This window comes from Lepisosteus oculatus, chromosome 1, assembly GCF_040954835.1.
Source record: "Lepisosteus oculatus isolate fLepOcu1 chromosome 1, fLepOcu1.hap2, whole genome shotgun sequence".
NCBI lineage: Eukaryota > Metazoa > Chordata > Actinopteri > Semionotiformes > Lepisosteidae > Lepisosteus > Lepisosteus oculatus.
The window spans coordinates 65,007,649-65,128,571 of record NC_090696.1 but is presented as its reverse complement, the minus strand read 5'-3'; the positions used below and the strand labels follow the sequence as shown (position 1 = coordinate 65,128,571).

At 36.1% G+C, this 120,923-nt stretch overlaps 1 protein-coding gene across 3 annotated transcripts; it reads left to right on the top strand.

The window, feature by feature from the left end:
* The first annotated feature begins 5,759 nt into the window (after nt 1-5,759).
* Nucleotides 5,760-45,229, top strand: cxxc4 (CXXC finger 4). 3 transcript variants are annotated; one of them, XM_015345949.2, is made up of 4 exons: nt 5,760-5,987; nt 6,149-6,210; nt 8,034-8,972; nt 43,875-45,229. In XM_015345949.2, exons 3-4 carry the CDS (start codon nt 8,148-8,150, stop codon nt 43,917-43,919), a joined length of 870 nt encoding a protein of 289 aa, XP_015201435.1. In that variant the 5' UTR covers nt 5,760-5,987; nt 6,149-6,210; nt 8,034-8,147; the 3' UTR covers nt 43,920-45,229. The 3 variants fall into 3 exon arrangements, with proteins under 3 accessions (XP_015201435.1, XP_015201436.1, XP_069047357.1); XM_015345950.2 differs by having other exon boundaries at nt 5,760-6,040; XM_069191256.1 differs by having other exon boundaries at nt 5,760-6,210.
* Nucleotides 45,230-120,923: the final 75,694 nt, after the last annotated feature.

Here is a 120,923-nt window from a genome sequence, read left to right as displayed (position 1 = left end):
TTTTCTTTGCACATCTATTTCTAAAAATGTTTGCTTGATATAAAAATATAAAAAAGTTGCCTTTCAACAGGTATAGAGAAATGGTGTTTGAAGCACTCAAAAGTATTTTTTAATTCCTGGCATTTTCTTGTTTTAGCCTCTTTCGTTTGGTGATCAATTTCCTCTGCTGATATGAACACATCTTCTGCAAGACCTATAACTGAACACAGGTATGAGTCTGAACACATTAGTGCTGTGGTTTGTGAAAGCAATCAAGTTCCATTGTATAGTTTACACCATGAAACATTTAATAAATACTACAGGCTCTTTGGGGGTTCATCAGCTGATAAGCTGCACCATATTAGAGTCCTGATCATTCCTTACTGAAGATCCAAAGTATGTACTGTTCCTTATACTCAAGAGAACTAGTGTATTGGGCAGTATGACAGAGGCACATGGAGGTTGTATTGCAGAAGCTTGAAGCTGGGCTACCTAGATCACCGAACTCAGGCTGCACTTAGGCAAACACCTTTTCTAGTGAAGCCACTCAGGACCCCTATTGCAATTAATCTTAATATTCTTGCTCATAATGTCCTAAAAACCCAAACATTGCCCTATTCCTTCCATTCCTTCCTTCCATTAGGTCTCGTCCTTTGGATGAGACGTAAAACCGAGGTCCTGACTCTCTGTGGTCACTACAAATCCCAGGGCATTTCTCAAAAACAGTAGGGGTGTACCCCTGACTTCCTGGCCAAATTTCCCATTGGCCCTTACCAGTCATGGCCTCCTAATAATCCCCATCTCTGAACTGACTTCATTACTCTGCTCTCCTCCCCACTGATAGCTGATGTGTGGTGAGCGTTCTGGTGCACTATGGCTGCCGTCACATCATCCAGGTGGATACTGCACATTGGTGGTGGTGGTGGTGGAGGGGAGTCCCCATTACCTGTAAAGTGCTTTGAGTGGAGTGTCTAGAAAAGCACTATATAAGTGTAAGCAATTATTATTATTATTAATAATAATAATTATATTATTATTAATAATAATAATAATTAAACACTGTATATAAATACAGACGACAACTAGAATTGTAAAGTTTTTTTTACTGAGCAGAATGGGATACCTACTGATTTGAAGTCAACCAGTAACATTATATTGACTGATTTATTGAGATACAGTAGCCCGTCTAGTCAAATAAAAAATTGCAGTAACATTGCCACAATGCCACACTTTAATTGTAACAACAGAACACTGGAACATTGTGGCAACACAAATTTGACTCCAGGGAATGTTGTCGAAACAAAGTATTATTTACGAATTCCCGCCTTTGCCCATTTTATTTCTGTATCTCAGGAGCTTCACTTCTTTAACCGTGAGTGATGCAGCAATTCCTGTCAGGAAAGACTGATATGACAAGACAACGTACCACTAGAGGCCATTCAAAGCCTCTTATCAATGTAAATAGATACACAGGGTGAATATTGGTTACCTAATTAGGTAATTGGTAGAGGATTTAGAGGGCACATTCTCACATGTGTGTGATTAAAGGACTGTGTGGTTTATAAAGGGTCTCATGGGGGTTGTTAGTGATTGGGTGTTTGTATAGTAGGCTATGTGTATTGTGGTAGAGATTTTAAAGTCCATTGTGAGCTTTACTGTGCTCAGACCATTTGAGCCTCTAAATATAGTTTGGGGCCTGTCACAATTGCCTTGCAAAACCATTCTATCCCTATTTTGCTGTTTTAAAGCTTGCAGTCATCAGACTTACAGTATATATATATATTATATACACAACCCACTTGGCACATTCAAAGCCAAACATGGAAAGTAAATAATATGAAAGAGGAATAGAAAATTAATCATTGCAAAGATATTCAGTTTGCTGTGGCAGATTCAAATTCATAAAATGAAGGTGTTGCTGTTTTATAAATCCTAAAAGTTTTGTGGAGGGAACTGAACTTGAAACAGTCCTGTATGTGGATCTTTATTTGGGCTGAATTAAATTCAATCTACTGTATGCACTAGGTGCACATCACAAAACTGTTACTAAAGACAGTATTTTTTTGGCTCCACAATTTGTGATTAGAGAGATGGGTTTTGATTCACTTAGCCTTTGTCTGTTTCCTGGGATTTACAGTACACGTAAAACGTGACGATTGTTTAATTTTACTCTCCCTGTAACTTTCAACTTTGTACTGTATTTTTTTACAATGCTATATTACAAAATGATTCATGCAAAGCAATTTGAAATGGCTCTCAGTTTGAAAACGTATCACAGTCTTCTGTAAAATACACTATAATTTCATTGATTAATTTCTGGGTTTAAACTACTGTATATAAGTGAAATAAAATCAAGAACATAGTGGCTAGAAACAAACTGGTCTTAAATCAGCTATTTTTAAAACATATATCTGCATGACAGAGGCTTGAACACCCTTTCAATTCTTAACCTTATTCCTCAAATGATTTCCTCTTCCATAGACTAAATATTAGCTATTCTTACATATGGAATGGTGGGCATTAATTACTTCTCATATTAAATTACAAAAGAAAAAAAAACCTAAGAAAGACAGAACTTAAAGCATTACAGCCAGAAACAAAAGCAACTGAGCAGAGCCAATTCCAGGTAGTTTTTGTGATGCATACTCATGTACTCAGCTGAGGAGGTTAAAACCACCGAAGCAGATTTCCCAAGAGAGATGGACGGTCATAGGATAAAATGATTTTCAGTCATGAGGCTTAGACAGATTCCAACACGCACAGGTATATGGTCTGATATTGCTGGCAGGACATTAATCTGTAGCCAAGCACAGCACTCACTCTTCACTTTTATGGCTCTTCTGATATCAGAAATGATCACACTTCATGCAAAATCAAAAACAGGCATTCATAAAAGCTCTGGAAATCAAATAAAACTGTACACATGTATTCAGTAAATGGTGTTCATGTCCTGATCAGTTCTGATTCATAATTATTGGGAACTGGTTGTAGATTAAAATACTATATAGCCAGGTATATATACAGTATACTGTATAGGCAGTATGTAGTCAAAGAAATCATTTGAGGAATACATTTATGAACGAAAGAATGTGCAAACCTCTATCATACACACATATCGTTCTGCAAACAGCTGATTTGAGACCAGCTTGTCTCCAGTGGCTCAGACTCTCTCTGGTAGAGCTACCAGACTCTTTAGAAATAAAATGTTTCCTGTACTTGGTTTTCTTTAAGTCACAGTGTTTCTTATGCATAACATTTATGTAAGCCTCTTGGCCAAGTCGACAGTGTAAATGAGAAGCTGCTCTCTACTGACTTAGCATATTAGATAGCATATTAGAAGGATTATTTTTATTATTGTAGAAAGCTGAAGGATCCTTGCATCCTTATTCCCTGTTTTTCACTTATCAGTCTCAGATTTTGAATATTAACAGATAATTAATGTGCTTTCAGAATGTCAAATGATAAATGAATGTTTCCTGCAATATCTTTTCCTTAACACGACAGGAAAATATACCTATCTGCTGTGCTATATGACAGATGAGGCACTGATCTGGTGCAAGTAACATGAAAAAGTAACACTAAAGTCTTCAAAGCCAAAATACAAGCTACAAATATAAAATGTAAAACTATTAGTTTGAAGGAGCAACATAGTGATTATGTTCATATATGATTTATTGTATGTCTTCTTGACAATGTAAAAATGCCAAAAATTAGGTAGAAAACTTTTGGATATATAGTACAACAGAATGTTATTTAGATACCAAGATACCACCATGCACACTTAATACTTCATTTATAACATTATATAACATTTTGATTACCATCCATCCATTTTCTATCCATTTTATCCAATACAGGATCTTGAGGGAGCTGAAGCTTATCCCTGCAAGCAACAGGCACATGCAGGATACAGCCTGGATGGGACACCAGTCCATCGCAGACACTGTGATTACCACACTGCAAAAAATATCGACACTCAGTCCAAATCAGTCCAAAGAAGAGAAACTCTCTGGGCTCGGTAATGTAATGCTCTGACATGATAAAAATTAAATGAATCACTGTTGTCTTGAACTGAGAAAATTACAAGGACACCTGATTCATCTCTTCAGGAGTTCTCAAGGCACAGGGAATGTTAACCCTATAGACTTAATCATTACAACAGAAAAAAATAAGCTAGGGGACACAAATGGAAACTAATGGGTAAGGCTTTGAAAAACTGAAAGCAGTGGGTATGTCTTTACACAGAATGTTGTTACCCAGACATTTTGTTGAAGCTGGTACAATTGTTTCTTTCTAGAAATTGTTGTATGAGATCCTTGGGTCAAATACAGTAGCTGCTAGCAACCAAATGAAGAACCTGTATATGGGCTTAATGGCTTTTACTCAACGGCAAATATGATGTTCAGTGTTCATATCTTTTGCATATGCTAATTTCCCAGTGTCCATTCTGGCTTAGATATAGAATTTCACAGATGGCATTAACACTTCACATCTAAAAACTTTACAAGGATACAGGAATGTCGACATGTTGATAGCTTCAGTTTTGTAAAGAAATAATCTAAGGAAAGAAAGAATAAGTGGTAAGACAGAAGGAAATTTCTGGCCATTGGTGAATCATGCTGGGCCTGGTCTATGTCTTATTAATAACAAATGTCATATTGAGTTACAGTGTGACTTCCTCAGTCCATGTACCTGGAATAGATGCATCAAAGTAACACAGAGGTAAAATATCAAGTTAAATTAAATTCTAACACAGCCCCCTGCAGTGTTAGACAATAGAGCTTATAAGATAAATGTAAGGCAGACTTCAAAACTGATGGGAAACAAAAATGTCATCTTGTGTCACTAAGGACTGGAAATATATAAAAACTATCAGTACATTAGAATGTAAAAGTAAGAGAAAACAATTGAAAAAGATCAACAGACTTTTTCAACAACAGTGCCTAAAGGAGGTTCCTGTAAAACTCTTTTACAGTATTCATTGGAAGAATGCAATGGAGCAATAACCAAATCCCTAATCACGATCCATCCTGCATAGGCAAATATGAAATCTGTAAAGATATATCACACCAGTTATGGTCAATATCAACATTTGCAATTATTATGTGCTATCTTAATTTTCTCTAGCTCAGGTGGAAATAAGGCTGAAACAATTTAAAACATAAACTACTGGCAATAATAATATTTATCCAAAGCAGGTGAGTTTGTTTCAAACTTTCATCAGCACATATGCTGTACTTCGCTGTTTAATACATTTTTATAATGAATAACAAAATGCTGGAGATAAGCAAGTCTCAAGGATCGATAATTATAATACCAACTGATGTTATTTTTCAGATTTGTTAAGAGTTTCTTGTGTGGAAAATACTCATGTATTGTAGGCTTATGGTTAAGTCAGACAACTTCACAATTATAAGAAATAGTGAATACTTATGAAGATCTGTGCATTTAGTTTTTAACAAAAGAGTGTTTATAAAACGCGATTTTAAACACAACGATGAAACCATTGCGCTCCTTAATTATGGCTGTCTTTCTACCGGAACAAAAAATAAATAAAACACCACCCTGGTAGGAGCATTTTATCTTAATCAACGCACGCCTCAATTATAATTAATCTGACAAGTTTTTTAACGAAGCACAAAATCCTTATTAGGGGACGTATCCTTAAAAATTACATGCTTCTCTAAATGCCTCGTCATGTGTCCGAATAAAAAGAAAATGAGGGAAAGGGGGGAAAAAAGAAAAAAAGAGGTTAAGACGCAGCTTCCCAGAGCTATTTCCCAACAGAGAGCCCTAAGCCATTCCCCCTCCCAAGTGCTCCTCATGTTTCTATAGTAATTTCCAGCCAATGATCAGTAGGTGTCCACATCCCAGCTTCCTCACCTCAGCACCAATCAGCCACACACAGCGACAGGAGACACGGACCGAGCTAACACTCGGCTGCTACACAATACACCCCGGACCCAGAGGAAACACCTCACCTTCCGTAATTCACCTTCGGCACAGAGGTACACTGCTGGCGGTTTTTCTGTCTCCCTTCCACCTCACTTCTTTTCTTTTGGTACTTTTCTTTTCTATATAAGTGAATGAAAAAAGAGCCTTTTGTTTTGAACGCTTACTGTGCATCTTCACATATCTTGCGTTCTTTCTCCCCCCTCTCGCCGTGCAGTGATGTGCTGCTCTATATTGGCAGACTGGTAGCGTCTGGAATCTCTTTTCATCGGGAACCTGGTAGGTGATGCTCTTCCATTTTCGCCACCCCCCCAAAAAAAAATTCACATTTGCATGTATTCTGACGAGACGATTTTTTCGTGGGTTATGCTGGTGCCAAACTGATTCAAGCGCAGGCGAATTAATTTGTTGGTTTAATTGCACCGTTCAGTCCCTCCTCGGTCTTTCTGTGCATGACCTTTGATCTAAGTGTCTCCGACACACCAGACAGAAAGTAATTAATGGCATCGTGGTGCAGCGACACTGGGATTCGTCAATGGAGGCACCCCTCCCCTCTCTAAGTGTTGAGTATTTCTGTTTCACTAAACTTTGTTTACAGGTTGAAAATCAATAGCTGCGACTTGATTGCCTTTGGCTTCTTCTTTGCCCAAGGGATGGATTGATTAAGTAATAATGAGACAGAAGACGGGTGGTTATTTGTATGCCGTTAGTTTTCTGTATGGTATTTATTCTCATTACTTTACTATCAGAATGTCATTTTTTATGAATTTGATACATGTTTTTTTTTTCTTTTTCATTGATAGAATAATAATTGCTGTACAATGTATGTACAAAATGAGCTGCTTAAATATAGGTGAATTAAAGGTTAGTCTTCACAAATCCCACTAATACCATGTGACAATGCAAAAACATGTGGTTTGGCTGTTACTTTTGTATAATAATGTTGCATTTTAAAGTCTAAAAAACAACCCAGAACATTATCCAAACAAGTCCTAAGTAATATGGTACCTAACTCCCTCATAAAAACAAAACAGAACCAGTAACAAAACTTAAGAAGCCCCAACTTTTGTATATAGCAGAGTATTTGTGACACTGTATAACAAGGCACCAGCAAATTCTCTTCATTACTAATTATGACAATATTTGTAATACATTTCCAGCTTGATGCAATATTGCACCCTAGAATAATCCGAATTGCTTTCGAGTTCCTGAAATGTATCGGGTTTGGCAATTAAAAAGAAAGAACCAGGAAAGGTAATGGAAGCAGGGGATGTGTCTAATGGGCTTTTATCTATGGAAACAAAACCCAGACTGACTTGAGAGGAAATGGAGTCCCCCAAGGCAGCTGACACTACAGTTGTCGGGTCTATGGCTTGGCTGGGTTAAAATTCACCAGTGGCTATCTTACTGTCATTGAATAAATGTAATAGAGATGAGAATGAATGGATGCCAGGTGCTTTTAAAAGGTTGGGCTGAGGTGCATTTACATTGAACAGAATTGCTTGTGGCTTGGAGAGCACATTATCTGTTGAAAATATCGTCCTGCATCTTAGAAGAGCCACTTGAAGTATTACAGCTTAACCTCTTAAAATATAGCCTTCAAGATGTTTCCTTACAAGATCCCTATGTTTGCGAATACATCATATATTTATTTATTGTAAACCAAAATCCATTTCCAGTTTCAGAAGAATTGCTAACTGACCCAGAATGGAAATGAAACACCTTAATTTTTGACAAGAATTTGTTCCCATATTTTGTCTCTGTAACTCCAGACTGCTTTGAAATAAAAAAAAAACAGTCTCTCTGTACTCCCTTAAATTCTGACATGGTATAAGTTGTGTTTTTCTAAACTGGCTGTTTGTTTCCTATTATACTAATATGTTAGCGTGTCATAGCTATCACATAATTGTCAAAAGACAAGGATCAGCTTTGGGAATTTGAAATGCACTTCATTAAAAATGTAGTCAGGAAAAATAAATGAAATGTCAACAGATGCGCTGAATGTCTTGCCTTTATCATCTCAAATAACTTTGTGGGGAAATTGATTTCAATAAAAAGAAATGTTTTCTAGTTGTATCAGTAATTGTTGTTTCTTGTTTTAGTACCAGAGAAGACATGCGAAGATGGTAAAATATTGTTTGTAACCAGCTCCAGCTCGAGAAAGGTGAATACAGCTCTAGACTTTTTTTTTACCACATCACTAAATAATTGCGGCCATGTCTAATATAAACAATGCTCTTTGTGTTGAGAATGGACAGAGCGCTGAGCCTTCTATATTACAAAAGGATAATCTTCAAGAGAGTGGATTAAACCCCGTTTTGGATTATAATGCCGAAATGGAAAGGTACAGATCTTTTGCAAACTTTTATAAAACGAATGGGGCATTTCCACAGACAGCGAAGATTGCTCGTATAACGACGCCAATTTTTCCCAGTGCCAGAATTGGTGTGTCCCCTTGGAACTGCGATAACGCTATGCTCTGGGGAAGGAAATCAGCAGCAATAAACTCTAATAGGACCAGCATGCATAGAAATGACTCCCAGAGGCCGGGGAAGCCTGGCGTGCCGCCAGAGACGTTGCAAATGGCAAATAATAATTTCCTCACTACCTTATCCCCCGAACACTGCAGACCTTTAGCAGGAGAATGCATGAACAAGCTGAAATGCGGCGCTGCTGAAGCAGAGATAATGAATCTCCCAGAACGCGTTGGAACTTTTTCCGCTATTCCGGCTTTAGGGGGCATCTCATTACCTCCCGGGGTCATCGTCATGACAGCCCTTCACTCCCCCGCAGCCTCAGCAGCCGTTACAGACAGTGCGTTTCAAATTGCCAATCTGGCAGACTGCCCACAGAATAATTCCTCGGCATCCAGTGGAAACCCTGCGAAGAAGAAAAGGAAAAGGTGTGGGGTCTGTGCACCCTGTAGGAGGCTAATCAACTGCGGGGTTTGTAGCAGTTGTCGGAATCGCAAAACCGGCCACCAGATCTGCAAATTTAGGAAATGTGAAGAGTTGAAGAAAAAGCCAGGCACGTCGCTTGAGGTGAGACGAGCTCTCTCTTATTATTATCTCTGTACTCCAAAGCATTAACCTTTTCACATAGTCACGTTAAAACCCTTGAAAATTGTTTCCATGCCCACCCATGCCTGAACATCCTTGGCTTCTCAAATCTGCCTACCCGCCTAGCCTAATTGGCAGTAATTAGGGGTGTTTGCGTGGAGCACAAGCTGAGCTTGGCTCAGACACCCCTAATTGCTGCCAGTCAGGCTGGGGCTGGAACACATCCGAACAACCCCAGGCTTGGCTCAAATCCAAGCTGAGCTGGGAAATGGTTTTCAGCAGCGAGCAATCCCTCTCTGCACTTGGTCATTTTAACCAATTATGTAAACTGGCTCAGGGAGGCGAATCAATACCCCACAACAAGTCCCAACCACCACAGGAAAAAAAAAATGCAGTGGAGGATTCACATTGTCTTCTCAAGCTGCCTCAGTTTAAATGGAAATTTAAAAACGTCTTCTTGGCTCAAGTTCTGGATTTAACAAATAGAAACAAAGTAGGAGAAGGACTCCCCCCCACTACTTTGAAGCCTGCTGATCAGGCATGTATGGTATAATATACCTCTTTAATAAGAATAAGCTCTGTTGTTTCTGGCCTTCTTCATTTCCTTCCTCTGAAATCGGCTTTTTAAAGGACAAAATCCTACAGTTTATTCACTTCTTATATTTTTCACCTTCTCATGTTTGCAGATGTTTCGTAGTGCACTGAAGGCAAAACAATAATTTTCATTGTTGTATTGCAATTGAATTACAATTAAGTCTGTAATTCAATTTAAGAAGTGGGGTATCACCACAAATGTTTTTTTTGATATATGTTTAAGCCTTTAATTTATGTATCATATGTTTTAAGCAGTGTTGGCTCTGACCACTGTACCTTTTATCCTATTTTTTTTCTGCTAAGGAAACAAATAATGGGACATTTCTGTATCCCTACACTTTCTTTGAGTTCTTTGCTGAAATTGTTTAGGGATTCTGCATTGTACCTCAAAATATTTAGTATAATTAGTATACTATCCTTGTAAATGCCAGAGTTATACGTTTTTTTTCTGAAACGTAAGTTTGGAAAGGGCAGACTCAGTTTAGTACAGTACTTTGAAGAATAGGGCAGGTGCTCATACACCTCTGGAGCAAAGGAATAATACCAGTAATGGAAAAGTGGCATCAGATAATGTAGAATTGACCTTTATTGGCCAAAAAGTTTTATTGGACTGGTTTTAACTAATTCACTTGTGTTAAATTGCCTTGAACTGGTTTAGATTCTGGGATACGTGTATATTTATAAATCTAATGGTTGTATTTATTTTGTGTCTCTAATTTCTGTGGTATTTGCTTTATTAAATCTGGTTGATCACTAATGAAGCTTAGTGGACGGAGTGGTTATATAGGTCTTTATTTCATTTTGTTCAAAATTCCCTAGGGATTTCCTGGGGCTATTTTGTGGGTTAAACCAAATTTTAAAAACTTAAAAAGAAACCACATGTATTATCTGCACATAGTTTATTTTGTGAAGCGTCTTGTCTTCTTTTTCCAGCACAAACTACAGCTAGGTACAACTAGCTGTACAAGTAAACTGTTTGTTAATCAGATTAGTTAGAAAATGGAAAATAAAAGGGCTTTAAAGTGAGAACAGGATGTTGCATTTAGGTCTCTAAACCACTCAATAAGTTATCATATTTAATATATAGTACTTTATACAGTATATCAGAGAAAAATGAGACAAACTAAAAGCAAGTTATACATGACATTTGGAATGTAAATCACACAAAGAGATTAGTTTCCTCTCTAGAGCTCAGTAAGGAGAAAAAGAAGTCCAGAACAATATAATTATAATATTAGCCTTTAAAATATTTTTTATCATTTCATCACTTTAAACTTTGTGTTTTTAACACTAACTGTTCTCAATTTATTAGTTGTTTTAAAATGATAATCGATCATATTTAGGCATTGATTTTGTGTATCTACCCATAGTGTAAAAATACAATTTTTGCCAGAATTCATACTAGAAGGAGCAAATTTTCCCTTTAAACCTTTTGTAAAAATGTCTTGAAAATGAATGTTCTTGTTATTGAACTCAGTTATGTTGCTTTTAGTAGTGAATGATGCCAAACAGATGATTTCAACTTTAGGCAGCTCCAAAAGTTTAGTAATACATAATTTTATATAACAGTGCGACAGTATTGCAATAGAACATAAAAATTCAGAAATCTTTTCATCAATGACTTCCTTTTTCAGTTGCTCCTTACAAAGAATGCATTTTGATGCATTTCAACTTCACATTAACCCGGTGTATTCACACCACATTTTCTGTAAGGCAAATAATAATTTAAGACAAATTGTATGTCAGAGTTGTCAGTTGTCAGATTATGTCAGACAATTGATGTGATTTCATTTTTTGTTGCTTAATGTGAAAGCTATTGCAAAGCATGCGTAACTTTGCTTAAGTAGGGTGTCAGATTTATATAATGTTATCTGATCTACTAATGGATAAACTTTAAAATCAGCCAGTCTGGTTAAAAGATTGCCTGAGAAGTGACTTGCACACACCTGCTGCACCCCAGTACTGTTCCTTGAATTACATTCGTTTCTGGCTAGCAGACATTGGATGCTTCCTCTCAGACACACACACACATACACCTCATGACTTGGAAGAAGTGATAAGCTACTGGCAGGCAGTCAGATTTGGCTGTCAGTGTTTCCACATGGGAATCACCCTCAACTAATTATATCGTAAGCAGTAGTGGAAAATGCAAATCGGAATTTTACTCACACCACTGAAATCGGAGAGCCAATTTAATCTAATACCCCCTTTAATTTAGCGCACTAATGCAGAGCCCTAGAGGATTGTCCAGTGTCACTGCTGCCCCGAGCTGAGATGGTCTTGGCTTTTACTGTTGGGAACCTGCTGGAGTGTAGTGAAGGCTTTTTAAAAAAATCTGTTTGACATATTCGCTGATGGCTTTCAGCATTTTTGTGATGTATCTCACTGTTCTGTTGATTTTTCATTTTGGATCTGTATAGTCAGAATTTTTTAAGGAATGTATTCTTTATCGCTCCTAAGTAAAATGAGTACTGTAATAAGTTCATACAGTACATGTGCCTAGAGGCTCATCAGACCAGAGACTATCCTGCTTTTTGTTGTGTGAACTAGACTAAGAGTACATGTCTCTTTTCTGGATGGGACACTAGATTATTGCAGGCGGACTGTTCAGGTGTTCAGGTAAAAGTTAAGGTCACAATAGCAGTATCTGCAGAAGGTATCTGAACCCATGATTTATGGGTTCAGGGTCCCAGTCATTACTCTAAGATCCTACTATCATCAGGTTTCATTAAAAAATGCTGCATATTGACACTCTCCATGTCCAAAAGCATGAAGTATTGTTTATTAAAATACACAGTATTGATTTGACAGTGGCATTTGTTCTAACTTTAACAACCATCCTTGCAAGTGTAAAGAAAGTTTTGAAGTGAATAAAATAGTTAAAAATACATACATGTATAATTTAATAGCTCCATAGGTGACTGCAGAGTTGGTAAATAAGTATTCATTATAAAATTAGCACTAACATTTTTGGGCATGCAGTGTACTGCAATTAAAATCTGTGACTTCAATCCAAGCAGATCACAAACAGTGGTAATCTCATTTGTTTTTAAACCTTAATAAAATGTAAATAGCCTTTAAGCACAATACATTCAAGTTCATTTTTAAACTGTAGTGTTATTTTCTTTGTTAGTTCCTGAAAACAAGGATGATTTGCCTTTGACATCATGAAATATTGTCTGAAGTAAATTTGATCCAATAAAGTTGGTAAAGGTGTAATTAAAATGTGGTTTTGAGGTTAGCCTTTAATTCCTATATCCATCGATATACTGTGATATAATAGTTCAGCTTATTCCCCCTCAAATATTTTTTTTTCATTTTTAATGATTAAACATTTTAATATTTTAAGTAACAGAATGCATTTTTCCCCAAAACTTTTTTTCATAGCACACTAAGTTATGGATGGCAGTGCAATTAATTTACAAGTAATGACAGCAGCTTAAGTGTAAGTGGAAACGTACCACCTCAAAATCTACAATCTTCCAAGGTACATGAAGCATAACTGTTGCATTAGCAGCAACTGAAGGATATAAAATATATTCTGTATCTTACTTTTGAATTGGAAAAAGGGGGTTTGATCCAAAAAAACTTATTTAGCCTAACAAACTAGTAAAACCTAAATAAGTGCTATCTTCCAGAAATAGAAATGTAAGTAGAAATATGCTGAGCCCTTTTCAAACCTTATTTACTACATGAACACGTTCCTTCATCAAATGTTTATTCATTTGCCATAAACGAATGATTAGGGTTCAGATTTTAATAACTTGCTAATTACAGTGGACAACATTATTGTATGATTAAACAGAATTTATAGACATGCCTAAGGAGAAGGCACCAGCTTTGATGAACCGGAATTACGTTCCTGTCAGTTATAGCTGATAGTGTTTAAGTTCAAAATTTAAAAAATGCAACTTATCATGATATACAGAAAGGTCTTGCAAACAACATTACCATTAACAGGTGTCATAATATGTCAGTGCAGTACAAACCAGCTGCATAGAAGCACTAGTACGACAGATAAGCTTTAGACTTTCTTTTGTGCTCTTTTGAAAAGTGCAAATGACTCAAAGGGAACAAGGCCTTTAAAAAGACCCATTTTAAAAAGCCTTACAAAAAAAACCCCGAAGACCCTGAAGAACAAGTAGGAACCGTTCCTTAACGAGAGCCAAATAAACGACACCCACAGGCTAGATCCAATTTGTTTTAGGTGTGCACAGAATAGATAAGAATGATTTGGTGGGCCTTTTCTCCCCTCCCCCAACCTATGCTTCCCTGGAGATAACAGAAAGTGCTCCTAGCCAATCTCTGCTGGGCAGGAAAAAAAACAAGGGACAGACAGCCTTTAGATCTGCAGATCTCTAAGTTGCTGGATTTATTCCAGCTTTTAAAACCGCAGATTGATTTGACTGGGTCTGGGGAAGAAAAGACCCTACCTCACAATGTGGATCAAGCTAAAGGGCAACCTTAAGCTCCTGTCAAGACAATGGGATTTTGCCATCGGAGCTGCATGCCGACCGCTTAATTATACTCATCTCGCAGCAAGCAACCGTAGGCTACTGAGAAGAGCAGGTCCTGTTTGTCGTGCACGGAGGATTTCCTGTCAGCTTCCATTTGCACATATGGTTTTATTTGCTGGTCTTGAGTGCTCAGCTGCATAATAGCGCTGCTAAAGAATTTATTGTTTTGGAGCTCCCACCAATTAAAACTGAGGTGTGATATGTAGCAGCCAGGTTGTGCCCTTTCACTGTGTGGGCTGTAGCCTCCTGCCCTCTCCTTTGATTTAACATCCGGCTATTCACAAGTGAAAGGCACTGGATGTGATCCACTGTATTATACTGTAGATAGAAATGAGACAGGAAGCATATAGAAGCTGGACTGTGTGAAAGCACAGGTGCTGAGGGTGTTAATGTGTTACCCTTTAAATTTTAAATAGATAATCATCAATTATTAATTGTGGCTCTGGCTGGTGAGTTAAAAGGCATCTCTTCATTACTGAGAACCTTCACAAAGGTTTGATAAATTACTATCATCCTCAGTGAAAGTATTGCTGTTTTGTTTTATGTAATAATAACTAAAGTTTGATTTCCAGGTTAATTCAAAGATCTGATTATGTGGGGAACAGCATTGTCGAATTTTATTTAACAGTGGATATTATGCACTTGTGTAGTTACAAAGCACCCAATTATCCCAGTTTTCAAATTGTATCTCTCTGTATTTGTTTTGGTTAAAATGTATGCATGGAATCTATAGTAGTGCTTCAGAATTAGCTGTAATTAGCTCCTTACTAAAGAAACTAACATTAAAATGTATGTTTTATTTTACCCCTGCAAATGATTTTATCATTTGAATTGCAATATTATTAAAGGTATCTTTTCTGTCAGTGATCTGAGAACGAAGAATTGAAGCACTATTTTATTACTTGATGTATATTATTTGAGCTTTTTCCTAGGCTCTCTTTTTGGGTGCCTTTGAAATATTCAACTTTTATACCCAACTTCTGATCCTGTGCGAGCAGAGATGTTTTTAAATTTTTGATGGAAACCCTGAGGTTACACAATCACACAAAAGAGTGAAGAAGAAAATCTCTGCCCGGAGGCACAGAGTGGAATTCAAAAAGCATGATGCTAAGTGCCATTAAATCTATTTCTCTTTCTTTTTTCTTTACAAACAGACAAAAATGCACTTTTGAGCAAAAAGCTGATTAATCGAAATACAATTTTTTTTTCTTTTAAAAAGAGAATATACCTACAATATAAAGCCAGTTCTACCTTACTGATTTATTGTTTTTAAAGCTCAGGTGCACAGTCATCTTTAGCTGTGACCTCTGTGGTTGTCCTGCTAGCAGTGATCTAAGAGGAATGTACAGGAAAAACACTTGAGCAAATGAAATGAGCACCTTTTATAAATGATTATTCTATTTAATGAAGTTATGTTAATAGCTCCTAATATATAGACATCTCAAAGGTAAAAAAAATAAATTGGGTATGGTAGAACGACATTGGGATGTTAGAAAACCTATATGGTACATTCATCATCAAGGGGTTTTTTTCTTAACCTTGAGTGTAAAAAGTTTGATTTGCAAGAAAACTCTAATTGTTTCTTTCTGGGTATAACAGTGGAAACCATTATACCACCATAAGGTAATTTTAAAGACAGTTTGCCTGCAGTTTGTCCACAGATTAAATTCAGGCTTTACACAGCTCGTGAGTTTTGAGATTGTCACTGACTTTGAGCAGACAACAGCTAGCAAGGACTTGGAGTGGCTCGTTCTGTACGTTTCATACATGCAGAGCCTCAAAAGAAGCAATTCACTTGTTTTTGCAACAAGTTCATAAAGTTATTGTAAGGAGTGTGACAAAATCTTGTTTGTAGCGGGTACATTGTATTGAGCAGACATGACTTATGATGATATTTGTCATCAAGACATCTGATCAACAGGGTATCTAAAGTGAATGTACTGTAACAGGCAACTGTAACAGTGAACTGTTGGAAGCAAACAAGGTATACTTGTGTGCCGTATGCTGTCCAAAACGTTGTGGGTGCTGTCTTGTTGGATTCTGTCTCTTTTCTCTTGAGGAACCTAGATGTGCCACATGTGTTCACTGATCTTTGAATCCTTCACTCCACATGTTTTTCCAGCGTGTCCTGCAAATGTTTAATGGGGCTCAAGTCTGGCAAGTAGGGCAACCACAACAGAATTGCCACATTCTCATCTCACTTGAAAAATATTGTTACACGAAGAAGTACGTTGTCACACTGGAATGTGGTATCTCAGAATAAACCCACAGGAAAAGCAGGAGGTATGGTCTCAAGTATGATCAATGAAGTGCCATGCAGTCAGATTGCATCAATTGCTATGAGTGGAGTTCTGTGGTAAATTGACACTCCTGGTCATATCATTATATTTGGAGGTCCCCAGTGTTCTTGATGAGGTGTTATGATGGTCTCCCAGATCATGGCCTAGCATTGATGGACTGTGTTTGACAGTCATGTCTTGCCAGGTTAGAAATAGCTGTCCATGAATACCCCAGACTTTAAGTGAGTGAATATGCTGACTTACAATAGCCTCCAATATTCTGAAGGTATAAAGGCATTGTTCTCTTTAGAAGCAAGCCTTACTGGTTCCAGTGTGTGTCTTTATTTCTTGATTGTTATGAGGTCTGGCATTCAAATATCTCTTGCTAATAAGGAGGTTTAGTGCATTTGCTGCAGTCAAAGCCATTTGAGTGTATCATGACCAGTCAATGAATGATCAATAAAGCAAAATGTTAACAAAAACATTTAGGCCCCCAATCAATATCCAAATTCAAAATATATATTTCTCTTAAAGCATACTTGCATAAATAAAGAATGATAAGTTTCTTTTGATTTTCACTAAAATATAGAATGATCTGAAATGCATTACTACTTTAAATCATTCAAATGCAACTTTTGATGACATTACAAACATACTATAATGTACTTCTATCTGCTGTATGCATTATCATACTTCATGATTGTTCTTTTCATGTTTTTGCGAACTAGAAACTAAATTTTAAGGTATGAATGTTTGGAAACTGAGATCCTATTTGACTCCATATAATTATTTTAGCTAACAGTAGCCTGAGGCTGGATTATATGAGCCACAGCAAAACCGCAATGTGGTGATTTTCCCCTTAGACCAATTTGTAGTGGAATCTCATTCCTCGTAAAGAGTGGCCCACTAAGCCTACCATACATTGCTTATTAATAAACTGTGTTACTAAAAAACAGCAAGTGGTAAAAGGGCAAAGATGTGAAAGCATTGTTGGATAACACAAACAAGATGATATTTGTGTTTTTGTATGGGTTTCCGCTCGGTACTACAATTTCCACCCACAAACCAAAGACGTATTGTACCGATTGGTTAGTTGGCTTCTGGGTAAATTGGTCCTGATGTGAGTGTACATATCTGTGCCTGCCCAGAGATGGACTGGCATCCCATTCAGGGTGTATCCAAACTTGTGCCCCTTTCTTGCCAGGATAGTCCCCAGCTCCCCTGTGAACTCAAACTGGATAAAGCAGTTGGAAAAGGGATGGACTGAAATAAATTGTTGCTAAAAAATGACGTAATAAACATTTGTTAGCGTAGAATTTCTCAGCCCGTAAGTGTTAATCATTTCAATATTGTTATTTCTTTTGATAGTAAATTCTATTATAGTGAAGTAGGTAAAGTAGGCAAGGTAAAGGATGTAAACCATTTAAAAAAGTGTGTAATTACCCAAGACTCTTGTTCATTGGGATTGTCGTAGAGGAAAGAACTGGCAGACACCCACTGAAGAAAACACTTAAAAAACTTTCTACTGCAGCTTTTGACCTATTTTTTAGTCAAAGAAAAGATGCTTAAGTTTAAAACCTTCAGATTAAATGTGTTTTCAACATAGCTTGGCTTTGTAAACACTGTTCCAAGGAAACATGTCTATCCTTCCCTTCTACCCATACAAAGAAACTTTTTTTTCTCGCTTTACTTTGACATTGTTTGGTAAAGCGAGGGAAACTCCAAAATTCTCATTCATTGCTGATAATGCTGAGTTGAGTATTGGGTTCAATTCCAGACTGGGGGGTGGCCCTTTTTTATGTGAATATTGTCCAGGTGCTCTGGTTTACTCCTGTCTTCTAAGTATGTGCTAGGTTGGTTAACTGGCTTCTCTAAATTGTCCTTGTGTGTGTGTGCACTGCAATAGATTGGTATCCATTTTATGGTGTAGCGTCTCCTTGCGTTCCTAGCTTCTGGGATAGGATCCAGGTTGCCGTTAACCTTACCAGGAATAAGCAGCTTTCTCATCATGGCTGAGTATACTGTATATAGGACACAAATAGACTTTTGTCCTTTCTTACCTCTATTATAATGCTGACTGCTTAAAATACTATCTCTCGTATCCACACGTCAAAGCAAATAGGTGAGAAAAAATGACAATCCTTAGTACTTCTCATAACACTATCCAGTCTGCCTGTCTTCCTGCACACTTATTGTATGTGTTTACGTAACATCTGTTATGCCACTGATTTAACAATTAATAACCATATCTAAATGGAGGGCTCTGTACCCCAGTACACAGTGACAGTTTATCTACAGCAAAATAAAATAGAAACAGAAAATTTTGTTCTCCGTGTTTTTAATTTTTTCATGAGATTTTGGAGCTAGGCTGTTTGTTCTTAAAGTGTATTACTATTGCAAACAAGTATCATTGAACCAACAGTTGATTATTATGGAGGACGCATGGCAAGTGTAAGTTATCATACTAGTTTACAAAAAGAGAGTGCCTTTATGGGAAGAGGAATCGCTGTCTTTTACCAAAAATTCTCTGAGGGTTATCTCTAGTAGTATCTTCAGTTTGTTGTACACATACAGTATATCAACATTTTTTTTTTAAATCAGGCAGCCAAGAAGCAGAACTTGCAAAAACTTCTCTGGTAAATAAATGGCATGTTGTGAATAAAATGCATAGTCTCTAAAAATATGGTAACTCAATCTATCAATCCTGCTTTAAGGCTGAATTACAGCTGTCATGACTGCAAGATGCAAAAAAATTCTAAAAGAAAGTATCACTAACTGTGATACCGAGAGAGGAAAATAATAAATACCAATGTGTTAAGATTGACAGATATCCTATTTTTAGGCCAAACTGCAAGAATATAGGCAGATGGTGGAGATGAAGGTGGAATTTTATTGTTATAACTACACAGAAATGGTTCAGTTGCCTGATTTAGATTCTTATAACAGAGCACATTGTGGAAGGGAGGCACTCACACAGGAAATAACAAAACAAATCCTTCATATACTTACACTTAATATAAATATACTTAAAAATGGGAAATTCACACCTGATTTCAAACTGAGTCAGTCATTGCTTTTAAGTAGTACAGGATGTGGATTAGCCTGGAATATGTAATTTGCAGAAGTCCCGGGGATCAAGGCAATACAGATTAAGATCATTTGCCATGGTTTCCCAAACCAGTCTTTAGTCAGGGATAACCAGGAACCTGTTTGAATCTCTTATGGTTATACGTTTTGGATAGAGCATTTCGCAGGATGTAGGGTGTTTGGTCTAGCAAAATCTTGCTGAAACCATGTTGCAATATTATGCCCTATAAGAAATGGAAAATCCATTTGCAGTGTATGATGCAATTGGTACATGCACCTATTGATTTGGATTCAGGTGCATATTTCCTGAATTTGGATTCAGTGGGACCAGTAGGGAGTGCTCACCCTGCGGTCCATGTGGGTCCTAATAACCCCAGTATAGCGACTGTACGGAAAACAAGTGCTGTCCTTCGGATGAGACGTAAAACTGAGGTCCTGACTCTCCCCACTGATAGCTGATGTGTGGTGAGTGTTCTGGCGCACTATGGCTGCCGTCGCATCATCCAGGTGGATGCTGCACATTGGTGGTGGTGGACCTGTAAAGCGCTTTGAGTGGAGTGTCCAGAAAAGCGCTATATAAGTGTAAGCAATTATTATTATTATTATTACTTTTATTATACAAAAGTTTGAAGATAATATCACATACCCTGTTTGCCATTGCTTTCAGCTCACAAGTCCAGTTTTAAGTGATAAAAACAACAAAAACATATAAGGTGCACCTGAGAATCAAGTCATAACACCTTATATAATATTTAAGCCATCTTATTATATTTGCTTTTGTATTAAGTACTATGCATTCACAAGGTTTTTCAAATATGGAAAAATGTGATTGAATAATAATAATAAGTAATAATGATTCCTCATGTTTAGAGGGAAGAAATAATAAACAGTTTCTTTGAAAAAAGAAAAAATGGGATTTTATTGGAAGATCTGCAATGTCTTTAAAAAAAAATGAAGAAAATATTTGTCCATATAAATCAGTTCCTGCTCTACAATCTGACACAACCTCTAACAGTCCTGTGTAGATTGTTGGAATAATGCATGTCATGCTCAGTGCCAAAAATAGAGTGAATTGTGATTTGCTTGGGCACATAGCCTTCTACCATTGGATAGTTCCCAAATAATGATGCTGCCTGCACTACTGCTGACAGAACCACTTCTTTGCACTGATGAGAGGTTGGCATACCAGAGGCCTGTAACAGATAACTAAGATTTGCTCCTGTCGCACTGTTCCAAAGCTCATCCAATCTTGAGCCTTGCCATAGATTTGACCAATGTGGTACAGTATGAATATCAAGTGTTACAACGCACGGAAAATGTGCAAATTTAATACTGTACTGTACATCACCATCTACGTGCACAGAAACACCCCAGTGCTGATCTGAATAGCACTTAGCATGTTTCTGTGTCATGCTGGAAGCTTCTTTCCACAATTCTGAGATGATAATAAAAACACATAGGGTTGCTAAATCAGAGCCCAATAGACTACAATAGAACTGCATATGATACATGAGACGTGTTTATTACAACAGCCATTTCAGTGACGCACAATCTATTGCCATGCTGCTCCTGAAGTCAGAGATGTTACTTTGTGTTACCTGATGTGATCACCTAAGAGCATAAGGGAGTTTGCAAAGCAGAGCAGGTCATTTGGTCCATCTTACTCAAATTGTTGTAATCAACGCTTCCCAGAGAGCTACAATCCTTTAGGTGCTTAATCATAAGCATATAAATATTTGTAATTAATTCAGCCTTTTTTTAAAAAATGAGATGACCTACTGGAGCTGTAAATTGTGTAGTAAATGGTTATCTTATCTCAGCTTACACATGAAAGGGTAAATTGAAACCTTTTTGACAATTCGAAGTTTTCTGTAACTCAATTTTACAAGGGAAGTCTTAAGATCCAGCTAAGTGCCAATAGGGATAGCACCTAATTACTGTAGATCCACCGCTTATTTAGATGCAAGAACAACAAGGCTGCCAAAGCCATTTCAGTCAGATAGTTTTTGGTATCTCTGAAGAAACATCTTGCAACTTTTTTGCTGAAGGTCAAATTTCATGTCGGGATATCGAGCCAGAATTGAGTCTGCGTTCACTGCTCTCCAAAAAAGTAATCTGTTTCAGGAAATTTCAGATGAGATAGATTCATTTTTTCCTCAGCGCCTCTCAGTCCAATCTTTCTCAACCTATCCACACAATGTCCACTTTGAATTCCACAGAACTGTAAAAGACATCTCCCTAATTTCACCAGCAGATACAATATATGGTCATAGTGATTTGTCAGGCATATACTATACGTAGATTAGAGTATAAACATTCATTCAATGTTTCACATCTGTTCTACTTGTAAAAGGTTATATTACAAAGGGATTGCACAATCAAGATATATTACAAGCTACTGCATGAACAGTGGGATCATGGTCTATTTCAGAAGAAATCAAATGTAAAATAAGTGGGGAAAAAAGCTGAAGCCTGCTGATGGTACTAGAGGTAAAAAGGTAAAAGGTAAAGTCCATACTAGAGTTCATCTTGGTTTCCCTAGTGTTAAGCATATTAACAGTACAGTATGTGACACCCCGTGGATGGGACACTGTTCCATTGCCGAGATCACCCCACCCAGCAATGCTGGTTGTACTAAAACTGGTTGGACTGGAGCAACTGGAGTAAAGTGCCTCACTTAAGGGTACAACTGCAACTCCCAGCAGCACCTGAGTATTAAGATCTACTTCATGTGCTTTCCCAGGAAAGGTGTCCTGTCCTGCCCCATAGAGAGAGTGGATTGTTGCTGGACAGAGGCCCTTAGAGGATGATGGGAGGTCTGGTCTTTGGGTCGCAGTGGGTTTAGGGGATCTGGGGTCAGAAACAGACTGCATCAGTTTTCTTTTGGGATACTGTATTGTGGGTATTTCAGATTTTATGAGATGCTTATGTTTATTAACTTGTTTAAGTGAAAGAGGATTGTATGTTGTTTTTTCAAAAAAATAAAACTGGGGAAAAAAAGGATACGACAGCAGTATATTCAGCAGGGACTCAAGGCTACAGTCTGCCAGTTATGTCCCCATGCTGTGCTCTCCATGATTGTACTTCTGAAGTTTCGTTATTTAGTTACTTTATTAAGAAAATGTTTCATTTAGGATTTCTGCCATTTGGCACATTTACCCTACAGTACCTTGTTCATTTAACTGCACTATTATCTTGAAGTGCTGACGCGTTTGTCTTCAAACCATCTCATAACTTCTGAGGTGGGTGGAGATTAAAGGAACAATGAGATACTATAATCTTTCTCTTCTTCCGAAGTGCCTGCCTCATTGTTTTCAATTCCAAAGGGCTGGCAAGTGAAATTTCACTCTTATGTTGATCGCTGCTTTGTTCAATATAATAAACAATTGACCTAATTAAAACACAAATTTAAGACACTTACCATCCACAATTGCATGTTTAGTACTTGAATTTGGGTTTCTCTTGAGTCAGGAAGCCCCTGATGAACAAAGCTCTCATAATGTGCCAGGTTTTTAATTAGTGATTGGCAGGTGGTTTCAAATGTGATTTAATGTACACTCATGTACCTTTTGTTACATATTTCTATGTTTTTTATTTACTTACAGATCTGTATTTATGTTGTTTGTTTAGGATTTCTGTAGTTTAAAGTTTGAAAATATTTTATTAAAACAGATTTATCAGCAATTGTTTGGGTGAAACAACTAAACCTACTTCTATATTAACAGTCACCATTGTTGCCTTTGTTGACAATTATAATTATGTCAAACTGTAGAATGATATGAATTTATATTGATTTCCAGTGAAGAGAAGCAATTTTTGTTTGAGGTTCTAAACTTTCTGAAACATTCTAAAATGTCTACAGCACAAAAGAAGACAAAATGCTAGGTGGGCTCTAAATTAAAATTTTAACAGTGACACCCTTTTCAAAATGTAGTTCTCCTTTGTAAATATACTGTATGTGCAATATCAGTTCATTCATACACAGCGAAGTTTTTAAAAGAAAGAAAAAGAAGCAATGAATTAGGACCAGCAGTAAAATTCAAAGGAGCATCAGCAGGCTTTTCAGACCCACTCATTAAAGTACTGGTCATGGCTTCAGTGCCAAGAAAACAGTTTTTCAAAGCCTAAGAAAGAAAGCCTTTCTCAGGAAATTTCTGCTGACACCTGGTTTTTAAAAGATTGTACTTGTCTTCGTGTTACAACAGCATAAAAGCCAATGCAAAAAGTAAATGCCACACGAAAGCTGTTTCAATACTAAAAAGTGAGATTGTGCACCTCTGTTCTGAACTCCCACAGGAAGTACAATATTAACAATGAATAGAATGGCTGATAGAAAGCCAGAAATGAAATTCAGAGCATGCCATGCTTTCACTCAAATTCATAGCCTTCCGTTAACTTCCACGGGCAGTATTGTAAGATGAAAAAGTGGAACATAATCTCAATAGTAATAATCAATAATAATCAATTTACCAACCAATTTTGAAAAATAATTGTCATGATTTAGATTTCTAAGAAAAATTGACAACAAAGCTTCAGTCAACATTGGTTTATTTTAGTGAAGAATGATGAATGATGAATTCACTTGTACTTGATATACTTTTATACACAACGTATGTCGAAAGCTTCTTTTGTGTCTTCGGACACATGAATGTTTTGCTGCTTTCACTAAGTGGGCAATGTGCAATACTAAACCACTGTTTAAAGTGCCTGTCACTGCAATCATACTGGGTCATATGTTATAATGTTGTTGTCTAGAAAGATACTGTAGTGATACTATACTGTTATTATATTTATATGTTGAGTTGATTCATCCATCTATCCATCCATTTTCTTAATTAATCCATTACAAGTTTGTGGGGAGCTGAAGCTTATCCCAATAAGCAACAGGTGCAAAGCAATCCACCGCAGGGCACACATGAACACACAGTGTTTGTCACATACTCACATCAGGGCCAATTTTCCCAAAACTCAATTAACCTACCAGTATGTGTTCAGACTGTGAGAGGAAACCAGAGCACCCAGAGGAAATTCATGCAGACACAGGGATGATGTACCACACAAACTCCATGCAAATAGCACCCCAAGAATTGAACCCAGGGACCCAATGCTGCAATACATCTTTGCTAACCATTGTACCATCATGCTGCCCATGTTAGTTTGATATATTCTGTTAATTTAATGTATGTGCTTTCTGAGTGTGCTCCAGCCAATCACAAGTGTACATCAAAAACCAGCGATAACCTTGTATTTGTAGGCTCATATGTAAGATCAGTGCTTAAAAACCCAGCACCGTTGTTACCTATATTGATAATACTGTGGGTCACTGTATTATACCTGATACCTGATGCTTTATAGATGAAATATTCATAATGCTACCTGGGCTGAAGACTACTTATTCATTTAAGATTGTGCATTTCCATTTTTGAATTTTATCCTAATACACATTAAATTATACTTTAAAGCCTTGATGCATTCTGGATAGGGTGTATAAGAGTTCTGACCAAGTTTTTTTTGGTTTTGTTGTCCCACTTTTGTTCTTTTGCCAGCAATTAATATTAATTACCAAAAGGCTCTTTTTCTTTAAGCAGAATTTGTGCTGAGTTAAGAAAAAAATAATCTTTTGAATCCAAACGTGAACATGTAATAAAATAAATAATGTAATTATTCAGGTTAGGGTCCTGGACTCTGAGCCTTGTGTTAAATGGGCTGCTTAATTTAATACCCCTGTTAGAAATTATTTTAGGTTTGACACAGCAAAGGATTTGAATACTTACAGTATATGATGCTGACTGTTCCATTTTTCTTTCACATTAATCATCTGTTTACTTCTTATAGTATTTTGCTTTGAATGTGGAGTATGATATGTATACTGCATAACAAATATTAATGGCTACTTCAAAGTATCGTGACTGCAAGCTACTGTATAAAGCAACACAATGTGAAAACTGAATACTTTTGAAAGACACTGTAGTTACAGTATCTGCCTACATTCTTGAAAATCCACACAGTAATGATCATTTTCAGATTACTCGGTTATTATTCTTCATATTGAGCAGTGGACAAGCTAAACACCTTTTGTATATGAACCTATTAAAGGTAACACAATTTGTTTTTATTAGTAAATGTTTGTTAATTGTAGATGCTGTTTAGGTACAGTATATCTGACTTCTTTATTTCAGCAGTGATCAAAAGCAAAGAAATAATATACAGAATTGTCAGATAAAGTGAAAACACAAATTTCACTTGTGTTGCAAGAGGAACAGCAAAATTTAGCAGAAATAAGCAAGAGTCACTGAAAAATGAAAGTGTTGCTGCAAATTTTATTTTGCAGTGAATTATAAGCAGTCTTTCAGTGATGAACTGCACATTTGCAATACGGATTACTCTTCATCTTCAGGAACTGAATGCAAACAAAATAGTGTAATAAAGTTTGGATATGCATTGGAGCAGATTCAACATTTGTGTTGTAAAAACTTAATTCATCTGTCTTCATCTATTTCTACACATGTACATTCAGCCTGAACAACAGAACACATTTCATTGTACTTCATTTTGACACATTACAGTCTTTCAGTACTGCCTTAATGAAATGAGTTTCACTTTCCTGCACCAAGAAACTTAGCTTTCTTTTGTTATCAGCTATTTCCACCACCTTTACCAGACCTTCATTCTTGCTTAAATACTTTTACACAACCTAAACACCGGCATGCTGACACTTACTTTAATGAGGGAGTGTTTTACTAGGGTTCTATAACTAACTATAGGGGAATGACCATGTCTGTAAGGTCTCAGTGCATGTTAGGTATCAACAAAAGTATCTGTTTTACATTGGGTAAAACTAAAGATTTACAGGAAGCACTCCTAAAACAACATTACACTTAAGCAGAATTTGCATTTAACACTCATCTACAGTCATTGGGGAAGACTGCATCTGATTTACATCTTTTTAAATTTACATGTTCAGCAATACTGTATTTAATATGTACAAAATGCAAATAGTTCAATGTGAATAATCATGAATAAGATTCGAGAAGAATTAACTTTCAGTTACTATCTGGGTTTTTGCAAAGGGAATATTCAGTGCTACAGTATGTGAAGTATTTGTTCTTGAACATGAAAACTAGTTTGCTAATTTAAGAAAAGGGCATTGTTTTTCTTAGGATTGAAAACATCATCTTTATTTGGCTAAGTTCTTTTATAGTTTTTCACCTAATAGTTGTTACCCTTACATTTTAATTTTTATAGCAAACGCTGAAGCCTACACATGTTTGCCCTTTGAGATTATTAACTAATATAATTTTAAAAAGTGTATGCTACTTTAAATACACAATTAACACATGAAGCGTTGACTGAATACTAACAATACATTTAATGTTTGGGTTGTTTACTATATGGAATTTAAAGTTTAAAACTTATGGGGTGTTTTTCTAATAATAACAAGAAAAATTTATAATTTTCTTGCATCTTGCTTTGTCACAAGGGCATCTAGTGACAGATAAAATTTGTCACAGATTTATTTGTGTTTTTAAAAAGTGCATTTGGGGATTTCATAAAGTAATTACTACCCTCCTAAAAAAACCTCTAAATTAAACAATTGATTCCTTACTTTTACATAGTGATATTCATCCCAAAGGTCCTTTCTAAATTCATGCATCTTTAGTGTACCATTTGCATACTGTATATTGCAAATTGTAAAAATAACTAATATGATTCTTTTCTTCTGCAAACAGCATGTCTTGGGTAAAGTTTTGTTTTTAAATTAATGTATTAGAGCAATTAGTACTCCTCATTTTAGTGGTAAAATGGATATATTGATGTTTAAAACCAGAATAATGGGTTAATAATTAATCGTTGGCTGTTCTAATTCACCTGTGAAACTATCTGGAACTTAAATTAGAAGGAAGTCATACCATATTACCATATTCTGTATGTATTATTTAGTATAAGACATAACCATTAAAATACATTATTCTCATTTCATTATCGTGTTTTCCCGTATTGTCATGTTGTCTTTTATCTGAGTTTAGGTCCTTTCTTGCTATCAAAAGAGCCTGTTACTTTGTGCACTGCCTCAAGTGCATGAACGGTCCAAAGACTGTCTTGAATTCATGCAGCAATTAAGACAGCTCTAAGCAAGCTCTTGTCCTGAAATTAAGGTATGCATGGGTCTGATTGCATTTCCACTAGCACATTAGAGCTGTAGACTAAAGAGCAAGGCTTTGGCTTTGTTGAAGCCTTCTAAGCCTGAAGCACTTTATTACAACTGACCACAATAGAATATTTTTGCTGATATACAGTAAGGCCTGGAAAGTTACTATATAAAATGAACATTTCTAAATGTAATTTTGTTTTCGGTAGTTTGGAATCACTAATTATCTTGTTTATCTAAAACAGCTTTCTTATGATGTGACTTAAAAGGGGAGGAAAAATATAAAGGGATGTTAACTCAGAGGCACCAAGCATCACACGTACAGCTGCAATGTATCTCCTTTGGAAATATATCCTTTGAAATCATACATGTGTAAGACAGGCAATGAAGGAAACCCAGAAATATGTGGGGTTGTGTTAGATTTACGGACAATTCAGATATGAACCAATATTTCCCAACTGTTAGCAGTCTCATTAGTTGATTTTCATCCACCCAAAAATACACCTGAAAGTGCAGTTAAAGCCAGGACCCTGGATTTGTGTTCATATTTTCAAACGTCTAGTGGTCTGGCTGACACTACCTTGTGTCTGATGTACATTTGCTGAGCAGCGGACAGCAGCTTGTGACAGGAAGGCCCCAATACTTTGCTTAGAAAATAATCACTGAATTAAGCACGTTTTCAACAACTAAAATCATTTTTAATAAACATTAAACATTGCTTATTTGCTATTTCTACCAGTCTTTGTTTAAAGACGTTAGTAAAAATGATAGTGATAGTGAAAATGCGCAGTGCACGAGTCTTTTCCTTGCTCATGATACTTGGATTAGCAGATATTAGCACTTCTTTACAGTATACAGCAGGTCTTCATGTTCACCATTCTAAAGAGAATTATTAGATCACCATACTGCTAATGGTGTTGGCGCCATATTTTTTTTTTGACATACATGTGTTTGCTGGAGAATACGGCCTGCAAAATAGAATATTGGATATGATGAGATCTCCCAGTCATGGTCCTCTTGATGGATTGCTATACCTTTCAGACTGAGCTCAATACCAACTCAATATTCTTAGAGGAAAAAATTACAGCTAGTGCATAACACAACACTTGAGGCTGACTGCTCCCATTAAACTTTTCTTGCTCTTGCTTTGTGTCCTGATTTCCTCTTTTTTGTCATGCAATAGTAAGATTCCATTCTTGTTTGAATTCAAAAGAATCCCAGTGTTTTTTTTTTCTTGGATCTTAATTAGTTAGATTCCCTTTTTCAAAATGCTCAGCTGTTTTTGAACGCTCAAGAGATCTATCTTTGTATACGTGCGAGGGAGTGTTTAGAGTTGAATTATGAAGTGTTGTAAAGAATCCTGAAGTTCGTTAATGGGCATTTTTATTTCTTTTTTTTGCTTTAGGCAGGCAAACTAAATTGACCAGTAATTTTGTACTGCGAGAAGTCAGCATGTAAGGAAATAGCAAGCTTGTTTCAGTGGATAAAAATCATTTAGAATAGTCTACTTGCTGTAGTGTGCTTTATTCTGAAGGCTGTCAGAATTGCCTCCAAAACTGCAGACTGTGGAAAGTGGCTGGATTCCCAGTCCATACGTTAATAAATAATAGGTATGTCACAGTAATGTATGGGCCATGCGTTATAATGAGCATTCTCGAACACATCACTACAGTCCCCAGACTGTTATTCATCCTTCTCTCATGAGGAATTGAAGGTCTTCTCTGTTAGGTTGTTCCACGTTCTGAGTATCCAGTATATTCTGAACCATTAGGTGCCCCTTCCTACAGTCAGCACATTGCGCCATTTTTTCAAAAGGTAATTTTTATTCCGATGCCTATTTAGAATGTGAATTTGAAGTCCTTGACAAGGAAAAAAAATGAAGGGTTGTGTTGTGTGTTTGGATGATTATTTTCCTTGATTATGGCAACATACAGATGGTATTAAAACAACAACATATGTGTACAAAAAACAGAAAACCACATATTCTAATATGTAGATAAGCATAATTGCAGTCACTTATGTTCAAAGGGGTAAGTAAATAACATGAGTTATTTACAAGTAATTACAGTATTTGTATCTTGCTATTAATATGGGAATAGTATCATTAGGATGGGGTAGTGGAAGTTTTTTTCAACTATAAATGGTGAGTTTAACATTTTGTGTGTAATCATAATTTTGGTCAGTAGCTTATAATGTTGACATTCCTGTGTTTATGGAAATGTCATCTTCATAATTTTTTTTCTGTTGAATAACCCCATAGTTTGCTCTGGGACATGCACAACTGGCTGTAAGGAACTGTTTGAAGGGGAGGTTGTGACTTGGCCTCTGACAGCCAATAGATTAATGCTGGACTTTGAGTCAGCAGAGCAATATACTACCTGCCTCATGGTCATAATTTCTTCAAGACATTGTTTATTGAATACTAGTGTAGGTCTCTAGTCAAAAATACAGTATATGCAAATGTCTATGCGTTTTCATTTTGCACTGTAGAAATGTCTCTCTCTACACATCCCAGCACAAATTCCAAACCCAGAATAAATTTAAAAAATATAATTTAGAATTCCTTCAGTTTTTCTAAACACAATTTTCAAAGGGAAAGATACCTGCAATGGAAGTAGGTATGGTAAACATTGAAACCATTTCTTTAAATTAATGCGAGCTTAGCTTTGATGTGCTGCAGAAGAAAATGTTACAAAACATCTTAGATAATTGAATATTGGCCTTGTTAATTCACATGTTAGCATACAAGTATTGTAGTGTATTTTTGTCTTTACTTGAGTTAGAACTCTTATTACCTGCTCCACATTTGTTTTTGTTGTCTCCTTGTCTTTTTTTATCATTTTTGCTTTGGTGTGCCATCCAAAATGTCAAGTATTTGACAAAAGACAGACTCTTTGCCCACCTCTTCTCCAATTAAAAAGAAACGAAATTAGTTCGACTTTCTCGAAATACCCATATTCACCTCCCTGCTCGTGCAGTCACTGGAGACATTGTTTATTAGACCTGAGATTGTGGCAGGATTGCAAATGGGTCGATGCAATAGGTGCAGACCTGAATGCCCAAATTTCAGCCGTTCGTGAATTTTAAAAATGTGCTTGGTTGTAAGAGCACCAAGGGAACAAAAAAAAATTAATTAATATTCATAAAATGAAGCTAACGGGTAAAGAATAGAAGGTGCTCAAAGTGGAGGATTGCTTCTGCTGCAAAAATGATAAAGATTACGGAGTGGGTTTTCAAAGGGGAAGGAATGAGACAATCCAGTCAGATTCTTCTTAAATAAATCTGTCCGTGTGTGCTATCCAACATTGTCACAGTGACTGGGAAGTGGAAAGCGCTCCCAGAATCTGCTAAACTGCAGTCTTCTTCCCTATGATAGACAAACTACCTAGTTTACTCAGCTGAAGAATCCATGCTGCGTTTTAACCCGGACTGTAGACCAAAACCATCCCAGAGAGACAGGCATTTTCAGCAGTGTGAAAATCAGTGAGAGACTGACATCAAGTCCTTTCCATTGTACCTTCAGTGCTCAGAGCCTTCTATCCCGGTGGACAATGTCTGTTGGCACAAAGAAGTAGAAGAATTCATGAGATCTTAGGAACTTGTTCTATTAAATGGAATACCAAAACATTTATTTTTCAAGGATATAATTATACACTGCAGCATTCCAGTGCTGTGACTGTGCTTCTGATTAAGACTCCCTTTATATTTTTTGTGCCCTATTCCCTTGTTAAGACTCAATTGTAGTTGCATAAGGTGGTTTTACAAGGAAAGTTCTTAATTCTGTTTTACACATATAGAATCTAGCTGTTTGGGATATGGGTGTTCTTGTTTTATATTTGTTATTTTTGGGCATGTTTTTTAAAAAGCAAGAATAAAGATTTAATTTGTTTTGATCATAATTTTGGTATTTTCTATCTACATTTTTACTACATGGGGTTTTTAAACAGAAATTTCAGAGGAGGTCATATTATCATGCTTTTGCACATAGCGATCTGATGTCCCAGGTGGTAAACAATCTTTGTGTGCATCTTTTCTTGAATTTGGCGTTTCCTTCTCATCAGATGGGAGACATCTCTCATTTGGCATTGCTAGACCATACCCTTTTATCCTTTGCAGTTTCTGCACCTGTCCCACACTCTTTGCTCGATTTCCCACTCCAACTCCGACTCTGACTCATGCTTGTCAGTCTTCCTGTCCACTCTTCACCTCCTCCAAGCCAAGATGAAAGTAGTTTTCTCCCCCCACCTCGACTTAGCAGCTCTTCACACTTAATGTTTCCACAGAAAACAACTAGTCTCTCATACCTGCCATGATGTCTGCTCTCGTCTCCTAGTTTTTCTGATGTTGTCATCCCTTCCTTGTGTCCAAGCATTCATCCTACAGTACCACACCTCTGGTCCCACCTACCTCCACTGCTCAATTTCTTCCTTTTCCCCTGTCCCCCTTTTCGCCCCTGGGTGTGAGAGCACAGTATCTGTGTGCTCTGGGCCTGGATACCTAGTTCACAGCCCGATGGCCCAGTGCCCTCGCTAATATCGGCCCTGACTGAGGTGACTATGGGGGGTACAGCTTTTGCAGTGTCAGCTCTTCCCCCCTTTCAACCTTTCAAGCTTCCACCCACAGCCTCCAAGAGCACTGGACTCCTGTTTCTCCTCAGAACCATCTCTTTAGCTGCCATTTTTCTTCTTTTTGGGGTTCTGCGTAGAATCTGTTCTCAACATTTTGTTAATTAGTCCTCATTTCACGTATCAGTCTGGCTCAACAAACAGTGAAATATACTTTTACATGACACTGTATGTTATCATAAGCCATATATTTTTTAAACATTTCACAAAGTGTAGCACATGCAAGTGATCTCCAGTAAACTCTAAATCCAACCATTAATTTGTTTTCACCAGTGAATTTTTTTTTAAATGAGCAAATGACCCAGAGCTGAGTTCAAAATTAACAACACAGGTGTTTTCATCAGCGTTTAGTGACAAAATCAAAACACAGCAGCACAAACTATATAACATAAGAAACAAGACAAAATCTCCTTCATAACAGTGCACTTTAAATCCCAATCTAGCAATGTAATCATTTTTAAAAGGCAACTTTCATGAAAAATAGAAAAAAGATGATCACAAGCTGCTAATTTGCCATTTTGACAGTATAAATATATTATCACAAAAGCTCAAACCTGCAGAAAGGCAAAATATGAAAAAAACAACTGAAAAGCTGTAAAGCAATTTTTGGTAAATCCAAATGATAAACAGAAAAAAAACACTTGAGTGAATTTTGCTGCTGTGGTTGGTGAATCTAGCTGTCAGTCTGACAACTAACCAATCAGAGATTTAGGGGAGGTCATTGGTATTCAAAGCAAACACCAGAGTCTTCTTTGTTTTCCTTTGTTTGTCTTCCTGTCAATCAAGTGACGATCACTTAATTACTTGTTATATAAGGAGCAAATCAAAGGTTGCTTTAATTTTATTCCAAATAACTTTTTGTATTGGGGTCAGAGGGTTGCAAAAGATGGAGGGAGACAAAGCAGAAAATGAATTTTGCAGGTAAAATTGCTTTTGTTTTGGATTATTCCCCTGTGACGTTTAAACCAGATTGCTTCACTTTCCTAGCTTGATCCCTACTAGAGTAGAGAAAGCAGGATTTTCTACAGCAATGCTAATCACTCACTTTTTCTGATGTGACTAAATTAGAAACAAACCTTGTTAGAAATTAATTTAATTTGCTGCTTAGACATCATGCCAAGTTTCTTGTACACAGATCTAGGCATACTTATTACTTCAATGATAATCAATTCAACCATATACTATCTTTGAAACTCTACAGCAAAGAGTACCTTGCAGATATTCCTGCCAGTAGAATGTTACAGGATTCCCAGGCAGATAAACTCTACATTTTTCCATAATTATCTGTTTGAATTGATCAGGATAACTGTATGAGGTTTCTATAATATCTGTATTTACCTAGTCTTGATAATAATAATGTTTCTTTATTAGCCCTATACAATTTCTTGCATTAGGAATTCATCTTTTCACATACCCCAGCTTTTTTTCCTCCATGGAGACACAGACACACAGACAGGGAGAGAAGCTTGGGGTCAGAGCGCAGGGTCTGCCATTTTACGGCACCCCTGGAGCAGTTAGGGTTAAGGGCCTTGCTCAGGGACCCAACAGAATAGGATTCCTCTGCCAGCTGCAGGATTTGAACCGGCAACCTTCCAGTTACAGGCGCAGATCCTTAGCCACAGAGCCACAGCTCCACCCTTTATCCTGTAGAAGCAGATGTTCTAACAAAACGTATATCCAGAAGTTAAAGCAAGCAATTCAGGACACTGGGCAAATCTCCTGGCACTGAAGGCATTCCTTCTGGATTCTGTCTGACTTCTTGGCTCCATTTATGTGCTTTTCTGCTTGAAACCACGTATACAGTACTGTTTGTACTGCTATACATAAATGTCATTTTTAGAGGGATGTTAATACAGTCATTGTATCGCTATTATTAAAAAAATAAAGATGCTGCACTTTGAGAGCTATTGCCCTATCTCTCTGATACCAAGCTGTGTATTAAAGTAATATTTGTAATATTGCGCCAACCGGAGGCTTATATGGCTGATCAGATAGGCTTTATTAAAGTATGCCTTGAGTTTTATAACCTTTGCATTTCCTTTAAATTCTTCCTTTGCACACCAAAAGGTTTTCGACTGGCTATGTGGTAATATCTATGGTCAGTTATATTAACTTAAAAATATTTTGGAACGTGTAAATAATGCATTATTAAACATATCAGACATCAAGTTTTATTAATATGGGTAAAATTGTATTTAATATCTGTTTTAACCATATTAATAAATAAGTTCCACAAAGGTTTTAACAGTCAGGTCTTCTTTTCAGTTATTCTTCAGGAATCTCTACAATCACCTCCGTTGTTTAACCTATCTTTGAAACCACTAGTTCAAGCTGTTTGTAATCTACTATTTCTAACCCTACTGTTCACAGTGCTCAACATTGGCTGTCACTATGTGCTAATGAAATATAGTTATATGTAAAGTCTCCAAATCATCTGCTTTTGCATCTGTTTTTGATACTTTTACTAATTTATCAGGGTATAAAATAAATGGACCAAGTCTTCATTACTACTGTTAAATTTTGTATTGGAGAAAACCCCTCACATGTGCCACAAGTACAACACTTCAGATGCCATTGTAGTACGATTTATTCTCACTTTACATGTGGTCACAATAAACAACTTTAATAAAATTTAAAGTATATACAATAGATGCCATTTGAACAGATGGAGACATTTTCACAATTCTTCACATTAGCTTAGGAAAAATAAATGTGCTCTGTTTTATTTTTGTAGTTCTGTGATCCACCTTTGTCATCGTTTCGGGTATTGGGGTAGATACAGAATTGCATACAGTACTACATTTTTAAATTCATATCGAAAGGGATGCAGCAGTAAATAAATTCTCTGTGCTGGAGTGTAAAGGTTATGCAGTTATTTGCTTTGCAATCACACTGTGTTTGCTTCTTAATTCTGACGACCTCTGTATCTTGGCATCCCCTTTATAAAGTCTCATCTCCAAATATAGTTCAAGATTTCATTAATGATATCGTTCTCCTTACACTTTAGATTGCATCTTATTCCTGCATTCATGTGTTTAATTATTGCTTGGCATTCAATAGAAACATTCACAAAAGCTCATAACACACGGTACTCCCATAGCCCTATTTTTTATCATCATGAACTCCCATGAAGACAATTTTGTTTCTCCAAAACAAGGGAGATTGATAGATTGAGAGAAATAGGGAGATTCACATTCTCACAGATATTTTTGAGGATCATCTTCACAACTTGCAATCCCAATACAAGCTGCCGGGTTCTTCTGCTGATTTTTACTTACTGTACAATACATCTCTGTTTTGATCTGCAAATAGGTATTTATGGTGTCCACTAGTGGATGAGGTTTTCTACATATCTGCATAATCTGCTGGACTTCAATAGCAAAACAAAGGAACTGTTTTTTTTTTTCTTATTTTGTGTTTCTGTTAGTGGTTTCAATAAAAAAAATATTTAGCAGCCATTCATTCCTGTTTAGAGGCACAACTTCAGTATTTGGGACAATTTAAATTCAGCTTCCTCAAAATATTTAATTATTCAGTTTTCTTAATGGAATGTACTTGATCCCTTGCAAAATGTTGCTGCAGTATATGAAACTGTCCCTAGTCCCTTGTGTACCTTCTATCTTGTAGTGCTACTGGCAATTATTTAAAAACTTACATGCTGCTGAAAGTGGTTTATGTCCAGAAACTGGTTTCCATTTCTTTATCCTCTGTTCTAACAAGGAAATTCCTTGTTCTTACCTAGTACCTTTTCTAAATCGTGGCTACAGTCTTAATCTCTTGGAGCAGCAAAAACAAATCTTTCTGGCTGAAGCTGAAAAAATGTTGGTGCTGTGATAAACGTCCCCACATACCCTTTTCTAGATCTTGGTTTATCTTACCATTATTTATATATTATTTTATATAGAGCTCTCTATTGCAAAGTGCTCAGATGCATAGGCTGGCTGCTACTGGTCCGGTGCTGGTTGGAAGTCACTCAGAGGTGTACTGCTGAAGATGGGATGGGAGAGTGTTTGGAAAAGTTTTATTTTTGAAATACTATTTTCTGTCCCATAACCTATGTCAGTGCTTTACACAACTAAGGGAAAAATATGTCTAAAAATAAGTCTGATTTCCTGTTTTTTTCCTATATTGTTTCTTAATTGGAAGTGAAATTGTAAGTTTTACTCTTAATGTTTCTTGGAATACAATTCTGTTTCATAGCCGATTAATTGTACACATGGGATGCTCAGTGGTATGTTCTTTGTTTCTTGAGAGATTTTGTTTGGTCACCATAGTGTGCTGTTGGTGTCTTAGTAAATCTACAAAAAAAATTGGTATCATGCTATAACAAAATAAATGAAGCATATATAAATCGGAGTATACTATGTTTCTATATATGTGCACTGTATATTGTACAATATACAATATCTATAGTTAATATTGTATGTAGCATATAGATATTAATGTCCCTTTCTCTCATATTTTCCTCTGTCTTATGTTGTTTATTTTGGAAAAATTACAAATTATATACAGTACAATAGTCATCATTTGTATTTTTAACCAATTTACAAACCTAGAAAAATGAAGGTGATATCTTATTTCGCAGAGCCACAGTTTGATGACAGTTCTGAATCAAAGGTGAACTGAAATGGTACAGTAACAAATCTTGATATCCCCTTAATAAACAAAATCATTGAAGATTAAAAAAAAAAATTGGTGTGTACATTCCTTAACCTCAAAATGAATTTTAATGGCTTTTCATCTAATTTGATACATTCCTGTTCTGGGCAAGTTTAGTGGAATTTGAATAAAGATTTCTATCCTAGAAGTGCACATAACTATTTTTCTATGGTAAAGAATATATTTCCTTTGTTTTAGAAACATGTGCTTGAAACAGTGGTGTTTAGCCCAAAGCATCTAAACGTTCTTTCCTTAGGTCTTACAAATGCTTTGATTTTCCTTTTCTGATATTACGCTTTAAGACAAGTCTAACAAAAAACACTAAATACTGTAAATTTGTTTTTAAATATGTTGAAGCTGCTTGCATATTTTCAGTATTTAACTTTAATTTAGTATTTTCATTTTAATATTTTGTTGTTGCTTGGTAATGTTGTATTACCAACGGAACCTTTTTATATTATCGTATTCAAATAATATAACCAGATCAGGACTAACCCAGGACATGTAAAAATCAAACTGACAGTGCATTCTTTCTCTTACTGATCCACAGAAATTACCTACACTAGTCATAATCATCAAAACAGAAGGATCAGTCAGTGTTTGACACCTGTAAGTTTTCACAGTTAATATGATAGCTTTCAATACAGTGAAAAAAGTTATTTGTCAGGTATGATAAAGTCTGCCAGCTGACAATTTCCAAAATTCTTTTGTTACCAAAGTTTCAAACTGGTCTTATTATTTTTGTGGTGATATTTTTTAGCTTTTGAGCATTACATAATTGTCACTTGAGTAACAATTTACTATATATATACATTATATATTTGATTTCGAGATTATGTATTATAATAAAAAACGTTCAATGTGAATAAACATAATATCTCATCTGCTTAATTTAGATCATTCACAAAAATGTCATTTGGCACTGAGCACTAATACCAAATTTAGCAGGTTTGGAACTGCCACAAAAGACCTGTACTTCACAACTGTGAAATTATTGTTGTTCAAGGGTGTTTTGTTTGTATTTCCTTGGTAAAACAGGTCTAACATAATTATGGTGAAATGTATGGTATCTGTTTCACTTTTTCTACTTGCATTGTGTTTCTTGATTTCTTGTGTTTTACATACATTGTCCTGTATTTTTAGATTATCCCTTATTTTGCATTTATATATCAAGTTTTTTTAAACGAACACTCAGAGTGTCATGGTATTTATGAACTAGTTATGTTATAAATCATTAAGTTTGGAGATAATTTGCAGCAAACAGGCAGGTGCCTCTGTTCATCGCATTAGGAATTCTTGACATTCCATGTCTTGAACTGGTCAGGTTTTTCCTGATTAGCTAAAGAAAACACCCACTTTGTCTTTTTGCAGATCATGAATGTAGTTCTATCAGTATTTCTATGGAATGATGATTCATGGCTGAACAGCAGAACTCAATAACCTCAACCCCAACAGTGAACATGCAGTTTACCTGACCTCTACTTAAGCAAGCACCTTTTTCTTAACAGCAGCAGCAGCTACAAAAATGTATTCAGAGCTAGGTTAGAGGTACACCACATACTGTACCTTACACCACAATTCTTACAACAGAAATACAGACATGCCATTAGGACTGTTATGTAAGAAGTCCTAGAAACTCTCGTAGGAATCTGCAATAAAATACAGTGTATAAGCCGAAAGGTTAATGTCATGTGATGGAATTATCACTCTGGGACAACACTGAGAAATGGGATATGTTTGAGTCCCAATTGTAGAGAATATCTGCCCTTTATATAGAAGTTTGAATATGGAACTGCATCAGTGTATGAGCTGCAAAAGTGACACTCACTTGAAGAAGGCTCAGAATTAATGCTAACATCTAAGTATGGTGAGGTGTAACTTTAATTATATTAAACTATACTGTTCTGAATTTGTATTTTGTGTCCATAGCAATCCATAGTAATAGATTCCAGAGCTAGTGGACATTGTATTAGAAGGTTTTTAGTATTATGTTTGAAACCTTCTGGCCGGGGAATTCAACCTACAGCAAATCCTGGGAGCAAGCAAAACATACTATGATTCTGCTAAAAGGAAGTTTCCCTTAATGAGTCTGTAGACACTGCCTTTTATTATAATTTTTCCTGGGAGAATTGTAGTTTTTCTTGGTTCATCAAGGATGTGAAGAACTACAACTCCTAGGAGACTATGGGACCACTCAGATGAGATGGTCATCTAAATTTACAAGGCACACTCATGTGCCTCAAAGAAATTTAAGTATGTGGTAGGCACATTTTCTGTATGTTTGTTGAGACAAAGGTACCTTAGAATAAGAAACCAAGATAGAGACCTTGCTGATAATAGAAGTAATGACTGCCACACCCATCTATAGGCCCTGAAGGTAAGAAAACTTAAGAAATTACTGTTGGAAAATGGATAAGCCATCCACCCCTTACTTTGATATTGATTAAACATTTTAGTTAGGATTTCCAAGACAGAGCAGGTAGTGTGTGTTGATGGACTGTGTAAAATGATCACACATTTGCAAAAACGATTTTATAGAAATAAAAGCACCTCATCAAAATAAACAGAACTCTTTTTCACAGCCTCTTCCTTACACTAGAGGACAAGCCGAAAAGATTCCAGCTATGTTGACCAATATCACTGACTGTCACACCCAGTATAACAACAGTTTCTACAATTCCTCTAAGGGAAGCTTCTGAAAGAGAATGAATGGGCTCTAATCTATCATCCAAGTTTTAACTGGCTGATGCAGGTTTGCTGCCTAAATAATGATTGACTGAACTGGAGTCTGTATTTTTTTCCATAGCATGAATGCAAACTCTATTCTCTATAGTCTAACTTTTTACCCATTTCACCATTTGTTAGCTTCACAGAGAGGTAGGAAGAGCTTTTAGGAACTGCTGAGGTGGTTAAAAGGGTACCTGATTAGATGTAAGAGACTTTTGAAGACAGAAGCGTAGTGACTCTGGATAACAAGCAGAATATTGAGATTTTCCTTGCAAAGAACTAAATTGGAAGTGTTTGAAATCTCACACTGAAGCCATACATGAGACTTCTTTCCTCTCTGAAGCATCCCCCCATACCAGGTGCATATAATGGAGAAATTATGTGCAGTCAGAGTCAAATGTGCAATTCTAAGCACATTCTTTTAATGGTGGAGGTAATACAGACCTATGGTCTAGAAAGGCTCACAACTAGTTTGCCTACAGTTCATATGAAAGCAATGTCTACAAACATGTAATGGGAAATCTCCTTTTAGCAGAGGTATAGCACATTTGGCTTCCTAGCAGGAGGTTGAAATAATCTAAAATCTGTAGCCAAAAGTACAGTATTTGAAGTATTACTAATCTAGTACTAAAAACCTTCTAGGACAAGTTGCAGTGTCCTAGAAACGACCAATATTGGTATGTACACAAAATACAAATTTAGTACTGTATGGTTCATTATAATCATTTTAACTGTTGTAACACCTCACCGTACTTTCCAGTGATATACTATACAGTAGTTAAATGAGATCTTCTTTATTCCTGAGGCTTTTTCACATTCGAAAATTTAAATAGAAAAGACACATATTGTATTACACTACTATATATCATAGGTATAATGTAACTTCTTTTTTTAATGAAAGGAAATAAGTGCTATACAGTATATCTATTCTAGTCTTTCAGGCTATTATTTGTATTTATATTTGTATCTGAATTACTGTGAACCTAAGCAAGTAAGAACAATAGAAATGTTATAAAGGAGAGGGGGTCAGAATTTAACATTTGAGTACGTTTTTAATAGCTGTATTTCTGTGCACACATTTATCCTTATTAAAAGCACAAAAATGTGAGTGGAGACTTTGTCTCTTAATAAGCTCATTTTTTTGTTTCAATCTTTATCAAGAAACCTCATAAAATATTTCTGTAAAACATGCAGGTTTTTCCTTCTGCTCTGTTTCAAGAGCACTTGGAGATGGTGTTAATGGCACGGTGAGTCACTGCTCTGTGCGTTCAGAGGACACACCTACCTATTTGTATACAGGACACATTTCAGGTTGAAATGGGTAGATATTGACAGAGTATGTTAACTCTTTTTTTTTCCATTTATAGCCATTGTGATTTTTTCTAGACATCTAGAGAATGTACAATCTTTTTTCAAAAGAAAATTGAGTCCGGAAAGATTTCTGTAATATTTTGACTGAAAATCCCATACCAATCTATGTGGTAACAAAGGAACAAGTAATAGGTTTATTCCATGCTGAAAAAAAGAAGAAAGAGAACACAACGTTTCGGCCGTGGAGCCTTCTTCAGGTGTCACCTGAAGAAGGCTCCACGGCCGAAACGTTGTGTTCTCTTTCTTCTTTTTTTCAGCATGGAATAAACCTATTACTTGTTCCTTTGCAGCCTACACATGCTGACGCAGCTACCCACCTGAACTATGTGGTAACAAGGTGCATGTTCTCCTACACAAAAAAGTTATAAAGCCTTTCTAAGGTCATGCAGTTAATTACTGTATGTCTATTGTTTTTCATTTGATTTTCATATCTAGATCTAGGTATAAGTTTGTTGATCTCCTTCAAGTCAATATTTGAAAGCCTTAGTTAAACATAAAATGAAGGATTTGATTTATCTTGGTAATGAAAGGTAACATAAGCTGTTGTATTTAACTCTTAAGTATCCATGAGCAAGGTTTTTACCATATGGTAACATCTTCAGGGGCAAAGTTATTCATAGTATTGAGTAGACTCAAGGCTACAAACATCTTTATAATGAGAACTGCTAGAAATACTGTATTTGGAGGAAGCTAATATGGATATTGCTTGTGTAGAACAATAATTCAATCTTCTTCTCATCAATATAGTATCTAATTTTCATACCGTTTTTTATTTGTTATGGTTTTGAGAATGATAGGGGTATGGCTATTGTTAATGCTTCTGCTGTTGCTGTTGCTACTTACAGTAAATATTGTAAATATTGAGTAAATTCGAAAAAACAAAGTCAGAGATTCTAGAAATGTTGTTCATTGATTACACTTTGCCTTTTGGAAGTAGACCATAAGAATGCCGAAAAAAGCATCTGTTTTCGTTCCTTAATGTATTTTTTATTGTTGTACGAATTCTACAGATGTAGCATAGGAAAGATTACAAAGAGAAGTGGCCATTAAGCCCAAGTCTTATCATTGAGTCTGTAATACAGTATTCTTAGTGATCCATGAATGTTTTTGAAGTTCCTTGAAAGATCCCAGGAAAATAGCTTTCATAGCCAGGTCCAGTAGTTTTCTTCTCCACTCTTTGTCTAATTCAATGTCTCATGTTTTCAGTCCTAAATATACTTCCTTTTAGTTTTCCATTTTGCCTTTGTATCCCTTTGTATCTTTGCCTCACTATTAATCCTGAAAAGGTTAACTGGTATGACTTTATCAATAGCTTTCTAGTATATAAATTATAATGTCTCCCAAGTAGTCGCCTCAATTCAACACTAAAGAGTTCCAGTTCATTTAATTTGTTAGTGAATTAGGAATGTCTTCTAAGCAGATTTGAAGAGTTACAAATGAGAAAAGGCCTTTTGGCCTTTCTTGTTAATTGGGCTGCTTGTTGCTAATGAAGGATCTCATATGGCCAGGATTGCAGGGCATCAGCTTCAGCAACAAAGGGAACCACTTCTTCTGGGCTCCCACAATCCTTTGTGTAAGGACGAGCCCTCTCCTCTCTGTCATAAACTGGTTTTTCCCATATGTGTTCTCTGAGCAATGTTTCACTGCTGGTTGAAGTTTAAGACATAAGTTGGGTTGAGTTCATCAATACCTTTCAAGATTTGGAAAATTTCATTTGCCATTTACCTTTGGATTCCAGAGGTAAATGCAGTCATTTTTCTAAATTGCCAATTTTAAAGCACCTTTGCAGGGTATAAACTGCACAGTTTAGCTCTATATCCTAACACCTTTAACCCATTGCCTGAACATTAATTTGTCTCATCAATAAAAAAGTAGTCCATCAAGGCCCCTTAATGCAGTTTGCATTCTGAGAGTTGTTTTGGATAATTGGTGATGGAATACATGTATTTATCTTATCTTTTGATTTTGATTATTTTCCTATCATCCAATAAAAGATTCTGATCTTGGGGGGGTTGGAGGGGCTTTGCTTTTTAATATTGTAACTCCTAAATCATTGTTCAGACATGAAAACTTCCTTTTCACCTTTAGACCTGGTTTGCCTTCATATCAAAAAGACATGCTATACTCTGTATTAGCCACTGTACTTAAATAGTAGATTTTTTAGCTCAAGGTGTTTTGAGGATTGTGTCTAAAATACTATAAGTACAAGGCCAATTAAAATAAAATAATCAGAAGATCATTAAATATGTGTTCCTGGATTCTATGGCCTATATGTGAGGAGTAAACTGTAAATGTTATGCATTTCCCTCTGGATTCACACACTTAAGTATCTTTGTAGCTATTTCTTAGAGACAATTTTTGCAACAAAAACAGTTTTTGTACTAAACTTAACAAAGTGAACTAGGTTAAGTATGAACACACTGATTGAAATGCTTTATTCAAAATGATTAAATAATAGGAGCCCTCCGAATATTTTCATTTAAACATAATACTTGTAAATAAAATAATAGGTGTCGACACGCATTTTCTTGTCTTTTTAGGAACGTTACTATCAGATACTACTAATATCCGCCAAGAAAAAGCAGGCTGGCTATGGTGCAATCAGTTTGGGAGACTCTATAGCCATCAAGGACTGAAAATGTTAAGAATACTGTACGTGGCTTTTGCCTTGTTAATCCAGTGAGTGCAGTTTGCAATTCAGGATGTAACGCCCAGTGTCTTGTCATTCTGGGATTTCTTTAACAAATACAATAATGTAGAACAACCGGCAAATACTTTAAAGTGTTGAGACCTGCTTCTGCTCTGTTATCACTAACCTTGTGTTGTCTTCTGTCTCTCTCTATCTTTGCTGTTGCTGCTGTTTCCTCATTCTGCAGCGGACTCCTGTCACTGGCGGCGAAGCCTTCAGGTGGTTCTTCTAGATTCCCAGCTATCACAAAACACCTGCAGTCTGATGTGAGGTAACATGCTGGCTTGGCGCTGAAAGCACTTGTCTGGGGTTGTAGACCCCAGTCCATCTTTTGGAGAAGAAATATAAGAAAAAAAAAACATTTTGGTGGTGGTTTAACTCTGTAATTTCCTTTTCCGTGTAATAATGTACCTTTGGACAGTATCATGTATACTTTGGTGTCAATGAATGTGTTTCAGTGTTCTGACTGTGCAGAGAAACAGTCACTCTTACGTAATGGACTCAAAAGACAATCATGACAAAATAAAAAAAAAAACAGGCCACAAGGATTAGCATCTTATTACAACACACTGCGCTTTTAGATTCGGAGCAATAATTTTTGAGTTGATTAATTTCCTCCCTATATATTTACTCTAATTTAATTCATTGAGTTTTCTGGTTTTTTTATACCATACATGTATGTGGCCCTTGCCTTTATAGAATCTTGAGAGCAGGTCTTCTTTATTTAATGAGCTGTTTCATAATTGATACACAGAAAGAAGGCAACTGAAGTGGTCCAGTTTATTTCTTGAGTTACTCCGCGTGTAGCAGAACAGGGCACATTGTCTTGTGTGATGAGTTGCACTTATGTAGAAAGATCATAATTATTCCCTTTCTCAGCACAAGACATACAGTGCGGCAGTGAGAGATCCTTTATTTTTTCTGTCTACATATTCCTGTGACACTGAACAAAAATACTGTATAAATTCAACAGGCATGTGTGGAACAAAGAATCACGTTCAGAAAAACAATGTTATAATTCACTTAGATGGTTAAAAGAATTTAATTATCAGATGACAGACATCTGGTGTAACTGGTGGGTTTATTCCACCTTTTTTCATACAACAGGTTAGAAACTGTCTGAAAGGTAGGTAGAAATACCGGTAAAGGAATTCGATTTACATGAAAGTATTACAATTTTAGCTTTCTCTAATGGTACAGTATGGTATAAATATCTGACAATTTATCCTGAAAATAAAGGATTCTGTGTTTCTTCCCACTGCAGAGATAAACGTGACCTGCATTAATGTGTTGAAGTGAAGCTAAAGTACACATTCCAAATAAATTATTTAATAAGTTACTCATTGTCTTAAACCCTGTTGTTGCATGTATAAATGTGTTTTGGTTTAAAGATTACTGAAAATTTGTATATTGTTGTTGTGATGCTTTTATGTGTTAAATAAAAAAGAAGGAAAAAATCTAGAAAAGTATTTGATGTTAATGAACAATGGACATTTTTATTCCCACGTGTAAAATTAAACACTCATGATGATCTCCAGCAAATTGCCTTTCTGTTGTCTTCATCCAATGCTCAATAACTTATATTACCAAAGAGGTACTACAGCAAACTCCCTGGCAGTGAATGTTTTTTAAATTCATTCACTATGGTATCATGACACTTACAGCTCAGGAGGTGGTAAGGTGAAATGTGTCAGGTTTTTCCTGCTCAGACTGCAATCATGCCATCATATGTGTATAGAGAGTGAATTTTGCTCCAGTTTTCAACTTGCTGATCAGAAAAGGGAGGAGATTTCTTGTGTCTGGTGTTCAAAGTGAGCGTTTTAGCAAAAGTAGATGTTGAGATGACAAGGCACCAAAAGATCATACGTGCTCCTTGCTCTGCTCTGGATATTGCCTTCTCAAAACTGTGTAAATCTGTGGAAAGATTGACTAGCTTACAGGATGATAAATACTCAGAGAGGGCAGTTTGCCTCATTGAGCTCCCAATTTAGGCTGTGCTCTGTGGGGGTTGTTATTAAGAAAGGTGAATTTTGCAGTCCTCAGAATAAACTTAAATTGCGATCAGGAATCAGTATCAATATCAGTATCAATATTCATCACTGGTGAGGAAGGTTCAGTGCGTCTCAGTAGACTGGCGTCAGTTTTCCACTGTGGCATGAAAATTTAAATGCAGGGCTGCCTTTTATGTCAGCCTTTGCATACAGGCCATAGATTCTTGAATGGACTGTGTTCTAGGACACTGATAATCACTCGCCATCCTGGAGGGCCACCTTGTCTTCTGGTTTTCCTTCCACTCTCAAATCTTAATGACTTGTTTTAAATCAGTTGTTCACGTAACTGGTCATTATGACCACTGTTTGCAGGTCTTCACTCATTGGGAACTATACTGAAAATTACATATAAAACCTGTTAGACTGCAGCTCTCCAGGACACTGAGTGAATAACCCTGTTCCAGAGTTTCACATTTGCTATTGCTGTTACTGTATATTCATATATAAGGATCATTTTTCACCGCAACAGCCTATCCTTTGTGCTAAACCCTGATTGAATTAAAATTATGACCCGCCCTTCAGGTTGGTAATCCCTAATAACTGGAATTTGGTATTTGTGTTTGCTGTGCGAGTCAAAGTTTTGAATGAGTCCAAAACTTAGTTTGATCACATCACAGCAATTGTAATACTGCTTATCCAATTCAGGATCACGGTTGCCTGCTGCCTGTTGCAGGAATCATTGTGCGCAAGGCAGGATACACCCTGGATGGGACACCAGTCCATCTCCAGGCATGCTTAGACGTAAATATGCACACACTCACAGCATTGTAATTTTTATAGAAGCCAATTAAACTACTGTACCAGCGTATCTTTGGACTGTGGGAGGAAATCAGAGCACCCAGAGGAAATCCACGCAAACACCGGAAGAACAAACAAACTCTACAGAGATAACGCCCCAGAATACAACCTGCTGGCAGTGCTAACCACCGCACAACTGTGTTGCCCTCTTAATTTCATAGTAATAATAACATTCTGTGAAAGAGCAAAGCTTAGCCCTATTCAGATTATGCATTGATGAAGCTTTTTATTCTTTGATTTTATTTCACTTTATAGCTACCTTTCTGCAAATCTACCCCCTTCTTTAAAATTCACCCTAATCTTATTACAGTACACTAAGTGGTCACAAGATTTTATTTTTGTAGGCTTGATTGGGATAATTTGAATTTCTATAGTGCCCAAACAGTGCCCATGCCATACCTTTCGGAAATTCAGTACAGTAAATGTGTACATTTAGATGTCTTATTTTTCCATGGTTTTACTATACTTCTGTCATCCGTTTGTTTTGCCATGGTTGTCCATAAAATGTGTCTTACCACAATTCCCCATGCTATGCTTTTATTCTATTGGTATTGTGCTTTATTAGGTTTAAGAGTGCTTTAACCATGGAATATCACTAAACAATTATAAGGGACATTTTATAATTCACAAACTATTATGAGAACATTTTAATATCACAGGAATCATCACTAATAGCCGTCCTTATTCATTTCCTGTGACCACAATAGAAAGATTTCAAGCACATGACCTTGCTGAGACACTAGTAGGCGACTAGTACAAGTTGTTTTGCTTTATCTCTGCACTTATAGCATGTGAAACAAGCTGTAGAAGGCACGTCTACGTGAAGTGAAAGGAATTCTGAGCACAATCTGGAGTCTTGGGTGCACAAGCTAGATTTTTAAACAAGGTACAACATTTCCACTAGTCACAGCTTAAAGATCCACCCCACTTTTATTTATTGCTTGCTTACACGATTTGATAAATGCGAATAAGTAATAAATGATCAATTCGAATAATAGAAAGCATAATCAAATTGCATTAGTCAAAGCTCGAACTTGAGCAATGGCATGTGATTTACAAGGAGTACTTAGATGGAATCATTACAAATATAGCAACTATGCTAGGCAATCTACACAATGCTCTAGTTAAAATAAAATGTTAAACATGTATACAAAATACATTACATCAGCTGATAGTGGAGTTATTGTGATTTTATGAAAGCAACAATGTGAAATACTCTACCATCCTCTGAACGAATTAAAAATGATATACGGTATACTGTAAGTGAGAGCCGTCTGTCTGTCTTGCAGCAGTTAAAGAAACACTAGGCCAAAGCAGCCAATGGTGCCAAAGTTCAGAGACACTCAGTGAGATAGAAACACTAAAGTGCTTACTTTCTTTCATTATTTATTTACTGCAAGTGTGCCAAAAAAGTGGGAAAACTTTCCGTTGCTTGAATATTGATGGAAGAGAAAGCTCACCGTCGAGTGACTGTCAGAATAATTTTGTGATGAAGCTGACAAGGCTGAAGCAAATGAGAAAGTGGTGCGATATAAAAAGTGATGCACTGTTTTCACACACTGGTCAGCTCTGAGTTTTTTTTTGACAATGCTTCACACAGTTTTTAATGAGCAGAATACCTTCTGTGTAATTCAAAACATAAACAAATTTCAAGCACGTCTGAGCCTGTTTCCCAAATTCCTGATTAAATGTATGTTTAGTGTCAAATGAAAGAAAAAGCAATTTGTCCAAAAGGTGAAGAAAAAATTGTTTGAAAACTAGCAATTACGCAATGCTGTTATAAAGCTTTTGAGAGGACAATACAATGAATGCACATACCATGGAATAATTGAGGGATTCTTAAAATGTTTTTTTAAGTGTTGAACCACTAAAATCTCTCCTTCTTTAATGAGAAAGCATAACTGTTTCACATGCTTTGACTTAGTTTTGATGAAAACTTTCAGAGCTTGTTGTATAAGATAGACATTATGCTTTGCAACATTGCAAGATACAGTAGCTAAAGAGCAGTGAATGTTTTAATAGTTTATGACCTGCCTTGAGCAGCTTAAAAAAGGAGTAATCTGCCCCAAAATGGATGATGACAAGTAGCCTGTGGAGCACATTTCTGATTGACATTTATCTTAACCTCTGCCTTTAGGGAGTGGTAAAATCCATCATGTTCCTTTATAAGGCCAGAGTGAAAAGAAACACTGATATTTCTCAAAACATACACCTTTTGCAACCTTATAAAATTTAATATGAATTACATACAGAATTTTGTTTCTCGTTCCTGTGTTCTGAAGCTTTGGATATGCAGAGTACAGTACTTCATGTCCCTAACTGTCCTATACTTTTCAGCATTTCAGCTGCCAATTGTTTTTGGCAAATGTCATAGTGGGTCTAGACTGAAATCCTCAAGTCAAAATAAAAATTGTCACTAAATTATGTTATTTTATTCACTTTTTTCCTAATAATTTTCTTTTTATAACCCCCCAAATTAGAATTTGACAAGGACCTTGGCTTACTGCAGCCAGCCTCAATCCAACACAGAAGGGGGAGTGTAGAGTATGTTTTCCTGGGACAGACAAACTGCGAGAGCCATTGCCCATTTTCCACACTGCAACCCTCCCAGTGACATCTAATACAGTATCTGTTGGAGAAGTAATGCCACTGAAAACACTGTTAGCACAGAGGTATCCAGCAGGTCCCAGGGATCACTGCTGTGCAGGTATCTGAGGACTCCCTAGCTGACTAAACTACATCACTAACTCAGTGGTGTCTGGTTGTTTGTGCTCTGTGCTCTGTTTGTGTTTGTGCCCTTGGAGAATCTCAGTCACAATAGGTTGCCTAGTCTGATGAATGGACTTCAGGGCTCATCTCATGCCCCAAATGACCACCTTATGTGGTGGAGCCACCACAGAGCCCCTATTAACATTTAATATTTGAATCAGTGTCTAGATTGACAATTCTATGTTGCATTAAAAAATAACGTGTTCTGTATTTTGTTAGTTCCTTGTGGTCTCAAGTCCATTTCTGTTTGAGTCAGGCCACAGAGTGCTTACATACAGCTCTGCTGCATGATACAGCACTCTTAAAACACCACATTGATGATACAATTCCAAGTATCATTTCTTCTCATTCAGTTTTGTTCAAAATCTATCGTCCTTGAAATAAAAAAAAACTTTAGCTTGACAACCATGTGAGACAAATCAACAACAGTGAACCAAATACTGCAGAGGATATATAATGGAGTCCGAACCAAACATGAAATTAAATAAGTGGAAAGTGAATGTAACACTACTGTATATGCATTATGTAACATAATATACAGTATGTACAATATGTGTAATTGCTTCCAATTTATATTTGTCTGCTTACACTGAAACACAGTTGTTGGAACAATTTGCTAGAACTTATAGAAGGCTAATTAGTATTGTCTTGGTTAATTAATTAGTAGACCGGTATAAGAGCTTTAAGCAATATAAGTTACAAAGCCAATCAAGATATCCTACAATACATTTCATGTTAAAATGTTGTGATGATAATTTAATCCTGAGCTTTATGCTAATTTTTTATGTAGTTAAACACAGTTCAACAACTCCATTAAAAAAACTCTGTGTTTTTTTTATTATTTAAATCAACTCCACAATTATACTGTATAAAACATAATGGCTTTGTAAAAAATAATGCATGATGAATAAAGCATGTGAAAGCATAGCCATATTTGTAACATTAGTGTTTTCAGACTTCAAAAAGAAGAAAATGTAGTTAATCACTATATCATTTATGTCTTCCAGAATGTGTGCTGTGGTGCGCACCAAGTTGACATTTGTGCTGATACAATGTTGAGAAACACAATCTAGAAAACAGGGTTCTTTAACAGAACAATAGGTCATCCCTGTATAAAACTTGGATCAGGGGACGTGTGGAAATGAAGAGAAAAAGCATTTGAGACCAAAAAAAGGACGCACATTTTTGTGTAAAGGTTTGTGAAACAAGCTCACCCAACAATACTGTTGTCAAGTCAGTTTGCTCCACTGTCATTGTATCCCATACCCTAGGTTTTTTCAAGAAATCGTAAACTTTATATAAAGCCATGTTTGGGGTTTTAATAGTGTACAATACAGTAGAAACAGAATTGATTTATATTTGAGGAATGAGGTTCACGTATGTCTAACGCATCAATAAAGCAGTCTATCATATCTGAATGTCAGCATTAGGCGTAAGACTTTTGTTTGATTTACTGTTATCCTCCATTATGTGATATCGCTGTACTTCATAACATGTTCCATAGCACTAATAAACCCACTGGGATTGTCCTAATATGAACGCTGAAACTAACTTGTTAAACTACAAGTACTGTACATTAAACAGTGCAGCTGAGAGTGTCACAGTAAAGGAGGAATCAACTATAAAATCAAACTTTTTTATGTTGTTCCGCTAGTGTGATTTACTCTATTATTACAAGACCTTAAAACTGTTTTTTATTTTATTGTTGTCACACCTTCTGCAGCCAGAGGGCGCTCCTTCTCTGTCCTGTCCCTAGTTTCCGGTCTGCTGTCCTTCCTGTCCCTCTCTTTCCCTTGGGCTATATATTTCCGGGTCTTGCACTCTGTCCTGGCTCAGCATTGATGTTCGGATGTCCTGAGACCGGCCTAGCACCAGGGCGCCCCACGTCCGCTCCCTGAGGGCATAGGTTTCTATACGGCATTCCTGAACTCTTTGCACTAATGAGCCCGGGCCTTTTTCCCGTCTCCCCGCTACGCATATGGGTCTTTTTCTGCTCTCCTGCTCCCCACGATTAGTCCCTTTGGACGTCCGTGACAATTGTAAGTATTTGAGCCAGCAGCCATATCACCCTGCAGTTCTGGTCAGTACCTAGATGGGGAAACGTCCTGGGAAGCTGTGGTTGCTGGTGGAAGAGTTGTTAGTGGGACCAGCGGGGGGGTGCCCACACTGCGGCCTGTATGGGTCCTAATGCCCCAGTATAGTGGCACGGACACTATACTGTAGTGGACGCCGTCTTTTGGATGAGACGTTAAACCAAGGTCCTGACTCTCAGTGGTCATTAAAGATCCCAGGGTATTTCTCAATAAGAGTAGGGAGTTATCCCAGAGTCCGGGCCAAATTTCCCCCTCACCCTTTACTGTGGCCTCTAAATTCACACCATGTATGATTGGCTTGTACTTGCCCAGAGATGGACTGTGTACCCTGCTTTGATGGGTAGGCTCCGGCTTCCTGTGATACTGTATGGTGTAAAGCGGTTTGGCAAATGACATGACATGTATGTAGTTCAGGTGGGTAGCTGCGTCAGCTTGCGTAGGCTGCAAAGGAACAAGTAATAGGTTTATTCCATGCTGAAAAAAAGAAGAAAGAAAACACAACGTTTTGGCCGTGGAGCCTTCTTCAGAAGGTCAAATACCTACATGTACAGTATGTATTTGACCTTGTATGGAAAAAGCAGCAGTTAATTCTATGTTCAAAAGTAAAAGAGAGAGCAGAGATATGCGTGAAAGAGCAGAGTGAAGAAGAGGAAGGAAAAGGTGAGAAGAGGTAGAGGAGTAGTTGAAACTGAGAAAATGGGACAAAATTGAAGAACCAAACTCCAGGGGGACATCTGAAACACACAATTTCATGAATTCATCGGGTTCTTAAAACGTTAATTGTTCCCTGAGACTGTCAGTCTTCTTCATGTTTCCCTGCACAAATGGCAAGGCAATTGTGCAAGAAAGTAAATAAATGTGATTACCAGACAAACATGATGCTCTCTGCAGTGGCCAGATGTATCATGTGTTTGTGGACAGCTGAATATTTATTTTCAGGTAATGCAGTGGCTTGTGTAAGAAAAAATGTCTGAGTAGAACATGTGGATTCTGAAGGTTACATATATTAGGTAGTCAGCAGTATGAGGTGATTCATGGGTACAACGCCATCAATCTGTGAAATCAGAGATGTTTTGTTTAATGACCTTGATAATAGCAGGGTGTTAGGTGGATGAGGAGGATCAGATGGGTGCAATTCTGAGTGTAGGTGTTCCTCCTTCAGTTGCATTTGTCGAATTTGTCGAATGTGTGCTTTGAGATAAAGGAAAGCAGAATTCTGAGGAGCTGTGCTTTTGCAATCAGACAGAGTCAGGTGTCTTTAGAGAGTCAGGCTTGTAAGTCTTCAGCTGGAACTGAACTGAACACTTTTGAGTGGTTAATAATAAGATGGTTAGCCTGAGGAAGTGGTGATTAAAAGCTGAAGAAATTAGAGACAGTCTTATGTTAGTAATCAGAGGATCAGTGCTGTAAAAGAAGGTGATGTGCAGATGTACTGTAAATAATGCAAAGATTATTTTGCCAAGCAACAGCATCACCACCATTGTCTCCTGCTTTGATGACAACATTGTACTTACTGCGAAAAGATCAGAGTGCCCAAAAATTGCTTTGGCTCAGTTCATTTTCAGGTTTCATACATATGTTTGGATATTTATCCAGAATCTGGATTATTTTTACTCCACGGGGTGAGTTACAAAGGTTCCAAATAAATTCTTTAGCATTTACAAATGCACCAATCACAAGGGAGATCGAGAATACACATATAAACGAATATATAAAGAATGATATCTCTGTGTTAAGGAAGCAGAAAGCCAACCCTTTCAGTGTGAAGCCTTGAAGAAAATCCTTACTGCTGAACTAAGCTTATTGACTTAACACTGCTTGTTAGTTGCCTAGAAAAAAAGAATCCTTTTACTCCTTATCTGATGCACAAACTAGGTTAAAATGTATATTTTCAAGAGTCAATAGTAATTCTTCCTTCTTCAAACCTTATGATTAAAACAGAAAGATCAGCTAGGCTTTATTTGAAAACAATACCCAAGTGAATTAATGCCAAAATACCTCCCACAACAGTTCCGTAAACAGAGAAAATTTCAGAAAAAAAATTAACTATACTTAAAAAACTTTTGCACCCTAAGGGATATATTGGCAGAAAAGTCTATATACAGTACACAATTTAATACCACATCACTAAAATATTATCATTATCATAATATAGTATAGGATTGTATGTAATACTAAAACAATTAGATAAGCAGATAATGACAATTTATTAGATAATTCCTAGTTGTCTGAAGCACATACAGTATATTGGCATTACTGTCACATGACCATTCTTTAATTTCCTGGTAGGAACCTCTGACATTGATGACAATGTCAACTGACATTGACATTCTGGCTTGAACTGGCTTGAACTTTGAGTACTGATCAAAGATCTCATAAGGGTGTTATTGTTACTTACAATGTTGTGGCCAGTAGCAATGCAAATAAACTGGTACAGTATTTGAGTTTGTCACTGTGTGCAGCTGAAGACACTAGCCCAACTTGTTTGAAACTTTTTAAAAATAATTGTCCAATATTGGTACAGTAGATAGATTTTCTTTAAAACTATGTGCTAATCTTTGCAAGAAAAACAAATCATGGTCAATGTTATGCTTCTTGTAGTAAATTGAAACAGAGATCTTTCATACTGACCTCTATTTCCAGATGCTGTACCCATGAAAACCAGAAAAAAACATTAAAAAACAAAAATACAGCTTGCGAGTGAGCGTGCAGTTACAAATTTAGAAAATGGAAAAAAAAAATGTCCATTTGAGCTGTTGAAAAGTAAGATTTCTTGAAAAAGAAATACAAGAAGGGTGAAAATGCTTTCTATCTGTAACTGAAACTGTTTCTAGTAGGCAAAATATGGGAGACCAAGTCTGCACTGAATATGCTTTATCTTTTTTGACAGACACACTGCAGATGTATCATAGTTAGGGTTAACACAGATTGGAAAACTTTAAATAGAAACACACCCCTAAGGATAATATTGGGCCTTCTACTCTATACTATAGTGATTAATGGCCTAAAGCTATATAATCACTTCATCATCTATGTAAATGATACAACTGTCTGGCACAGTTTGAGTGATATGTGTTCAGTAAGCTTGGAAGCTTACAAAGTGACCTAGATACCCTTCTGGAATGGACTCAATATCCTTTTAAAACCTGTTTTACAGAACACTGCAGAAATTCAAATGGAAAGAGAATGAGGGTTCAACCTGAGAGAGTTTACAGATGATACTATTCTGGGATTGTTGTGTCTTTCAAGAATACATGCACATTTTTTCAGTCTAGCTTTTTTCAGGCATTTGTACAAGATTTGGTTATTGAGAGTGGTGTTTTCACTACAGTTTTAAAAAAAATACATTTTCATGTAAACACAAAATATTCTAATGTATTTATTGTACTTTTGTTTCTCCTTCTTTGCTGTAGCACATTACCCTCACAGATGTGTTTCCATATTCTCTGTATGCAATTATGCCCTAGTTCTGTACAGTACTAATTTGGCTTTGTTCCCAGAAAACCTTGCACTATACAGTAAGTTTTAAATCTTTCTTACTTCAGAATAAGTCCCTCTTCAAATATCTGTGAAGGTTTGAAAGTTTTTTTAGAGATTAACAATGAAGTTGAAAATAATTGTCAAACTTTATGGAAAATTACTAATCAAAGTCTCTTTGACTGCTCTTGCACCTAACCTGATCATAACAAATAAGAAGCAGATTCTTCTATTTGAAACTACAGACATGCAGTTAGAAAATAGTGAAAACATAACTTTCTGCAGTGTAAGGCTTAACATCCAGCTGAAATCATCATTTTACTTAAGATTGTTTTAGACATATCAGGTTCTTGTGGACAAAATGAGAAAGTTTTAATTAAGACTTACTGTACGTTTGAGTCTTGGATCTTTTATTTTCCTGCAGGATTTTTTAAAAATGTTATACATAATCCTCAAATTCCCATCAATCTCCATACATGATGTGTTTGGAGGTCTAATTGGAGCCATAAGATCTATTTTGCAATGTCAGGGTGGGATACCCTTGGACACTGCTGATATACAATCGTTTGCAGAAATTCTTCTTTTAGGAGGAAATTACATTTTGTTAGTGGAAACAGTGACATGGGTTTCAATTTTTGTTCTCTCTTCTTCTACATTTGTTAGATTAACCTTCTTTTCCACATTTCTTTCTTGTAAATTTCTTCTTTTTTGTCTTTAAATAAAATATATTATTTTTTTATTAGTAAAAATATTTCAAATTTGAGAAAGCAAAAGCCCTTTTCAAGTAAAATAAATGTCTTAGGTCTTTAACTTAAAAACCTATTTCATGCACAAAAACCTTTGATTTGCTCCAGAATCAATACAGAATGCTTGAAAGTTACTCACATTTTAATAAATAACTTAATACTTTTTTAGTATTTTTTTGAAAAATGTATACCCAGTTAAATTGTAATTGCCCCTTTGCTTCCTTATATCTGCGCTGTGTGTAGCACACAGGGAGAATGTTGTAAGGGGTGACAATGACTCCCAAAGACATTCAACTCTATTCGTACATCACTGACTGCATCACAGTCCAGGTTACAATTGCCTACTGACATGACCAAAAGATCAAACTTACAACACCTGGATCATAGAGTTCAACCTATACCCATAGTACATGTTTTTACCAGTTGAAGCACATGGGATCTTATATGAACTCTCCTGGTTTAATTTCTTTTTCCAAATTAAGCTCATTCACATTTGGTAAACTATCTTAAAGTCCCCACCATTTAATTTTATAGTAAATGTATTTGATTATACTTACTTTTATTTTCTTTTATGGCCTCAAAAACAAACGTTTTTCTTCCTCCTTGCTGTCCTTTGTTGGAGGATGTCTTTAATTTTCACTGCATGTTATGAGAAAGGCACCAAAATTGTTTGTGAGAGATTTAAATTAATTATTTATGTTCTGGCTGGAGGGGATAGGGAGTCTAAACTTTCTTTACAAGTGGATTATTGACAGTAGGGAGTTTGACAGGATATTGGATTGCTGTATTTGCATATGTGTTATATTTCTATAACTGTGACTTCTCTAGTTCACCCACTTTCAGTGTGGGATTTAGCAGCAATCCTGCAGAATGTAACAGTGTTTACTGAACTGTAATCTGTGCTAAAGGGTATCTTTTTAATATATATTTAAAGCTTGTCTTTAAATTAATATTTAAAGATATTAATAATCTTTTTGATTAGTATGTTATGTATATACAGTAAAATGATTTGGTAAATGACTAAACAGTGCTTTTCATTCAAATGATGGTGACTACAAACCCACTTTGTCTGAGGATCTGAGATTAAAATCCAGCCTGGTGCAATGAGGAAGGATTCCTACAAGACAAGCATGACCCTAAACATGCCTCTACATACTGGGGTCATTTGAGCACATGTAAGGGCAGTGTCTAGCTCAGGGGTTGGCTAGAAATGGGAATGTGTTGTGCAGTGGCCAGGTGGATGAACAAATTAATAACAGGATAAACCGTCAAGAGATATCAACAGGAGCAGATGTTCTTAAAATTATTGTTGAAGAGCTAAAGACTGTTCAAACATATAATGAAGGAAATTCTTAGTTTTGTTAAATAATTCTTGGATTGAAAACCAGAAGAAATTCTGATACCAGATACCAGGATTGTCAATGTACCGTAGATCCTGTTTAACATTGAGCCATACTGTTTAGACACACCTCTTCTGAAATCAAATTAATACATTTATGAAATTATTGATAAAGGTTTTAGAATGTTATTCATTTTCATACATTATTGCACAAATTGCAGCAGCCTATCTAATATGAAGGAGGAATAGCACAGCTGGTAATGTTCATGTTATAATGAAATGTCTGGCTTCAAATGCATCTTCATCAGCAAAAGACTCATTTAAAGTGCAAAGGCAAACCTTTAAAAATCAGCCCATACATATATTTTTTTCAAGTTTATTAAGAAAACAGCTTTGTCTCAATTAAAGTTAATGACAGTTATAAAAAGGAGGCAGTTATTGTGAATATTCTGCATTCCACATCAAATGTCCTGACTAAACAGCTTTTTCTATAAAAATAATGCCGTTGTACGGTGTTTGATTATAAGACCAGAAGTAACCTCAATTTCCAATGTAGCATCTCTTTAAATTTTCAAGAACTCAGGATAAAAAATACCAAATATTGATACCATAGTATAGGTGAAAGACTGAGTTGTTTTTATGTCTGGTTGCTGCAATGCATTTTCTGAAGGGGAAGACATAACAGGAACCTTGTTTTGATCCTGCTGCTGTCAGCGGCTAGCCAGGGAAGGAAGTAAACATCGTCTTTGCAGGGAGCGTTTAAAATCAATTCCTTTTCTGCAGACACAACTTGCCACCTAGTAATGCATCTGTAGCTGGCCTGTGAAAAAAAACAGGAGTTAAAAGCAAGGCAGCACAGACTTTTTGACAAACAGACAAGCTTTTATTTGCAGAAATGGGCGTAGCTGTCTTAGTGGCAAACCAAACAAGCAAATATATATTTTTTTATCAGGAGGTCTAGTGCACAACTCATTAGAAAAATCCTCAGTAGGTTTTCCCTTCTTGTGAATTTGTGCTTTGCATGTTTTTTTTTGTTGTTATTAATTGTGGATTTAAAGGCCTAAAAGTTACAAATTCCAATGGCTACAAATGCAAAAATAATGTCAAAAACCTGACAAGAAATAAAGCAGAGGTGGGGGCAAGCTTGATAAGTTTATGGCTGGTGAATACTATGAAAAAGAAAAAGATGCCAAAATGTTTTCAGTAATTGTATTCAGTTAAAATATCCCATGTCTGGAAGGAATGCATTATATGTTTTGCACATTGGAAAGTTTCAATACATTTTCATTTTTGAGAGGTATTGCATGTTTTTTTTTTGCATTTACTGTATATTTTTACCTTGCAATCCATCAAAACACGTAATGTTCAACTTCTAGCACATCAAGTAGGTAGAATCATTTATATCTACATGGGCTAGGAAAATACCAAAGTTCTAATCCAGTATGTAGTGTATATGATTAAGCTTATTGGTCACGTGTGACTTTGCTTTCTCAATAGTTCACATATTTAACAATTATCAGTCCCATGATGTTCTTAAAATACTAAGTCATCCTAGCTATACAGTATGTGTGGAATTACAATAACATCTACTGTTGTAGACAAAATTCATATATATCATACATGTCTTTTTGGCCACTTTTTTGTTTTTACATGTTTGTTGTGGCAGTTTTTTTTTTTCATTCCAGGCCACTGGAATTTGACCTCCTTCTTTCAGTCCAGTGACGGGAAACGGTATTTTAAATTGACAAGTGATATGGGCTTAGAAGGCCTTTAGTGAGTAGCACACAACTCACATTCACAGATCTTTATTCCCCTCATTCAATTACTGAATGGGAATTTAGAATTCTTTTCAAAGCAGTCTCCAGACTAATCCATGGAGACTGCTTCTGCTATGTCCATAAATGGATCTTGCAAAATTATTTCTGAGTGACTGATGAAGTAATTGTGAAGCATTATGGCTGCGATCCTGTAAGCATATTTAAAGTGTTCACCGGGTGTACTGCACCGCAATAAAGCCTAACCTATCATATCACACAAGAGGGGCTCAGGGTTGAAGCTCACACCTTCAGAATCTGCCAAGGGGTTGAGTGGCATAAATCATAGGTTAGGCACATACTTGACATCTGCCTCTCCAAGTAATTACTCCTGTGTAAAAAGGTCGAGGAAGAGTGTGGCTTCAGGCAATCACACAGAATCCTGAAATCAAATAGGTTTGCTTATCACCCGCATGAGATAGCACAGGTTCACATCTTGCACTGGTGAGGAGTTGGGCTGCAAGGCGTGTTTGCTGGAATTTACATTTAAGATTTGTCGGGAGCTGGGAATGTTAAAATCGGTAAAAGTACATAAGAAGCAGAGGTGTTTCATGGAGGCGATAGAAGCTGCCGCAGACAGAGATTTCATGGTTCATACTCAGGCCTTGTGCCCTGAGGACCTTTACAGACATGGTGACAGATACCCAGCTCAAAACCGATCAAGCTACTACAGCCTAGATCTGCCTCTCTGATTTGTCCCTTATGAATGTGATATGGGAAAAAGTAAAAGACTTATGTACATCTTTAATGTCAAGGTAGTGGATTTAATTTTAGATCTAATGATACAGGCTCTAAAAAATGGCTTTTTGCATATAGTATTATGTTGGTATATCAACTTCCAATTTGGAAATAGGAACCATTCCCTCCCTCAGCACTACCTTGAATGAACAAGAAAGCTTAAAGGTTTTCAAATACCACCCAAACTGATCCACAGTTCCTGTTTCCTCCAAATGAATCACATCATTGATTCTGGCCAAGATATTGAACTCAATTGATTTTAAACTGACCTCCCTCTGCATTTACCTTAATTATAGGTCTCAAATCATTAGTCACTCATTGCGTTCCTTGGCCTTCCCCCACCCCAGAAACCTTGAGCTAATGACTGTTCTCAGACATATTTGAAACACTACAGAAATGACATACTAATAAATCCCCTTGAGAGTGGGACAAAACCATGTATTGTTTATTTGCTTATGTAACATTAAATCAAAAAGTGGTCAGAATATCCTTATATAGAAGTCCCCCCAGCCCCAATTTAAAAACGAACGCAAAAGAATAAGAGATTCCCGGCAGCAACCTTTATACATTTCTTTTTATATTACATTTTTCTTGCATTTGTATTAATTAAAAAGGAAGATGGATCGACAATCAGTGGTTTTCCTTTCCTGTTCAGTGAAGAATGTTGTTCAGTGAAGAATGTTGTTACCAGGCAACGGGCATAACAATGACACAGGTGCTCACACTCACAAATGTTGCATGCCTTTGTGTCTGCTGATGTCTTGGGGGTTAAATGACACCTATTTCCATTTCTTCATGTTGTTAAAATGTGCGTTTGTTTTTATATGTATATGTATAGTATTAATGTTTATTGTAATACCTTGCATTCCTTACACTTTTACATTTATGTATTATGTATGTAAACATTACAATATGTTTTATAAGAAAAAAAGTGAAGAAAAAATATATATTTTGTACTGACTAAGGTTTGCACCAAAAAAAGCATTACAGCACACTAAAACAATGTGCAATATTAAACAATATAGTGATGTCCTCTGTTTAGTTGCCTTTACTGTTGAATTAACTAGTAGTGTGAATTGCAAAGGCTGACGTTTTTCCTGAACGCTCGAGAGGAATTCTAGCTATAGTACAAAGATGCATAAAAGATTGGACATTCATATTTATACTGTAGCACAGGATTGATGCCTCCTTTCTGAACCTCTTTCCTCAGCCTTCAGAGGTGGTGCAGGGTTGGTGACTCTTTGAAATTGCCCTCCCCTCCCCCTGCGCTGTCGTCATTGTCCTTTAATCAGATGGCTGTGCCTTCAGACCACAGCCTGTTTTTCACTCTGCGCTAGAGCTGGGTTCCCCACAATACCCCTGCAGTTAGTGTCTGCCAAAGGCCGCTTCTGTTCATCAGCCAGCCATGCACTTAGCAACAAAAGATCTGCGGTAATTTCCCTGGTTGCTGTCCCCAGAGGGCAACCATTCACCTCCCCGCCAAGGAGAGTGACCCTCATGTCACGCATGATCGAAGCCTGAAAACTTGCAGCACGCCGCTGTCTGAGTGGCAGGGCTGGGATTCAGTCTCAGCAGCAGTGCAGAGATGCTGAAGGCTGCCACTAACCCCAGACGCTTGTGTGCATTTGTTAAAATTACTTCCTTCTGCATTGTCAGGCTCTCTCTTTTTTTGCACCTGCTCTCCCTCCTGCTTGCTTTCTGCTGAACGCACACACACACGCATGCAGGAGTAGGATACCTGAGATGGACTGCCAGAATTGTCTTTGAAAAGATTGCATTCAGATCTTATAACATGCGTCAAAGTGGAGTATAGTAAGTTTGATCTAATTATTTATTGTGAGCTATTTACGTCCAGCAGGTCAGGAATGGATTAGAAAGAGACGACCTATTGCATGAGCCATACATTTGTTTGCAAAGTATTGAATCTCTTCCTTAAAAGGGGAACCAGTAGAATTTTGCAAAAGGGGAGAAAGATATACCAGCCTTTTACTACAACATCCATGACATCTATTATTCGCAGGAACAATACCATCCTTTCCCCTGATAACTAATTCCAAAATCATTCCAAAGAGATTTAGTAACACCACTGTGACACTTCTAAATAGAATCAACATAAGGGGTGAGATCAATGTCACCACTGTCAATTATAACTGAATTCCCACCTCTGTTTAGTTAGCAGCTTCATGATTTGTATGTGCCACGTGTGAAATTGTATCTTGTTGTCATGCCTTATTTGTTTGTTTTTCCACTGCAGCAACTGTGCTTCACAGAACTCCACTAACACTCTCTGTGCACTCCAATTAAAGCTCCGAAACAATTCGAGGAATTAATTTAATGTTTGATTTAAACAGAACTAGTAACATTTTAAAATAAATATAATGGAAAACAGTATTTCCCTATTATCTTATTTTATTATAGGTGTATTACTCCAGTGCCCTGGCCAAGTTTCCCATTGGCTTTTACCAATCATGGCCTCCCAATAATCCCCATCTGTGAATTGGCTTCATTATTCTGTTCTCCTCCCCACCGATAGCTGATGTGTGGTGAGCATACTGTGTGTCCATTGGCTGTCATCACATCATCCACGTGGGTGCTATACTGTACATTGGTGGTGGAGAAGAGTCCCCATTGAATGTAAAGTGCTACAGTATGAGTGGAGTGTCCAGAAAAGCACTGTACAGTATAAGTGTAAAGAATTATTATTTGTTAGAGCCTACAAGCCAGTATCGATGTTCCCTGGTTGCCTGTTTGCTAGAATTCACACTCTTCCACACTCTTTAAAATGTCACAGTGGAACTAAAGGTAATTTTTTAATTTAGATGGGAATTTAAAGATAGTTAGAAAGATTTGTTTAGAAAATGAAAACCTACAAGTTTTTTGGGCCATTTTAATAGCAGGATAAGAACCAGATAAGACTGATAAGTGTAGCCTTTAGTACTATTCAAAAGATTGTTTTTTATGATTGCATTCTGACTTCTGTAAAAATAGTCTTCAACCACAGTAGCCTCAATATTCTCAGACAAAATGGCAGCATACAGTACATTTGCCTGAAGACAAATGCAATCAAAGTTATTTCTCCTTTGTTCTCACTAAACAACATAGATTCATTGAGCTTCATTCAATCCAATCAGCTCTCAATTTCCCAGCAGACATACATTGTACTATTTTAGCAATTATGTTGCTTATGTGCTACTGTATATTGTTTTTTTTTACTAATACAGACTGAAACCTATTGCAGAGATTACAATTGTGATCGCAAAGTTGGACTAGATAGAAATATACTACTACTATACTATATAATTACTAATTACTAAATAGACAAATTAATTACAAATTATTGGGCTGGTCTTCAATTAAATATGCGTTGAATACAGTGCTGAGGAAAAGTTTGTGAACAGTAAATATGGATAAAACCAGTCTTTATTTAAATATCCACTAGGTTTTATAATAGCCAATTCCATGTCTCTTGCAACAAACTGAGTAATTAAGAATGAGTTTCATTAGCTCAGATCAGAGAATAATTAGAATCAGGTGTTTAAATAATGAGGTAGATCTTGAGAGCTGAATTTTCAATTGTTCGCCCTATATATATACTGTAGAAGTTTAGTCTTCACCATACAGATGTGTGGAAACAAGTCATGCTATGATCTGAGGAAATCGGTGAGGATCTCAGAAAAAGAGTTATTGATACTCAGTCTGGAAAGGGTTCCAAAACCATTTCTAAGGATTCGGGGCTCTACCAATGCACTGTCAGACAGATAGAAATAGAAGAAGTTTAAGATCACAGTCACTCTAACCAGGAACATTAATCCTACCAAACGTTACAAAGAACACCAGACTCACGTCTGAAGACCTTCGGGCCACTCTTTCCTTGGCTAATGTGATTATTCACAACTCAATTATCAGAAAATGACTGAACAAAAATGGTGTTTATGGACTCTTCAAAAAGAGCATTAGTGCCTATCTGAAGTTTGCCAAAGAGTATGTACTGTACATGATCTGCAAGGCTTCTGGAATGATGTTCTCTGAAACAAATGAGTCGAAGATATAATTCTCTGGACTCCATGAGAATTCTTATTTGTAGTGAAAACCACACACTGCTTTTGAACATCAAAACCTCATCCCAACCATCAAGTATGGTGATGCAAGTATGATGGTTTGGGATTGCTTTTCTGCCAGAGGACATGGATGGCAAGCCATCATTGACACAACCATGAATTCTGCATCATATCAGAAGATTCTAGAGGAGAATGTCTGGGTGTCTATTCACAACCTGAAGATGAAGCAAAAGTGGAACTTGCAGCAAGAAAATGATCCTAAATATGCAAGGAGATCTACAGTACAAAAGAATATCTGCAGAACAAGAAATTCTGTTTTACAATTGCTTAGCCAAAGTCAAGACTTTGGCAGAACCTAAAGTGAGCAATGCTAGGCAGCCCTCTAATGTCACACAGGTCAAACGAATTCTGTCAGGTGGAATGAGCCAAAATTCCCCAAAACCAATGTGAGAGATTCTCAGTCACAGAAAATGTTTAGTTGCAGTCATTGCTGCTCAAGGGGTTGTCACCAGTCACTTAATCCAAAGTGAACTTTGTCACACATTAAATGTCGCATCATTTGATTAAATTAAATCTTAAAAGAGAATCATGTTATGTGTCATTTATTTAATCAATTTCATTATATCTATTAATTAGAACTTAGATCAAGATCTAATAACATTTTAGATTTCAAATAAGTGCAACGTGATAGTCCTAAGAGGTTCACTATCTTTTTCTCAGCAATGCAAATTTAGTTCTCTGAGTAGATTGAACTATGGTGTACAAATCTTTGAAAAGGAATAGTGCAGTGCACTTTTTTTAGCTTGTCATTTATAAACCTGCGGATTTTAAACAGCACCATGTTTACTTTACTCTAGTAAGATTTGTTTCTGTAGAGCTGAAGAACACTTGCCCAAATGTCCTGAAAAAAATAATTTTATAGTGACTTTAAACTTGTGAACAACATAAAATCTGAATTTTCAGGTATAAAATGTTGCGTGTGTACAGTATATACATAAAGTTCCATTTAAGGACTTTGTACTTGCCTGATAGCTTAAAAAAGTTATACAATAAAATGATGAAGCTACTGGACATGATATCATATTACTTAAAAACTCTTCAACTAGACATTTAAATGTCTTTTCAAGTTTTAATTGAGAGTAACAGTTGTCTGAAAAGTAGCCAATTACATTTTTAAGGAGCGTGGCAATCTGGACCTTTTTTTTCAGCCCGTATCACAGGAGCATTTACGATAAAAACATGACTTGAAATACAAAGTAGCTTTAATGTATGCAGGCTTCTGAAACCTTCCAGAAAGTGGGACGTATTGTGTGGATAAGGCTTAATGCTTCAGCGAGCCCTTTCCTGTTTCTTAATTAAGCTGTTGAGGCTCTGTGGACAACAATACTCATGATTAGCAATAGTAAAAAAAGTCAGACCCTGGGTTAACTTTTACTGCGATTTTTGTATTTCTGTTTCAATATAGGAAAAGCAAACCATGATAACAGCTGTAGGACAAAATGCCATGGAAAGTTCCTGTTGACTTGTTGATTCAGAAATGGTTGGAGAAAAATGAAAAAATAAAAAGAGAGCACTGCCATTCTTTTGAAAATTAGTTTTTGTATTCCTAGATGTTATGAACATGTTAGCTTTAGATGCACTGTACAAATGCAGTTCCAAGAAAAGGCATGGGAACCTCAAATATAATTATTGAATATAAGTATAGAAACTACAGTACATTTTTTCTCACGTTTCCCTTGTTTAACTGAAGCCAGTCTGTTCTTAAACAGTTTATATTTACCACTTCGATATTTTAGATGGAATAATGGATTAAGAGAAATCATTATTCTCTAAAAAGAACACTGCAACTCATGTCACCAAACCATCCAACAGCATCCCAACAATCCACAAGACTGCTGGAAGAAAGTTTTCAGGACAGATGAGTCAAAAATTGTACTTTTTGGCCGCAGTGAGAAACATTTTATGTGACAAAAGCCAAACACTTTTTTTCCCAACAGAAGAACTTCATCCCAGCTGTCAAGCATGGTGGTGGGAGTATCATGGTTTGGAGCTGATTTGCTACCTCAGGACACAGTCAAAATTAATTTGACATTGTAACAACCAATTCTGGATATCATGACATTCTACTCCATTTTTGAGCTGAAACCCAGCTGGACATGAGTCATGCAGCAAGACAATGATTATAAACATCCAAGAAAATCTACGACAGAATGTTTGAAGAAGAAATTTCATTTTTGGATTGGCAAGACAAAGTCCGGACCTGAACCCATCGAAATTTCTAAAAACTGATGCAAGAGACTTATAAATTATTATAGAAGAGGTCTAGTTGGAGTCATTGCTGCTCAAGAAGGTATAATCAATGATTGAATCTTAGGTTCACATACATATTCACACAAGGATTCTTTTGCTAAACAATACAAATATAATGTCTTTGTGTTGCATGGTTAATATTTTTAACTTTATCTTTTGTTAATAGTTTCATGAAGATCTAGTAATGTCTTAAGTCTAAAATATACAAGAATACTGAGCAGCCTAGGGGGTTCATAGACTTTTTCTTGGGCCTATGATTGCCATATTTAAGAACTGCTACAGGTAAGTTTTGGAGTTACATATAAAAATTTGAAACTTGACAAATTTAACCATGTCTTTTTTGGAAGAAAGTGCTGAATACGAGTTTTCCAAACATAAAAAATTGATTCCAATGCATTCATCTGTCTAGTCAGAGATGATGAGACAGGTTATGTTTAAAGCATATTTTCTAGCTCCCTCTTAAAAAGGGGGAAAGCAGAGCAGATCTGAAAAAAATCTAGGTTAAACTGAGGTTGCTCATTTGTAATCACACCTAACAAAGCGTACATCTGCTTCCACCCAAGTGCTTGAAGACTCTCTTTAAATAGCCAGATCATGTCACGATCGTTACTCCTCCTCTTAAGGGCGCTCCAGCCCTTCCTCGTTCTGTCCCATTCCCCACACCTGTTCCTTATTCCAGCCCCTCTTTAGTTCCACCTTTAAAGCCAGACGCAGGCGATTGCTCGGGGCTTCTCATTGATTTCCGTGTCGTGAGAGCCCGGGGTCCTGCCGTGTTTGGCTCCGTTATGGTTTTAGTTTCCTGTTCCTGATTCCCTGCCCCGCCGGTCCCGACCCGGTTCTGGTTTTAACTACGGATGGATCCCGTGGTCTTGGACTAAACCTCCCGTCTTGGATTCCCCCTCTGGATTTACCCTTGGATTGTTCGCCCTGGATTCACTCCCCCCGGACACTAGCACTGCATGGACACGCCCCCCTGTCTCCTGACCGACTCCTGCATGATATTTTTCCCTATTGTTTCTTCACCTTTTGGATCGTGTCGCCCGCATAGGGCCCGGAAAGAACAGTTCGTGACAGATCACGCCTAGCTCTTCTCTTGTCTATTCTTTACACTAGAAATCAGTTTCCTAAAAAGAACAGAATGGCAAGCTCTCTTAACAAGGTTCAAATACATAAATCACATCTGGATGATCTGGACAAGGAACTCTTGCCTTATGTATTAATCTTTTGTCCTGTCCCTTTATCTCCTTCCTGTGTCGTCATGTGTTCTCATGTGTCCTTCCTGGACTGTTCATAGACAATTATTTACCCAGAACCAGACGATTCCTTTGATCAATTTATCCAACACCCAGCACAACTAAGTAAACACCTTAGTTCTTTCCTTGCCTTGAATCTCTGAGACCTTCAGGCATTTACCATTAGATACTGCACATGAACCTCTGTATCTAATCTAGATATATTAACCATTGCACTTAGGTTCTTAAATAAAACTGTACTATTTTGGACAAGTCTTTCCGTTTTCATTATTATAATTCCTCACATTGTCCGGTACACGTCTCAATTAGAAACCAATAACACCAGTGATACGTGTGGTCTAGACTAAATCGATTGTGTTAATGATTGGCTCAATTAAGTACTTTAGAGCTCAGCTGGAACAAAACCAGAATAAGACAGCATGGACCAGGAATGTCACTGAGCAAGGCAAAGTTCATGCCATGCTAATAGTGAAATATTATTTTGGTACCAAATGTTATGGTAATAAATACAGTATTATTACACTCACTGTGGATATACTATAATACATTTCCATACTGCAGTTTTAGTAAATGAATGATTAAAACGTATAGGACAGCTTTCAAAGCCAAAAAATTAAATCATTTTTTTAATACAAAAAATATTACCTTTTTCCTCCATATTTCCATTGTCTTTTGCTAAATTTGCATCTTTAAAACTCTCACGATTTCTTTAGGAAAAATGGGAAACAGAACAGCTGTAAGTAACAAAGTTTCGCAAAATTCCCTGTAATTTTGTTCCAAGAAGCTGGAGCTCATCTTATTGAAGTCACGCTCCAGTGCTAGTGTGAGTGTACTGTGAGTGCACCCAGCAGTGCAGCATCAATGCCGAGCTGACACAGGTAAGATTGAGCAAAAAATATTAAATTTCCTTTCCTTCGGACGAGAAATTCTTGAAAAATAATGAACCCGATCGCACAATGCTCAGAATTCTAAGCCCACAAAATTAGACCTCAATCCAAACTGACAGCTTTTCTGAGGACTGTAATGTCTGAATTTCTGGTAAGAGGAAATTAGAGTCCTAACATGTTAGTATACCAAGAACAGATTTTCACATTTTCTTCTTCCTGTCCACTAGTACAGCTTTGTTTATTTTGCTTATTTTGTCTATATACATCAGTGAATCTCATTTAAAGCTTCATATCTACTGTATATTGCACTAAGTGCCATGAAGGCATCTGAAAGATTTTGCTAAGATGTGTCAACCCAAGGTATCCACATTGAATTTGAAAAACTTACCAAAATGTATTTATTTGTTCCTGTGGTTCCTAAATATCTCAGTTGTACAATATTACAAAAAAAACTTTACAGCAAAAAAAACATACCATACTGTCATGGATGTCAGAAAGGGCATGCCGTGGAATGGCCAGAAGAGCAATAAAGACTCAATGCGAAGCGGTGAAACAAGGGTTAGACCGGGCTGGGGAGGTCACACGATGTCAGGATAGAAACCTATGCCCTCAGGCCACGGACGTGGGGCGACCTGGTCCTAGGCAGGACTCAAGACATCCGAACCCTCAATGCTGAGTGAGGAGGAAAGGGTGACCCTGAAGTATATAGCCCCACACAAAGACACACCGGAAGGACAAGCAAAGCACAGGGAAACTAGGAACAGGACAAAGTAGGAGCGCAGTGCCCTCTCGCTGCAGAGGGCATGACACATAAAAAGACTCACTTTTGTTTAATAGTTTAAAAATGAAAGAAAGGCTCCTCTACCAGTAGAGAGTTTCTGACTAAGCAGGTGGAGCTTTGACTGTGCCATTAAAAAGCTGTGTTTGCTCAGGAAATGGTACAAGAACTGCATAGACTGGAGCTGATCAAGGCATTGAATTGCAGTGTCTGTTTTAAGTGTGTAGGGAGAAGATAAGCAAGATTTCTGTCTTGCTGAGGGTATGAGGGTGGTAACACTGTACCGACTTGATTTAGAAATAATAAGTAACCATTACACTTATGCAGCACTTTTCTAGATACTCCACTCAAAGCACTTTACAGGTAATGGAGACTCCCCTCCACCACTACCAATGTGTAGCACCGTCTGGATGATGCAATGGCAGCTAAAGTACGCCAGAATGTTCACCACACATTATCAATCAGTAGGGAAGAGGTCGGAGTGATGAAGTCAGTTCATAGTTGGGGATTATTAAGAGGCCATGATTGGTAAAAGCCAATGGGAAATTTGGCCAGGACACTGGGGTAACACCCCTACTCTTTTCCAGGGATTTTTAATGACCACAGAGAGTCAGGACCTCAGTTTTACATCTTACCTGAGGAACGGCACCTTTTGTGCAGTATAGTGTATCCATCGCTATACTGGAGCGTTAAGACCCACACAGAATACAGGGTGAGCACTCCCTACTGGCCCCAACAACACCAGCAGCTACCTTATTTCCCAGGAGGTCTCTAATTCAGGTACTGGCCGGCCTCACACCTGCCTAGCTTCAGTGGGTTGCCAGTTGTGAGTTGCAGGGTGATATACTGTAGCTACTGGTGCAAATGGCCTTATCAAATTTGTGTTGTATAAAGGTAAAACTCATTTTATTTTTTAAATATGTACAGATGCACGTTTTCGTAAGATGGTAAATGGGAAATACAAGCATGAGGGTGAGTTACAAATAATACTTAAGGAGTGCTCTGTAACCCCAATTTTGCATAAAGGCTTCTGGTGTATGATCCAGCTGAGTTGAAATAATCTACTGTATAATTCATGTAGATTTCTTTCTTCAAACATTTATTATGAATTGGATTTTGTTGTTCTCCCTATATGCTTTTGGTGATTATGCTTTGATTTTCTTTCGTGGAAAAACAGGATTCTTTATAAAAATAGAATGGCTCAAGTGTTAGAAACTGAGACCCAATAGCTTGTGATGAGGCCTATAACTTGGGTTCAAATCCAGGCAGTGCTACTCCACAGTTTTGGTATAACCTACCACTGAAGTCAAACTAGCTGAGGTGAGTCATATTAGGTTGATTGCCAATTAACAGTATGTTTCAGCTATAAAAAAGGTCTGACCATTAGCATTTTAATATGTGAGTTTTCAGAGCAAGATGATGCAACTAACAGAGTTCCAAAGAGGCCAAATAATCGGTGCCGATTTGCAGGTGCATCAGTGCATCAAAACTGCAAAATTATTTAATCTGTCAAGGGGAACAGTCTCGAAAATAATAACAGCATATGCCAAAAATGGACAAACTGCATTGGCAAAGAGGAACACTGGTAGCAAGTCGAAGCTCACCGACAGGGATAGATGGACACTTCACAAGATAGTTGCTAATTGCCACAAAAGTACACTCTTAAAAATTACCACAGAATTGAATCGGCACCTCTTTTGACCCAGTCTAAAAAAAAACAACTGTACATCATGAGCTTCACAAAGCTGGAATTTATGGCCGGGCTGTCATTCGGAAGCTGCTTGTCTCCTAGGCCAACGCACAACGACGCATAACCAGGTGTAAGGAGCACAAAACCTGGACCCCTGAGCAATGGGAAAAAGTAATATGGTCTGATGAGTGATCTTTCATCCTATTTCCTACATTCAGATGGGTTTTACGTTTGGAAAAAGCCAAAGGATGCCTTCAACCCACGATGTCGGTTGCCAACTGTTAAACGTGGTGGGGGATCCATAATGGTATGGGCAGCCATCTCGTGGGAGTCATTAAGTCCGATGATTGCTCTGCATGGCCGTACAATGACTGAGGAATATGAGGCCATTTTACAGGACCAGGTGCAATCTATGGTGCAAACATTATGATTTCCATAATGTTTCCATAGTCCAGGATGATAATGCCCCCATACACAGTGCTAAACAAATTCAAGAGTGATTTCAGGAACACCAGGATGACGTCAAACGCCTTCCATGGACTCCCCAGTCACCAGTTCTGGAGCGCAGAGTGCAAAGTAGATTCCCACCTCTTTCATCCCTCAAAGAACTGGGGGCTTTTCTTTTTGAAGAATGGTGCAATATCCCCACTACACACAGTTCAGGACTTGTATGACAGCGTTCCAAGGAGGATTTAAGCTGTTCTGAAGGCAAAGTGTGGCCCTACTCCTTATTAGGTCCTTGATATTAATATGTTGTTAGGTGTTTCCATTATGTTGTTATCTATTATATATTATCTACAGTATACATCACCTCCACCTCCAGTGTGGGATGGTCAAGTAAAATGGTGGCACTTGCCAACCATTCCCCATGGGTCTTTATGGCCTGAAAAGGGACCTACCTACCATGTAGTATCTATAATATTACACAAATACATAAACCAGAGTTAAAAAGCATCATGTAATTGGTCAATCTAAATTCAAAACAATTCAAGAATCATTTAACTCCTCTGCTATATAAAGAAGACCAGTTTAAAAAAGACAATTTCTCTATGGTCACCAGAAATACAGAGAGTTGGTATTATTATGCATACTGATTGATTTAAATCTGTGGATTTATGGTCATCGAGTAACATTGGCAAGGGTATTGCAATAATCAGCAATTTGAACAAAGATAGGAGGCTAAAGGGACTGGACTAAGCAAGGGAATTTCATCAATAAAATACCTACTACACACTTAACAGAAACAAAATATGGGAGTGGTTGTTCAAGTAAATTACAACTGATTCATGATATAAACATTGTAAAGATTATGTATGAGTATGTGCTGCACTTGTACCAAAATGGCAGTGTTCCTCTTGTTCTATATGTGGTATCACATCAGAGAATAATGCTCCAAGTCTAAAGATTCCTACTACAATGAAAAATTAAATTGTTTACTGATCATCCTAGTGTAAAATCAGCATAGTTTGAGTTATTTTAAGGAATTAGAAGTTAAAAGCAAGGTTCTTGAAGATGCAGCAGAGATGGTTTGAGTACCGGCATCTAACCATATATACTACATCAAAAACGCAAAGCAAAGTAACTTTATACCTTAAACTCAATGAAACACTAATTTTAAAACATGAGGAGACTGTAAGCCTCACTTTCTTGTGAAACTGTAAAACTGGCTTGTCATCTTTCAGTGGCAACATTGACAATACATAAATATATTGGAAGAGTCTTACTGAAGATGGGAAACTAGACAGGGGATTTAAGACAAGAACAAACAAAAACTACATTCTCAGACAAGACTGATGAGGGGTTATCCATTTAAATATTTCCCCTACAATTAAGTTAACCTAGCCTTAACACCTTTCTTCTAGTGCAGGACTAGGTGCCAGATGTGGACAGTCACCAAAACACCAAAGTAGAAGATTGTCACAACAGAAATAACATTTTACATGAGCGGAGCAGGGGTGGCTTAAAGACATAGAATAAGGGGAAAACATCAGAAGATTGTGTTCAATAACCAATATAATGCATGATTGTGGTCCTGACTAGGAAATTGCTGGCAAAAGAACAGCATACCGACAGGAAAACCATATCATTTGCACACTCATATAAGCAGTAAGTATTATCATTTGCAAACAAGCAAAATCAAAGGCATTAAAAGTATTGTAGATACATACAGGGTGTGGGTCCTTTGCAGAAGCAGCACAGCACATACTTTATCAAACTACACATCTTAAAATTGATCAATTTACACTTTCTCTTGACACCTTTGAAAACGAAGAAGAGGAATTTATCGTTAAACAACATTTCCCATTTTAGTTCATTCAATAAATGTATGTCACTGTAGGTTCTTAAAACAATTTTTTCATTCTTTTTTTTTTAAATCACAAATCATTAAGGATTCCTCTAATTACATCCAATTAATTAGTCTGAGTTAATTTCTGAAGTTGGTTAAATGATTGTAACCAGGGAATTAAACTGTTAATTTAGTAAAATTACCCACAGATCCAAATCCTGTACAAAAAATTTCACCTGAAAGTAAACTTTAACTTTCTGATGTTAATTCTGATGTTATTTATTTTGCTGTAAACTTCAGAATTTCCATGAGGTCACTGAAATTGTAACTGCAGTATACACTTCGGTCTGCACTGATTCATTTGGCAAGTTTCTTGTACACAGTACGAGATGTTCTTGATACAGCAGTTCAGCATAATTATTTGCCATTAGTAGTTAAAAGCATGAGGGCAAATTTAAGAGAAAACCTTGAAAATATGAATAGGACATTAAGGTTTCTAAGGTTACCTAGAAGAAAAAAAGAAAGAAATGGAGACTTAAGGTGAAACAGGCAATTTAGGGGTAATAGTTGTGAGCAGCCACTGCTTTGGCAAATCTGTCTAATTAATTCCTTTAATGAAACTGCATTAAATGGATACTCATTATATAGTTTTTACAAAGTGTATGTGTAGCTAATAAGAACCATTCAAGAACAAAGGAAAAGTCTGGGAGTACAATGTGTTTTTCTTGGTAAGGTGAGTTGCATATTGTGATTAAACTAGTAGTTTCAGTGGGTACTCTGGACATCTTACAGTAAGTAAACCAAGGATAGCAGTTCTCCTAGACACTAGAGCAAAAAAAAACTGATGCCAAACAGGTGTTTGAAAAGGCCTGACCAGAGATTGAACTAATTTTAGTAATAAACCTACTCCTGCTATGAGCACTTGCAGGGATGTTCCCCTTTATAGACCTCCTTCGTAGGGAGGGGGGCAAAACTGACATGATGGGTGCAAGATAAAAAAGAAAATAATCCGAGACAAAGCCTTCATATTTTCAAAGAGGCACTCCTATCTGGTATGTGTTAGCACCCTACCAACTCAACATGGCCCAAAAGTGGCTATGTCCCAAATTCTGTCCCGGTGTTGTTGAAAAGATGGGAGACAGACATTACAAAGAAGTAAAAATCTTGTCATTACTACAGTGAACATAACCAATGAAAAAAGGAATAATGAAATTTGGCAAAAATGCACATTTCCACTTAGATCCTAACTAACTCAGTGGAGATTATTATTTTGCTCTTTAGGCAATTTATTTAATCTTAATGTAGTGTTTGTGTCTGTCTGAAAAAATAAACCTTCTCTTCCTTTTCACTGATGAGGTTACCTTCCATCTTATTTAGTTTTCAAATAAAAATAGGTATATCTTCATCTCCAAAGAGGTATTGACTCTTTACGATGTTTTCCGTTGAAACATTTGTCTGTATCTTCTGTTCTAACTTTTCATTCATTGCCTTGTGCAACTCTAGTTGGGCTTATCTGACCACAGGACTGTCTCAAGGAGCGATGCTGAAGTGTACATGTTCTCTTGCATTTTTAAAATGCTTTACTTTGTATGCAGAAGTCAAAAATGATTTTCAACAGCTCTGCTATCTGGTCCAGCTTTTTATAAGCTGGAATGAACTCATGACTATAGATACTCTATTTGCATTTACAGTATTTGCTCATGCATTTTATAAAACTGATAGATTTAACCATATTAAATTTGTGACTTGCAGATGTTTGTCTGAGTAGTTTTCCTTGGATTTTCAGTCTTTTTTTTTCAGTTTGTTGTTGCTCTACTTTCTTGAAAACACCTTAGTATGTTTCAGTGTACTGGTTCACCATATACTGGACACATTACCGACAAGCTATGAATCAGTTGAATGGAGCACTGACAATTAGTGTTTGTGCTTATTTCCAGTGCTTTTGTAACCACTAATTATTAGTCACCTCTGCTGACCAATACCAGCACAAAAGGGATAAAGGCTATACATATGTTTCCTCTAATATGTTAATATTAAGGCCACCCACTTCATTTTACATTGCAGGCTGACAGGGCAAACAACAGAGCCATGGTACTGGACAAAGAACCAACTGTAGATACTTCACCAGCCACAGTAGTTACTGTTGGTCAACTTCAAATCCTCAGGCCCCTCCTTGCTCTCGCAGCCTCTCCCAAACTTCCACTTTCAGATGGCTGTTGATATTCTGTAGCTATCTGAAACTTTTCATACTTTAAGGCTCAGTCTGACTTCTAAGAAGAGCCCTTTACTGTCTAAGCCATTCTGTATGATGCATTTATGTAGGAATGCCCTATGTCCACTGCAGAATATTTACCTCAACTAGCTAAATATTTGTTTTCCTATTTTCACTTAGATAATTAAGTTGTCAAGACATGCACATGCAGCTCTGCAGTCTCTGTGGTGGTGGACCTGCAGGGATCACCTCACATGCTGTTCAAAGTTGCACGTATTCAATTTTTAAAGCGCACCACAGCATACAAATACATTAATGTCCAAGAGGTGTGAAAGCTTTGACAATGTGTGCTTCTACTCAGAAAGTCTGCCTCTTACAAAATATCTTTTCTGCAATATCGCATAAATAAAGAAACGTATTGTTAAGCTTGTCTCTCACTTTCATTTCAAAAATAGCATTTTTATATTTTTAACACATTAATACACATGGTGTCCATCAACTGCAGGTGTGCAATGTGGTTAGAGTTATCATTCAAACAAAAAAAAACAAGTATTTTTATTTTATTCTGAGCACTGATTCTGCCTTTTAGGTCGCTTCTTATTGTGAAAGAACAATGCTCTCACTTGCCTGGAACACATTTACTGGTGTGCAGGTTTAACACAGCAGACATGGAGAGACCTTTCTGTCTCTAGCTGTCCTTCTCCCTTTCATTTATATCAGAATGAACGTGCTGCACTGCTTGTAATCATGGTTTGTAAAATACTCTCCTGTTACTTGGATACTAAAAACAGTTCAGAACAGGTGCAGTAGTGCACATGAACTGTAGGTACATGCCTACATTTATGAATGCTCTGTTGGAAGGCTGCCAGGCAGCAGAGATTACAGCTGCAGCAATATCAGGAAGAACAATTTAGCAATCCCTTCTCTACTTGCAGGCTACAAAAAGCAGAAACCTTTTTGGCGCATGGTAGCTTCCTCTCAGCAGGGTGTCCTGCAGTCTGAGCCAGAAAAAAATAGGGCTCTATTATTTTTCGGTCCCTTTCTGTCTTAATAATTGTCCCTTTTTCAAGTATCAAAAGTGTCAGATTTCTACAGCTTCAATCGCGTGCAACTGAAGAAAACAGATTTTTTTTCTGTAATGTGAATAAGGGTTCAAACTGTAAATGCGTTAAGAAATATCACAAAGGTCAGTTGGCAAATTATGTATTGGGAAAAAGTAAGGGGTTAATTCCATGCTGAAGAGGGAAGAAAAAGAACACAACATTTTGGTTGTGGAGCCTTCTTCACACCCGAAGAAGGCTCCACAGGTGAAATGCTGTTTTCCTTTTCTTCACTTTTCAGCTTGGAATAAACCTTTACTTTTTCTTTTGCAACCTATGTATGCTGACCCAGCTACAGTACCTACTTAAATTACGTATTAATTAATTTAACACCTAACAGGCCAATGAAATGTTTTGTTAAATTTGACTTTCATTTGAATTATTTCACAGCAGAGTATTTGCTTAAGCATAAAGAGGGCCCTTGATGTTTATACATACCTTCCATTAAGTAGGAACAGAAAACACCATATGACAGAAATATTTACAGGTTGCATACTATGCCTTGCTTAAAAACCTGATGAGTTTCTGACACCACTGGGAGGGGATGTTAGACCTTTTCTCTCAACAGCATTGCTTAAATTCTTGCAGAACCTTTGTTTTCTGTTTGTGAACAGCCTCAAACCACATATGTTCAATTGGATCATGTAAAGTTAACTGTTTCTTTGTCAACTGGGATGTTTGCTTTGGATTTCTGTCATTCTGGGTTGACATTTTCGGTCAAGCTTTGGTTTCTTTGCAGAAGCAACCAGGAGTTTGGCCAAAATGTCCTGCTACATCTTAGAGATCATTACTCTAACTTTCTTAACAAGTGTTCCAGGGACATACTGTAGATTCAAAGCAAATTCCATTTACAATAGGCTTCCCAACAATATTTCATAGTGGGCATTAGTGTTTTATTAACATGGTCTTTATTTTTTAATGCCAAATATAACACTGGATGGACATATAAAGTGGTTTCATTTTCATTTAATCTGATTCTAAAACATGGTTTCAATTGGCAGTCAGAAGTCATATACTGTACAACTTCAGAAATAGCTTCCTTCTTGCAACATGGCAATTAATTTATCCTGAAAATGCCATTGAACCAGTTGTCCCACAGATTGTAGTGGCAAGCTACTTTTGTAATAATGATTTTACACCTGAAATATGGATCTGAAAACATATTCAAAATTGAGCAGACAGTAAGGTCTTGAACACATCCTGAAAAAGATAAGAAGATTAACTGTCTAAATTAAATGTTATAAAAATTAGGGTATTGTTATTTGATATCAAATGCCTACTTTGCATAAAAGGAATAAGGAAAGAAGCATGTACTAAAAGAAAGAAACTGTCATGTCTGGGTATTTTAGAATCTACTTAATAACATTAACATTCAGTTTGGATATTGCGTATTCAAAAGAGTATTGCATAGAAAAATACTGCATTAGGCAGTAATACAACAGTTTAACGGGGTGACACAAAATTGTGATCCCTCCTCCCAGACACCTGCCTCTCAAATGTCCCTCTGTTGGTTTCTAAATGACTGCCTTCTGCTCCCTCTGGCAGTAATTCCCTTGGTAAAGTCAAACTGGTGATCTTTATATATTTACTGTATACCTGAGGGAGGTAATTATCCAAGTTTAGTAACTGAGTTCTCTGGCTACACTACTTGAGTCTGCATATTGAAACTGAGTTACTGTACTTAAACACCTCAGCCTGCCAGTTTTCTAAGACCAACTATAAATTAGGTTATTTTACCCTTGTCAGAACTAACAAACCCTGAACTAATTCATTACATAATTAGCCTTTTCATATTTTAACCAATTTTCACAACATTTGATAGAAAAAAAACAAAAGAAGAAATATTCATTTGAGACTTCTTAAAACATTTTGTAAGTTTGTACATTGCCGTTTTTGATTTTTTATTATGTTTGACACATTTGGAGCGTGTGATGAATGATTGCTAGCCCTACTGTGAACCCGAACCCATTCCCAGACTCTCCAATTTTATCCAAAGTACATAATTGGAATGTTATCTATACAATTACATATACAGTAACTTCAGAAAAAAGCATCAGAACCGATAAATGTATACTATTAAACGTAAATGTCCTACTCAGTACTGAAAATATCGAATCTGAATGCTTTCAATACATTTGTTGATGCTCTTTCATTGAATATATGATTTAAAACAAGACATATACTGTACATTGGTAAATTATAGGATTGCAAAAATGATCCTTTGGTAGCTACACCCATGCAATACTTTTAAAGCATTCATTAATTAATTCATTCATCAATTCATTCATTCAATATGTGCAGCTGTGATTTCTTACAAGGGCACATATGCAAAGCAAAGGACGTTTTCCAGCAATTTCTTTGCTGAAGTTTAATTTATTTTTATACTTCTTAAAAGTTTTTTTTCTGATACTTGCATTTGTGTCCTCCACAACTACACCAATGTACTGTATAAACTGTAGGTTCATTACCTTTCAGGGCCTTAATCCTATTTGCCCCTTCTAGCATCCAAGTGAATTAATTTGCCACTAATCTATACTAGTTATACCATGAAGGTCTTATCCCCTGTATTCTTTTTAAAATAAGAAATCAATAAAAAAAGAATTGGAAAACTGCCTTGAATACATGCAAACTGTAGAAGGTTAGAATAAGTTCAATATGGGTTTTACTTCTAGAGTGCAGGGATATGAGAAGTCACAGTCTAGTTCAGTGAAAAACCAGCATAACCAATACCCAAATAAAATCATTTTGAGGGCTGTTTATAATCCACGTATGGCCAACCTCTTGTCTTGGCATGAAACGTCAAGAGGCAGAGACAACAACAGAACACATATTTGACCATAGAAGGGCATAAATGGTATAGCAATATTATATGCACCAATCACAAACATGAATATTCTAATGTCCTGCTGTCCAAGAATATCACAAATTCATTCCCTCAGCTAAACTGGTCACAGTGAAACAAAAGGCCTGCTGTTTGCTCTTATCTGCTGACTGTATTCTTGACATAATGGAATTAAACTCAACAGGAGATTTTCATATAATGTGTTATTTTTACTGTATATTGTGATGCCACCTTGTTTACACATTAGGTCCAACAGAACATATTGCGGAAGTCGGTATTCAGAACAGAGAGACAGAATATCCCAGCCTCCCCCCCTTTTCTATATCCCCCTATAGGGCAATGAATAAAGGGGGAGAGAGGTTTCCACGTACAGAATAGACTCCCCTTCGCCTCAACTCATCAGCCTGCTGGGGGTCCCTCAACACTTATTCATTCTGTTCTCCATGGGTGCCAGTCCACAGCTCCCAGGGTAGTGCAAAGTGTCACAAATGGCACTCTGTCACACAAGCGCCATTGCATTCCCGTACGCGCTGAATGCTCACGCCCTAATTAAGACCACACACTTTTCCTACTTAAACCCTCTCTTCACATCTTGCCCTTGCTCGCTATTGAGAACTCCTCAAGAAGAGCTGCTCCACACTACGCCCCAAACTATTCTTCCTTTGAGACTTCCCAGCTTCGACTCCCTGCTTTTTGACTTTTCCACTACTCTTTTGCCTCGCTACTTGGATACTCTGCTTCCACTGAACCTGTTCACCAAATAGACTTCACTAATCATCTCTTCGGCAACGCACAGGGTTCTGTTTTTACATCTCTTGGAGCTAGCCGACAGAATAGTGAGCCTTGACACAAAGACAGTACACTACAACACCTACACTCACACACAAAACAGAACATAGGAGAACCAACGATGTAAGGAAATCAATACAAGGGGTGTTTGACACAATAAAAATCTTTGGGCTCTGTGATCATTACTACCGTACAGTATGTTCTGTAGAGCTTTTACTAATCAAGCGCTTGTACAGTACTTTCTTTTTCTGCTCTGGTTAACTGTTGCATGTATGTTGTAGCTAATAAATGCAGTGATATTCCAATAGAAATACAATTTCTCCTAAACCCTACCTCAAAATACAGGGTTTTCAAACACTGTTACCACTTCAATTATAAAATAACAAGTAACGCATATCATGACTCCCCTTATAGTCCCCTTAATCATGACTTCACTTATACTACCTACAGTATGGCATTTAATTTCAATGCACAGATGCTTTGTTTAAAAAAATAGTGCATAAGGGTAAAAGCTTGGTCAAAATCAGATATTTAGGGGCAAAATAAATGTCTACAGGGTTAGTAGAAATGGGCCTTTATAGACTATAATTATTGCAAAAACAGGTGTTTTCTTCACCTCATTCACTTTTTTCCTTTTACAAATCATGCTCATTCAGTTTTGAGGACCCTCTCTTCATAGGTATTCATGATATTTTATGGATGGATCTTAAACACTGTAATAAATAGAATGTCAGGAATATGTATATTTGAATGTTTAATTGATTTAAGAATTAGTTCTAAACTGAATCAAATTGGATTTAATTCACAAGGATTCAGCTTTCTTTTACCAAAAAGGAAAAAAAAAAGTACAATATGGAATTCTTCAGAGGTGTACTTTATTGTACACACATTACAAAATATCTATGAATACATGAAAGTGAATAAAAAAATGACATTAGAAATTCTAACTTTTACATAGGTCTTAGATTAATGTTTCCATTTTGTTTCGCACTAACAGCTAATTTGGATACATTTCTGAATTTTATTATGCAAAAGGGTAGAAGATGTGTATACTAACAAAGATGTTAATGCCATGAATCAGTTAAATTTGATTGGTGATAATTTTGCTGTAACATCACTTCATTTTGACTAGACACTATATAAAGTTTACCTTGTAGGGGTATGTTTTTGAAGATTCTGATCAATGTGATTTAAAAAAAAAATTTCACCTAAAAACTACCGTATTAATAGCAGGTTTCGTTTTGTTTGTTTGAAATGCCACGGTGAAACTTTGGGATGTGAAAAACAAGGAGGGAGATGGCACCCTTTACCTTTCTCAATCATGAGAATTACACGGTCCAGTTGTTCAGAGTATCACGGTAGTGCCAAATCCTAATGTGGGCTATAATTTAGAATGGAAAGAAAGTAAACAGGATTAGTTTAATTAGAATGAGTGATGCTCTGATTCGGGCACTTGATAATGATGATATCAAAATAATCATTTTTTTTATTAACTGATGCTTTTGTTCTAAATAAGCTCATTAGCAATGATTTTAAAGCTGGAAACAATTAATTCATAGTCATACAGACACGGATCCTCAGCCGGTGACCACATTTTAAAACAGCCTAGATGGTGAACAGCCTAGCACTGTGAGAGCTGAATTATACTTGGAGGTCCTTGCTGCAAGACTGAAAAAAATGAGCCCATGTCCATAGAATAATTTCAGTCTAGTCTTCCCATGGGATTGTGGGCTGTCTAAGCATCTCCCCCAACCCCCCACAGATAACTGCCTGGTGAAGCCGGATGTCTTTTCTACTGTGAGTAAAGAGACACCAGAGAGAAATCCCAGACTAGTGCTCAAAAACCATCTCTTTTCTGTGAATCTGGAATTTCAGTGCTGTAACAAATCACTAGCACATTATAAATATGATCAATTAGTAGCATAGTCCTCCGAAATGCTGCATAGCAACTGTTAGATTCAAATTGGAAGTCAATATTCTCTTTCCCTTTTTTCTGTCTTTTTTTTAAAGAATGCAACATTCATTCCTTTTAAAACTATATTACCATATCATTTTCTTCAAAATATAAAAACAGTTGATGATAATAATAGGAGATTTGTACTCTACATTTTTACATTTTTGCTTTTTTAGAGTATCAGGAGAAAAGGGTGCAAATGACTTTTGTGGGATATCTACTGTACGCACAATAGTACAATAGTATAGTAAGAACATTTACTGTCAAATTGCTGACCATTGTAAAAAGGAGGGGCACATCAAAGTTAAAAAAGGTTTAAAATGTGAGTTTGGAACACAAGAAGGCACTTAAAGTGTTTATTAGAGGAAGAGAGAGATTTTCTTCCTGGATAAGAAAAAAAAACAGTTTCACCCATGTCAAACACTGTTCCAGAAATACTTTAATTTGTGAACAGGTCACAAAGCTAACTATATAAACATTCTTCTTAAAAACCGACTACTTTTAAAATAGATGATAGTCTTTGTCCAAGTCCATTCCATTTAAATCTTAAGCTTAAAGAAATTGCCAGGACTTTTCCACAACCTAAATTACTGTAACAGGCAGAGAAAATGGGGGGATTTATTTAGCTACACGTGGTAACGTTTAGCAGTCGAAAAGACCAAGAAGGATAAACGAACACGTTATAATTAAAAATTATTAAAAAATAAATCCTGCTGGAAGAGCCCGGGGTCCTGTACTTCTCAGAGGCAAACGATAAAAAAAAATCGTAATTCCAGTTCCACCTTAAGCAAGGCACCTTAAAAGATTATCTCGGTTATTTCACCGCCACTGAGCCGGCACTAATAGTCCAAGGCAGATATTGAAGAGCAGCACAGGGCCATGGAGATCTATTAGAAATTCCCATCTACGCGCCTCATACATATTGATTTCTGACACCAAGCAGCAGTGAAAGCCCCACGGGAATAATATATTTAGCAGGGTTTGCAGTGAGGAGGTCATAGAGTGCATAAAGATTAGCTTCAGAAGACCATGACAGTACTGCGTGTGAGCCAAATTCCAGACACATATACATGTATTTTTTGTGTGTTTATTTTCCACATTGTACATTTTATTCTTGTCGAAAAAGTACATTAGCGCCAAAAAAAAAAAATAATCGGCAGCAAGCTCAGAGCCCGAGAAATACAAATGTTGTGTCTGTCGCATCGGCCTCTTCTAAGCCGCATCTGACATTGAAATAGAAAATGTTTCTTATTCGTACTTTTATACCGAAGGTTGGCTTTCTTATGCAAAAACCGAGACTTTCTTTCACGTTGTCCTATTTTTCCTGTTTTATTTTCCTGCATTTTTTATTATACAGAAATAGATTAACATAAAAAACAAAATTTTTCGCCTTTTATCCCTTACAAACATGTTACCTGTTTATTACTTTAGCTGAATATTTTATTCTTAAAATAATAGAAATAACGTATTTAACAGCGTATATTTGTCTTTTTTTCAGTTTAGTGGCGCTGTTTAAACCTTAAAAATCAAACCGGATGTTTTTACCTATAAATACAGCACCACAGATAATACAATGTATCGGTTCTGCGGCTTGCTGTTTTTGTGTGTGTTTTGTTTACTGTCTTCTTTGGCAGGGCACCTTTCTGCATAGCCCCCTGCTTAACGTGTTTAGACTGCTGGTCCTGATGAGCTTGTCCAGGTGAAAGGGTAATTGCTTCAGAGGGAATCCAACTGCCAGGAGCAATGCTCCGACCAACCGGAGACGGCTTGACTCCTCACTGAGAGCACTTAACACTGCCTTACCTTCACCTCGCCTCCCCGAGTCTGCCTGCGTACAGAATGACATTGCCCTCCTTCTTTTTTAACACTACTTCAAAGCGGTGCTTTGCACACTCTCCAGAAATAAGGACTGCATTATGTTCAGGCATTTTTTTTCAAATATGGTACGCACACAAGTGGCGGGGGCGGAGGATGGAATTATTGATGAATTTGTAGTACTACCGGTAAAAAAAATAATCATGATTACGTGATTCCCACGAAAAGTATGAGTTAAAAGGTCCCTATCTGCGCTTGTGTTTTGATTTCCATTTCTTTTTGTCTCTTAACTTCAGTCCAGGAATGGCATGAAGTCCTGCTTTCAAGAAAAACGTTAATAATCCAGGTGAAAAATTAATAAACTCTAGTGGAAAGGTATCCACCGTCTTGAATCTAACATACCGAGAAACTGCAGTACGTGCATTTTTTTTTTGCTTAACTCAAAAAGGGACTAAGTGCAAATAAAGACATGAAATAAACAGATGAACAGACTGTAAATCTTTAAACTCGTTCAACACTCAACCATACTCGTGAAGCATTGGAGTTCAGCCATGTCATTGAATAGCTAGTAAGCTGACCATCCAATGAAGAGTGGGGAAGACAGTTTTAAAATTAACCTTACTACCTTATTTAAATGCATCTGCCCAACACTGCCTAGACAGCAATACGTTTCTTTGGAGGCAGTGGTAATGCAAAGAGTGTATCTAAAGTCCAAATAATGTAATACTCTGACAGCAGAGAATGTCTAGTGACTCTATGTGCTACGTCTATGATAAAGTAAATAATTGCTTCTCTGAATTCTTCTGGCTGAATGGTGGTTTATATCAGATATGGCGAATTTGCTTCAGGTATTGTTTTTTTAACCAACACCATACAATCAGCATACTATTCACCAGATGTTAAAATCTGAAAGCTTTTAGCCAAATTCATAAAAATATTTAAGAAATAATACTTCCTTGCATGTATAGTTTGGAGTGTTTGTTATCCCAGAAGATGGCAAAGCACTCACATGTAGGAGGGGCAACATTTCATCCACCACTGAATATCACCAACCTGAGTGATTTATGGCAGCCATTATGCTCCTGTGCTCTCACTACACAGCAGATCAGGTGGAGAAGTAAGAACTTGCTTACCCAAGTTGAATTAAAGAGGTACTTCAGGTGGGCCAGATTTTGGTGGGATCTGATCAAGTAGTAAGAGATTCATTTCAATGTCTAATTCAAATGATCACACCTCTTACAGCATAATAAAAATATTTTTATATCTGGAATTTCTACACCGAATGCAGAAGAATATGCAATCTAAGTAAATGCTGATGTTCTGAATTTTCATCATACAGAAATGGCACTGAATTTCTATTCTGATCAGAGCCACACAGTAATTAAATTTGATTAACATGTGACCCATAATGTATTGTACATCATAAGAATGCAGATGTGTCTCCGTTTATACTTCCTATTTAGAAATTTAGGGCAATACAGACAGAAAGGGAAAGCCAACTTTTTGATTTTGGCTGTGATTTATGACATGACTGTTAGTGGACAGAGGTCTGTTACACTCAGAGAGTCTTGCTTTGTTCTAAAGGGAGCCATTAAAAGTGATATTTGTGGCCATTTTGTTACAGAAATCCTTCAAAGGGGTTTATTGTGTTATAATCACTGATTTTTCTTGCACATGTGGTGAAGCACGACAGCAGTATTTCTTTGCTAAACTTAATTGTTGTTCCAATACTTCTCCTTGTAGTACTCTGGCCCTTGGGTAACATGTCAACATTTCCCAGAGTGGTTCAGTAGACATTTAGCTTGAGATTCTGGATAGCCAGCTGCAAATCTTTATAACTGTTCTCCAAGAATTCGGTAGAAGTATATTGTGAGGTTCATGAATCTGAGGACCTCTACCCCACAGTTTCATGAAAGCAAAAAAAAATCTAGAATTTAAGATTCCCCCCACATATAGCCAAAATATAAAAGCGCTATGAATTCTTAAAACTGGAGATCAAAATGCTACTCTCAACAGGTATGTACCGGGCCCACTCATCAGTGTGCTCAACTGAGAGTTTGCCATATATTAAAATATACCTTCAAATGAATTGCATGCTGATACCTCAGTAAAGAAGAGAGGTTAATGTCTGATACAGAAGTCTTTCCTAAAGAATAAATGGCCTTGTGGTATTGATTACCACAAACGTAATTCATTGACATGGGCTGACATCAAGAAAAGGCTAAGAACAACAGCAGTAGCTTAACTGTGGATTTTTTAATGTATCCTTCTTAACCCTGCTCCTAGTTACGAATGAGCTCCTGAAGTGGGAGATGACTTAACACGGAAGAAATGTGGATTTTCTGATTGCTGATAGTGCACATTTCAATAAAATATGATCTGCCAGTGCGGCTTATTTTTAACAACTGTCATCATGCAAAGTTTGAAATGTACCGTATCATTGGACATTGGCCTAATGTAAATAGGTGCAAGATTTCTTGTTTTGTGTATTTCACATTTTGCACAAGGTAATTGTTGTGAAAAAGTGTAGTTAATTTTTACCGTGAATAGACGGCTTCTGCTCTTTCAGTAAATTAGCATTCTGAGCGCAGGGCGTATTTAGCACTTCAGGATTGAGTTCACTGTGGGCTTCACCCTGCCAGTCCCTGTGGTATTCGTACACAGCTACGCTGCACAGAGTGGGCGGGGCTGCCTGTCAAAATTAGATAATAAAGCATTCGAGCACAGCAGATGAACGCGTACAAAAAAGCATCCATCCTGAAAATACACGATAAAGAAGATGCTGTGGAGTGACAGCATGCATAGGATATGTGTGACTTTCTGTGCAAGCTCTGCATTCTGAAAACCACCTCAGCTAGGAATTTATGATATGCCAAGGGAAACATGAAATACACTGAACTTTTCCAAAAGCTCTTTGTATGGACCACTTCCCTGAAATTGCAGACCTCAATGATTTTCATTATTTATAATGTTAGAAGCACAGGTAATATTTTAAATTGTAGGATTATTTCAACCATTGTTTATTCCTTTCTGTCAGGTTTTGAACTATGCTCCACAATATTTGTTACTGCTAGGTCAAAAAATCTCTACTCTGATCCGAAAGGACATACTGCACTATACTGTATATCTGCTTGTTTTTGTTCTAGCTACAATTATGGTTGGTAGAGTTGTCAGTTACACAGTTGAACCCTTAATTGACTTAATAGGTGACTGTTAAATTGAGTGTTTCCAGGTTTTAAACATGTTGGATGTTGTCTTTTAACTCTTGCATGTTAAATTTTGCAAGTTTTTTTCATTTTTAAGCAGTAAAAAGTTGCAAATATTCCAGTTGACCAATTTTGTACCTCAGTGTGTAGGTGTTGCAAGATTTCTAAAGGGTCATCACAATCGTTATTGTCAGTGGTTTCCAAAACATAGCATCGTACAGTAAAGCACTTACTGTAGTATGTACTGTACATAAATAAGAAACCGAATGCCAGTTTGGGCTCTACTTAAGCAAGGAAAAATAGGAAGAAAGGAAAGGGAATTAATACCCTAGTAGAGGGTATCTTGGCCTTTGATGTTTGTCATGGGATTTACCATAAACTTTATTAACTTGTAAAACATACTTCAAGATAATTATTAGATCTGTTACCCTCAAAGATGAGTACACTTACACTAGTCATGCACATTTTTCCTTGACAGGCATTCAAAAATTGGATGTCTACTTTCCGGTGGTTTAACTTGAGTGTTTCTTGTATTGCCACTACTGTATTGCAACAGTTTTCGCCACTTTTTATTTTATTAACACGAGAACTTCACATGGGTTTTCTCTTGGTGCTCCAGTTTCCTCGCACAGTTCAAAAACAAACTGATAGGTTCATCCTGGTGTGAGTGTATGTGTGTCTGCCCTGCGATGGACCAGTGTGCCATTCAGGGTGTACCCTACCTTGGGCCCACTGCTTGCCACCCTGAATTGGAAAATGGATGGATGCAGAGGGGCATAAAATAGCTATACATACACTTACCATTAATTAAGTGCATGACAACAGCTTGTGATGCAGATGTCTCTTTAATGAACTCTTTAATAGGTTAAAGGACGTTTTTGCAGAATATTAATATTTTGGGCATTAACAAATAGCCATTCATTCAAATCTTAAATACTGTAAAACTCAAGAAAAATTGTACAAACTCTACTACCTGACATAACCAAGAATGGATGTGTAGCACAGCTTATTTGAAAGAAACCAGAAGCAGATTTGTTTTGTTTTATTTACTTCAGTTTGAGTGTGTGCGAGTTTGCATCTGTGTGTGTCCTGCAATGGACTGGTATCCTTTACAGAGTGTATCCTGCCCAAGGCCCATTGCTTGCCGGAGTAGTCTACAGTTCTCCCACAGCCCTATATTAGATAAAGTAGTTAGAAAATGAATGGATGGATGGCTTTAGTTTGTCTTATACTTAACACAATAAATGTCATAGTACCTAAAAAAGTAGAGCAGCAGTATACCTGTGGAGTGTAAAATAACATATATCACTTTTGTGGCATGGTATAGACAAAAATGTATCAATTCATTTGTGCAGAATGACTGCAGCAGCATCATTTAGTATATTTCAGGGAGTATACATGTAGGTGTGTCTTTATACTGTATCTAAAGAGCAATTTACATTTTGGTAAATTAAGAGGGATACAATACATCCAGTTCCACAGAGCAAGATTGTTTGTTCTAATTCTATCGGCATTTTTGACCTGTCATCATTCATTAATTGATTATCCTTCACAGATACTGTACAGATGATGAATGAACCAAACGTTGACTGATAAGACCCTTTTGAGATACCTACACTACCTGACAGATTGGGCAGGTAGTTCAAATTCAAAGACCTGGTTTGGTGGTCTCAAAGTACAAGGCTTCTTCCTGCATATTCTCCATCCATCTGGATAGTCTATGACCACAATTTCCCAGGAGTCAATATCCTGTGTGTTTTGTGTTTTTCTTTTATCTTTGAAGTACCTTTTCATCCTGCTGTGGTGCAATATTTTGGCGAAGTGGAAGATAAGGAACATGTTTGTGAGACTGCATTTTGGCATTTCAGACAAAAAGCTCATCCCTTTATGGAGCTGATGGTGGATGATCATACTGTACTGCTTCAGTGCTTGTGGTAGCTGCTTGAGAAGGAGCAGTGATGTTGGTTGGTCCTACTACTTATGTAAAATCTTCTTCAAGCAATATTGGACTTATGAGTCTTATTCGGGTTCTTGTATCCAGTTATTTAATCCCAGCATGAAAATGTATATCACTTTTGTGTTTCCTAATCAATTTATATGATGTTTTCAGTTTAGTATGACAGGCAGGGAAATACTGCCTCTCCTATGTAAGACAAAAGCATATTACCTACACAGCACAAGATAGGAATGAGACGCAACAAGATTCATTAAATCATTTTGGAATTAAGATTCAGTACAAACTTGATTTTATGGCACAGTGGCAAGAAAGTAATTTGTAGGTACCTCACATCTTTTGGGTCCGGAGTGTTATTCTGCCTTGGAATACCTTCTGTATGTATACATGTACAGTATGCATGTGTGACTGTGATGAACTGCTCCCATTGATGAACATCTCTCGCTCCCACTGTGTACTGTGTAAAGCTCTAGCTCATCATGAACTGATGACTATTGTAGTTCAAAAATTTACTGGAGTAAAATATTACCTGGTTCAAATAGGAAAATGGTGAAATGCTCTTGTGCAGATAAGAAAACGGGAACTTAATGAGAGGTCACAAACGGGAAATGATTTGTCCTGTCCTGATTATTTGTTGTTGGTAGTGGTTGTTAGTAATGTACCGGTTCAATGATTTTATCCAGTTTTTTCAACATTCAGAAATACGACTGGACAGCTTTTTCCAGACACCTAGTGTCTGTATAAAGGATGAGAATGATGATGAAATAATGAGGATGTTGCAATAATCTTGACAACACTGTACATCACCTGAAAAAATCCTTGCGAAGAACATAGAACAGAGTCTTATTGCCAGGAGACGGCAAGTTTGAATTCATCCAGCATCATAACCTAAATTGAACCCACTGTTATTAATTGTTAGCTTTCAAAAGGTAAGCTCAATGGTGCATAAAGATGTGGCTAATTTTCCATATTAACAACACTGGATCAATGAGACTGGATAGTGTCAGAAAAAAATGTGTTTTTCCAGCAGTGCTGAAATTCATAAGTGGAATGTAAAAAAAGTAGCAATCAGCCTCAGTGGTCACTTGGCTCTGTACAATTTTGGTCTCTTTAGTGGCTGCAAAGGCACATTGGTCCAATGAAATGAATGACATTTGCCAATTACTGGGAGGTATAAAACAGAAAAATCCCACAGGGCTATAATTTAAAAAATACATAAAATATATAAGGTTCTCTGGACACCGATTTTTACCACCATTAAAACAGGGGTGTTGGTCTCACCAATCAGATTGTACTTCTGTTTTACTCCAAACAATGATTTCACAGCTTGTAAGAATGCTTTCAGTGGTTTATCAGAGGGATTTGATCACCAGGTGTCAAATTAACTTATGATGGAGGATTACAGCTACACTACAGTTTTCCACACTGCGTTGTTCAGGGAGATCTAAACTTAATGATCTGTTTCTGTAACAGTGTGCTTGAGCAACTTGATTTTTTACCGTGGCCTAAGGCTGAAGTCATCCTGTCAGCATTTCTGCCTTTGAGCTGGATCTTCATCAGCAGCTGGATGGTTAGAAACAAAATACTACTATTGGTGTTTCATGTTTTTAAAAAATGCTTGTATTTAAAACGGTGTTGAATGCTATTAGTTTATGTTTACAATTGCAAATCATGGAAAATTTGTATATATTTTGTGAACATTGGATTTAAAACAAGCCGTTGCAATTTACCATTTGCGTTATGCCGCTTCTTCTGAGTGCAACTGGAGTAGAGTGTTCTCTCTCTCTGACAGTCCATAATTCAAACTTGTGTCATCCGTCATACCACAGAATGCTTTTAGCTTGCATTGGGGTTCAGAGAAATTAAAGGGGGTGATTTCAAACAGCCTTCATCTCTCTCTTATTGGCAGGTGGAAACAAGGCATAACTCACAGATTGGTTGGGATGTCAGCAGTAAGAGCCAAACCACTATTACATGAATTGTGAAATAGCACCGACAAAATGATCTATTTAATGTAATTGTCCTGATGAAACAGTACCATTGCACTGCAGCTGTTTATTTTTACTTGCTTGTTTCCTTCAGAACTAGTCACTAGCCTTTACAAACAGGTCCTACAGGGGTTTTCAACCCAACATATTGTAGCAGTCCTAACATGTTGGCTATAAAAGCAAACAAATATTCCCATTGAAAAACTAAGGAGATCCCAGAAGCTACTCCAGCTGAGTCTGTTGTAGAAACCTTGACAGCAAACCACTGATACAGAAGTTGTTTATGGAATTATTGAATCATAATTCAATATTTCAAAACAATAAAATATTCTCTACAACAGTATGCAACGGAGAAAAGTGGAAAAGAATAATGTATATATACAGTACAGTACCTTTACTCTAAGTGCTAAAAAAAACAACTTAATTATCCATCACGGCCAAAAAGACAGATTTAACCTGATTTATGTCCTTTCAAGGCAAGGCTTTCTAGGACATCTTGATACAAGTGGTAGGAGTGTTCAGACAATACTTCCTGTGGAGACACCAGTAAGTTAGCATCAGTAGTAGCCAAAACTTCGCTCATCCCAGAGTGCTAATACATGCGATTGTGATGGTTTCCTTCCTAGTTTTTGTGAGGACATCAGCAATCTGTCGGGTTTTATGTTTTTCCTCTGAATGCACAGAATTCTCAGTTGGAAGTCCTAGAAGTACGTGTTGTTGTATGATACTATATTCATGAACTCTTGTATCGTGAATAAAGTAACTTTATAGTTGATTTGTACTTGTATCGTCTCACTGATTTAAAAAATAAATTTTAAGCCTATAGAAAAAATTATGATCGGTTCATATACTGGGCATCAAAAGAATCTTTTCACCTATAACAGCAACAAATGAACACAGTTATTATAAGGAAAATTTCCATTTATTTTTAGAAGATACAATGAAATTTTATTGAATAAGGATGGCATACATAGGTAAATTCATTATCCTCATTAACATTTGACATCAAGAGCACTAATTAACAGAGGTCTACTGTGAAATGTGACTGCTGTTGGAAGCAATATACTGTAAGCTGCAATATACTGTAACAACTGCAACTCATGCCTTGCACTAAGTTGAAATTATTGTCTTAAGAATGTTTGTCTCATTTTTCCATTGAGCCTAAAAAAGACAAGTGCCTTTCAACTGGTCTCTGAGTCCTAGATTACACCTAGCCATTCCAGGTCATCCTGGAAATGTTCAATGTGTCTCAAGTCTGGTGAGTAGAGAATCCATAGTATACAGTGCTAAGAAGGTCTGTGAAGCCCCAAGACTGAAGTTTGTGAAGCCTTAAGTTTGGTCTTCACCATGCAATCGTGGAAAAACAAGTCATGTCATAATGTCAATCTCTGAGGACCTCAGAAAAAGTTACTGATGCTCATCAGTCCAGAAAGGGTTTTAAAAAAAAACATTTCTAAGGATTCAGGGCTCCACCAATCCACCGTTAGTCTAAAAATAGAAAAAGGTCAAGGTCACAGTCACTCAGGAGCAGCCATCCTATCAAAAGTTACCAAGAACCCCAGAGTAACAACTACAGGCCACTCTTTCCTTGGCTAATGTGGCTGTTCATAATTCAATTATCGGAAAATAACAGAACAAGAATGATGCTCCTGGAAGGCTAGCAAAGAGAAAAACACTGGTCTTCAAAAAGAACATTGCTGCCTGTCTGAAGTCAATGAGAAATGTCATGTTTGGCAAAAATCAAACACTCCTTTTGAAAAATGAAAAAACCTTACTCAAACCATCAAGCATGGTGGTGTGGGTGTGATGGTTTGGAGCAAAAGAATTATGCATTGTATCTCCATTGTATCATCTGAAGCTGAAAAGAAAGTGGATTTTGCACTAACACAATGATGCTAAACATACTGTACAGTTCAAGCAGACCTACAAAAGAATGGCTGCAGAAGAAGAAATTCCACATAGTCGACGTGCAGATCTGGACTTCATGGTTGTGGCAGGACCTGAAACAAGCTGTCCATGCATGGCAGCACTCAAATATCACAGTGTTCTGTCAGGTGGATTGAACCAAAATTTCACAAAACCAATGTGAGAGACTGATTACAGGAAATATTCAGTTGCAGTCATTGCTTCTCAAGGCATTGTCTCCAGTTACTGAATTTAAAGTATACTTTGTCAAACATGGATGTTGAATGATGTATCAAATGTTTCAAATACATGTTGAAAGAGTATCTTGTCTGGCATCTTTTGGTTTGATCAGGTTATCTTTATCTTATTTGTATCTTTATATTATTAGGATTTAGATACAATCTTATAACATTTTAGGTTTCAAATAAGCAAAATATGTGAAAATCCCAAGAAGATCGTAAATGTTTCTCAGCATAGAAACATTCACACATCTAACAAGAAAGCCATTGATACACAAGCAGCTTAAGGATGGGCCTTGTCCTGCTGGACCTGTAATCACATCAGGGAGACTCAACAAATGAAGATGCAGGATGTGATCAATTGATCAATGATCAATTGCCATGCAGTCAGGCTGTCACTGATCACTAAAAGTGGACTTCTGTAACAACTACGTTTCAAACCATCACACTTCTTCTAGGTATTTGCCCACTCTTGAAATCTTTCGAAACCTTTCTGAATTCCCCTTCACTTTCTATAGTGTTTGCTAATCCTCCTGTTTTGGTATCGAGTGCATACATGATTAGCTTACTGAGTATGCCAGTATCTAGATCACTGTTATAATTTAGGAAGAGCAGTGGTCTTAATACAGATCTCTGTTGTACTCCTGTAATTACATCACCAGGATGAAGCTTTTATTTGTACTCTCTGTTCTCCATCTATTAACTATTTCTTGATTGGTATACTGTACATGTTTCATTGAAAGCCTGCTTTCTTCAGTCTTTCATGAACAAATGTCGCAAAATCTTTTTTTTAAAATAGCACTATAACTTTTACATGCTCTGTTTATATCCATTACTACTGTAATACATTTAGTGTTTGGCAATCTGTCTTTGACAGTGACAGAAACTTATTGTAATGGTCACATAAAAAGCTCCATATGAACATTTTTTACCTCTCTGCTCTACCTTTCATCTGTCCAACCACAGGATGTTTTTCTTAATTTGCTGGTTGAAATGAAGCCCGACCAATTACACTGTGTCTAATTGGCTTTTTAAAGCACTTGTTAGACAACTGCCTTTTTAATCAAAGGGCTCATACTGTAAATATGAGCTGTCCATTTCTTTGCAAAAATCATGTCTTAGTTTACTCTTTGGAAAGGAAAAGCAATTTAAAGAAAAAGTAGAGGTTATATCTAAAAGTTTCTTAAAATTCAGAAATTTGCGCATTGTACAGTATTCACTGGGATGTTTTAATCTCTGATGATCTTTCTTTAAACCTTCCTTTTGTGAAACCGGCAACAGCCGAACATTGAACTGTCAGCCATGTGTCACATTACTGTACAGATATTTTCCAGGTGTTTGTTTATTAAAAAAAAACTCTTCTTAGCTACACAACATTTGTGTTTTACTTTACACTAGTTTTTATACTATAGTCTTTCGTGGGGGATTGTAGATGACATCCACAGCGAATTTAACATTTTCTGGTTTTCTCTGCCTGCTAAATAACCTCTTTATATTCCCTTTGGCCAGTCGAAACTGCTACTAGAAATGTGCTGTAGGTTTTTATTACATGCTTTTTTTTAAATATAAATCTTACTTGTTAAAGCAAATACGTAAAAACAACACTCTTTCTTTGCCTCAAAACTGTTCTTTTTTTCACATTGGTGTTAATAATGGAATAGTGATTCATCATTTAATTATGATTTGACAAATGCTTGTGCCTTCACCATTTTTAACATCCTCCTCCTTTTCAATTCTCTGCTCTGCCAAACTGTCACGCACTCCCCCTGGGATTAATTCGAACTGTCTGTCTTTGTGAGCCTGCCGGCGCACTCGGGGCGGCGGGTGCACGACACTGTCAATGAACAGAGAGCCTGACACTTCCAGAGAGCAGCACGCTCCGACTCTCGTTGTTATTGTTTTCAGCTTAACCCTTTCCTCGCTCTCCAACCTCCCTGCTTTGCCTGCCTGCCTGCCTGCCTGCCTTCCCCCCTTTTCCCTCCCCCATAGCGGTTTAAACACGCTAGGAGCGAGGAACGAAAATAATACTCCCCCCCCAAAAAATGAGTGTAAAAATGAAATGTATGTCTCGGCGCCAGTTAACGTACCATTGGTAGTAAAAATAACCGCAGAAGACTTGTAAAATAATAGGTATTATTAGCAAGGCTGGACCTTAGATAATTATTATTATTAATTATCGTTATTATTCATTTATAATCCTTTGGAAAAAATGGCGTAGTGGCGTACTGCAAGTATGTTTTCTCTAGAACACGGTACAAGAGGTTTTTTTTTAATGTCTTAGTTTACCTTAAGCAATTATACTCCAAAAATACTGTATATTCCCAGCTAATCAAAGAGTGCTGTTGCAGCATCATAATAAAGTTACAACTTAATACAGAAAAGGTTGAGGAAATGCAAATGTTTAGACTCCAGGGGATGTTGTTCTTACAAACAACATACAATTTTAACACAATGGTACTGAAACATCCACCTGTCAGCTTTGAATTTTATAATATTCTGATATCTTAATAACACGCCTAAAACATCCACAGGTAAAGTCATTTTAAACATCTACATCTAGAACATTATTCCTGAATGACTGACATAACCAAACTGCACCCTTCCTTTAAAAAGCTTTAAAAACATTACAATATTTTGTGTAACGTAACCAAATCCCTATATCCCTGCGACATCTGGAAATGTTAGACCATTTTGTGATACTTGGTTAGCTGTTCTAAATGAACGTCCTAATTCAAGAAAAGGACTGAGAGGCATCCAAATAATTAATAATTACAATTATCAAAAAAATTGTGTGATATAGAAGTTAATCTGTATAAATGTAGATATGTTTTTAGTTTAAGTAGAACAAGGCCAAACCAGATTTTGCAGTTTGATATTGACCATGCAGACACCTCCAGTCATGACAGGAAGCATACCTCATTAGAAGCTCAGGAACATTCAGTTTGTGAAACACCCTAAAAAGAAAGTTTGGATTCATGCTTTATGTTATCTTAACAGCTGTGACTGTCATAAATACTATTTTGGCATTTCATTTTTTGAGAGATTTTAATTATGTAATTATAAGCAATCACAACAAACAGAAGCAATTAAAAATCTCTCCAATCCTTCCAATTCTAGTGACAGTTGAAAAGATTGTCATGGTTATCTGCTGTTTTCAAATCTGAAAACTTTCTTAAACTTTCATTGCAAAAGAAATCAGTGCACATCGCTTTCATTTCAAATGAGAATTAAGCATGATATTTAGACAAACGGCGTTTGGGGACAATTTACATCAATCTATACATGTCACATTTCTTTGACATTACACTGCTTCGTGCTCTGAAGGAGAAGTTTTTTAGTGATGATCATAAAAATGAGAAAATCATGTTTCAATCAAATCTAAAAAGGAAAACAATTGTTTTAAAAAATTGGTTAGTGAAAGTCTTACAGCAGAAGAATACATGCTCTGCTGTGAAATGGTCCTGCTGGTTGCTAATGGTACCAGAACCAATCCATATTCAGATTTTAGTAGCTCACTTTATTTACAGGGAAAATATTGATGTATGGTTAGGCTGTCCACTTGTGAGGCTTACATAGAAAATACAACAGTATTTTCAGCTAGTTCAATAGCAGTTTTCAATAGGAAGCTAAAATTATTAAAACAAACATATGGTTTGCAGCAGAACTACAATCACGGGAATGTTTAAAGTATTTCTTAGTGTTTATTTTTTTAGTTAGCTTTACTTTGTATTTATCTTACATTGTTCTGAGTCCAAATACTCAGTCTTTTATAACAAAAGACCAATGTTTCACAGAAAGACCAAAGCATAACAAGAGGAATGAGGACCAAACACCGCCGGGTGTTACATGCGTATTAGGCAAAAAAATTAAAACTACAAATAACTAATGTATAATTTAAACAAATACAGGAAGAAGCTGAACTGGATATTTCTAGAATTATAGATTAAAAATAAAACTTCGGGTGATATCACAAACAAATTGTCAAAGCACAATAAATGAATGCACATTTTCTTCAATGGTTAAGTGGCGTTTATTTTTACTTTTTTTTTCCCCCTAGGAAGCATCCAATAGCTTTCACATTGTCTTTAGAAATCTATAAAATATTATATAGCTTGGGCCTGTAGTATGTCGGTGCTTTAGCCTGTTGAAAGAAGAATTTTTGTGCCAAACTCATTTTAATTTTGGCACATAGAGTTTAATTAAAAATAGACTGACAAGAAAAAAAATGTTCTACCTTCCAGACACTTGCTACAAGCATTACAGAATAGTTACTCTCTCTCTCTGTCTGTTTCTCAGCACAGTTTTTCCTTTCTCTGATTCCATTCAATGAGGTGGAAGGAAGAGCTGCTGCAGAACAGAATTGCTCATTCCTTTTTTGTGATCTCACACTAATACAATGCTCTCTTAAGGCTATAGAGCAGGATACATAAGAGGAAAGCTTTTTTCCACAGATGTCCTTCAGTGCACCACTTACCTATTAAAAGAGCACTCTGCTGCCACGCTGCCAAAGTAAAACCATTGTAAATAATTAGAAATACTGGGCTGAGCCTATCAAATTAGTGGAGATGTGATGCTGGCTTTTCTCTGAGTGGTCTACAACAAGGAGGGGGCAATTATGTGTTCTGGACAAGACAGGTTATAAGCAAATAAAGGGCAGTTCCAAAAAACGAAGCATATTGTAGTAGGATTGGTTTAAATGACCAAAAACAAAATCAGAGATCACAAAAATATTGATCAATAGACATATATTCCACATCAATGCTAGAAACACTGTTCAAATGAAAAATCATATATACACTGATAACTGATTACTCAATCCCGCTTGCTGCATAAAACATTTTTTTTTCTGAAAGGTGCTCATAAACAAAATTGTATTATTATTTAAAGCAAGTTTAACTTGTTAAATTATATATATATATGTACAGTATATACAATTCAACGGCATAAATCCAGCACTGAGACTCGGGATCTTAGAAACTGACAGTTATCTTCTCAATACTTGTAGAATCTTGTCTAGTATTTCCGATGTCACATTTCTTCAAGTGAGGATAATTGAATCCTCCTACAGAAGACAGGAAGCAAGGAAACTGATATACAAAATAGTAGAAGGCGTTCTCTGTCAAGACCAAGAAATTGGGTGTTAATGAAACAATCACGATTTTCACCAAAATTAAACCACACGAGCATTGAAGACGTCTGCTGACTTATTCAAAGTCTGGATCTGGCTCCATCTAGTGTTTACTCAAGGCATGGCTTTTGAAATACAGGCCAGAATACTGGTGAAATATTAAACGGTTAAAATAAGAATCGGTTCTTAAATTATCAGGCATAATGTGCACGCTGCTAATGTGCATAGAAGGCATCTTCCAAATCTCAAAGAAAGATTTGAAAAACGTTGTTTCAACAGTTGTTACCATTACCAAGACTTAAATAAGGCTTTAAACACTTTAATGTTTAAATAACAAATATATTTTAATATTCTTTATTTCTCTTGTAAGATCCTCATTTTGTATTTTTATTAGCAAAAATAATTGTTACTAATGGAAAATTTACATTTTACAGTGAAAACTGAACTACTGTAGAAGGAAAAATGTAAATTAAAGATTAATTTTAAACTTGTTGGGAAAGCTATAGAAATGAAATTAACTATTTTTTTCCTAAGCAGGGGAAATTTTGTGAGCAATATGTACTGTACTGTAGACCACATTTTGCAAAAGGTGCAACAATAAACAAATGTCATAGGCAGTAATGCAAATAATTCACAAACCATTGTCTGTCTACTTATCTATCAATTAAACTGCAGTGTAAGAATAGATTACTGAAAAATAAGAGAAATTTCATGTTGTACACAAAGCTTATATGCTTATGACAAAGTTGATTATTTAAGTACATGTACCTGCAGTAAGTTTCTGTGGGTGATGTCATCATTGTGCTACAATAGAAAGTTAAATTAAAGAGGTTCCAAAATCTCCAGTTTAAAGACTCTTAATCCTTGGGATTACAGGAGGTATTTGTTCTGTAACACTGGATCACAACTCAGACAAACAAATGTCTTTAGCAGCAGGAGGTATAGTCACAGGTAACTGTAACTGCTGTGGAATAAATTTGAATGCTTTGTATACAGTATATTCCTAAAAGCAGTCAGCCAATTGCCTTCACTTCATTCCATATACAGTCGGTTGTTTGTTTTACAGGAAAAGCGGTTATATGTTCTTTTAAACATGTGTTCAATAAATGGTGAGTGGCAAGTGATGATTTAGGGCCTCTGACCTCTGTGCAGAAATTGATGCATTTGGAGGTGGCACATCCTTCACTATTATAAACAACAGCACACAGGACACATTTCACCATAGACTAAGTATTTTTTAGGTTTTCTTCTCTCTTATAGAAATTTAGTGGAGTCATTTTAGACTTTTGGCTTTTAGATTCATTCTTATTTGCATTATGACTCCTCACACCCAAAGGCTTGCAGATACTCTTTTTCTTCTCAGCTCTTGAGAAACAGATATACAGTATTTGCAAACATGATCAAGACTTTCTAAACAAAAGTGAAGAAATATGTGTTTTGGGGTTTTCCACAGGAAATAATTTGTACTTCTAAATTGGGAAGAACAACCATGGACAGGGTTAACCAACAGTAAGAAGACCACAGACAACAGAATTCATTTAGTCCTCAATTACTACTCCACAAAAAGAAAAATAGAGGAAATAGTGCTGAGGAACTTTAAAAGTCTATTTTGTGGTTCTCAAAATTTTACAGTTTAAACATTCTGATATTGAAAACAGAAATGTTGTAAAGTTACTTAAAATCAGAAAGAAATTACTTTATATTATGGTAAACATCTGAAAAAAAAACTTGTGTCCAAAATGTACTCAAACAAATTATTGCTGTTCTTTCAAAGCTTGTGTAACAAGCTTGTTTTTGGGAGCTATAAAGTTTATATATAAAGAATAGTTTTAGAAATTAGTTTTGCAGTCTCTCTCTATGTAATCAAAGGGGTTTAATGTGACTTCAGAGTCTATCTCTGTATGTTCCCTTGAGTATTAAATTTAAAGCTACAACTCATGGGGACATAAAGATATGAACAATGAAGACCAAGGAGTTTTAGAAACAAGTCAGGGATGAAGTGGTAGAGAGACACAGATCAGGAGAAGGTTGTTCTACCCTTTAAATATGAGGTCAACTATTAAACAGACGAATGTGCATCAATCATACTTCCCAAGTGATCAGGCTGCAGGCTGCCTTTCCAGAAGAGAACCAAAAAGCTGGTTAGGGATACCCAGCAGTGCCTCTGAAAGATTTACAAAGTCCTATGTCTGTAACAGGAGTCAGTGTTCATAAATTGACAATACACTTGCCCATACACAGCACTGGCCTCTATGGGCAAATGGCAAGAAGGAAGCCATTACTGAAAAAAGATGTCTTGTATCTTCTCAGATGAGACATATTACAAGCATGTAGGTGAAGGTTTGAGGGTCAGAGGAGAGAGAAAGTGAAACTTTTGGTCCAAATTGAAAGAGCTCATCTGTTACAAGCTCAGCACAACGCATCACCACCTCATTACCATCACTGTGGTGGCAGCATCATGTTAGGGGGCTTCTTCTCACCAGCAAGAACTGAACAATGAGAAACACCTGAAACCGAACGAATTCTGATACAATTACAGGTGAATTCTAAAGGACAACCTTTAAGTCACCCTGCTTCAGTCACCCAAGAGTCTAAAACAGGATTAGCCATGTCAAAGCCTTGACGTGAATCCAGTGGAAAATGTATAGCGTGATTTGAATTCACAGTGTGGCAAAATATACATCATCCCACTACACAAATCTGACAGACAGCCATCCATAAAGACAGAGGAGTAATTGCTGCCAAATATGATTCTACCTAGGACTAACATAGGAGCAAGAATACATTTTAATGTGAATTTCATTTTTCATCTTTTCTTCAACTATAACTGTTCATTTTTCTAGTTTTTGATAAAAACGGACCACTTGAATAAAAATTATATACCGTAAATTACTTGCAATTCATCCAAAATGCAATGCTATTGGTAGCACTTGAATAATATTGAAAGGAATGGCATGAGGTCTTAGGGTAAGATTAACTGCAGTGTACAAATGCCTGAAAACAAGTTTTTATATACTGTATACAAGGTAAAAATGATTTTTAAAAATATTTTGTTATAGAACGTTTCAGACGGAAGTCACTTTTCAATTGTTTAGAAAGAAATGCAATTACAGTCCAATAAACATGTTGTTCTAAGCGTCTGTGGATGACTTCATGACGTACACAAACGAATATTCATTCCAAAAGTTTCCAAAACCTACAGCATATGCAATTAGCATTTGTTCCTCTCACTCCATATATTTGAGTCAATTTTGTTCTATTTCTGTGCTGTTTTGAACTGAATCGTGTTTGGGCTGCGTGTTTTTTGGGGGACATTTTTACTTAAATCTGGTCATAATAGAATGAAAACATACATTGTATTCAACTAATTCCATGTAGTCATAACTACAGTATTAAGGAACATTTACTTTAAGTACATTTCTTCAGTATTTAAAATACATGATCAATTGGATTTAAAGCTGGAGATTGATTTGGCCAACCTAAAATGTTCTGCTTTTTCTCCCAATTAACTCCTTGGTCTAATGTCCAATAAGTACAGCAACATTCTACAGAACCATAAGATTTCTGTAGGATTCAGAATTCTGCTGCCTTTATTAGTTACATTATCAATAAAGGCAAGTGAGCCAGTTCCAGATATACATTAACTGCCTGTTACTATGTTTACTATGCTTCAGAGATGAGGTGGTGTTCTTTGCATACATTTGCAGTTATTTTCTATCACTTTGGTCACATCTGTCCTTAAAACTTTGTTCCCAATCTCTCTTCCGCCCTGCTCATTACTATACTTAAGAGCAATTTTAATACTGGCTTTTCTATTCTTGGTACTGATGGGAGGTTTAAACTTTGCAGTATAGCCTTTTTATTTCTTATATCTTATTTTTGGAAAACAGACTTTTTTATGCATTTACAGTAACCCAGAACTCTGAAGGTTATTACTGTAGCACATTTCCTGACAGTTATTTTAGAGTTTTCCCTTATCCAGCTCTGATAAGTTTTCTTTAATCAACTACAGATTTTTTTGTGCTCAGTCAGTTCTGAGGTATTTTGTAATTATACCTGTTTTTTCTTCTTTCCTAAACTTCAAATTATCAATTTCGGTATGGACAACGTCTGTGCTAGGATTTACCTTGCTTTTCTTTTACTAAAAGTGCTTTGCTTTGCTTCTTGTTTTGACTTTTATCTATGGACTCCTAGCACAGAAGTTAAAACAAAACAGATATAGGCTGATTACAGTTCATTTATGATCCTAATAACCCAACAACAAACACCTGACCAACAAGAGACACCTCTCATCTAAATGTCTCAATACTTTTGCCCTATCAAAATGAAGAGCATCAACATGATCAATTTGTTTAAATGACCCAAGATCGTAAAACTGAATTGACATTATTGAAATTAAGTAAATTAACAGCAGTGTATATCACTCATGTTTTTTTCATGATAATTCATTATTATTAGAGCATATAATAAAAATAGTCTAAAACAATATAGTTCAGAACAGTTTAGATTACAGTGTTCAATTTTCAAGGTACTGTTATAGTCCAAAGAAAAATATCAAAGAAATAGTTTAAAAACAAAATTCAACAGGGTGTTAAGCTGCTACAAAATAACTAACATTCCACATTTCCTACTGTTTTGCCTCTATATATTTAATAATTTCCACTCTAATGTCTTACAAACATTCCACAAACCTAATAAGTTCATTGGATTCCAATTAGCTCAATGCCAATAGTTTGTAGTGGCTATATGGGCATTTTTTTAGCACTTCTGTCTCCACTCTTCTGTTTAGGTTTCAACTATGCTTAACTATGTTAGCAATATGTATTGCAACATTCATAAAAATGAAAATTATTTTTGCACAGTGATATGTATATATGTGAGATAATTAATTAAGCTTATTTAAAGCAGCTGCCAACAATGTATTGAATAAGTAGAAATGAATGAGTCAAACTCTCTTAGCTGCCCATCTCAGAAAGACTCATCTTTAACACAGTCCCATTCCTTTCATTGCTGATTGGAGGAGAGGCGTGTTCCTCAGTAACAGCACCACATGCCTGAAAGCACCCTGAAAGCTGCAGAGAAAGAAAGTGTTTTTCTTCTTGGGGAATCTGCTCATATTCACCTAGTGACAGGGCCCTGTGCTTGAACAAGCGCCTTTATTGGCAGAGCCAATAGAGGATGAGGCCTGTGACTGTCATTTAAATTTGGTTCTTCATTTTTGTGGTTGTATTGATTTCTCAAGTAAATTGAATTGCTGTTGGCTTTCCAGATTTTAATAAATAATTTGAGTTTTAGATATACAATATATGTGGAAATCTCATAATACATATGTTACATTTATTATATTGTAAATACATTTATATTACATAGTATTCATACATTAAATTATAATTTATTACATATACTATATTTAGATATAATATACTATATGCAAGATTTATTAAATATAATAAGTGAGGAAATCTGAAATGTGAACTGGAGTATTAAAGTCACTCAGCTGTGCTCGCTTGTCAATGACAATGGAACAAACCAGACTGACCTTTTTTGGGAGTGTGAAAAATGGGATGTCTATGTGTAAAGTAGGAGTGCCATCTAGTGGAGACCCACATGTCAGACCGGGAAGTGTTCAGTAATGACATACTGCTGATGGCACTGAGCCTTTAACATGAGGTTATGATATAGTCAAAATGTTGCAGGCTTGAATCTAGAACCCAATAATTGTGAAGCAGCAACAGTGAATTAAGAGTTCACACTAACATAGGACACTAACAGTTTCTAAATATTCTAAATACTAAACATTTTATGCTCTTTTTCCAAACATTACTTCATGGGTAATTTGGATATGTCCACCACAAAACCTGGTTAAAAAGATCATCAGGCTGCTTCAGATATTTGTCAACCTAAATTTCATGCCAAATGTCCACAGTAAGGCTATCTGAGGGCTTTTGTAGATCCTTCAAATGATTTTTCTTCTGCATGTTATAGAAATCATGCTTGACTGTGAAAACCTGGAGGTGATACAGTAGCTCCTGTTTGCCTTTGTTTGTAATTATCAGCCAACACAACCTTTCAGTACTTTCTTTAGTCACACCCCTGCTGTTCTGAGATTGTTTCTGAACTATTTTTGCTGCTTTTATTAACAAATTACCAGTTTTTCTAAATGCTTAATCATGTATTTATCTTACAATAATCATCAGTTGAAAACGTTCAGTCATTAATTTGTTTTCAGTAATTAACAATGAATGGCTTTCTTACAAGTTATGTATAAAACATACAGCTTATGTATGTCCAAATACATGCTTATTATGCAATAATGTTTTGTTAAATTATGAGTTTGAGTGTGTAATTAATGTATTAGTAGAATAAGTAGAAATGAGAGTTTTTTTAGTGATACATCATTTCTATGATTTGTTTTTATTCATTAGTATGACTTTATTAATGTATTGATTTCTTGAGTTTATATTCAATGTACTGTATGGTACCTGTAACATTCAATTTTTCTGGTGTCTTTTTAAAGGGCTCAGCTGTGTCTGGACTCATTGAAAAGCACTTTCAGATTAGGCATTCCATTTAAAAAAAACACGCTGTACAAAACAATGATGTCTTTGAAACTGTAACACATGCCAACTGTACAGCCCCCTCAGGTGAGTCCAGACTCTTCTAAAAACAGTGCAGGCACAGACTACGCCCAGATGACACATGCACTCATTCCCCGAGCAATCCCCAACAACAAAACAGGTTTGTTTCCCTAGCTCCTCTCCTCTTCAGAGTTCAGTATAACCCCAAGAAAAGGAAAACAAAGGGATGTGTGAGGAACAGGATTGTGCATATAATAATCCAAAATGGATTCCCAGTATCAGTATCCTGTCATCAGATGCTATTTGTGGAACTTCCTGAGCCCAGATTCATGTATAAATGCAGCTGTTATGTTATTACAGAGACACATTCAGTATCTGTGTTGGCATGAGGTGTTTTTCCTTCATACATCCTGACCTACCAAAACTCCCCTTTCTCATTTGTGTCCTGGAATTCCCCTTCCAAGATTTTCAAGGACGGACACACAGTTTTCAGGTTAGACAGGACTGCTGCCTAAGTCCTCTCATATTTCATCATTGTTATGTTATTGATTTTATTCTGGATCATCAAGACAAACGTGTGGACAGTCTGATTCACCTCAGCTGTTTTTTTCAATGCATTGATTCATCCTGTTGGATACCTAGTCATCTGATTGTCATATTGGATAAAAGTTTTGCCACAATGATCTTTCCAAACTAAACTTTATTTCTCCTGCATGCAGAGAAGCTTAGAGGTTTACAGAAAAAGAGGTGTTCCAATTGCTAATTTAATCAAATGCACTGCACTACAATAAACCTAGAAAAACATTATAAACCGTATGCAGCATGTAAACTTTAGCCTCATTGAAATATTTGCTATTTGTAAATTTCTGTGTCCTATTTAAATTAACATTAATTAGAACAATTACAGTTAATAATATGAAAGTTGTAAATTTCAAGGTTTAAAAAGGCACATTACAGTTAGACAAAACTAAAACCATACAATAGTGCATGCTGTTGCATTATTGTGCCCGCTATGTAAAGAATTAGAAATTCTGTAGACAAGAAATTAGATTTCTGATTGATGAACTAAGATGTGTATGATTCAGGGGCTACTCACTCTGGTCAGAGAACAAATACATTGTGCATGTAAATAAACAATTTATATTTCTTGACATTTAATGATAATAAATCAATAAGTTCTGCTGTTCCATTTTTCTTATTTTTATTGACATCTCAACACAAATGGTAATAAGGCTCATTGACATATTTGTTTACATTTGAAAGAAACCATTTTTTTCTTAACTTCATTTCTATTTCCAGGATGACTTCAAACTTATTAAAAAAACAGTCTCTGCAGTTAAAATTTTTGAAGGAATCATAAATCTGTCATATAGCCTTGTTTGTGCCACCCTGTGGCCTTTAAATGAATTGCAACTCCTAATAAGCAACAGGCTGTCTCAGTGGGTGTTACATGAGCAAATGAGCAAAGCAAAGCAGTATTAACATAAACCATAAACAAACATTAAATCACTATAAAATGTAAGAAATAATCAGGTGCCTAACTCTACTACATTGAATCAATTATGTTTAAATGTACAGCACCAATGTGTAGAAAATTATATAAATGTATTAGCAACAACGTTTATGTTTACAACAGCAGGAGATAACACCCACTATTACAGCAAAGTTCAAGTACCACTTCTTAATTTGAAAACTAATTGTGCATTTACAGGGCATAACAAAAAGCTGAAATCTGTCCACCCCAGCTTCTTTTTTCTTTCTTAATTTATTTAAAAGGAATTGTAACTTCTTATTAATACACAATTTAAATAAACTGAAAATGACCTGTCTTTTATAGTTTCCAACATTTATCATTAACTGGCTTAGCTAACATTATCAGCAACTTGGAGCCTCTATAATACAAAATGTACCTTTATTTATGTATTTCAATTCATCGACAAATTCTTGGAAAACCTTTTATACTATATATTGTGATAGTAGGAAAAAAATGCTGAAATTATTCCACAGTGGTCCTTCATTAACCACAGAGATTATTAATACCAAAATGATGAGCTGAAACTGGAACTGCAGCTCCTTGAACCACAGACAGCTCTGAAATAGGATCTGGGAAAGATGTCATTTAACTCTGTAGTCCTGAAAGTGAATGAAAATGGCCACAGCATCTGCAGCCGGCTCAGCAGGGAAACTAGTACAGTAAGATCCAGGACATGACACAGTGCAATTTGCTTATAGGCAGAAAAACTAGAATCTTAAGCATGCTGCTTTGTCGGGGCCTTCCTCTGTGTGGCATGATGGATATCCTGAGAGGCAAGTTACAGTAGATAATCTCATTTATATTGCTTATGATTGATATGGGTATTAAGAGCTAGGTGTTATTGCTGTCATAAAATAGGACTATATTTTAGTCGGACACCCCTGTATTGCTTTTTTTATCTGTGATAGTATAACATAATGACATAATAGTCTGTTTGTTCTGTAAACATGCTTTCTGCATGGGTAACTATGTCTGTTCATGTGGATGTTACAGTATGTTTGATTTTGGTTAAAAAACGACAATTCGGTACAAGTACATCCATCCATTTTCTAACCGCTTAATCCAGTTCCAGGATCGTGTTGGAGCTGGAACCTATATGGCCAAGATGGGGTACACCCTGGACAGGACCCCAGTTCATTGCAGGGTACACACAGACATGTGTGTACACCAGGGCCAGTTTTCCCAGAAGCCAGGCACATATGCTGATCAAATCTCACATCCTTCTCCAATTCACACTGAAAAAGTGATAGGTTAAATTAAGACTTTATGAGCAACCACGTGCTATAAAAGTGCACATACTGTACCAGTAAGAAAGAAAACACTGGTAACTTTTCCACCCATTCGAGTGAGTCATGGGGCAAAGGGGCAGCAGTTATCAGAGGCACTTTCATGTTGCTGTAACTGTTGTTGTTTGTCCCACATCGATATTACTTCAGCTGGTTTGCACCTTTCTTTCTTAGAAGCAATCCTAGTTTTTTCATGAAATGTCTTATTAACACAACATTGCCCGAAATACAATGTTTGAAATCATTTACCTGTGGGACACTACACTTTTTTCTGCCTCTTAGTACAGGGGTTGCCCTGCGATGGACTGGTGCCCTGTCCAGGGTGTTTCTCTCTTTGTGCCCAACGCTTGCTGGGTTAGGCTCAGGGTCCCCCTGCGACCCTACAGTATATTGGATAAAGCAGTTGAGAAAAATGGATGGATAGTACAGGGGTTCTCAATCCTGGTACTGGAGGCCCAGGTACCTGATGGTTTTGTTCCATCAGAACTCTCAGTTACAGTTAGAGGTGCTTGCATATTTACAATCTGTCTTCTACCTATTTGCGATTAGGATTTCCTTATCTTAGCTTACTTTATAGATTTATCACACAAAACATTTCTCAGTTTATTTAATGCAATATCGAACTATCAAAGGTTGCTCTTGAAATTTAAGGATTTAGTAACTGTCTGGACCCTTGTGGTATCTGTTTAAGTAACTTTGTTCCAATGTCCAGATCTTGTGGTTCACAAAGTCAGTTCTCTCCATCTGATATTTCTTTGCTTGAAATTAGGCTTTTTAGGCACAACACGCTGGTTTCCCTATCATGCTCAGGGTTTTGTCACCATAGAAATAAATACAATTCTGGGTGTACAAACTCAAGATCAGTGAGTTTTTATATTGTGTTATTGTTGTTCAGCTACTAATATACAGTACAGTATACATAGATTTAAACAATCTCATATTTCTTATTTTGTTTCATATTTCTTATTTTACAAAATATGAAATATGAGACTGCTTAAATCTATGTATATATTAGTTGCTGAACAACAACAACAACAATATAATTTTAGTTGATTTATGTGATAACATCAAAAATAATTATTTTACAAAAGTGGAAAGGAATGTTTTGCGTGGATCTATTATTGCATTAAGAGAGCAACAACGATTACATAACACTTCCGTGTGTTCAAATGATAAGAATAATAATATAATTGTGTGTCACTGTATATGTGTTAATGCTATATTTTCCAGTTATGAAGGATCAACAGGAATACTGAATGTAATGAAATGCTGAATTTACTGTTCCCTTACCTTTCACCTTTAGCCTTTTCACCTTTAACCGTTCAGTTACAGCTTTTTACATAAACTAAGATGTAGTATAAACATTTGGAAATTCCTCTCTTTTTCCTTAACCATTGATTACAGCAAAAACAAGAATTAGGACTATGTCTTTTTTTTCTCCCATAGAGGGCTGGATGAGAAACTGTGAAGCAAGGGGCTAATTTGACAACTAACACGACTTTACTACCTACAGTAGCTGCCTTTCTATAGAGCATTGCACACAAGGACGAGTAAGGGGTATGCTGTTCTGTGGCTCAGACCACAAAGAGGAGCCTCACTGAAAAATCCACAGCAACACTTGAATTTGGAGCTTATTAACTAAGCATTGGTGCTACACCTGCATGGTCATATTGCACATTCTCATCATGACCAGAACGGCAGATTTCTGATCTGAATGGATCAGTGAGTTTCAGACAGGACATTATAGTGATGATTCATACTGTTGATTGTGCCCCAGCTCACATTCAATTCACCTTTTTAATTAAGTTATGCAGGTCACTGCCTCAAATTTGAGAACTAATTCGGTTTCAGTCAGGTTACAGTACGTGTCTATGGGAACAGGGTCAAAAAATAACTTTATCCAAGTGTTTTATCTAGATGCCAGCATGGCTGCACAGATATTTTTTATTTACTTGATATAAGTTATAAGCTAAAAGGAAAAACAACATGGCAACAACTTTCTCAGCTGGCAGGAAGGGTCCTCTTGTACTAACATTTAAATATAAATAACACAAAATAAACATATTTTCGGTTGTTGACGCTATGAATAAGTGCTTAGAGATGATATACTGTATATGTTCCTGTAAGAACTTTATGTTGTGTTGAACACATAAATAGACTTAGTTAATTTAATAATTGAAAATCAAATTGTCATATCTTACCCCCATTACTAAATTAGTAATTTATATTTTATGATCACAGAACTTTGTAAAGCTTGATAATGGACAAAATAAAAGGAAGATTTTATATTTTACATAACATGACCTACTGTTCTCCCAAAGAGTAAGATTTTAAATAAAAGAAAATCCCCCAAAATGAAATAATACATAAGATGCTAATGTAGATCTTGACATATAACTAGAACAAAACATATTAAATTGTCAAATTAATCCAGGAGCCCAAATGTATATACTGTAAAAACTTACTTTTTGTATTTGAGTGAGTCTAACTGTTGACTTTAAGAAACTTTCTTGTTCTACTTTAGAGTATAAAAACACTAAAACCAAATTAGTTAAATGTACTTGAACAATGTTCCACTGTGTGTGAGAGAAAAACAATGATCATTTTAAAAAGTCAAAATAAAACCCTGAAGGATGTATGAATGAAAATTAAAAGTAGAAAAAAATGTCATAGCTTTCCTAATTCATGTTTTATTTCCTTCACCAAGGGAGTTGTTATGCACTAATGCACAATGACAGCTTACAATCAGTCAGTAACCCCCCTTGTTGTCAGGATACCGCTAAACCACAGAATCCGATGACTCACTCTGGAAGAGCTGAAACATATACTAGCAGCGGAAGGGGCAAGATGCTTTCAGCACAAAACTTCCTGCCACATCAGGAAGCCCGGTGTATGTAAATATTTGTGACAAATTTTATAAGAAGAAGGAGAGATTAACCTCTCCTGAACTCTCACAGGAAATCACACCAAAGAAAGACAAAGGAAGAAGACTGGTAGCTGATGGCTATGATACCAGGTACACCAGCTAGTGTTGGCTGTGCACAAAAACAGCTTATGAGTCCAAAGTCTCAGTTTGTTCCTGATGCAATGAAAGGCCGTAAAAGAATGAGATATTCAAGAGCAAGTACTGTAAACAACGAGAAAATTGATTTATGGCTTCCTATTTATGGTGCCCGAAACTCTATCCTCTGTTTCACGCTTTCTACCTAGTGTAGCATCAATATTATAATTTTAGTGTCTCGATTTTAAAGGTGCCACAGTATGATAATTAATCATATAGACACAAACTACACATGATACACTTTTAACATTAATTCTATTTACATGTGTAATTTAATGACAAAGTTTCAAATCCCCTGACAGAGGGGGGACTGTTAACCTTTTTTTTATTCTCGCTCAGACAGATTTACAATTTTATGTGCACTACGATTGACTAGACCAAAACTCTTGCAATGTTTCATTGTCAATCACAAGGGGTTAGCATAGCATTTGTTCACAGCTGTCCACACTGTAATGTGAATACAACAACAAGACATGTATGGTAACATACAACTCAGAGAATGCTCCGAGCACATTTCATCTATACATTACATGTAATTTGCTACAATACAGTATATTACATAATATTAAGTTTAAAGTATTTTTACATTTTATATTGTGATCGCATGGTGTAAATTATTTACCACATACATTTATTCTGAATCCCCTTTTAAACCACAGATAGAGCAATATCATAATAGCCCAATGAAATAAGAAATATAGCAGAATGCAGATCACAAAATGGGTAATACAGCAGATGCATAGTAAGATTGCTTGATCACAAATAAAAAAAAAATATATAATAATAAATAATAAATTATCATTATTATTATTGATTTGATCAAGAATAATCACAGTAAAACATTTTTATAAATGGAATATACAATATGACAGTCTGTTGTCTGTGTTATTAAAACCCAAGAAATGTGTTTGGATTCAAATACATGCTCTGTCAAGGCAAGACACTGGCAAGCTCACTCTTCCAGTATTTCTTCTTTATTTTGTTTTTGTGTCTCTTGTTTATATGCATATATTATTTATTATTTCATTTCATATGCTTTATTCGCATTGCTGTTGTGTGAGTTTTAAACAAATGTTAGAATATAATGATTCATGATTTCTCTTTGGTTCTTCCCAGTACTGGAAAAAAAAATCTACACTTACTGTAGGATCGTGAAGGCGAACTGCGACAGAAAAAGATCCTTTGACCTTCTTTATGTTTATTTCTCATGGTCTGTAGTGCTCACTCTGTACCTTTTTACGTCATAATTAGTAAGAGGAACAGGGGGAGGGGAGCTGCACATTAATTCAACACTGTAAAGTAAAAAGTATAAAACACATTGCGTGGATGTGTGGACAGACAAGTTAGCAAGATGGTTAATCACAGCTCATGTGTAACAGTTCTGAAAGATCCAAAACCAAATGGAAATCTGTTGCACTTGAATGAAAAGGGAATCGGTATGAATTTTGTTCCATAAAGCTGCAGTTAGGAAAGAAAGTTTTTTTTAGTCCTGTAGACATTCACATTATATTTGCGATAAGACACCGAAACTGTGTATCCGGCGTTTGGATGCTGTAAATATCTGTGGTAAGTCAGGACAGCAGTAGTTTCATGAAGAAGTACAATAGGAGGAAATGCACAGGACAGGCTGTTTGCATGTGTAAGGGTTTTAAAATAGAAATTACTCCAATTTGCCTTTCTGTATAAATTTAAAAGCATTTCATGTATCTAAAATTTTAATTTAATATTTAACATATTTAATTTAATTTTGAATCATATTTTCTTTGGTTTTAGTGAAAGCTCTTTTTCACAAAAGAAAATAAAGACAGAACATTCAAACTTGATAACTTCATCACCTTTGTCTTTTGCAAAGACAAGTTAAAGTTTAAAATGCTGTGTGCTTAAGCAGCGGTTAAACATGCATTTAAAATTGATTAGCTTCATACAGTATGTACTGAGTTTGGAAACATTAACTTATTTTATTATGAACTTTCTATGTTTCTTTTTAAACATGCTATTTAAAGTCCTGGCATCACTTTATGGTGTTTTAAGAACACATCCACAAGTGTTGGAAGAAGTAAAAAATGAAAGAAATCCTTTAATCCTTTACACCTAATTATTTTTTTAAATAGACAAATTTGTCATATACAGTATATAATGAAAGCTCTGAAAAAAACATATTATGTGGCACATATTCCACATGAGTACAATAAAGATGCTTACAATGCATTTAGGAAATTGTGTGGTAATAGTAATGAATCTGAGGGAATATTATATGTCAGGATCTTTTTCCATCTTGGTTTTCTTCATAAATGTTCAATTATGTTTGCTATTAGAAAAAGAAATGTATCTTAACAGTGCCCAGGTATAATTTTCTTTGAGATTCTAGCTCTTCATTCACTAACCTGATGCCTTGTTTTAATTGTTCTGTTTAATAATCTGAATCATTCAGTAATGGTTTATGTCCTGAGGCTCAGTAGGGTGTACTTGTGTATCAGATTCACAATTCAACCCACGTTAACACAAAACTTGTCCTTGGTGGTGTTTCTGTAAAACAGAAACAACACTTCTCTTGCAAGTAAATGCTGCTGAGAACCAGTGTCTTTCTCTTTTGTGAGTGGAAGGTGGGATAAACCTTTGATTTAACATTAGGTACATTAGGTTAAAGGTAGGTTTAAGGTCTGTCAGACTCATTTTGCTTTAAGGCTGGACTTAAACTCTGACCTGGGGCTCCCACACAAGCTCTTTAACAGTTATTTCATTGGGTGTTCTACATGGCTCCTGGTGTTTAATAGTCCAATAAATAAAAATAAAATAAATCTAATGATTCTTTGATATTAAAGCTAATTTAAAATATAAAAGCATGCTTAATAAGATATTAAAAACAAACACTACTATTACCACATAAACTAGAAACAAGCAGTTAAAAGATTTAAACTTTTGATGTTGAGTTTTAGCTTTCTTTTATTTTCAAGGTCTGCTTTTTCATGCAAAAAATTATTTTAAGAAAATCCTTCAACAGATTAGGTTGTATACAATTCTGTTTCCTCCCCCAAATTCTTGCAACCACACAAGGTCTAATGAATACCTTATGGAGTAAATTCATTGCTACTTCATACTAATAATATTAACTTTCGACTCCACACATTTAAGATATTATGTACAGTCAGCAAGATGTGTTGTATTTGGAGCACAATACATGTATCTATATTAAATCAATATTATCTGTTCCTTCCTGTCAGACAACTTTTATTGTTTTATGAGCTGCTGTCATTTAATTTCCTTTGCTTCCTGCTGTGTGTAATGGGTAGTTTCTTAACCAAAACCCAGCGGATAATCTTGTGCAATGAGTGAAAAAGGAAAACACCCCCACACACTGATGTAGCCAGATTGGCAGATTTGTTAACACATGAGAAGAAATCACTCTATAAGCATTTTTAAATTTACCACCTAGTATCTGAATGCATTAAGATACCAAACTTTATATTCAATACAAGAAAGGGTGACCAGAGCTTATTTTTTAAAGTAAAATGTTTGTAAAACCTTATAAACATACGTATGATAAGTGAGTAACACAATGTTCAAACTTTACCGATAAGACATACAGTATAGTATGTTAAGATAGGACTGATTTTCTAGCAATTAAAGTACACAACCTCTGGTGATATCACTAATTATGGTATTATTTTTTATTAGTAGTAGTAGTAGAAGTAGTTCAGGTGGGTAGCTGAGTCAGCATGCGTAGACTGCAAAGCAACAAGTAATAGGTTTATTCCATGCTGAAAAGCGAAGAAATAAAACACAACATTTCGGCTGTAGAACCTTCTTCAGGTGTGAAGAAGGCTCCACGGCCTCACGTTTGAAGAAGTCTTCTCCACTGAAGAAGGCTCCACGGCCGAAACGTTGTGTTTTCATTCTTCTATTTTCAGCATGGAATAAACTTATAACTTGTTCAATAGTAGTAGTAGTAGTAGTAGTAGTAGTAGTAGTAGTAGTAGTACTACTACTAGTAGAAGTAGCAGCAGTTTTTGTTGTAACAATATAAATGATTCAGAAAATGAAGTACTGTACATTAAACATAGCACTTCTCAATGACATTTATTAAGCAAAATGTGTGGAATATTTCTTATAGTGGTTACATACACTAAATTAAATCAATATTAATGATGAAACATAAATAGAATATGAAATGAGAAAGACAAAATACCCATACATGCCACTGTTGGTAACAAGCCTGTAATATGTTTATGATGTGTGCAAACCTGGCACATTTTATTGCACACTGTCACAGGCAATTTTTTAATCAGATCTAGTTAGGGAGAGTGGGATAATTGACAGAGCAAGGAAATTCTGAAGAAATTTGAAGATACTCTGCAGCCCTTTTTTAATTAGATCTGAAAAAATAGGCTTAATATCAGTTTCTGTATAAATAAAAATGTCTATTTTATATAATGATTTGCATTGTAAATAATCCTAGGCTTATCTCAGCTAGAGTATATAGATAGTTTTAAAACAAGATTTCCAGTTTTAAGGATTTAGTTATGATATCATTTGGATACACCAGTAAGCTCTGGAAATAATCAAGCCTGGAAAACACAAAAGCTTGCATTAAGTGTTCTGTATCAGACTGGGATAGATGTGCATGGATACACATGATGTTGTAAAGTTTAAAACAGAAAACCCTCACAAAACTGCAAATACGAGCTTCAAACACTCGGTTGATAAATGACCCCAAGATTCCTGACCTGAGTATTTGGACTGATTCCAGGATCATCAGTATCCAAACTAAATCTGACACATTTGAAAGGTTTATGAGGAGACCTACAGTTATCTGCATTACTGTATTATATGACTAACAATATAAATGACATAAATGATTCGTTCTAATCAGAATTCACATGTGAAATGTTTTGCATCTATTTTTAACATTGTCTACTGTAAGTGGTGTGATGAGGCAGATAATGATTAATGACAGGATTCATGGGAATATAAATCTGTGTGTCATCAACACAGAAATGATAGTGGATGCCATATCTGTGAAGCACAGAAGACCTTTCTAAATTAAAGCATGATTTGCTACACTGAAAGTTCAGGAAGATAAATATGTATGTATGTGTGGACTGTACTGTATATAGATTGCTGAGATTTAAGTATAGTAAAGAGATAAAGGAAAAGCATAAGGCAATTGTATTTGTTTGTAGACCGTCAAAATGGCCTACATTGTAATTGTCTTACATAAAATAAACAGTAAATTATGAATACTACTTGCTAAAGGTAAATTGTGTTGCTCATGTGTGTTGCTGCTTAAGTATTCCAAAGGACTGTAAAACTGTCATCATTTTTAGTGCTCTACAGTAGAGTGAGTGGTTAGGAGCAGGAGAGCAGGATAGATATTTTCCATTACTGCTGAAAAAGAGCCTGACATTTTTAAGGCTCTTTTCGTTGATCCTTGGGTTGTAATTTATTTTCTGACAATTAGGTATGTGTTTTGCATCAGCAGTTATTAAGCAAACAGCATCGGTACCATTGTGTAGTTACAGGATTGTGTAACCACTTTGACAGTTCACAGATCATATCATTTGTCAGTTATGCCTGACTATGTGTTTTTTCTAGTCTGTACAGGATTCAGAAGATCCTGCAAAGTCTCTCCATTCTAAAAGCTTTCAGATGTCTAATCATGATTTGTGGTTTGGCTCTTAAAGGATCTATGTATTAGTGGATACTGATATTCTAATATTATTAATTGGCTATGAAAATGTAGCTCTACGTTTTCTCTGAACAGCGTAATTACAATGAAAACAGAAATGAAGGGGAATGCAGTGTAGATTAATGCTTAGCCACAACATTTAGAAAATGTTATGTTGTGTTTGTTATATGACCTTATGTTACTTTGAGACGTTCAGTTCACCCTATACGATGTCAGCTGAAATGCTGATAAGTGCATACCAAAGGTTTGTGTCACTATCCAGAAAGAACACGGGTTACAGTTATACTATTGGTCAGACGAAAATATACCATATGTGTTGAATTATATCTTTATTCCTGCTTTAATAATGAACACATATGAAATTGTTTTGGTCAATTTATTACAGAATAACTACAACTAAACAATGTGAAGGTTAATGATATTGAATACTATTTTTTATTTGACTATGGAGGTAGGGGGAAAAGCAGAAAGAAGATAGCCCACAATTAGTGTTGTGATCACTGTCTCAAATTATGAAACCTCTTTCTGGTTTGCCAGTAATAACCACTGCCCTCCTTTGTGAGCTTCCCAAAAATATTGAACTTGTGCACACTTATAGTTTATGTGAAAGCAAAACAAAGGATTATGTAAAAATTATTTCTGCTTGACGACCATAACTGTTTGCTTGCCCATAATACCAGCAAATTGTGTATGAGAAAACACAAAGGTCAAAGAACAATCGCATGCAGAAATATGCTTAATTATAATTGTTATAACCCCTAAGAGCAAGAAATGTAAAATAGTATTTCATGTTAAATTCTATTACATTTAAATACTAAAACAGCATTTCAAAAATACAGTATTTTATATTGTATTAACTGCATTATTAAAATTTTGTGTTCCTTAAAATGTAATTTTTGAAAGGCAAAAAATGTTTTTAGAGATCTGTGCAAATTTTGCTTTTGATAAATCAGCACTAACATAAAATAATGAGAGGTGTATACAGGGCAATATAAATCACCTGAGAGACAATATTTATTGAGAAAAAATATAGTAGATACAAAGTATAAAGTCTACTGTAGATAATAGAGGACTAAAGCAGGCGGATACTTGCCTGTCAATTATACATTCAGTTATGCACACTTGTCTGTTATGTAATTCATTGCTTGCTCACTGTGCACTTTAATCATGCTAAAATTACAGGCATATTTTGTAATGCCTTTGGTATAGGCAGAGACACTTTGAGGTTTCAAAGTCAATTTCCCACCAAAATGATTGTTACATTGCATTCTTGCGGTCTGGCTCAGTATCATGTTTCCAGAAACTGCCCTTTCTTCACAATAATGTTATTGTGCTATATCTTAAGTTATTTACTTTACTGTCTGACCGCAAGCTAGTGTCATATGTCTGCTTTAATCTTTATTGCCTGAACTGTCCTTTCAGAAGTATTTGGATAAAGACAGACACAGGAGTTGTTGTTTTAATGGGTTAATATTTTGTACATTTTCAGTACATTTAACTAAAAATTCAATTTCAGTTTACACACCTTTGTATTGCTATCTTTATTCGTTCCTTATCCATCTCTATTCTGTTTTTATTACTGTTGTCTACTATCCAAAATTAAAGTACGCAAAGGGTAAAACAAATAGTTTTGTTGCTTTTAGAACAAAAAAATATTTCAGTTTCATAAAAATATATGCTTTACATTGTGAGGAAAGTTCTGCATCATCGGTTTCTCAGGAGCTACCTTCATCATAGGAACATTCTTTTAAAAATCTCAGTCCTTCAGATTGACAGTAATATATTAATGTACAGGTGTGTGTTGCCACAAAATGAAAACGGTCATTCAATGAATCTGATTTACTCATCAGATTCCTAATGAGATTCAATTTCAGAGACATGTATCAAACAATAAATGTAGTGTTGCCTTCATTTAACCCATTGGCAGCAATAATATAATAAACCTCATTAGGATTTGCATCTCATGCAAAATAGTGCAATGTTGCCTGTGGGAGGCATTTATATATTTAAAAGAAACAACTGAAAAACTGAGAACAATAATGGAGAAAAAAGCATGACAAATGATCTGAAAAATAATACAAAAATAGCAGATATTTAGATTTTAAAGGAAAGCCCAAATATTCAATATGCCATCAAGTACATACAAAATGTGTATAGAGTCACCATGTTATAGTTTTTAATAACTAATTTTCTTTAGTTCTTGTAAGCTTCTGAGTACAGTACATCCATCTAAGATGGGTCAGTTATTTATTAATTAAATTAAAATAAAATGAATTAAACGGTGTGGTAGCACAGTGGTTAGGACAGCTCCCTCACAGTTCTGAGGCCCATGGTGAGGGTACTACAGTATCTGCTAGGAATTTGTACTGTATATTCTCTCCAGATTTGCTTGGGTTTCCTCCCACAATCCTACGACAGACTGGTAGGTTAATTGGCTTCTGTGTGTCTGCCCTGAGATGGACTAGAGTCCAATGCATGGATGGATTAAATGAATTCAGTAAAAATTAAATTGGGATGGACTAATGTTCCATGCAGGGTGTATCCAACCTTGTACCCACTTTTTTCCCAGGATAGGCTCTGGGCCATTGTGAGCCTGAATTGGACAAGTGGATATTGAAAGTTAGGTAATAAATATTACACTCGTAAATATCTGCCTGTATGTCATTTTGTGAAATGAGGTTTACTTTAAGGCTTATATTACTATGACTTGATTTCATGTCATCTTCAAAGAATTCTTGAAAAACGTTTCTTTCCTGCGATGTTGTTGAAGCTGATACTCTGGCTTCTGCTATGAAACGCTTGAATGATATTCTCAGATCACTTAGCTGCTAGCTGCAGAACAAGTAGATGGACCAAATAGCCAACTCTCAGTCTCACCTTTCTTATCTTCTTATCTTAGTATGTTCATTGCATCATGCTTTTGAGAAACACATCTCCTTAGCTGCTTCATGATGACATCTAGAAGTCAGAAATGAATATGGTTTTACTGTAAATGTTTGTAAATGTTCTGCTAATTGTTTCTTCTTTGGTAACAATGTAATTTGCTAAATACAAATTTCATGATAATATGGCTCTTTGAATTTGAGTTCAAGAAGCTATTTTATTAAAACCCTGATAGAACAGCTAAAATTTCAATTAGAGCAACAGAGAAGGTGCCTAGATAATTGCAGTATACAGTATATGCCATAAAAAGAAAGACTGTGTTAAGTTAAAATAAAGCAAGACTTAAAATTCAGGAAAAAGTATTTTTTCAAAGTATACACTACATGCAGAAAAGTATTGCTGACTTAAATGGATTTGTTCAGTTTAGAAAACAAAACTAGAACATGATTTTTTAGCTATATGGAAAATTAAATGAAAATATTGAAGCGCTAGACTAAGTCACTGCAGTGATAGTGGGCTCTGTCCATGGTGCTGATTCTTTCAGGCTTCATTTGAACTCCAACATTTTAGTCTAGAAATGAACAGAAATAGACATGTGTCCCATAAAATGGGAAGAGCCATTGATATTTTATGCATTCTTCATGTTATACTGTGCTAACTTATCAAATGATTAGTCAAGATCCAGAGTCTTCAGGTACATCTAGTGCAGAACACAAGAAAGAGCTCGCTAGCAAGATACATACAAAGTTTCAATTGTTATTAAAGTATCCAGCTACATATCTATGATTTAAAAGTTCAGTAGGTGGATAGTAGTGATCTTGAAGTAACATAATACCTAGGTAAATAGCTACAGGGCAACAGTATCTCTCTCTCTGTGCGTCATGGGAAAAAAACATCTTTTGACAAGGCGTAATGGCAGCCTGGATTCAGATGACAAGCAACTGTGGCTTGTTTCTTTAGATCAATTTACAAACAGGCCATTGTGGAAAATGATATCATGTGAAAATTATGTAATAAGATCAAGGCAGCATGGTTTTCTGTCTACAGCTTTAAAATTAAACTGAAACTGGCTTGTTACATATTTGTTAACCAACTAGAGAATCTAAGGTAAAGAATTAGGTTTTGATGGATTTTCTCAGATTCTTTTTATTTCACATGATGTGTGCAGTACTCAAGCACATGTTAATTAATGCAGTCTTTTGTACTGCCAACCAGTTTCAGTTATGCACTTTGAATTGTGCAAGAGTCATCTCCCTACAGGAGTTTTTACATGGCAATTAACATTAAATTCTATATACCTGGAGAAGATATGAATCAATAACAAAGAGTAAAGACGGCCTGTTAGACAAAGTGGTTAGTGATGAAAGGCACACTTTATATTCTGTAGGTAATTAGTTTCTATACATACTGTATATCAGAATGTATAACTTGGGAATAAAATTCCAAATGCATATTGAAGCTCCTTATTATGCTGTGTGTGAAGAACTCTGTTGAATAATCAGAGCAAGTTTTGAAAAAAAAACTATTTTGTAAAGATTTGTTTCCCACTCTCAATTGCACATCAAATTAGACACACCATGTGATAGTTTACAAAGTTACACAGTACTTAATGCAATAATGATCAATCCTGCCAGAGATTACAAAAAAGATACTATAAAAAGAGTAATGTTAATCATGAGAAGGAAATTGCAGTTGCATCATTCCCTATTTGGTTAAAGTCAGAAATCAAAATAGTGTCCACATTTACTGTGCCATATACAGGGATGATACTTAGTCCAAGAGAAAATTCATTTTGCAGAAAGTTATTCAAGTTATGTCTTACCACGATTGTGATTACCTGGAAAACCATGTATTGGTTAATAATACAACCGTGTATGTATTGTATTTCTTCAAATTACCCTCTATTTGCATTTGGTGATAAGTTAAATCATTTTAACTTTGTGTTGTTGCATTGAATAATGTATAATATAAATAATTAAACTGATATT

Bases quoted from the DNA above. Each gene is read 5' to 3' on its own strand.
- cxxc4 (XM_015345949.2), top strand. From the start codon at position 8,148: ATGTCTAATATAAACAATGCTCTTTGTGTTGAGAATGGACAGAGCGCT. The intron at 8,973-43,874 runs GTGAGACGAGCT...CTCATTCTGCAG, and splicing joins AGCCAGGCACGTCGCTTGAG to CGGACTCCTGTCACTGGCGG.